Genomic DNA, 144,179 nt, shown 5'->3' with positions numbered 1-144,179 from the left:
TCTTAGATATTACAGGCTTGAGTTAGAATGACAAAAGATACACTCCCCCCCCCCCCCCCCCCCTCCTAACACACCACATAATTGTCTCTTTTCTGTCTCACACACAAAACACACACACACTCACACAAAGCGCTGCCCCCTACTGCCCCTGTGGAGAAGGTGTTAATCACATTACTAATGATAACACTTCACACTCCGCCATAAAGTCCTGCAACAGCAGGGCACGGACTCTTAAATCTCCCTGCAGCTCACAGCAATTATTCTACACATAAACAGCAATGTGTGTGTGTGTGTGTGTGTGTGTGTGTGTGTGTGTGTGTGTGTGTGTGTGTGTCTCCACTATACATACACACATTTTACACACAATCAGCAGTCGAACACTTCTCTATTTAACAAGTCCACTTATACCAGTACACCGTGGTTTCTTCAACAAATCAGGGTGTCACTGGTTTCCTTATATATAGTATATACGTATATATATATATATATTATATATAAATCAACCTCCATGAATTTTAAATTTAACCATCAGAGTATGTAATAAATATAGTGGTTAAAATTTTAATCTGTAACATGTTTATTTTTTATGATTTTCATCACTTGTTCTTATTAAATGTCCTTCCCGCAACATTACAATAATGTTCATTTATACATTTCGCTTTTTAATTTCTATAATATTTTTATCAAGCTTTGTGCATCATTGTAAATACTGATATAAAAACATTTTCTCAAAAATAGGGGATTTCATGATTTTCTCTACACCCTGAAAAATTTAGACAGTAACCATAGATGTCAGTCTTCATACACAAAAAATATGAAATATGTTGTCTTTTATGACAGATATTGCAATTCTAATATTGCAGATAAATGTCTGCTAGCCTAGGTCTGCTATTAGCTCTGACCTATACATGAATTCAACAGTAATATACTGTTGAATATATATATACCGTATATATATATCATAGTACCATAGTATAACCAACGATACAGAGTACAACATTTCAAATTTTTTACAATATTCCTTAATATCTTAACCCATCAATGGGCAAAAAGTTGAATATATATTTTTCAATACAGGTAAATACATTCTATATTCTTTCAGCCTAATTATTCAGAACACTTTTTTAAAAAGCAGTCATACATGTGTCTGTATACTACGCCTCAGATAAAAATACAGTGGATGTCTATTGTGTCCCTAAATGAGTCAAAAGCAGTTATAAGATAAAGCATTGCCCTCATCTACAAAGCATTATGCACAAGAAATTAGGAAGAAAAATATGGACATTTTTGGAAAATATATAAAAATGTAGAGAAATCCATATTAATACGCACATATTGATATATGAATGGTATTTGTAGCATTAATGTTTAGTGAGTTACAGGTTTCAATGGTCAGGAAAGGAATAGGACAACACATGAGAGAGAGGACTAATGAGACAAACAAAAAAAGGGAAAAAATGTAACTAAGCTCCGACAGCCATCAGTTCATCTTGTCCTTTTTCCCGTTTGATGGACGGCAGTGAGCAGTGTGGGAGATCTTCAAGGGTTTAGCGGTGTAAAGTATTCTCAAGCACTGTCACGTTTAAACGCGCTCGCTGCTGTTAACTGTTTAAAGGCCCGGCGCTGCTTTGAAGAGCTGTCTCTTTGTCTAGTGGATGAGGACGGAGAACAGGGGGGCTTAGCTGAGCTGCTTGGCATTCCCCCCGAGGCTTTGTGCCTTTGGCCGCCATATGGGAGAGAGAAAACAGCCATATAAGTACTTAAGCAAAGTTTATATTTACCCAGGACTTTTCTCAGCTTTGCTTTACTTTAGTGGAAAAACAATAACCAGGCTGAAACGACGCTACCATTATAAGCACTTATGCAAAGTTCATATTAGCAATGGAAATTTCAACCTTGGCTGGAATGAAGCAGTACATAATGCTGCTGCACAAATCTGCTTTTTCTCTCAACTCGGAGCAAGCAGAGTTGTGAAGTCTGGTGAAAGACGATGTGAGAAACCCTCCACCATAATTACTGTGTTGCTTCATCTTCCTTCTTTCGTTTACCTCACAGTTAACATCTCTTTGCTCAGGTCACTCAAAGAAATAGTAGAAATGAAAAACTTTCTATCGACAATATCTGGTAAAACTGAAGACTGAAAGTAGTGACACAAATATCATTTTAGTGTTAATGATACTTTGTTTTCAAATTCACAATAATGCACATTTAAATGCTCAATGTGAGACATTTCAAACCGTTTTCACAAATTTCTTTTATTATAAACTAAACATATAGGAATAAACAAGAAGCTTCCATAAATTACAAGAACTTAAATTACAGAGAAGCTGTTTTACAAAAAGTGTGTGGTTGACGTCGGTTATATATGTTTTATTCTCTCCTACCAACTCCATATCCTTTGTGACCCAGCCTTTTAGTGACATCCATCCTGATGGAGCAGTCTTACTGAAGTCTCACTCTTCAGATATTCATACTTTCTCACTCACCCCATGCAGATAGCTTTGTTTTGTTCATTTAAATAAATTCAACAGTAATGTCTCTGTCACAGTGTCCTTGGTAATCTGGGTGATCCTCATTTCCATAGAAAGTATTTCATATAAAACCTGTGAAATCATAAGTTTATTATTCAGAGAATAGACTGTCTAGAAGAAGTGGACGTAGTCACCGTGACGTCACCGTGACGTCGCCCATTGGTTTGTGGGCTTGTGTTTTGGTCGTCACCATCTTGGTTTTTGGTCGTCACCATCTTGGTTTTTGGTCGTCGCCATCTTGGTTTTTGCCCGTCGCCATCTTGGTTTTTGGCCGTCGCCATCTTGGTTTATGGCCGTCATCATCTTGGTTTTTGGTCGTACCATCTTGGTTTTTGGTTGTACCATCTTGGTTTTTGGTCGTCGCCATCTTGGTTTTTGCCCGTCGCCATCTTGGTTTTTGGCCATCACCATCTTGGTTTTTGGTCGTACCATCTTGGTTTTTGCCCGTCTCCACTTGGTTTTTGGTTGCACAATTTTGGGTTTTGGCCGTTACCATCTAGGTTTTTGGCCGTCACCGTCTTGGTATTTGGCCGTCACCATCCTGGGTTTTGGTCGTCACCATCTTGTTTTTTTGCAACCAGAAGTGACAGGAGAGGGTGGAGCTAGGTACAACTGAATGCTGAATAATATATTTTAGGTGACCAAGAAGGTTAGAATTGACTTTGATGACCTGAAAACACACTGTGAAATGGTTAAAGTTGTAAGACAGAAACACGGACAATTCACAGACTGGACAACAACATTTTTTCATCGACTTCAACCAGAGGAGTCGCCCCCTGCTGACTATTAGAAAACATGCAGGTTTAAGGCTCTTTCTCATTGGCTTCACTTCTCAGACCCGGAGTTGCCCTCTGGTCCAGAGTAACAAGGACATTGATCTTGGAAAGACATGTTGCAGTAAATATTTTTTTAAATGTCATATTTTAAATGCTATGAGCTCCACATCTGGAATTCCATTCACCACCATTGTACTGGAGTGGAGGCAGAAATATGACTCATAACCATAACGTACATTTTTCACCAGATACATGTTACATCGTCACCAACATATTAGCAATGGAAAAACAACAAGAGCATCAGATTCAAATTAAAACAGTTATTGAAGTAGTTTATAAGGGAATATTTCATCAACTTATCATAACTTATCATAAAGGACATCATTGTGCTACCAGAAGCACTCCTCAGCCTAATAAATGGAATATTAAAGAGGATGATGAGAAACTCTCTGTTTCAGTGCTTGTGTACATCCGTCTGGGTATCTGGAGTCTCTACCAACCCACAGACTGTGAAATAAGACAACTAGTCAGTTTATTACGGGCTGTCTAGATCAGGAAACATGTGATTCAACTAGCCAATCAGATGTGGCTCCCCTTCCTATGTCACACTATGTCACATGCAGCCTCATTTGAATATACCGCCCACAGCGGAGAGAACTACTTTTACAAAGGTGAACCATATTGTTCTCTAAGCCAATCAGAGCCGACTGGACTTTTTCAGGAAGGGGTCTTAAAGAGACAGGAGCTAAACCGGAGCGTTTCAGAGGGTGAATACAAGAATATTCCAACAGACAGGATGAGAGAAATAATGTGTTTTTTGTACATTAAAGCATGTAAACATGTTCTAGTAGAAACCCAAAATACAAGTGAATCTGAAAATGAGCATGAAATGGCCCCTTTAATTTTAATAAAATTATATGTATTAAACAAAACACTATGCTGCGATTTTAAATGCAGTCCCTATGTGATACGTCAGCTACCTCTGCCTCCAAGTGGTCATTCTATACTGTACTATACTGTATGTTGGTGTAGTGATACGTCAGCTACCTCTGCCTCCAAGTGGTCATTCTATACTGTACTGATGTTGGTGTAGTGATACGTCAGCTACCTCTGCCTCCAAGTGGTCATTCTATACTGTACTATACTGTATGTTGGTGTAGTGATACTGACGCATCATCTGCCAGCCAGATAGTCCTCATCTTAGTCCACTGTGTTCCTTTCAAGTATAAAAACTCCTGTATTTAACTACTCTGTAGTATCACAAATGAACTGAATCAAGATGGTTTTCATTGGACTTGAGAAAGAGGGACTTGTTGGCTCCACTTGTTGGCTGAGTTCTTCATGTATTTGTCTGGATTGCAACATAGCAGAACATATGAGAGCTGTTTACCAAATAACTCCCAGCAAAGCTGTCCATCTGGATAACTGAGCATCAGCCCAGTGCATGCTGGGAGATTAGACTGAGCCTGCTTGGCTAAATATTTACCGAGGAGGCTGCTGTCAACACTTCTCTGTTACTGTTAGCCTCCCTGTGTGCACTGCATGGGACAGAATAGAAGATGTATGTGAAGAGGGTTTCTGTATATAATGTGGGATGTTTCTGGGTACATTAAAAAGGCTCATTTCCTTTGTTTTCAAATATATATTAATATTTTCCATCTGAAATTCAGCTTTCTTCTTCATCTTTACAAATACTTTAATCTGCCGCTATTAAGATACTACATGGTGTGTGTGTGTGTGTGTGTGTGTGTGTGTGTGTGTGTGTGAGTGGGGTTGGGGTGTAATTGATTACATGTGATGAGTGGTTACTGGCCTTCAATACTTGACTGAATTTCTGTATCCCATAAGAGCGCAAACTTATTTGTGAGTAAACCTCCAAAAACCTCCTTAGTTTCAGAGGGTTTAGGAATAAATGAGCCACACATCTGAAAGTCATCATTCTTCAGCATACTGTACATTACACACGGGGGGGTGGGTTCAGCGGTGACTTGGTTAGTGGAGTGGCATGTTAACAAAACAACACTGGGAAATCACAATAAAGGAGCCATTGTGGTTCTCCAAATGTTTTAATACTCCTAATTTGGCTCTTAAACACCAGAAGGGTAGAGATGGAGTAAATATAATTTAAAAAATCGGTCACTATATCCTGACAGTAGTTCATGATGGTTATCTGAACAAAATCATGTTCCTCCATTGTCCGACGGTGTCCTCCAGTGCTCCTAACGGCATCTGCAAGATTTCACAGACCGGAGGAAAACAGGCAGTAAGAGCCGAGCTGGAGCCTTGCCGTCTCTGGAGGAGCAGAAGTCTAGTTTTCTCTCAGAACACTTGAATTACAATATGCTGAAAGGTTATTATGGGATTTTTGCCCAATGATGCCAAAAATATACTGCCTACTGCTTTTAGCCATCGTTCCTAACAGTAATGTAAGTTATTTCAGGCATTCATGTTTCTGAAAGTAAAAGTCACATTCATTTTGTGCATGGAGCACTTCAAGGATTGGATGGACAGCAACCAGCAACGGTTGGCTCTCAGCAACTATGCCTGCCAAAAAACATCCAGTTAGTTCATAAAAAGTCAAAAGTACAAGCCCGTGGACATAAAAACATAAGAGAAGTTAACTAGGACTCCCAATGTGCTTTTTGATTAGAGACATAAAATCACTGAGCTTACAATTCTGTTATGTCCACACATGTGGATATATAACTTTCTCACCACCAATTCATAATCTCTACTTTTTCAAATTAGCTGTTTCCACGCACACCCTGGCTACATACTAACTACATACTGTAAATACCCCCTTGGGTGCATATATCCCTGGATGAGGATACCTGGTTTAGATATTCTGCATAAACTGCTGGCTTGCTTACAACCTGTCTGATCATCTGTCTGCTCATGTTTTTTGCCCTGTCAGACTAGATTGGAAGTTGCCGTTTTCTTCAAATCTGAGCGATTACTTAGCTGAGTGCATGTTATTATAACCAAAGGGAATATTGAAAAATGAGACCAAAGTTGTAACACACCAGATTTTTCCTTTAAGAGCACCAAAATGGTTTCTGCTGTTGCTCCAACATTCTCAACATGTTCAATAAATGCTATGTACTGTATATGACCTTTTTGTTAAGAGAGTGAGAGTGTGCCAGACTAAAAACGGGCAAGGAGCCGGTGTCATTATGTATACATGGATAAGTGCTTCTGTACTCACAAAGAACATGTCGTATTTACTAAATCTCTGGCTTCCTCCAGTTTATTTATTAGGGTGGTAAGGGATGCTCTCCGAACTTCAGACAAATGTTTGTGTTCTGAACCATCTGTCTGGCACCAGAGCAGAGAAAAGAAGGAGAGAAAGAGAACAGACAGAGCAGTATGAGAGAGGTGGAGAAGAGACAGTGAGGGATGAGGGAGGGGGGGTCGAGACGTTCACGGCCAGCTCACTCTCTATTCATGGATCTTAACCAGCCGTGAGATTGGCCCAGAATACCAAACACAGATACCTCCCCCTACCTCCTCCTCCCCTTCCTTCTCCTCATGGGTTATCCCCACCTCTCCATCCCAGGTTTCCAAGGCAACACTACAGGAGGTCAGAGGTCAGGTGTGGTGTAGGGTGGGGCGGGTGTGTGTCTGAACGTGGGTCCATCTGGATGAGTGACACAACATAATCAGATATCAATCCCACACTACAAGTGGGGTGAGAGACAGCGAGAGAATGCTAAGCTGATTAGTAAAGCATGGGTTTTCTATTGATGTGTATAGTGTGTGTTGGGGTGGTCAGGGTGGTGTGTGTGTGTGTGGGGGGGGCATAACTGAAATCATCTGTCACCCTCCTTGATATTGACATTTACAGCATTGAACGTAATGGAGAAAAGGGAAGACGATGATGAAGATTAACTCTTTCTCTGAAGGATGCCAGATGGTTTGTTTTGCATGTTGGCACTCTGCCACACCAGAGCACTGTTTCCAGACCAGCCTTAAATACTCAGATACAGGTTCTGATCTACTAGGCATCCAGTTTTGAAGCTCTTAAACATAACGTTGTCGTAAAGTTTTTACCGGAAGTCCGCTGTGTATTGACGCGGCTCAATAGAGTTGATTGACAGATTGTGGTTGACAGAGGAGATAGCTGGCTTGACAAGATGAAATCACGTGAGGAAAACATCGCTCGACTTTTAAATTAAATTCATGTTAGAGGTGCTACATCTGACGACAACTGGACCGACTTAAATTCAGATTATTTCACCGCATCGGGTGATCAGGACAGCGGGTGCGCCGAGTCGGGTCGGACGCCCGGCTAACGCTAGAGGCTAGGCTAGCTCTCAATCCGCTTATCCTGACAGAGAAAGTGAGTTGGAGGAAGACGAGGAGGAAGATATTCCACTCATGGCTGAGCCGATGATGGCACGAAATGTCTCTGATTATAGTTATTAAATCAGGACAGTGTTAAAGAGACTGAGATCGCCCGGCCGGGAGTACCAGTGTAACTGCAAACTGTAAAACAGCGCCGCCCTCTAAACCGGAGGAGATGGAGAGAAGACGCGACCAAATGGAAGAAATGACTGATGGTAAGTTATTATAGTTTAACTACACTATCCTTGTTTTATCTGTTTGTTTTAAAGACTTTTAAAATCACTATAGAGCAGGCTAAGAAGCATTAATAGCAGCTAATAATGTGTGTGTCACTGTGTGTAGTCTATAGGTGTCTGTCTGTCTCAGGTGTGTCTCTGAGGTGTCTGTCTGTCTCATGTGTGTCTCTCACTCCCAATACCTGCCGGCCTTCCAACAAATACACTCCCGATACCAGCCAGCCTTCCAACAAATACACTCCCGATACCAGCCAGCCTTCCAACAAATACACTCCCGATACCTGCAGACCTTCCAACAAATACACTCCCGATACCTGCAGACCTTCCAACAAATACACTCCCGATACCAGCCAGCCTTCCAACAAATACACTCCCGATACCTGCAGACCTTCCAACAAATACACTCCCGATACCAGCCAGCCTTCCAACAAATACACTCCCGATACCTGCAGACCTTCCAACAAATACACTCCCGATACCAGCCAGCCTTCCAACAAATACACTCCCGATACCTGCAGACCTTCCAACAAATACACTCCCGATACCTGCAGACCTTCCAACAAATACACTCCCGATACCAGCCAGCCTTCCAACAAATACACTCCCGATACCTGCAGACCTTCCAACAAATACACTCCCGATACCTGCAGACCTTCCAACAAATACACTCCCGATACCAGCCAGCCTTCCAACAAATACACTCCCGATACCTGCAGACCTTCCAACAAATACACTCCCGATACCAGCCAGCCTTCCAACAAATACACTCCCGATACCTGCAGACCTTCCAACAAATACACTCCCGATACCAGCCGGCCTTCCAACAAATGCTCAAAATACGTTGTTTGAAGTTGTGGTCCAGAGAGACATAGTAATACATTTTATCTACAGTATATAGCGCTTTGCAAGAAACTCAAAGACACTTTACACAGCTAAAATGATTATAAATAAGAGCATCATGATATATAAAACACACAACAATAATCATACATTGAAAGCAGTTCTAAAAAGGTGAGTTTGATTAGTGATTTGAATGTGGACAGGTTGGTGCAGTCTCTGATGTGTTCCAAAGGGAGGGGGCAGCTAAGGTGAATGCTCCATCACCCCAGGTCTCCGATTTGTTTCCCTTCCATGTCCTTAAAAAGATATAATAGAGGGGCTTTATGGCTCCAAGCTATAGACCAGACCAGCATGGCTTTATAGCTCTAAGCTATAGACCAGACCAGCATGGCTTTATAGCTCCAAGCTATAGACCAGACCAGCATGGCGTCCTCTCTGAGGCTGCGTTCCCTTTTGGGGAAAGAAATTGCTCTCACAGGAGAGAAAATTATGAAAAGCTGTTGTGTAGCGGGTTAACGAGGCTTTCACACTGAGATCTGAGGCTCATACGATACGTGAATATTCACTGTCAGTGTGCTAAATGGATAAATGATGCTGGTGACAGTGACTGGCATGGCTAGCTAACGTTAGCTTGAGTAATACAGTCACACATTAACGTTAAAACAGAATCAGACTGTCGTCTCCAACTAAATCTCAGCCTATAGATCAAACAGTTGGTTATTAACACGTTGGTTATTTACAGACAACACTTAGCCTAACGGGATTCTATCAGATATGTAGAGATGTCTGGATCAGTAATATCCTCCACTGTGTTGGACGGGGGACGACTGAAGGGACGTGGCGGTATCGTGAACGCTCAGGTTCAGGCAAGATCGCTAAATAATTATTAGACATGTGTATAAAACAAACATTTGTATAACAAGAGATGAATGCATACAAACTTGTCAAAATTACAATCCAAACATATGTCAGATCACATTGAAGTCTCTGAGATCTTCAGTTTCCTTTCCCCCAAAAGGGGGAGTGGCCTTGACTTTTGCAAAGTACCCGTATGTGCCGGTCTGATGCTTAATCTGTGTTTCTATCCAAATAACCAGTAAAGTCAGATCTGACTCTGTGTGTAAAGACATTATCCTCTAAACCAACACCAGCAGTGGCGAGTCAGCAGCATAGGGATGTCTCACGAAGTCCAGGAAGTGAAACACAGGAGAGGTAAAGGTATACAAAAATGATAAAAACAATAAAAGAGATATAATCCCCCCTTCGATGATATACGAACATTGTAAGCCCCCTCACCGCACCCGACCCCACCCACCCCAAATGGGTCGTACCTTCTTTGTTTTGAATTAATTGCATTATAATATATAAACTCTATAAAATATTTTTTTTTCTTTCTAAAATAAGTACATATCACTTCACATTTCTACTTCACAGTTTATTGTTCAGTTTGTTTTACTGAAAAAAAATAGCAATAATAAAATCAATTTCCAAAAAGATTGGACTTTAGATTGCTTTCAAGTAGTGCTTTCAGACATATTAATTGCATTACATTCTTGAATATATTTTCAAGTAAAATTAACTTCAAAATCTTAAAATTGAAGTTAGGAACATTGAAGTTAGGAACAGTGCAACAACTTACATTTCCCCATTTAACAGTAGGTTTTGAATTGAACTGAATTAGTGTGCAAGAAAATTAAAATTCCTACATATAGAATAATGACTAATCAAAGACAAGATGTGCAAGTTACTCAGTGCTTTCTCTGCATAGATCACATTCCTATGCATAGGCACATTCCTATTCCTACATGTAAATTGCTTTCTGACATATTCATTTGTAAATAAAATGAACTTAATTTCTTTTAATTGCAAACAACGTATATTTCCCCACATTTAACAGCAGGTTCTCTCAAACAAGAAAATAACATATCCAGCAATGATTGATGTGGATTTACTTTGTTCTGATTGCTTTCAATAAAAGCTTTTTGTGACATACAAGAGTGCCACAATTTAGTTTACCCAACTCTTAGGTTCTTTAAAATGGAATTATAAACAAGATGTGCAAGCTACTCAAGCTTTTTCTCAATTGGTCATATTCTTTTTTTTTTTTTTTTTTATCATATTCCTATTCATAGGTGCATTCCTATTCCTACATATCAATCAGTGACTGGTGTGCGCTTGCTTTGTTTCAGAATTTCGGAATAAAAGCCTTGTGTTAACAAATGAAGGAATTCTGTCCACAGAAAAAACGCTTGAGGGCTTTTATTCTGAGATGAAAGCAGGAAGTGTTGATTTAAACCCCACACTTTAATAAATTCATGGAGCTCTCAAAGTGACTGCAGGTACCTCACCACTGACTGCTCATATTTTAGAATAAAAGCTTTGTGTTAACAAATGAAGGAATTCTGTCCATAGAAAAAATGTTTGAGGGCTTTTATTTTTAAATGAAAGCAGGAAGTGTTGATTTAAAAATAAATCTTTACTTTTTTTCATCTGTAACATTTTCTACAGATAGACATCAAAACTTTAGTAAAGTCTTGCTGGTATGATGTTAATATACAGTCAATAGATCACTTTCACTGTCTGTGGCATATTCTACAGATGTCTAGACATGTAAACTGTATTATGTAGCTGATATGATGTCCATATACTGTGACTAGATCACCTTCACTGTCTGTTGCTGCTGAGAGACACAGCTGAGACGCGCGCGGCTTGCGTCAAAAATAGGCGAGACCTCTATTCTATAAAAGAGACGCGAGTCTGCGTCTCACGCGGGTAGTGTGGCTGCTCTAACCTGTTAACAGGGACGCCAAAATACAAAACAGCACGCCACGCATCTGCCACGCGCTGCTGACATTGGATGTTTGTCCACACTGTTAGGTGCAACCATATGATATAGTGCCCTATCTTTACAACTTGTTTGCAATTGTATTTGTTATAATTTTATTTTATATTGTTTTACCGGTGTGTGTGTGTGTGTGTGTGTGTGTGTGTGTGTGTGTGTGTGTGTGTGCCTGTGTGTGTGGCTTGGTGATGAAGCCACGCCCCCCCTGTAGTTCCACTGCGCCCCCCCCTAGGGGGCGCGCCCCCCAGTTTGGGAACCACTGTATGCAGTCCATCAATAAAAAAAATGTTGTATGTGCAATAAATAAATGTAATATGTACATGTGTGCAGTCTATAAAGTGGTCAATAGGATGTATAGTGTAAAGTAAGTGTAAAGTGCGCCAGTGGTTAGAGTCCAAGATGGTTGCAGATAGTGCATGTTTAAAGGTAGATAGTGCATGTTTAAAGGCAGATAGTGCATGTTTAAAGGCAGTTAGTGCATGTTTAAAGTTCTTAAAGTCCTCCTAGTTCTAATATGGGCGTCAGCCTTGGTTGTGGAGCCTGATGGCTACCAGCATGAAGGACTGACCCAGGTGCTTTGTGTTGTGCCGAGGGGGGATGAGTCTGTGGCTGAAGGTGCTCCTCATCTTGACTAGCTCATCATGGAGGTGGTGGGAGGGGTTATCCAGGATAGCGTCCAGCTTCCTCCTCATCCTCCCCTCTGCCACCACCTCCAGATTGTCCAGTTCAGATCCAACCACAGAGCCAGCCTTCCTCACCAGCCTGTTCAGTTTTGTTGGCATCTCTTGAGTTGGTGTTACCCCCCCAACATGCCACGGCAAAGAAGAGTACGCTGGCTACTACAGACTAGTAAAACATCTGCAGCAGCCTATTGCACACGTTGAAAGACCTGAGCCTCCTCAGGAAGAACAGTTTGCTCTGTCCCTTCCTGTAGAGGGCCTCGGTGTTGTCAGTCCAGTCCAGTTTACTGTTGATATGTACTCCCAGGAACTTGTAGGTGTCCACCACCTCCACCTCCTCCCCTCAGATGGTGATGGGAGTTTGGGGCCTCTTGCTCCGCCGGAAGTCCACCACCAGCTCTTTGGTCTTTCCAATGTTGAGCTGGAGGTGATTGTTATCGCACCACCCTACGAAGTTCTCCACCAGGGCTCTGTACTCCTCCTCGTTGTCATCCGTGATGCAGCTGACGATGGAAGAGTCATCAGAGAACCTCTGTAGGTGGCACGTACCCGAGTTGAAGCAGAAGTCGGAGGTGTAGGTGATGAAGAGGAAGGGTGACAGCACAGTTCCTTGGGGGGCGCCGGTGTTGCTCACCAGCACATCTGACAGGCTGCCCTGCAGTCTGACATACTGTGGTCTGCTGGTGAGGTAGTCTGTAATCCAGGCCACCAGGCCATGGTCTACCTGCATCGCTGAGAGCTTCTCAGCTAGCTGGAGTGGCTGGATAGTGTTGAAGGCGCTGGAGAAGTCGAAGAACAATATTCTGACGGTGCTGTGCGGCCTCTCCAGGTGTGTGTAGGCTCTGTGGAGCATGTAGATGATGGCATCATCCACACCGATGTTTGCCTGGTATGCAAACTGCAGGGGGTCCAGGGAGTCGCTCACAAGGGGCTTGAGGTGCTGCAGAACCAGTCTCTCAAAGATCTTCATGACGTGTGACGTCAGAGCAACTGGCCTGTAGTCATTGGGGGTGCTGGGGTGTCCCTTCTTGGCCACCGGGACGATGCAGGAGGTCTTCCAGAGCTGGGGCACCTTCTTCAGCCTCAGGGAGAGGCTGAAGAGATCTTTGAGAGCTGCTTCCTTACCTGGCTGGTTGTGATGAACAGGGTGGGTGTTGTGATGTCTCCAGGTGTAAAAGACATGCTGGGGCTGTGATCCTGAGGGTAGGTATGGGGGGGGCAAGCTGCTGCTGCCTCCTGGGGAAGGGTGCTGGGGGGGAGGGGGAGGGGAGGTGTGGAAAGGGGTGCACTGGTGTTGGTGAGTGGGGACCCAGGCTGTCCTACTGAGCTCATGGGGGTTGGTTGGTCAAACCTGTTGAAAAACAGGTTTAGGTCGTTTGCAACACATAACAAATATGTTGGTCATGCCAGCTTTGCTCTTTCTTGTTTTTCAGAAGTTCTTAAAAATCTAGTTTCAGTTGATCTTTCTGTGTGATCTTTGTGTGTGAAGGCTGTGGAACCCTGAGGTGATGATGTGTTAACGTTTTGTGTACACACTTTTATCAAGGGATGTCTCAACTCGTCCAGCATATCCACTTCAGGCTTGCTTTAAGCCACGTCATCCAATTTGCTGACCTCTGAGGCCATGTTGTGTTGTCATCGTTAGACTCCATACAGCTTGTTGGAGGAAAGCTCACACAGGACACTGAGGCTGAATTCGAAACTGCATACTATACTAGTAGCACGTACTGATTTGGCCAAAATGTAGTATGTTGTATGTAGTATGTAGTTTATGCGAACAAAAGCAAAATCTACAGTAGGCCTATGCCAAAAATGCCCGTATGTCGTACTGATTTGGAAAAAATCTCCAGTCTGCATCGGACCAGTCTACCTCGCCTACTGTATCCCACAACGGAAAACTCTGGACCGCTACAGGCTACGGTTACAACAGCAGCCAAAAACTGCTTGTTTTTTAAATTTTTCGTAGCTATTTCATCACGAAATTCACTTCTCAAAGTTTTTGAGGCGAGAAATCAACTGTGTAGATTTTTAATATCGGCAGTTTTATGAAGTTAGATGGTGAATCAAACATCTGTTCCACCGTTGTCGGAGTTTAGAAGCCCCACAAAATGCTGTGACAGCTAGCTATAGCGCCTGCTGGAGTCGCTGCCAGCCAGCCAGGTAGTCACGCTCAGAGACCGCTATGAGCTGGCCGGAGCTCTCTAGAGACCGGTCTGTAGACGAAAGGCTTTTATTTCCTTGTTGACGGATAGTTTGTTTAAATATCACAACACAGATGTCCGTTATAAATTAACAGGGACCTGTGATTATCTGCCTTTATGGAGTTGACGGCTACAGAGCAGCAGAGTGGAGAGGGAAGAGGAGAGGAGAGGGAAGAGGAGAGGGAAGAGGAGAGAGGAGAGGAGAGGAGAGGAGAGGAGAGGAGAGAGAAGAGGACAGAGAAGAGGAGAGGAGAGGGAAGAGGAGAGGGAAGAGGAGAAGGGAAGAGGAGAGGGAAGAGGAGAGAGAAGAGGAGAGGAGAGGAGAGAGAAGAGGAGAGGGAAGAGGAGAGAGAAGGGGGAAGAGGAGAGAGGAGAGGAGAGGGGAGAGGAGAGGGAAGAGGATAGAGAAGAGGAGAGGGAAGAGGAGAGAGAAGAGGAGAGAGAAGAGGAGAGGAAGAGAAGAGAGAAGAGGAGAGGGAAGAGGAAAGAGAAGAGGAGAGGGAAGAAGAGAGAAGAGGAGAGAGAAGAGGAGAGGGAAGAGGAGAGAGGAGAGGAGAGGGAAGAAGAGAGGGGAGAGGAGAGAGAAGAGGAGAGGAAGAGGAGAGGAAGAGGAGAAGTAAAGAGCAGCCTCTGACGGGGCAGAGAGATTCCTGCTGAGACAACATGACCCTTTTTAACATTCCTCTAATATCTGGAGGGAGATCAGTCCTCTGTTTAGTTGCTGGAACTGAAAAAGCAGTTTGAGTAACGTAAATGTTGTGGATGAATATTTTATATTTCCCGTCTCCCCTCGTTGATGATCCTGTGACTTCATTATGAGCTGTTAGAATAAATAGTTTAAACCTGCAGTATCTTATAAAGTAAACTAACTGAACAGAAACAACTAAATCAAAGTTATATTTTTTGATAATATTGTAATAGTGGTACGAGTTACTTTTTTTGTCCAGTGCTTTAAGAGCTGGTTTAAAGGCTAAAGCCTGGTCTAACATACTGCAAATACATCACTTAAACCGCCGCCTACTACATACTACTGACGAACACAGTATGCAGTATACAGTACATACTGCATACTGCGTTCGTCACTAGTATGTAGTAGACGGTTTCGAATAAAGCCATACATTCTCTTGGCAGCCAATGTCCAGCCAGCCATCCACATTTACATCTTCCTGACAAGTCCTTTTGTAGTTTTACAAATAATGACTGTCTTTTCTAAGTAAAGGTGGATGTTCTAGTGTTCTAATGAGAAAGTTCACAAAAGTTTTTTTTGTTGTTGTTTTCATTTGGCGTTTGTTTGCCTAAAAACAACATATTTGTACAGTTCTATCATATGGAAGCAGTCAGGGTGGATGGATGACATCAGTCTGATCAGGTGTGGGACTTGGACACTATTAATTTTTCCGTTTAACAACAGTCAACATGGTTTCTTTTAACCATGACTGTGATCTTTCCCTAACCGTAACCAATAAGTTTGGGGACTGCCCATTGTCTGACGGCCCATTATTCTGAAACCTTAATAGTGCGAAAAATGTCCCATTGAACCAAAAGCCCATTTGTCTGACAGCCTGCTATCCCGAAGACGAAGGTTACGATGTTGTAACCCTATTTCTATAAGCACAGGCGGAGCCCTCTACTGGACTCTATGGGGTAATGACCTCCTCCACTCGCGAGCACGCATATACCCACTAAATTTTGCATAAACGTAGCCAGCCAATCAGGACGTGCCTACCCGAATACATGCGGACCCCTCAGACAGAGTCCATCACTGTCAGGCATCCCATGCCCTCTTCAGCGAGCGGCGCAGGAACGACAGGGCCCCTTTGGTAGAGGACTCCGCCTGTGCTTATAAAACTAGGGTTACAATATCGTAACCTTCATTCTAACTCACACAGGCTGCGCCCTCTACTGGACTCTATGGGTACAGTGGGTAGAGCCTGATGGATGTACACCCTGCAGCGACACCTATATTATCATATTAGATAACACAATGTAGTCTGATATATGATAAATGGGTACTGTAGATAGACCCGGGTTTTGACCCGGGTCATAACTGTCCTGTCCCGGGTTGACTGGCTTGGTTTGAATTGACAAAAGGAGGGTTGGACCAGGGTGGGTAAAACCCTCGTCCAACCCTGGTCATTAGTGTGAAAGTGGTAATAAAGGTCACAGTGAAGGACGCTGCCTGTCATGTAATCGGGTAGGCACGTCCTGATTGGCTGGCTACGCCTATGCAAATTTAGTGGGGGAATGCGTGTGCATGATTGGAGGAGAGTATTACCCACAGAGTCCAGTAGAGGGCAGAGCCTGTGTGACTTAGGACAAAACTTTGCCATGCTAGGAAAAAAATAACGCAACCGGGAGGGTCCGATGTCGGCATGCTGCATAAGAATTAGCCATGTGCTTCTGTTTGTTGCACAGAGAGTTTGTATTTTCAATGCAATGGGCCTTCAGAACAGTGGCGTTAACGGGTTGTCGGACAAATGGGCTTTCGGTCCAATGGGACATTTTTCGGACTACTGGGAATTCAGGAGTAATGGGTCGTTGGAACAATGGCATGGCACCAGAAGTTTTTGGTGCCCTACCCATCCGAACCTTGGGCATTGTGTTGGCATATCAGGAAATGGTCATATGAATCACATAAGTCTTTTGGGAAGGCAATGATAACTTATGACTTGTTGTATACCACTAAAGGTCAAGGTGGACAATTGGGCTTACAATGTGTGTAATTTCGACACCAGAGACAGCGGTTCATGTCAACATGTTTGTTTCATTTAACCATGACCACTCTCTTTTTCTAACCTTAACCTAAAAGTAGTTATAGTTGGCTCAGTTTGAACTAAACCTTCTCCATTGAGGTGGCAGATCAGAAAACACTCAAATGAGGGATTTTTGGAACAGTCATATGGGTAGTTATGGATGCTCTAAGAACTTGTTGGACCCTTTTTACAACAAGCACACACACACCACAGACACACACACACACACACACACACACACACACTATAAACACAAAGTACAGCTGAGGCTGATGGTATTTGGTTAGAAACCGAAGTAATGAACAAGGTGAAAGTTTGACCTAATGACGGCACTGGTGAGATATAGTTTATATATTTATATTTATGCATGCATTGCTATATATTTTAAAAAAAATGTTTGGTTCCAACTGAGGCAATCAATGGAGACCAAACGTTGACCTATAGCAGCCTTTGCTGTGATGTTTGTGCCCTACACTTCCCATAGATCACTTGTCATGCTAACCACCCACTTCTATTTATTCCAGACAAACCAGATGTTTAAATTGAACGTGCGGGTTGGAGGAGTTTTTCCCTGAAACGGCATCTGGATGTTTAGAACTGCACATACGCTAGTGTTCTTGAAACAGCTATAAATTGAATCACCACTGTGCTTGTGTGAGTAGTCATATCGACTAACATACTACAGAATATGAACATGTACTGCTGAGATATGCCATCATGGAAATAAAATTACATGAAAACCAACCACATGTCTTCTAGCTCTTGGATAAGGGAGGCAAGCAGATGGGAATGTATAGCACGTGGGTGTTTTCGAGTGAAATAAGCTGTAATTATGCTGTAAAACACAGCCAGAGGCAGCAGAGAACAACACAGGATCTACGAAGGAAGACTGTGACTTAAACACTATCAGCTGTGCTTACACTGTCAGCTTATTCAACCACTGTTTACACCCCTAATCTGGCCCCTCTCTCTCTCGCTCTCTCTCTCAGTCATTATCAGTCTCTTTATCTCACGGTGTGATAGTGAAGTGTGGGAGAGTACATATTTACCTTTGGAGAAGTGAGAAATTTCACCATCGCTTGTTGGTAAACAGGAGTCTCGCTGTAATCAGAGCCTAAACTCTGGTACGAGGCGACTCTAACAAGAAACAAAGAAGTCTGCTACATCTGGACAAATAGTTTGGGATTATTCAGAATTTCAGCACAAGTATAAGTAAACTACAACTCCTAGGCTAAGGATATTGCTACTGTATGATAATTACAGCATACTATAATAAACATGCAAACATTAACACAGAACGTGTTGGATATATCAGCATGTGATGAAGTTAAACAAGTAAGTTGATCAGTTCTGGGAAAATTGTAAAGAAAAAGCTCACAACATCATGAAATCTTTTCTTTTCCGTAAAACTTTGGCCGTACTTCAACCAAGCAGAGTGAAAGTCGACCTGTACCTGTCCTTCTGACCTGACCTCCCAGAGCTGCATGTGATATCATTAGCACCCAGTAAGCAGTAATTAATAAAACCTGTTCTACTTTATTAGGACTGTCAGTGACAAGTCACGGAGCAATTAGTACGAGCATGCTACTTCCATTAATTACCACAAGTGCAGAACATTTAAGAAGCTGTCAAAGGTCAGACTCATTATGGAGGACAGTATTGTCTCCTGCTTATCGTTGTTGCTGTCAGGTAAACCCTGTCTCCTACAATGTTACCTTCTCATAAAACTGAACCGCATTCTTGATTACATTTCAAGGGAGACATACAGTATTTTCTCCAGGATCACAGTCCATAATAATATAATCCAGCAGCCCCAACGACGCCACTACGACCATGATGGGAGAGCTGCTGTTGGACATCACAGCGGCCTTAACAAAAGCTTTACTGAAATCTCTCAGGAGCACGACCGTGGCATCTGAGGACGACGTCAAGATCAATCTGGGTAACACCACCTCTCAGGGGTTTTGCCGAAGCTCTGGGCGTCAACGTCTCGGTTCAGTGTCCGAGCTCCAAAAGCTTGACGAGATTGATCTCTGAAGAAGTTTCGGAGATCGTCCGAAGTGCCCTCTCCAGCCCCGAGGGCATAGTTCAGCGCCTCACTCCTCCCAGCAGACTCAACAACATGATGCTGCACGCCTGCAAAGTGTGCCAGGCGTTCATCGGCAAGATGAAATCGGTGTTCTTGCCTCGACCGCGCAGACGCAGTTGAACGACATCACCGAACCTGTCTTGAATGACGTGCCGGACTCCGAGTACACGCTGCTGCGGTCTCAAAGCTCTTGGGAGATTGAAGACGTCGCGGAAGACATCACTCGGAGCATCGCCGAAGATGCTGTAAGCCCGACTACGTCGGAGCAGAAGAGCAAACGCTCCAAGAAAAGCATCGGAAGCAAAATTAAGAAGCTTTTGGCAAAGTGCTTCACCAAAACGTGCATCCATCGCATCGTGGTACAGATGACGAAAAGATTCCACCGGGGATCCAAAGTTCACAGCCGCGAGTCGGCGAAGTCTCTCACGAAGAAGATTAACGATCTGATGAAAAAAACAGACAACCGTGATCTTCTGGGACTTGGCGCTCCACTCATAAACATTCCCCCCGGTCGAATCTTGGAGTTCACAAATAAAGGTCTTAAGTGATCTCCTCTACACGCACATCCTACACGGGCCAGAGATCATCCCCGAGCCGGTGGTACGTGCCAACATGCTCGCCGACTTGCAGCGGAAGGTGCTTGATTTCCTGTCTCTGGCCAGATGGTGGCAGATCTTTCAGGCCGGCGACCTTGCCGACAATATGAGACACGCCATACTGGGCACTAAGCCCAGGGCCAAGAAACCTTTGGCAATTGCTGCACCGCCTGCCCCCGTATCCGTGACGAAAAGTCGTGATGACTCTGCACGGTGAGCGCGGAACAAAAAAACAAAGTCTGCGTCAAGGTGTACTTGGAGAAGCTGGTTACGCGGATCTTCAAGAAGGCGAAGGTTACCTGGACCATTTCAAACGTCCAGGACATCATCCAGCGCCTTCTTAAACGAACGTGTGCCGAAGTCGAAAGTCTTGATTTCGATTCCAGCCCGAAAACATTGGAAAACCTCGAAAAAGCCATTTGCCGGGACCTGATTAAGAAGTGGGGCCATGCGACGTTGGTGCTGGTGTCCTTGAAAGTGGATCAACCGGCATTCGGAGATCATATCGCCTCCGCCATCAAAGGTCACCTGATGGCACCCATGAGACAGAGGTCCTGCATGTGCAGGTTCTTCTCTTCTATGGTCGCCGCCATGTTGAGGCGTTAAGGTGGTTTATGGGTTTTCTCCGGGGTCTCCGGTTTACATTCTTTTGATTTACATTTTTCCCACATATAGTGAATAATCTGACTTATTATATATATAAAAAATGTCTTGAATGTGTCATTCATCTTGAAGGAAAAATTTACTTTTTCCTTCAGAATGAATGCGAGGGCTTGAGCTCTCAGTGCCACCTCGGTAGTCAGTGTTGTCTGCTGTTGTGGAACGCACGGGTTCGATCTGGGTGATCCAGTTCTCCCACAATCAGTGCATAATAATGAACATCTAATTAAATAAGATAAATAATAATATAAATAAATAATATGAATTCATTTCTGATCATTTCTCTCATCATTTGCTGTAAATATTCAACTCAGACTGAAGTTCTGCTGATTCAGTGAATTTGTATAAAGTACAAAAATAAATACAAAGAAAAGTGTGTTTTGCAACAGTATTTTTTCTTATTAAAACGACTTGCATCAGCCTTAAAGTTATAGTCATAACCGATCAGTCATACTGCATATTTTAATGAGTTTACCTGCCTGATTGTAAACATGTAGAGAATGATTGGAAAGGAGAATCAGGCTTCTCGTGTGTATTAGCCCACACAGTCTGTAAATAGTTATTAATATTTAAAACCACGCCTATTCCTGACCGATCAGAACTGTTGTAATTAAAGATCATTAGACCTTATTTATTATGTTTATTTATTTATTTATTGACACCTTCACTGTAAGGTGTATGAAGACATATCACAATGATGGTGTATTGTTTTACTAGAAACATAAATGCACTCTTATTCAATGAAAATAAACAAGGTTATTCTAACGGCGGGGACGTGTGTTTTTAAGTGTAAAGATAACTCATACATTAGTTCATTCAATAAGCCTATAAATGTGGGGGACACCACTGCTGCCCACACACATTCTGCAGGCAGGTTCAGGTGAGTTTACTAGGTCAACAAGTGACTGTGAAAGAGATGGAAAGCATCTCCCTCACTCAAGGTGGAAAGAACACACAGTGACGGTGTAAAGTTGGACAAAACAATCTAATACAGGAAGTGATTATGCTGATGTTGTGCTTTTATTATGTTGTGCTTTTATTTTATAATGCAGTGAGGGCCCAAATGAGACCTTAGTGTGTATGTGTGCACGTGTGTGTATGTAGTGTGTGTGTGTGTGTGTGTGTGTGTGTGTGTGTGTGTGTGTGTGTGCGTGTGTGTAGTGTGCACATGTGTGTGTGGGTGTGTGTAGTGTGCATGTGTGTGCACGTTTTTCTGTAGTGTGCACATGTGTGTGTGTTTGTGCATGTGTGTGTGTGTGTGTGTGTGTTACTAAATACTGGATCATTTCAGTCAACACTGACAGCTGTGCATGTAAACCAGAGAGTTTTGCATATTCTATAACAAAAAAAATTTTTTTCCTAATATGCAACGCATATTAAATACCAGCCCCTAGTTCTGCTGCTATAGGCCTAGACTGCCGGGGGACTTCCTATGACACACTGAGCTCCTCTCTCCTTCTGGATATATTCATGACCCATTCATTTTTACTAACTTCATTTCTTCCCCGGAGTCCTTGTGCTTTCTTGTCTCACAGGTAACCATGGAGCGGGGTTACACCTGGAGCGAGGTTACACCTGGAGTGGGGTTACACCTGGATTGGCATTACACCTGGAGCAGGGTTACACCTGGATCGGGGTTACACCTGGAGCGGGGTTACACCTGGATTGGCATTACACTTGGAGCGGGGTATACCTGGATCCGGGTTACACCTGGATTGGCATTACACTTGGAGCGGGGTTATACCTGGAGCGGGGTAACACCTGGAGCGGGGTTACACCTGGTTTGGCATTACACTTGGAGCGGGGTATACCTGGATCCGGGTTACACCTGGATTGGCATTACACTTGGAGCGGGGTATACCTGGATCGGGGTTATACCTGGAGCGGGGTTACACCTGGTTTGGCATTACACTTGGAGCGGGGTATACCTGGAGCGGGGTTACACCTGGATTGGCATTACACTTGGAGCGGGGTTATACCTGGAGTGGGGTAACACCTGGAGCGGGGTTACACCTGGTTTGGCATTACACTTGGAGCGGGGTTATACCTGGAGCGGGGTTACACCTGGATTGGCATTACACCTGGAGCGGGGTTACACCTGGATTGGCATTACACCTGGAGCGGGGTTACACCTGGAGCGGGGTTACACCTGGAGTGGGGTTACACCTGGATTGGCATTGCACCTGGAGCGGGGTTACACCTGCTGCTGCGTCTGCTGCCTGCTTGACACCAACTGCTACCATCATCAATTAATTCCGTCTGTACGAGGGACTACCAAGGCTAAGTGACAAAGTGGCAGCCTGGAGAATGAGACTTCTTGGTCACTGCCAAAGACATCAAGAACTCCCAGTAAGCATGCTGGTGCTGCGGGAACCAACGCATGGGCATCAATCACAGGGACGTCCCACACCAACATACATGGACGTACTGAGGAGAGATCCTGGACAGTCCTGGCGAGCTAGCCAGATGTATGGAGGACTGAGAAAGCTGGAAGCTCCGCTGGAAAGCCCATCTGAGGACGACCCAATGATATCAATTCCGATAGTTGTATTTTCACTCTTTTAAATCCACTGCTATTGATTTTTGTTATCAGTCCTACTTGTATTAGTTATTACAACTGCTGTGTTATTATTGTGGTTGCTGTGCTCTCTCTCTCTCTCTCCCTCTCTCTCTCTCTCTCTCTCTCTCTCTCTCTCAACCCAACCGGTCGCGGCAGATGGCCGCCCACCCAGAGCCCGGTTCTGCTCTAGGTTTCTACCAGCTAAACGGGGAGTATCCCTGGCCACAGCGCACTCCGGTGCAATGCTCTTGTTGGGATCTCTTGCTGGGTCTCTAAACTATAGAGTACGGTCTAGACCTGCTCTATATAAAAAGGGTCTCAGGATAACTTTTGTTATGATTTGACGCTATTTAAAAATAAATTGAATTGAATTGAATTGAATTGAATTGAATTGAATGAATCTGGATATTTGGATCTCAATATTTGAAGTCATCTTTGCATAAATGTATGGTTCAGTGGTAGTGTTGAAACTGTTATCTCTCCCGATAATGTGCAAGGCAGAAGGGTGACCAGATCCCAACAAACCAAATGTGGGACAAAGAGTATGTTTATGTGGGACAATGTGGGACAATGTGGGACAATGTGGGACACGTTACCGAGGCTGAGAGGTAGTCTACAGTTTAGATATAATATCTATCTAACTTAAATAATAAACATGTCTATTCTGCCCCTTATCTCGTAACATCTCTATGTTTTAGTGCCTGAATGCATCCAGAGATCGGCACATCTCTTCTCTCTTTTCGAGCCACACGTTTCTTGTGAGACTCACATGAACTGTGTCTCTTCCTGTCGTATTCCCCCTCAGTGTGAAACTGAACAATAACTGGCAAATTTCACAAAACACTCTGAGAATCTCCTTCCAGCGGCTTCTAAATACTTCCAACAGTTGTTGTAGCTGCTCTTCCTTTCCTTTGTGCTAGTTTCCATCATGTTTCTCCTAAATCTGCAGAGCTCGGGACTTTGCTGTGACTCACCATCTTCTCCGTTGGGCTTTAGCGTAGCAAAGACGGTGGAACAATAACCTGAACTTGACCCATGTGTGCTCAGTTTGACAGCAAACACAGCGCCGTGATGATGACAGCCTTCCTGCTTTCTTCACAGCCAACAGGACAAAAGACCGATTTTTAAAAAGCGTCTGTCCTGCAATGGTTTGACTTTTGAAAACTAGAGCCGATGAAAATGTGGGACATCGTCTCAATATGTGGGATGTGGGACAAGGGATGAAAATGCTGTGCAGTCCCTTGTAAAGTGGGACACCTGGTCACCCTATTCTAACGTCATGTAGTCAGTACTGACTGCAATGTAAACACATGGTGAATAGGCTACGTTCATAGCTAGTGATGTAGAATAGAAAGGAAGAGAGACCGCTGATGGTGGGCAGAAGGGGAGGTAGATGGGTCCAACAAACACAGGACTTTCTACCAGGAGACCAGTGTTTGAGAGTTTTGTTTTGCAAGTGATATTTGTGTGTGATATATTTTTTAGTGACGTGTTTTCCGTACTTATATTACGTAATTTACTTATATTACAGAGTGAACGTACTTATTTTAAGCCCAATCATGAGTTTTTTCCTAAACCTAACTAAGTGGTTTTGTTGCCTATTATAATTATTAGGCTCTGTTGGAAGTGGAAGAGATCACCTCTGGGTATTTTTACAGTGTCAGCCTGCACTAAGCTTCTCACCCTGAAACAGAAGCCTGCTCTGACAGGCGGGCTCTGCAGTCCCACAGGTCTAATGGGTTGGTTTTGTCCTGCTGAGAGTTTCTCTACAGGGTCGCTCATATCACCCTCACACTGACGGGGATCTTCCTACGGACCCACCATGGTGAACGGGGGGTTGTATTGACATCTCTGAGTCTCAGGGGACACCAGCAGACACATTCTTGGCCTTTAGATGCAGTTTGAGCCAGAGATACACAACATCCCATCATGTCATTTATAAACTACAAGCTAAACGGCTGCCACGACGGAAATGATCTGTATTTTACCGATTCACAAATGGACAAAGCAGCACTTAGCAACATCGACCTGGAATCATTAACGGTCACTATTGAGGTGATTCCAGGCTATAAAACATTCAGATAATGATGAATTTGGTGAGTTCATACTGAATGAAAAAGAAAAGGTCTCTGAGTTGTCTGAGTGATTCATTGGTTGCTGACCTGCTATGAACATGGATCTGAGTTAGACACAGCCAATAGAGCAGCATCACTTCAAACATTCGGGGTAGAATCGATTGGTTGAATGATGAGTGAGTCCCTGAGCCGGGGTCAGAGGTGAAGGGTCAGCAAGCAGCCAGGAGGAAGCTGGGAACCAGTGCTTGTTCAGAGATCTCACCTCTCACAAACATGTATAGTTCTAGTTTTACTACCATTTCTTTAGCTGCTGCTCCTGAAGGCAGGACGAAGGAGGATTTATTAGACGTTTTATATACTGTTGAGTAAAGTCCTCTGATCAGATATTTAAAGCCCCCCCCCCAGTGTGAAACCAAAAGTCAACATTGACTTATTTTAATTTACGTATTTATTTTAAGCCTAATCATTTCACTAAACCTAACCAAGTAGTTTTGTTTTGTTTCAATCCACAAGGTTAACCACATGTTTAAAACTGCGACTGTAATCCTGGAGAAAATCCTTTCCCTCGAAATGGAACTGAGAATGCAGTTCAGTTGTATGGGAACGTAATTCAGGAGGAGACAGGGTGGGATATTGAACTTGCATATATCAGGTGGACACAAACATAACTCCAAATAAATACTAATGATGCTCTGAGTCTGCTGAATGTGTAGGGAAATATTTGCTAACATGTTAGCCATATTAACTATATAAGTGGATAATGTCAGGTTCCGCTGCCCTCAAGTGGACAAAAAAAATCACTTAATGCAGCTTAAAAAAAATCTATAGTGCACACGTTAAAAGATTATATAAAAAGTGAAGCCCACAAACGCCAAATGTTCCCAGTAGACACACCAAGCTGCATCAGACCTCATCATCATCAAATAGTTCTATCTATTTTCATTTAAAGTCCCAAAAGACAGCTCAAGTTAAGTTCTAATTCTTTCAAATTTGCTTAATAATAATAATAATAATAATAATAATAATAATAATAATAATAATAATAATACTGCTGCCTTTATAAAGTTGTCTTTTAGAGCTGAAATGACTTTATATCAAATATTTCAAATGCAAACCTTCATGTTTACATATTATTATACAATATATTATATAATATATATATTTGGGGCATGTTTTAACCCATCACTTAGGTTGTAGACCATTTATCTCCATTCCAGTTCATTCAGGCTCGTACATCAGTCCAGACCGTAGCTTCCGTAGTTGTAATTGTAGTTTGAGTCCAGTGTGCCAGATATAGATGAACATATCTTGGCTTGTGCAGTAATTAGTACTTTGATGTGACAGATGAATTGAAACACTCGTGCACACAAACCCTAACAGCTGATGTGTTTGGCAAATATTATTGACAGTGTCGGAGTGACGACGGCAAGTGTGCAGCACGTTGAGTAAAATGGTTGCCAGAGCCATTTGTTGATCCATCCGCCTCATCCTTATGCGTTGCCATGGAAACTCCGTGCGCTGTGGTATCACGAGCTGTCCTGTCAACTGACCCAATGAAGGAAGCGCAGGCTGGTATACGCCACACATACAACCATATGGCAGTGTGTGTGCATTGAGGAGCAGTGTGCCACTGTCAACAACAACAGCAAACAGTCCGTTGGGTGTGAATGTTCCTGAGAAGACACCGGCAATACGGCTTGAACACATAGAGGAGGAAACAGATGGACATTAAGGTCTAATGGGTTGCTTTTGGTAAGACCCAAGTGTTTCTCATGCTGCCTGTCTCACAATGTAACATCCTAGTCCAGATGGAGAGGCCAGCAGGACCTCAGAGGAAACCATTGTTCAGAGGATACTTCTATTGGAAAAAATAAGTTCAACACCATTTTGATTGGAAATGAAAATCAGGAGAAACACTCAACTTATTGCATATAGTGATGCAACTTTAATCCATGTGTATACTGTATACCTGTATATACCTGATATAGATGAGTTTAGATGAGTTTACCTGCTTCACTTTGCCTATAGGGAATCATGTGGTCACAGACTTAGGAGTTAGTCTTCTCCCTTTATTTGGGGGCTAGCAGATGAGAAGATAGAGACATGAACGTTTTCATATCTGAATGAAACCACATTGATTCTTAGGCATCACTAACATTGCCATAATCAATATTTCTGAAGAAACAATGGTTCACATCACATGTGGTCATGTGAACTTTACAATTTGGTTCCCTCTCACCGCTCACATCAACTTTGGTTCCAGGCAGCAGGCAGCCGCTTAATAAAAAAACTCTAAATTCCCACAGTTTAGCAGCAACCAGCAGACAGACCCAGTTAGAGAGCAGCTGGTGAACATTTAGCAGCTAAAGAGCTATCAGGAGCTGGTGGAGACCAAAAACAGAGCTAACAGAGAGAGAGCTTGTTTCTGCTGCCTCAAACTTAATGTAGGTTTTAGTTCTCAAAACAAACTGTACAATTTGAGGTCACAAGCTTCATACAAATAGAATCAGCTGCTCTATGTTCACCAGGTAGAAGCTAACTGTATCTGTCTGCTGAGCAGCTGAGCTCTGTGACAAGGGGAGCTGTAAAATTGTATGATCATTTTCTGTGGGTTTGTTCTACAAGTGACACCTTTTTGCACAATAAATAGCCATTTAATCCATTCTTGATATAGAAATATTTATTAGTGCTGTAATGGCTCCGTTTTACCAGGTTTGGACCCAAAAGCAGGCTGAGAGTGAATGTGAATGGGCCTGTATATATACTGCAAGGCTAATGGGAGTTCAGGTGATGAGGAATGGGCCTGTGTATATACTGCGAGGCTAATGGGAGTTCAGGTGATGAGGAATGGGCCTGTGTATATACTGCGAGGCTAATGGGAGTTCAGGTGATGAGGAATGGGCCTGTGTATATACTACGAGGCTAATGGGAGTTCAGGTGATGAGGAATGGGCCTGTGTATATACTGTGAGGCTAATGGGAGTTCAGGTGACGGGGAATGGGCCTGTGTATATACTGCGAGGCTAATGGGAGTTCAGGTGACGGGGAATGGGCCTGTGTATATACTGCGAGGCTAATGGGAGTTCAGGTGACGGGGAATGGGCCTGTGTATATACTGCGAGGCTAATGGGAGTTCAGGTGACGGGGAATGGGCCTGTGTATATACTGCGAGGCTAATGGTAGTTCAGGTGACGGGGAATGGGCCTGTGTATATACTGCGAGGCTAATGGGAGTTCAGGTGACGAGGAATGGGCCTGTGTATATACTGCAAAGGCTAATGGGAGTTCAGGTGATGGGGAATGGCGCTAACAAAGGGTTTACTACAGGATAGGACAGGATGGAGTGGCAGGATCCGTAATGACAGGAGAATTAGTATATTGCAATGGAAGAGAGCAGATAGGAAACGTGGAACTAGAATCAGGTTGACGTGACAGAATACCAAAAAGAAATCAAGATGGCAACAGCCAAAACGCCAAACTCGAGGCTTCAAAACTGTAGTCCACAAACCGATGGGAATGGCTACGTCCACTTCTTACTGTATATACAGTCTAAGGTCCCAGGAAGTAGCGAGGAACAGGAGTGCAACGCCATTTGGTGCTCCTCCTCATCCAGGTACGACAGCAGCAACAAGCACAAACCTGATGGGACGTTGGATTCTCTTTCTTGCTGTGGGAATAGAGGCGATTGGGAGCCATGGAGGGGAAGTAGGCTAGTAGAAGAGCTGGGAGATTGTTGTATGCATATTCAACCCACAGCAGTTGTTTGGACCACAAGTGCAGCTTTAAAGATCTCTTTTTAGACCATTTCCTTCTAAAAGTGTAATTAGCTACAGCAATTTGTTTACCTTTGATGGATTATAAAAAATACCATGATTGACACATGTTTGTTCTGCTTTGGCACACTTGACAAACATCATTCTTTATGTGTTCATGTACCATAACCCTACATTACAATTTCTTCAAACGAAACAGAACAAGGCAAATAACTGCAGTCGTATCAAGAAATGATTTGGGAATATTCTCCAGATAAGATTTGATTTAGAAGATTATAAAAATGATCAAAGGCAGAACATGAGTCTGGGATTCAATATGTAGCACAAACTGCAGTATATACTTATTCTACATTCTTATTCTACATCTGTCCCCTTTTTATTACTCCAATTTTCTATATGTTCATCTGGTAAATAGTGTAAACTGATGTAGTTCATATGAGGAGAGGACTTACAAGGGGAAAAAAGAATGAAAGGGCTTTTATCACTATCACAGGACTGCTTAAGTACAACGCTTAGACAAGATAATGATGACAATTAGTGGATATAGTCTTTTCAGGCAACACAAGTCTAAATGATTACAAATCTTCAATAGATTCACACTTAACACTTTAATTTCCACTCTGCTAGGTCTTGTGATCCCTGCTTGTCCCAGAGGAACACCCCACCACCCCCCAGCCCCAGCGGTCTGGTGACCCCACAGGGCAGGCCGGTGGTCCTTGGCCAGTGTTTGTGAAAGGGCCCCAAGCTGCCCTGTACCGTGGCAAATGAGGCGCGTGACTCATCAGACCAAACACGGGATTAGCTGGTAATGATCTGGCAAATGGTTTTGAAATAATAATTATCTGCCCCTGTGCTGGATCCACCCAAAGAGAGAAAAAGAGGGGAGAAAAAGAGGAAGACTATAAGAAATGGCAAGAGGAAGATAGTGGTATAGAATACAGCACTAGAGGAACCAACAAACATGACACTTTTAGATGCACTACTCACATTGCTGGCAGAGCATTTATTTTAAACTGACTTTAAAATACAGCCCTCTTTGTGCAATGTAACAGTAACAGAACACAAGTCTGAGTGGCTCATCTCATGTTGCCATGTTATGGAAGACAGCAAAACATCATCAAAAGCAACTAAACCAAGAAAAATGTTGTCAGCTGTTGATTCAGTGTTGTTGATCTTTGCTGCCATCTGCAGGAAGCTGCATAGAAGAACATGTCGCACTGCATGCTGTAGTTATGCTTCATGGGGACCTCACTGATCCTGTGGGGCTCTGGGTGATCGTAGGAAACAAGCAGAATATTACAACACAAATTATATTAAATTATAACACTAAAACAGATACAATGACCTATAAATAATAATAATTAAGAATGAAACAAAAACAGAGAAAGTTAGGAGCTGCCACAGGAGCCACATCAAATCAAATCACATCTATTTGTTGCATACAGTCATACACAGTACAACATGTAGTGAAATTATTTTGTGCCAGAGCTCCAGAAAGCAACTAACAAATAAAAAAATAGAATAGAATATTATTTGTATTTTTCAAAGATAAAACAATATAGCAGTAATTTTCAGAGACATGAAACATGGTGAAATGAACTATGAAACAGTTCCGGTAGAATTGATAAACTCCTATAAAAAACGGTCTCTATGTATAACTAGAATGGCGCTCGGAGAGCGCAGACCTCCCCCCTCCCCCTCTCTGTGTAGCTTGCGCCATCATCCACGTGTATTTTTTGTTTATGTTGAGATCAGCTGTACGTAGCGAGGCATCGTAAAACACTTCATTCAGACTGGACAAAAACAAAGTAAAACTCACCTAAACCGTCGTTGTTACTCTTTCAAACATTCACCAAGTGAGCTTTGGTCGAATTTAATGAGAAAAAAACGCAGAATCCACAGGTGTCCCCCCCTCCCTCCACCCCCTGCTCTTTCTCTGTCCCTCTCTCTGCAGGCAGAAGGAAAGAGGCAGGGTGACGCGTCATGAACGCGTCATCAGTTACACTGCGCATGTCCTAAAGCCTGTGGTGTTACAGGCTGTGCGGAGTTAATAAAATTAAATTCCCGAAGCCGGATCATGATCAGGATCGCCACCAAAATCGAATGGATTGTTCATTGTGCCACACCACACCCCTCCAAAAAATTTAATTCAAATCCATCACGGAGTTTTGGAGTAATCCTCCAAACGGACAAACCAACAAACAAACCAACGCCAGTGAAACCATAACCTCCTTCCTAGGCCTTCGGCCTTGGCAAAGGTAATAATAATGTCAAACCATTTAAATAAACTCATAAAGTCATGCTGGCCAATGTGAGCACAACGCTGTTTTTCGGAGTTTCCGACAAAATAATTAAAATGATTTTTAGGTGCAATATTATTTACCAACAATTACTGCTATAAATAAGAACAAATTAACATAATACAGTGTGTTGAGATGATAACATGTGAAGTTGCTCTGCTGTCCATAAAAGGGGATTCTGCCAAGGATGGATGAACTCTCATAGCTTACCAGAACCTCTTTGAGGCCAACTGCAGGTCTTTGTCTATGACACACAGCCTGCAGACCCTCTGACCTAATAATACCTGTCTGCTAATTTAGGAGTTCCCTGCTTGCATACACCAAAAGACCCTAACTCTCTTCAGCTTGACGGTTTCTCCACCTGTAGCATCCACCAGTGGGATCTCTGGTTGCTACGGGTGTTCGTTGCCAAGCCATGACAGGTATGCCAACCTTCTGGTCTTAAAGGTCACATATTATGCTCATTTCCAGGTTCATAGATGTATTTTAATGTTGCACTAGAACATGTTTACATGCTGCAATGTTCAAAAAACCCTTTATTCTTCTCATACTGCAGCCTGAGTCTGCCTGCCTCAGAGACTAATTCAGCCTCTGTCTGAAAACCACTGATTCACAGCCTGTCTCCTCCCACTCTGCTCTGATTGGTCAGCGTTTTCTGTCAATCAAACTTCCTCAACACCCTCCCCCTCCCTCCCGGAGAAGCTCTCTCTCTCTCTCTCTCTCTCTCTCTCTCTCTCTCTCTCTCTCTCTCTCGAGAGAGAGAGAGAGAGAGAGAGAGAGAGAGAGAGAGAGAGAGAGAGAGAGAGAGAGAGAGCGAGAGAGAGACGAGTGGAGAGATAGCAGCTAGAATAGAGCTTATAAACCACTTTAAAGTTTATAAACCAGAAACTTCACCCAGCGCACGTTACCGGAGGAATCTGATCAGAAATCGGCGACACATGATGAACATCTGCGGTCCAGATTCCAGGTTTTCCTGACGGTTTCTCTCAGGTAAATAATACTATTTATAGCTCTGTTAGTTAACTCAGTGTTTACCTCATGCATCAACTCTGTAAACCGTAAACATACACTCTGTTTTACGTCTGTCTTTACAGATCCATCTGTGAGAAATGACCGACAGAATCATCCCAGAGGAGAGCAGACAGCTGTGGGCAGATGGCTCTGTTTACATGGAGATACAAAGCTAACCCGTTAGCATGTAGCTAAATGCTAACGGGTTAGCTACATGCTACCGCTATGAGACGGTGTGTAAACACAGCGACCATCAGGGTGGAAAATAGAAGATGTGAAACAGTAGTCAGTTCATTATTTCTGCTAAAAGATAAATGTATGGAAGATCAGAGTAATGGTATATTATTTACAGTAGTAGCTGTCTCTGTGTTACCATGACTGCAGACCACCGGAGCTTAGCTTACCATAGTTTACCAGAGCTGAAAGACTTTCTCCTGTACCATGTCACATAACTAACTAACAGGTGAGATGATTACAAATGCTGTGAATAATTAATATTGTCATCTGTCAACTCAAATAAAGTTTGACTGTGAAACAGAAATGTGTTGTGTTGCTTACAAGTCACTATTTACTCCCTGTACTCTGCTACATGCATGACATCAAATATATATAATATATAAATATCATCTGTTTAAACAGTGTAATTACATAAAGCCTTTGTGAAAGAACATGTTATATTTAGATGATGGGAGTACATGAAGCCTGTTCTGCTGGTTCTTGCAGATTTTGCTCAAGTTAGGTTGAGGAGGAGAGACAGTGACGCGCTGTGGGGCGGGGTCAGCTACTGAAGGTTCTCTCTGGTTCGACCAGGAAACCCTTACATGGCTTGCATTTCTCTAATGACGTCAGAAGAGAAGGAAAAAAAGCGATTTTTTTTTCTGCACCCATTTCCGGACAAACGGAGGAGGAGAAAAAGAGAGAGGATGGTCTTTTATGATACTATGGTGGCCTGTAGACACACTGGGGACAGATATTGATGTTTAAAAGACATGGAAAAGTGCATTTTGCATAATAGGTGACCTTTAACTCCAAGCTGCTGCATCATGGTTTTTAACATGGTGGCCTACAATCGAATTCAATTTCTCCAGCCTTCACAAGAATTTATCAAAACTTCCTCAACAGGAGTTGGGAGGTTGAAGACGTTGCAGATAGAAACCTCACATTCACCCCCCTTCCAGGGTCCAAGGTTGTTGCCTATGAGGGCATTATAATCCCCCCAGCAGAGCTATGGAGGCCTCAAGTGGCACCATTTCCAAGACACCACCCAGAAACTCATAGAAGGCTGGAACTACTATAATAATAATAATAATAATAATAATAATACAAATAATAATAATAGTCATGTATTTAATACTCTTATCAACATGGGAGTGGACAAATATGCTGCTTTATGCAAATGTATGTATATATTTATTATTGTAAATCAATTAACAACACAAAACAATGACAGATATTGTCCAGAAACCCTCACAGGTACTACATTTAGCATAAACAATATGCTCATATCATAACATGGCAAACTGCAGCCCAACATGCAACAACAGCTGTCAGTGTGTCAGTGTGCTGACTTGACTATGACTTGCCCCAAACTGCATGTGATTATCATAAAGTGGGCATGTCTGTAAAGGGGAGACTCGTGGGTACCCATAGAACCCATTTACATTCACACATCTGGAGGTCAGAGGTCAAGGAACCCCTTTGAAAATGGACAAGACAGTTTTTCCTCGCCAAAATTTAGTGTAAGTTTGGAGCGTTATTTAACCTCCTTCATGACAAGCTAGTATGACATGGTTGGTACCGATGGATTCATCAGGTTTTCACCAGGCTTCACTCTAGCTTTAAAACTGAGCTGGTTACCAAAAAAAACGAGTTGTGTTAATGCGTTAAAGAAATTAGTGTCATTAAAACAAATTAGTGTTAACTTGTTATTATCGCGTTAACGTTGACAGCCCTAAATAATAACAATGATAATAATAATATATAATAATTATCCCAACTTGTGCTTTTCCTGTAATGACATATCAACATATCTGCCATGAAAAAAGTTCTAATTGATCCTTTCAGTTCATCAACATTAAGTCTTTCCTAGGTACCTTTATTTTGAAGTGAGAGAACTTGTTCTTGAATCCTCTTAGCAGATTAGCCTTTCCAGAGCAACCCCTTCAGTTGCCCGGATGAAAGTCTGAGCTACACTGTTGGTCTATTACATTAGATATTCAGGTAAATACCACAACAAGAAAGCTGTGTGAGATGTCTTCACAATGTCAGATGAAAACCAGAGAGATTCAGAAGAGGACGGCCATGATGATGATGATGATGATGACAGTGAGAGTGGATCGAGCAGAGGACGAAATGGTTCATCTTTCACCACTATGTTCAATAGTTTGATTTCAGGTGGGTTATTGGCATTCCAGTCAGTCAATTTAAATGAATTGCATGTTTTTAATTAATACTGATCATTTTGACTGTGCACCATGTTGTCTCAACCATGTTAGTGGGCCAGCATGCACACTAGTGGACTAGAGCCTGAGAGTAATGCAGCCGTTATTAATGTTATTACACCTGAGAGTAATTATTAATGTTATTACACCTGAGAGTAATTATTAATGCTATTTATTACACCTGAGAGTAATTATTAATGTTATTACACCTGAGAGTAATGCAGCTGTTATTAATGTTATTACACCTGAGAGTAATTATTAATGTTATTACACCTGAGAGTAATGCAGCTGTTATTAATGTTATTACACCTGAGAGTAATTATTAATGTTATTACACCTGAGAGTAATTATTAATGTTATTTATTACACCTGAGAGTAATTATTAATGTTATTACACCTGAGAGTAATTATTAATGTTATTACACCTGAGAGTAATGCAGCTGTTATTAATGTTATTACACCTGAGAGTAATGCAGCTGTTATTAATGTTATTACACCTGAGAGTAATGCAGCTGCTATTAATGTTATTACACCTGAGCTACTCGTGCTCTGGCATGTCAACATATCTGCCTAGTAAAAAAAGACCATATTCAGAAAGGAATATTATATTATTATATATTATTACTTTATTGTTCTGTAATGTATGACAGAAACAGTAGAGGGCAACGGAGGACCGTCGCAACTTGATGACAACTTTTGTTGACGTCGTCGTCCATTGTGCGACAACTAATGTAGTCCAGTGTAGTCAGTTCCATGTTCCATGGTGTAGTCGGGTCCATGGTGTAGTGAGGTCCATGTTGTAGTCGGGTTCATGGTGTAGTCGGTTCCATGGTGTAGTCGGTTACATGGTGTAGTCGGTTACATGGTGTAGTGAGGTCCAAGTTGTAGTCGGGTTCATGGTGTAGTCAGGTCCATGGTGTAGTCGGTTACATGGTGTAGTCAGGTCCATGGTGTAGTCGGTTACATGGTGTAGTCAGGTCCATGGTGTAGTCGGTTACATGGTGTAGTCGGTTCCATTGTATAATCGGTTCCATGGTTTAATCAGGTCCATGGTGTAGTGAGGTCCATGGTGTAGTCGGGTTCATGGTGTAATCAGGTCCATGGTGTAGTCGGTTCCATGGTTTAATCAGGTCCATGGTGTAGTCAGGTCCATGGTGTAGTCTTTCCATGGTGGCTCCGCCACTAGGGACAGCAGTCCGCTCGTCGTTCATCACTACGTAGAAAGCAACTCATGGATTTGCTTGTTAATTATTTGGTTTAAAACACGGAAAATATTAACATGAATCGACATGTAGTGTTACGATGTAAAATGAGCTGTCATAAGTTTGTAAGGTAGTCAGTCTTCTTAGCCTAGCCTAGCTTAGCCTAGCCTGTTAGCTCAGCAGCATTGCTTCACACAGTTTCATAAGAGATGTGTGACAACGAGAGAGAGCGAGAGGAAGTGTGACCAGTAAAGTGAACATCTAGCAGCCAGTTGGACTGAGCTGTGGTTCATGTGCTGTTGTGGTAAACTAGCGTTGGTTCAACAGGGTTTCTTGGGAACTGGGGCTGTCTCCGAAATATGTTGAACATCCCGAGCCAGTCGTTCCCTGCGCCATGCTCCCAGCAGCAGGTCGCTACGTCCGGCCAGTCCGGGAGGAACAAGGTAACTCTCTCACCAGAGCAGATGAAAAGCACTTCTCCTTTCTATAAACACTAACATGTTAGTAATACTCTGACGTTAATTTGTCTTCAATGAGTTCTCAACATGCCTTCACACATCTCCAGAACCGAATCAATCACCAGGTTCTCCTCTGCCCTTCATTCACTAGGTGGCTCTGAAGCCTGGACACAGTCTGATGGACTGGATCCGGTTTTCCAAGAGTGGCAAAGATCTGACAGGCCTCAGAGGGCGCCTGATTGAAGTTACCAAGGAAGAGCTGCAGAAACACAACAGAAGAGATGACTGCTGGACCTGCATACGAGGTCAGTGAGACATGGGACAGGGTCCGGTTCATACACATGAACGACTTAACCTGCATGGTAGCTGTAGTATTTAGCAAGTTGGAGAATACTTGATGTCAGCTTGATGATACTTAATCCCACTCTGTCTTGAGTATAGTGGAAGTTCGAGTCAGAAGGACACCCGATCTAGTGGTACTAATGTCCACTAGATCATAGAAGTGAACACTCACAGACTTAGATTAACATCCCTGTGTGTGACTGTAGGAGGGTAGAAGGGATCAAAATGCCTGATGAGCAAAGGTACAGCACTTTAAAAATAAAATCCTACCTGGAAGCAAACGCTTTCATTTGTTCAGTAAAAACTTAAGTTGTGAGACTTGTCTAAGTGTGGACACATTTTTGTATGATGGCTCTGAACTCCAGCAATTTATTATTGCACTTTCATAATGTTGGGAGACTTGCAAGAGACAGATGAAAATAAAGAAAAAGTATTTGTCCCTAATATGGGTCAAGCTTCAAAAGCACTGGATCTCACACTTCCCATAATGCAACTCACTAGCGTCTTTTGTTAGGATCATAATGCCTGTTCAAAGCCCATGTATTTTAAACTTCACACCTCCAATTTGCATGGCAAGCATTCTGTGATCCATTTCTCCAAGGGTTATTTTCTCAGACTGTGTAAAGCTCCTCCAGATCTACTGGAACCATGCAGTACATGCCCAAGCTGTTAACACCGCTGCTTCCTCTTCGGTTTGACAGATGAGACGACGAGCTGTTCCTTTCTTTTCGTCACACTTTCACTGTTTCACCTGTCCATATATGGAGTGAGGGTAGTGATTTTAGATTTTGAGGGGAGGGGGTAAGGACAGTGTGATTTACATATAATCTGGCATCTGCATACTAAGGAGAGAGCGTCACTGTTCCTGAACCCGCCGTCTGCTGTGAAGCTTCTGGCATGACCGCACACTTATGGCGATAGCTTCCAGGAGTTCACCTGGAACTCCCAAACCACATGGAAGTCTGTTTCTCTCTGCCGTTGCTATTTTACATTTGTGAAGGTTAGCCCCCCTTGGCCTCAGTCCCCTCCACTCCACACTAAAACGGTGACAGAGAATTGAAACTGAAAACCGCTGTTGCTGAATTGAAATTACTATGATTTTATTCTGATATTCTTTTGCATCCTGATGTGTTTTTCAGGGACAATCTTCTTGTTTTTTTCTTCATGTCTGTCTTTTACAATGAAAAGCACATTGTAAAAAAAATATATCTGAATAAAATTACATAATACGATTATAAAAAGAAAAATGAACAAGTGTTTTACATTCATTCTTCACTGTGTATTATTTTCAGTGGAGTTTTTTTTCAGTGGCCAATGCAACTTTTTCTAATACAAGTGTTTTAAAACTTTCAGATCAGGTTTTGCTTTAATGCAAAATCTTATTTTCAATGCAAAAAGCCCTAATGTAACTGTCCAGTCTGCATAGTCAGCAGGATCCTGAAAGGTGTTCTTGATCTGTTGGACAGTTGTAGTGAGATGGTTCCTTGTCATCCACTACACTGGTCTTCTGTTGTCCACCAGTTTGATGGCAGTTGCTGAGCTAACTAGCCTTATAACAACGTACCAAACTGCCGATTCCGATCCACCCGCGGTAGTATTATGACGATGTGATGGCCTGCTTTACTCGCATTGACACTGTTTTGTCCACAAGACAAGTCTTTAAAAGCAAATGTTTAAATGCTGTGGTAAATATTTATTTGATTGGCAAAAATGATTTCATTAATATTAGATATTTTTAATGTCGTCATTTGACATTAGTGGCTGTGCTGTTATCAGTTTGTGTCAGCATAGGGCACTGGAAGGTGATATACATAAAGCTCTTTTTTCTCTGTATGTCTTAAGGTATGGTTTACAATGTGACCCCCTACATGGACTACCACCCTGGTGGGGAAGAGGAGCTGATGAAGGCAGCTGGGATAGATGGCACTGACCTGTTTGACCAGGTATGGAGGGTCATCCTAAAGGTACAAATGGTACACTGTAAAGGTGCAGTCCTGTATTTCTAGGTATTAAAGTCACAATAAAATGACTTTTTCAACTTGATGGTAAAAACAGTCCAAGAGTTGATATTTTTTTTAAAACACTGTATATTATTTAGTACGTGTGGAGTGTATCTGTAGGTATAGTTTTAACAATGGGCAATGAATGGCCATATTCACAGTGGTCCACCAGTGTACAAGTGAAGAGACTGTAGTATCATGTCATACTGGCAGCTTCTCTGCTAATGCAGCTCTGCTCAACCATCCATTGTTAAAAATACACATTCAAAAGTTTCTGGAGTTCAGCGGGAGTAAAAACAAGCCCCAGGACCTTGGGAGGACTGGAACATATTTTGTCATGGCTGTTTTGGCTGCTTTGTGAGTGCAGCAGGTTTAATGTAGTTCTGTAAACTCTTAAAGTTGGTATAGGTAACTTGATGGGTTTCCATGTGTTGCTATGGTAACATGCGTGTGTTTGTGCATAGGTCCATCGCTGGGTGAACTATGAGTCTATGTTAAAAGAGTGCCTGGTGGGTAGGATGGCTACTACAGTTGTTAAAGGTAAAACACACACACACACACACACACACACACACACACACACACAGTATCTCTGCATCAGTGTGATCACATTCTGTGTCTAACTTGTGTGGTTGATCTGCAGCCTTACCTCAGTGTTAACCAGACTGTGACGCAGCACACAGTAGACAGCACTGGGGGCTGTACTGGACCTGAGTTGCAGAAGCAGCAGCTCAGTGTCCCATTCCCACTAATGCAATCACTGTAGGTTCTCTTTAACAAAACAAATGCATGGCCCATATTTGTCAAGTGTCTCAGAATACCTCCCAGGAATCACGCTGATAGTTAAACTAGGTCTAAAAACACTCTTGTCAAGGACTGAGAGTCATCTATGAAGCTCTCAGCAGGAGGAGGATGGCTCCTAGGAGAGACTGTAACATCACTGTTATACAACACTTTCAGCCACAAAGTAGAAATGATGATGACGTATTGTAGTTTTTTTCACTGTTGCAGTTCAAGGGATTAGACAATGGAAAAATTGTAAATGCCGAAAATATCCCCACTTATATACAGTACCATTATAAAGTCAAATAATACAAGTAACCGGGGATGCAAACAACCTACTTTTTGGTGAATGTCGCTTCTTTACATCAGTTTGGGTGACTTCACTGTCCAGATCTGAAGAGGTGTGAAGGTGTTGACGGATGAATCTCGTTAAGGATTCCTACAGTCCCTCCAGCAGGCTTACACGGTTGTTTACTCCAGTCTTACTGGACCGTGGCTGACGCTAGCAAACGCTAAGAGGTCTGTCTGTGAACACACCACTTGCCCCCTGTACTGTACATGCTGTTCAACAGACGGCTACTATTATATACATTTTTCATTCTAATTAAAATACTTTTGATTAGCAAGTTTTACGACCACTAGCCTCCGCTTCAAAACAATGCGTGCATGACAGCGAAATGCAGCATGCCCCCAGACCCCCCTAGCTGGCAGCTTTTTCCCACTGGCTGGCTACTCCAGGTGCTTGTGGAATTTCCTATTAATTTAATCTTACAGCACAGGCCTTCATCAATTTGGTTACATGATATTACGCTGTCGCCTTTTTTAAAATTTCACGTAGCTCTCTCTTTTCACCAAACATGTGTTTGCATCCCCGAGTAACTAATTTATGGTTCAGAACCTGAAGCTCTGCTGAGTAATTTCCAATATGAATCACTCTGAGAATTGTTAACAAGTGGATTTCCTACTTGCAGGTGCTTGATAAATATGGGCCCTGATGCTGCTTTGAAAATGTGCTATGAAGATATGCAAGATAAAAAGGGATTTAAAAAACAAACAAACTCAACTAACTGTTGTGTAGGATTGCTTATCTCAAGCAAGTGTCTGCAACTTGATTTTCATATAGTATTAAAAGGAGTGAAAAACCAGTGGCTGCCTGTCTATCTAAAGAATTCTGGTATGCCTCAGTAGTGCTTAGCATTCAATCTGTTTTTATTCTCAGCTATCATCTCTCCTCCACCATCAACTGGCTTCGCCCCACCTATGTCATTGGCTGCTCCCCCAGACAAAGACTCTCGTCCTCGGTATGAAAGAACATAGTACATCTAAAAGCGAATATAAAACAGACACGTTGAATTTTAAATAGTTTATACATACTCAATGACCTCGTTATTATCTGCTGTCTGTTGTTTGTGTAGGTACGACTGGTTCCAAACTGATGTGACTGTTCATCTGGTGATTTATGCTAAAAGGAAGGTAATCAACACTCATCGACAAACACACATTCATGAGGCATCAAATAAGTTCCTAAGCTCTGTTGGCATACAGTGGAAACTGCAGTTGAAGATGACATTAGGTGATGAGGTAGAGGGCCCTATCTTACACCGACGCAGAGTGGCGCGCAGCGTAACTGTCATTGCTAGTTTCAGACCAACGTGGCGACACTCAAAATGCTGCATGATGGATGCACTGGCACTACTAGGACTATATGGAAGAAAGGGAATAAGTGTTCAGGGACCACCTCGCTCACAAGCACCTTGATTTCTGTGTCAGAAAAATTTCTTCTTGGTAGTTGCCGTGATTCACCGTGAAGATCCACTGATCAACAGGCTCATTTCTATGCAGAAACATTCATGAGGTGTTTTGCATCGATTATATATGGTTGAATGTGGGCGTGTAGAGGGCGGGACATGAGGCTGGTCCACGTGCGCAATTTTGATTTGGGATTTATTAAAGGAAATTGCGCACTGACAGGCGTACGCACAATTTTATAAATCAGGACATTTTTGGCATACATTTCCTCGTTTGTATGTACACAAATATTTAGTGTGGATCCTCTGTAGTTATATAAATGAGGCCCCAGGCCTGCTCAGAGAGGGTTGTCACAAGTCAGTGTTTGGAGTTTCTGCTCCAAGACAGAGGCCAAGCACAACAAAAGAACCCAGAAATCGCTGTTCTCATGTTTCTCTATGAGGGCTAAATCACAAATCAGGTTCTATAAGCTTAATGAAAAGTATACAGTATAGGCCTTTTAATGACAGTTTGAAGAATAAAGCTATACTTTAATAAAAAGGAGGAAGTTACCACCTGGCCAGTGAAGAGGTGCCTGGATCAGTGGTTGAAGGTGACATATTTTTGCATATTGTTTTTTCTGTCAGATCCAGAGCTCAGGCTGTACCATTGTTGACCTCGAGGCGGGTGTTCTACGACTGGAAGTGCTGCTGGGGAAAATGTCCTACATGATACATTTACGTGAGTAATGATAGGGCTGTCTGCATTTTAATGTGCAATGTGCAACATAAGTGAGACGCACTGATGTCTAGCACACATCCAGTAGTTAACTCCTTCTTTCTCTTTTCTTTCTCCTGTAAAGCCCTTTGTAACTTCTGATTTTGAAAAGTGCTACACAGTACTGTATACTATATGTATACTATACTATACTATGTATATATACAGTACTACCTACTGGTTTAGAGGGTGGTCATCCAATAAAGTGAGATTAATAAGGTACAATGAAATTCCTAGAGCTGTCTGCAGACAGCCGAACCAGGACTGTACGTGTATAGAATGAAAATCAGTAGATGCAGACGGAGAATAATATAATATATTATATAATAAGAATAATATCACACTACCCCATATAAAGATCATTTCGGGGCACCTTTCGGGGTAGCTCCTTTGGTAGAGTGGGTGCCCCATGTACCTAGTCTGAGTCCTTACCACAGCAGCCCGGGTTTGAATCCGACCCGCGGCCCTTAGCTGCATATCTTGGCCTCTCTCTCGCTCCCCCTTTCATAACTATCTCTGTCATTATCTAATAAAGAAAAGGCAAAAAGCCCCAAAAATAATCTTCTATATACTGTATGTATATAAAAAGATAATTCCAGAGTTATGTGTCTGTTCTTCATCAGTGAACTCATGTTACCACCAGTCCTGGTTCCACATCTAAAAATGTGTTGTAACAGTGGCTTGTGGTCTTGATGTCTATACAACAGGTTTTTTTAAAGAGATGATAAACACATTTTTAGTTTTAACAGAGAACTAACTACGGTTGGGACAAACACAATTACACACGTAGGCAAATTTGTTGGTACCCTTCCGTTAAAGAAAGAAAAACCCACAATGGTCACTGAAATAACTTGAAACTGACAAAAGTAATAATAAATACAAATTTACTGAAAATTAACTAATGAAAATCAGTCATTGCTTTTGAATTATGGTTCAACAGAATCATTTTAAAAAACAAACTAATGAAACTGGCCTGGCCATATTTTGTTGCACAACCTTTTGAGGCAATCACTGCAATCAAGTGATTTCTGTAACTCTCAATGAGACTTCTGCACCTGTTGACAGGTATGTTGGCCCACTCCTCGTGAGCAAACTGCTCCAGCTGTCTCAGGTTTGAAGGGTGCCTTCTCCAGACTGCATGTTTCAGCTCCTTCCACAGATGTTCAATAGGATTTAGATCAGGGCTCATAGAAGGCCACTTCAGAATAGTCCAATATTTTGTTCTTAGCCATTCTTGGGTGTTTTTAGCTGTGTGTTTTGGGTCATTATCCTGTTTGAGGACCCATGACCTGCAACTGAGACCAAGCTTTCTGACACTGGGCAGCACATTTCGCTCCAGAATGCCTTGATAGTCTTGAGATTTCATTGTACCCTGCAAAGATTCAAGACACCCTGTGCCAGATGCAGCAAAGCAGCCCCAGAACATAACCGAGCCTCCTCCATGTTTCACATTAGGTACAGTGTTCTTTTCTTTGGATGCTTCATTTTTGCGTCTGTGAACATAGAGCTGATGTGACTTGCCAAAAAGCTCCAGTTTTGTCTCATCTGTCCAAAGGACATTCTCCCAGAAGCTTTGTGGCTTGTCAATATGCATTTTGGCAAATTCCAGTCTCACTTTTTTATGATTTGGTGTCCTCCTGGGTCGTCTTCCATTAAGTCCACTTTGGCTCAAACAGTGACGGATGGTGCGATCTGACACTGATGTACCTTGACCTTGGAGTTCACCTCTAATCTCTTTGGAAGTTGTTCTGGGCTCTTTGGTTACCATTCGTATTATCCGTCTCTTCAATTTGTCATCAATTTTCCTCTTGCGGCCACGTCCAGGGAGGTTGGCTACAGTCCCGTGGACCTTAAACTTCTGAATAATATGTGCAACTGTAGTCACAGGAACATCAAGCTGCTTGGAGATGGTCTTATAGCCTTTACCTTTAACATGAAGGTCTATAATGTTCTTTCTAATCTCCTGAGACAACTCTCTCCTTAGCTTTCTGTGGTCCATGTTCAGTGTGGTACACACCATGATACCAAACAGCACAGTGACTACTTTTCACCCTTTAAATAGGCAGACTGACTGATTACAAGTTTGAAGATACCTGTGATGCTATTTACAGGACACACCTTAGTTTAACATGTCGCTATGGTCACATTATTTTACATCTTTTCTAGGGGTACCATCATTTTTGTCCAGGTCAGTTTCATTAGTTTGTTTTTTAAAATGATTCTGTTGAACCATAATTCAAAAGCAATGACTGATTTTCATTAGTTAATTTTCAGTACATTTTTATTTATTATTACTTTTGTCAGTTTCAAGTTATTTCAGTGACCATTGTGGGTTTTTCTTTCTTTAACGGAAGGGTACCAACAATTTTGCCTACGTGTGTATGTGATATAACAGAGTCAAGGCACAAGTATTTGTGTTCCTGTTAGCAACTAGCATATTTCCTCAATTGATCAAAGTACTTGCATTGTTAGGGGAAGTTGTCAGTGCCTGTAATCATGTAGGAAATAGTTTTGGACGAAATCAACAAAGGTGAAAATGTGCACTAAGATCCTACACTGTGCTGAGTGACCAGAACATTAGAAGGAGTCCTGTAAGAAACACTACCATTGCAAAACGTATGGCTTTAAATAGTTATTAAACTGTGTCACAGTTTGTGGTGTGTATAACTTATAAACACCAATGTAGGGCAGTATAAGGATGCTTTCACACGCCATTGTCCGTTTGGCTTGTCCCAATCAGAGTGAAATTTATACTTTTAGTTCGGTTTCCATTTAGTCTGGTTCAGTTTCACAGTGCTCAAATTAAAGCAGACCAAATAAAACCATTCACTTGCTGAGGGGCGTGTACGAAGGAGCAGGTCCAAAGTTTTGTCGCTTTGACTCAGCACTGATCTACTGTACGCACAAATCCCTTCTTCTCCAGTTTATCACAAATTACTTCATCAACGTCACTATTTTTGTGGACTTTATGTCTCTTCGGCCTAGATGTCAAGAAAACATCGGACTTACAGGAACAGCGTGTAGCATTTAGGGGGATCTATTGGCCTGATAATAAGAACGGTTGTGTTTTCGTTACCTTAGAATGAGCCGTTTATATCTACAGAGGGAGCGAGTCGTCTCTCCACGGAGCCGGCCGCCATGTTTCTACAGTAGCCCTGAACGGACAAACCAAACTCTGGCTCTAGACAGGGACATTCACGTTCTCACGTTTTCACGTTGGCCACCGTAATTCTCCTACAGTACATGTTTGGCACACAAGAGAAGTTTCAGTTGGTTGCATCTCCAACTTCACCACTAGATACCGCCAGATCTCATGTTAAAGACAGGGTGGGCGATCTTGAGAAACTAGCAAGAGTACACTAGATTTTTAAAAATGATCCAACCTAAAAACCAGCCCAGTGTTGACAACTCATCTCCAATGAAAGCAGCTTCACTTGAATGTTGTTCAAAGTGTGCTATTAGACGGGGTGCTGACACTATAGCACAAACCATAACTTGTGTGCCAGCGTATGATCAGACATGGACACACTGTAAACAGTATTATGCTGATTTACACATGATTTTGGTTGTGAAATCAGTGCCATTTTCATGCTTTTTCAGGTCTTGCTGCAGAAGTTGAGGGAACCGTTGCTGGTAAGACAACATCTTGATTCAATTAAAGAAAAAATAGATATAGATAATATCTGCAAAATCTGTCTTATTGTCATGTTCTTATTCTTAAACTGTCATTTCTTCAACAGTCCATCCTGCCTTCTCAGTGGGAAAAATCCAGGTCAGCATACGCAAACAGGTTAAAGGAAAATGGACAAGTCTTGGTCAACCGCTGGAGTTTCACAATACATTTCTACGCAAAAAAGACAGAGGTGAGATCCAAGATCAGAGAAATCATTCCACTCTGTTCCACTTATTTATAGCCTATTATGTGAATGTTAATGACATGCTTTGTGTCACACCAATCAGTCACTGAGAGGTGCAGGAAATGAAACAGCAAAATTGCATTAAAAATAAAGTGTGGTATTAATGATGTCTGCATTTACAGCAAATACAGGCACATCTTTATGTTTGAAAGTTTACCAAACCACCATAAGCACAAGATCTTGTAGGCTCATCTCAATCAGATCCTCCACGTTTTGCATCTTTTCTTAAATCTTTCGTCAGATAACGTTGGACATTTGCTTGCTTATTAGGAACCCAAGGAAACGTTAACAATGTTACCTCCTGCTTACAGCTCTCTACTATCGGGATTGTGTGTTGGTGTCTAAGACTGAGGTGAACCATGACACCCATGTGTTCAGATTGCAACTTCCACGTGGGACTGTCATGCATGTGCCTGTTGGAAAACATGTCTACCTCAAAGCCCTCATTCAAGGTAAGGAACCAAGCAGACGGACTACACTGAACACAGTGAATGTTGTCCTCTATGATGTCGTTCACTTAACCTGCTGAAATAAACGTCTACATACAAGTAAGGAAAACGTGTATGCTGCTACCTTCAGTGGTGAGGGTGCAGCACACAGAACTCCAGTAAGGTATACTGAGTCGGTAGAGGAAGGCTATCTACCAAGGCTACCTGGTACGTTTGTGAACAAGCTTCCTCACTAGGGATGTCAGGGATACTCGCAGTACCGCAGGTGTCGGGGATCAGGGCTCGAGACTAACGGTGTCCCGTCGTCATGCGAACGGTAGAAGATGTCCCTGATAATGCATTATAATACATAATACAGTATGAACAGCAAATCTGTGTTGAAATCAGCAGGAGTAACGTTAGCTGTTAGCAGCCGGTGGGCAACAGCACAGTCCTGCTTGGCTAAATAAGGAGCTAATGTACGGAGGTTGCATTGAGTTTCTTTATGATGTGTTCATCTCTGTTCAATAAAAATGAGTATTGGACGAAGGTAATATTGTTTTATGAGATTAGAAACTTGAAGCGGATCATCAGGGATCAAAAAACAGTAAGCAAACGGTAACAAAGGAGTGTATGTTGAAATACAAGAGATTTATTGTTTGGTTTTTGTTGGTATATGGTATCGAATTGGGTATCGAGAGTCGTGGAATTTCACTGGTGACTTCTGTTCCGTCCCATAGCTGCTTCTTTCAACAGCCTGCTTTAAGCTCCATCTAGTTCCCGTATCTCTGGCATACTGTATATCTGCCTTCAAATCCGAGGCACTGAGTTTATCAGGCTTGATTCTTCACCACAGATGCCGGTTCAGAATATGGAACTATTTTCCTTTATTAATCATAGAGTACGTGCTTCACGTTCCCTGGGCTTGATGATATGAGCTTCACTGGAAGCACAGTCCAACCTCTGACCACCACATCAACCTACCTCTGAACTACTCACTGTTTACAGAAACATTTACATTATGTTAACATAAGATTATTCTACTGTTTGTTTCCAGTCAATATACTGACAGAATTCTCATGTAGAGATACTGTAGTTCACATTTATTTCAATTTCATTTGACCGCTCTCTTTTTTAGACGGGTAGGGATGGGGGACAGGGGATGTCCAGGGGAGATAAAAAGTCATCGGTATATGCCACATACTAAGTTTGAATCATTTCATTCTGTCTGAATTATAGTTTGTATCTCTGTTAAAGTTGTTATTATTGAAGGACAGAAGAAAAACATCAATATAACAGGTGATTCCAAACTTTTGAATGGTGTTGTATGTATTATGATGTCCATTAGGTGGCACCAAACAGCATAAAGCAAGTCTTTAATGTCACAGAGAGTACAGTAGGCAGAGGAGTATTACTCTATACAGATGTTAAATGCCACATCAGTACAGATGCACAGAGGAGGTCTGAAGCTGCTCTGAAGGAACAGAGTGGACTTAACTAGATACTTCAGGTGATTCTAAGAAGTTTAATTTCATTCTTATTTGTGTCCATATCCAGACACAGAGGTAGTGAGGCCATACACTCCAGTAGATGAGAACCTGGCAGCAGCCTCCCACCACTCCTCACAGGAATCCGACCTCTACCTCATGATCAAAGTCTACCCTGACGGAGTGTTCACCCCACATCTCAACAGCCTGCACATCGGTGAGTCCCAGCCAGTGGGAGGGGAGAGAGGGGTGTGTTATTGGTAGCTTTCATTAGGTACAGTAAGGCAGCATTACGCAGTCAGTGTCTGAGACTCCCCTCCAGCTGCATTCTGGGAGTGAAGCTGACACTATGCTTCTTGTCTTGTGCTTGTCGGATAGCTTTGAATAGCCCCCCCACATTTCCACTGAGGGCTTAAGGGAGGTTGTGTCCAACTATTTCTGTAACTTTCCGAATCAGACAATATAACCAAAGCTGTAGGCCTGTTTGTATTATTAATATGGCTGTCTTTAATTTTAATTTTGTTTCCGTAGTAGAACTCGTTCCATTAGTTTCAAAAGGGCGAAACCTTTGGCCCTACTTTAGTGGAGGTCAAGCAGTGAGCGTGGGGATGTGAGGCATGCTCACTTTTGCCTTGTTTTCCATTAGCACTATCCTGGAGATGTTACCTAATACTGTACTTATGTACCTTCATATGCTCTCCATCAGGAGCTTTTGTGGGCCAGTTTTAGGAGTTAAGTGGAAATGGACTTTTCTCTCTGATGTCATGTCTAAACTGTATGCACTGTAACTCATATAAAGTGTTTTATTTGTTTCTTTATTCATATTAACATCACTGTTCCTCTGGATGTTTTTAGTCTGTGAGCACGGTGTGATCCATTGTATTAATTGTATAATTACTCTCTAGGTGACTGTATATCTGTTAGCGGTCCAGAGGGTACCTTCAGTCTCCGCCCCCTTCGTGATGTCACATATCTCTACCTATTAGCAGCAGGCACAGGGTTCACACCCATGGCTCGCCTCATCCAACTGGCCCTACAGGACGTTGACATCATCAGGTGGGAGCTATCAGGAGACACAACACTTATTAGTAGCCTGGGGCCCGGCCAGAGAGGCCCCGGAGAGTTTAAAAAAAAAAAAAAATCTAATTTCATCTTTATATTTTATTATATCTTTATTGTTATCTGTTTATGTATTGATTTTTTTTTATTCTCGTACACTGTATTTCCCCTATACACACCTAAGACCCTTTCAGACATGTACCCATTAATGTTGACTTAAAAACTTCAACTTTATTTTAATCATCACATACATACATACATGAAATCTGACCTCAACATAGACCTGTCTTTTTAAGGGGGGTCCAGGGGGTCTTTAGGGGGAGATAGCAGGTCAACAGTAGATGTCACAGAAGTGGTGTAATTAATTTATTCATTAATTTATTAATTAAAATAAATTGTAAAAGTGAGTAAGAGCATAGAACATTATGATAGAAGTATATGATGGTCATGCTCCATGCTCTATTATGTCTCATAAGTTGTTGCAGCAATTTCTAATCCCTCCAAATACCACATTAAGACACCAAGACTTTGAGGAACACCATAGAAAAAGCCATGCTGTGATTTGGGATCAAAAACTTTTGACATTTGGAAATTTCTATAAGAATTGCATTTTTCTGTGATTGGATGGCGAGCTCAGAAACCCCCTTATTGTCAATCTAGCTAGGAAAGCCATCCGTCCTCTGAATGCTCTAGGTCTCTAGTCTGATCCATCCATTCTCTGAATGCTTTAGGTCTCTAGTTTGATCCATCCATTCTCTGAATGCTCTAGGTCTCTAGTTTGATCCATCCATCCTCTGAATGCTCTAGGTCTCTAGTTTGATCCATCCATCCTCTGAATGCTCTAGATCTGTAGTTTGATCCATCCATTCTCTGAATGCTCTAGGTCTCTAGTCTGATCCATCCATCCTCTGAATGCTCTAGGTCTCTAGTTTGATCCATCCATCCTCTGAATGCTCTAGGTCTCTAGTTTGATCCATCCATTCTCTGAATGCTCTAGGTCTCTAGTTTGATCCATCCATCCTCTGAATGCTCTAGGTCTCTAGTTTGTGGCTGTAACGTTTCATGAGGCTGTGATTATCCTAGAGGTCACCACAGGTCATTTTATACAGGGAGGTCAATGAAATGTCTCCTATGGGGACTAACATCATCACACATGAATACAGTTGGTCTCATTGGATCCATCAGAGTCTCAGCTTTACAGTGAGACCTAATTTATGGAATTCAACACTGTTTAGGGACCCCAGGATGCAGAAATAGGAGACAATAACACATTTATACTGCATGTGATTATCATAAAGTGGGCATGTCTGTAAAGGGGAGACTCGTGGGTACCCATAGAACCCATTTACATTCACATATCTGGAGGTCAAAAGTCAAGGGACCCCTTTGAAAATGGACATGACAGTTTTTCCTCACCAAAATATAGCCTAACTTTGGAGCGTTATTTAGCCTCCTTCACGACAAGCTAGTATGACATGGTTGGTCCCGATGGATTCTTTAGTTTTTTCTAGTTTCATATGATACCAGTATCTTCACTCTAGCTGTAAGACTGAGCCTGCTACGTCCTCTTAAATAGAGCAGATTGGGTCTGGATCACCGGCTATCCTGCAGCTCTCAGAGGGTTAACCATCCTAAGCATTTAGGAGCAGTGGGCTGCTTCATCTGATGCTGTTGGTCTCATGTCTGAATAAGCACCCTGGGCACTTCTACATAAAGGTCACAATGGGTCGTACCTGGTAACATAGGCCTATCTGTATCAGACCACAGCATTACAAGGGTGAACATGCAGAGAGAGAGAGAGAAAGGTGCTTCTAAGATCACTGTAATAACTTTAATATCTCAGTCTTCAACTACTGAAGCAAAGATGTATCAGTGGATTCACTGTGACAAGCGAGGGGAGTGGCACTCAGGCTAGTCATTCATTAAGGCTTCAGCAGCAAAATAAGTTTTAAATTCCACAGTGATGCAGCCTGAGAGAGAATGATATCATCATCAGAGCATTTTAATTCTCTCTCTCTCCCATGTGTGCACACCATGTACCAAATATCACACAGCATGGTCTCTTACCCTAAATGTCCTGTGTGAATAAGGAGCATTAAAATGCCCTTTAAACCAACTTTAAACCGGTATCTCTTGTTAACTTCCGAACATTGATCCATTTTTGGTCCGGAGAAAACAGGCACAGGGTTTTACTGTTTGTTGTGTCGCTGGTTATAAATCTAAGACATGTTTGTGTTTCCTCAGAAAAACCAAGCTGCTCTTCTTTAACCGACGAGAGGAGGACATTCTGTGGCGCTGTGACCTGGATGAACTGGCTGCTAATAGTGAGAGGTACTGCAGCTGTGTGTTTAATAGAGGGGGGGGGTTGAAGTCACGGTTTGGTACATTTTCTTTTACAATAGAGAAAACAAAAAAATGCAGAAAATAAACTTTCTTTTTCATTTATTTTGAAAATTCTAAACATTCAACAGTTGCTCATTGGCCATAATTCTTACTTTAACAGCTCAGGCTCTCAAATACTGATATATTGTCAATAAACAAATAATAAATAACAAATAGATGACTTAAATATTAGTCATGTAAATGTAACCCAGGATCAATAAGTATTTGTGATTGTGTAATGCTCCATCATAACTGACCTAGTTTTTGCTGGTTCATACAGGGCAGACACAACGCACTGACTGAAACACACTTTGACCACATGCTTTGATTCTGTGAATTCTATGCGCTCGCATATGCACGCTCGCATAGAACCCTGGCTCTGGGGAGGAGGTGGGAGGCACAATAGTAGGTCTTCAAAGTAGAATGACAGAATTTCAGACATTTAGGGCGTTTTCACATTAGGTACTATTGCCCAGGTTTCCTGGATAGAAACAAAATAAAACTCACCAAACTGCTGTTAGTCTTTCCAACAATCACCAACTCTGGTTTGGTTGAAATAAACTCTGATTTCACCGAGTTTGATGTGAAAATAGGACGACTCCACACGTTGTCTCCCCCCCCACCCCGTCTCTCTCTCTCTCTGCCCGCTGAGCAGCTGAGCAGCTGAGCAGCTGAGCGTCTCTCGTTCTTCGCAGACAGACCATTAAATCAGCTAAATAAAATAAGAAACCTCACTCAACCCCATCGCCTACTGTTTATATTTGAAGGAACCTCTCGCCGGCCTTCCTGCTGTATCATCCACGGCTGTACAGTTCAGAGGATGAGATCAGTGCATGCTGCTGCAGATACAGACGTACTGTAGATATGAAACAGTTTTATATGTGTACAGATTTTGGAGGAGACTGGCGGCTTTGAATAAAGCCTGCCCTTTCACAACTACTCGCTGACTGCTCACGTTACTCTCGTTACTCTCGTTACTCACGTTACTCGCGTAACTCGCGTTACTCGCGTTACTCACGTTACTCGCGTTAAATACCGGTCTACTTCCGTGTTTTGGTACGGTTGGCTTTCACACCTGATGCGAGCCGTCCCCGAGTTCACATGATCCGTACTCCAGACCGCCTTTACAAGTGGACCCGGGTACGGATCGACGAACCGTGCCCGAGTACGGTACGGAGCATTCACACTAATCAATCGAACTGGACTTTGGGGACAAGTGTACTCGGATCTGGGCCCGGGTCCCTGATATTAAAGCAGCCTTAAAGAACAACATCAAGGGACTGATTAGTGGGGAGGAAAGCGAGCAGTAGGATCATTAGTCAGATATGGTGACGTCAGAATTGTGAATGTGGAGACTTTGATGGCGTTACGTACAACATAACAATGAGAAGAAATAGCAGAAATTCACCCCACCGGGGAGAAAAACAGATCTTGACTATCGAACTACCACAAAGCTTCATTGTACAGTTTATGTTTAGTATGCTGAATACATCAGACGAGGTTATGTCGAAGGATCTGAAGATAAAAAAAGAACATGAAAATGTGACTTTCTGCAGCCTTTTTACAGAAGACATAATGAGATGTGTGTGAAGGGGTTAATGTGACAAACTGAGGCACACGTTGAGTTGCAGTGTGAATGCACGCTGTGCTTTTAGGCTCCACACATCCACATGTGTATTAAGGCAGAAGTGTGAAATGCAGATGATTTCCAGCTTTCAAGATTCTTCTCCTACATCTGGACCTCAGTGTGTTTGTACAGGTGTTTGTACATGTTCAGAATGTGTGTGTGTGTGTGTGTGTGTGTGTTGTCAGCTTTCAGGTGGAGTATGTTCTCTCCGATCCCGGTGAAAGCTGGACCGGTAGGAAGGGTCGGGTGGACGAGTCCATGCTCCAGGATGTCCTCAACAGGCCAGATGGGTCCAAATGCTATGTGTGTGTGTGCGGCCCCACCGCCTTTACAGAGCTAACAACAGGGTGTGTAATATGACCTTTATTATTTAACCTTGACCTCACTGTCTTAAAGGTCATTTCCATTATCAGTTCTGATAGCATTGTACTGGCCAAAGTAATTGCTGAGATTTGGGAGCATGTTGACATCACTACAACAAAGTCAGGTAACTGGTAACTGGTGTGGGGGGGCTGCTGACAGTTCACCATACATTCAGAAAGGGCCTGCCTGCTTCAACCTTAGTGCTGGTGAGGTATTCATAGATGAGAACTGTCATCCATAATATTTCCAAATCAGAAATTTGCCGTTAAATGGTTGTGATGATTATATTGAGAGACTCAGACATTCGTGAGGCAGTCATAGATACAGGCCTTTCACAACACATGAAACATTCATTCAGTCATTTTAAACACTAGAGCTCAGAGTGCAGTGACAGTCTGGTTTTTGTCTTGTACTCAGCCGTTTCTGTCCTTGTCCTCCTGTCCTGTCTGTTCGTCTCTCAGGTTGTTGAAGCAGCAGGGCTTCAGTGAGGAGGAGCTCCACGCCTTCCAGGGCTGATGAGCTCTGCCTCCACCCACAAAGACTGAGTGCCTGAGTGAGAGAGAGACCTTTGATTTTAATTTATAAACTTGTGTTTGTGAGAGATGAATGGAACATTGTATTTCTATGCACCGAGGACCTGATGATGCTGCCCCCCCCCCCCCTCCCCGGCTTTGATGGTCTGTAAAGACAATCACACAATCCCAGTGCAGTAAGATTTTTCTGATTGTGGACGGTTTGGTCAGTGTCTGAAATAAAGTTCATTGAAACATTGTAAAGGTTTGTAAAATAAAAGCAGTAAAATATGCTGAGGCATAGAGAAATTAATGACATGTAAACTGATGGAGTATATGCAATATTAAAAATAGAATGAACATGAGCTGTGAAGTGTGTAGCAGGGGATCTTCTGAAGATATTTGTTGTTCCAGTTCCATGGATGCAGTTGCAGGAGAGTTCAGACCACTGCAGTGAAATAAAATGTATTATGGTGACATTTTTAAAGGTTAGTCTTCCATTCATTAAGACTGGGGCAACTCTCAATATTACTTCTGATTGGAGTCTTAAAGGTCCAGTGAGGTGAGGAGGTTGCACTCAGCTGAAGCCTCTCCGGTGTGCCCAGCGTGTTGGAGAGCTATGGTGGCCCACGTGAGAACATGAATGTCTCTATCTAGAGTCATCTGGAGCAGAACCAGTGTGTGTGTGTGTGTACGTGGGAAGTGAGTGGCGAAAAGTTAACAGAGTTTGGTTTGTCCGTTCTGGGCTACTGTAGAAACATGGAGGAGCAACATAAACGACTCCATGGAGAGGACCTGCTCCCTGTGGAGATATAAAGGGCTCATTCTAAGGAAACAAAAACACAATCTTATCAGACTATTATATACACTAAAGAAAACATACTTATTAATATTATATTCCATGTCTGCCAATAGATCCTCCTGATGGTTACACACTGGTCCTTTAACTCACCCAGGTTTATTATGTATAAATATAATTATATTATTTTGAGTCATGAAGTTGACCTTCATACAAAGAGTTGATTTGTTTGACCTCTTTAAAGAGGGAAACCTGCTTCTGCTGCCTTCTATATATTGAACCGTGTCACTCAGATGGTGATTTTATTCAAATCTCATTAGGACTCAACCTGACAGCATTTATAGTCTACATTTAAAGTAACTGATCTTAAAGCTTTCAGAAAATGAACAGTAGTAATACTGACATAGTCCTAATAAATCCAGACGTTTAAACTGACCAGTCTAAAGCTGACTGTCAGTAAGTGCTTCATCTTAAAGAATAATGAACTTATTGCTGTGTGTCACAATCAGATCAGTTTCTATTGGCCCAAAGCTAACATGGGTGGGAGTAATGGACACAATGTGTTTGTTTTATTGGTGCAAATGATCCCCATCTGTAGATTTGCACTTTTTAATGACGACACAATTTTATAATTTATAGGAAATTATTTTGCAGACCCCCTGACAGAGAGCCACGGACCCCACTTTGAGAATCACTGCTGTAGACAATGAGACATTTTTCATAGTTTGCAATCACACACACTGATGTAACAGTCTAGTTGTCAGGGGGCAGGTTGCTGCGTTGACATGGCGATGCGGAGGGGTGCACCCTGACATGTATATAGTAGGGCTGTCAATCGATTAAAATATTTAATCACAATTAATTGCATGATTGTCCGTAGTTAATCACGATTAATTTATTTTTCATCGGTTCAAAATGTACCTTAAAGGGAGATTTGTCAAGTATTTAATACTATTACATATTTAATACTTGTTGGAAATCAATGAACAACACAAAACAATGACAGATATTGATCCAGAAACCCTCACAGGTACTGCATTTAGTATAAAACAATATGCTCCAATCATAACATGGCAAACTGCAGCCCAACAGGCAACAACAGCTGTCAGTGTGTCAGTGTGCTGACTTGACTATGACTTGCCCCAAACTTTACGTTCTTTAAAGGGACTGTTTGTAACTTCTTACATGTATAAATCACCCGGGTCGGTGTCCCATGCGCGCTAGCGTGTGGCTACGCTGTTCAGACTCAGACTCCAACACAAACTACAGTGAAGCACCAAAACCTCTTGGTTGTATCTAGGGAAGCCCGTCTGTTAAACAGTTTTGGCCGCGGTCGGAGGACGTGAGGAGACCGTAGCTTTGGTCTCCAGGATTGGAGTCTCTGCTGTACTCTGCTCCTCTGCCTGCCTGCCTTGACTCACACAACGCGCGCGTTCTCGCTATTTCGCTCCACTCTCACGTGCATGTGCGCACACTCCACACTGCAGAATAGTTAGTTTAGTTCTGAGAATATCTAGTGAATGTTCAGTGGACGTTTGTGCAGAAATAACTGCTGCAGCTCCTCCAGACCATCAAAGGTTTCCCGTGTCTTGTGAAGTGACGGGGCTCCACAGAGAGAAACGTTATCGTCTCCGACCGGGTGCCGGAGGGAGACACCGGCACCCATAACGTTTCTCTGGGGCTGAAGCAGGATTCATGGAGAGACCTTCGTCTGGTCAGCTAACATTACTGCCAAGCAGTTGAAATATAGAGTGATATTGTGGTTTTAGCTGACGTGTGTCGCCTCACTGTTTTGAGCGATGCTCGTTCATGTCTATGTAGAGCGAGCAAGCGCGAGCCCGACTCTGACTTTCGTTGACTTAACAGCCACAGGTGTCGCTGTTAACAAGCATTTCTGATTCTTACAAACAGTCCCTTTAAGTTTTTATATTTCTGTCAACTTTCACTTTTATTCCACTACATTTCGAATATAAAATGAGTACTTTTACTCCAACACATTTCCCTTAAGCATATTCGTTACTATTGCAAGCAAGCAGGTTAGCTGAATCAGTGGTCCTATCCTGCAAGTTACATCATTCACGTGATGGGCAACAACTGAAAACAAAGTGCTCTCAAAGTCGTAGTTAAAGCTTCAGTAGTCAGTATATTTTTGGCATCATTGGGCAAAAATTCCATAATAACCTTTCAGCATATTGTAATTCAAGTGTTCTGAGAGAAAACTAGACTTCTGCTCCTCCTCATGACTCTGTTTTCAGGCTTTAGAACATCTAGCCCGAGACAGGTCATTTCATTGAGAGAGCGTTCCTATTGGCTGTGCTCCGGTCATGTAACAGGACCTTGGCGTTCCTTCAACCCATCTCAACAGATCTCAACATGGCTGCCGGGTCACAAACGTTCTCATTTTACAGCTAAACTGTGCACTACAAGATGATTCTGAAAACATCTGAGGAGAGAAATAGGCATTAACGTAACAGAATATTGATTCATATTTGATCAGCGCTGCCTAGTTTGACCGTTTGATCAGAGTTGGTGAGTGATTGACAGCCGGCTCTCATAGACGGCAGCTGGACAGCAGACCTCAGATCAGCTCTTACTGCTTGTTTTCCTCTGGTCTGAAATCTTACAGATGCCGTTAGGAGCACTAGAGGACACCAGAGGTCACAGAGGAACATGATTTTTTTCAGGTTACCTGTTTCATGTACTACTGTCAGGATATAGTGTAGTGATGTTACGTGCTGTGCCGAGGCTTCGGAACGTGTGTCGAGTAATCCAGGAAGTTTCCTGCGATGCGAGTATCGAGGCTTTTATTGTTTTAGACCAATGACGTCATTGATGACGTCCGAAGCCTCGCTGCCCGGCCGTACCGCTGACTGGTTCATGAAGTGGTTCAGATCTTCACTGGTTCAACCAATGCCACTTTCCAGAAGTGACACAGAACATTAATATTACCCCTCCTGCAATTATTATATTATATTACACTACACTACAATACAATTATTGACCAAAGGATTGGTTTACACACATAAGATGCATTACTCACAAAACAATTAGTTTATTATAAATGTATCTTATATACTCATAATATACTTACTAAATAGACATTTTATTATATATGATATATCTATAAATTGATTACATGGTAATAGATTTTTTTTCATTGTTTATAGTCATTCCCAACAGCCTTTACTGGCGCAAAATACAGTATATCACAGATCTGTGGTCGCAGTAGACCACAACCAGCACTGCTCCCAGTAGAGCACTTACACTTACACACCAAAAACTGACAAACTGACAATAACCTGATATTTTCAGGTGGATTTTCATTTAATTCTCACTGTGAAATATCATTTTCCACTTGTGCAATTTTGTTAATATTCAGTTTATTGTCAATACTGTATATACTGCTCCTATTTTTATACTTCCTATCTTTATGCTTGGTTCATATTTTGTTACACTTTGTTTAGCTCTTTTTTACTGTGTTAGCTGATGCATCTTGTTTTTTTGCACTATCCCCTTTGCTGCTGTACACTGCAAATGTCCCCACTGCAGGACTAATAAAGGAATATCTTATCTTATCTTATCTTATCACATGGTTAAGATCATATCTGCCTGTTTTACACTCTTTGACCACCAGGTGGTTTCGTGAGCACATGAAACCTCGAGCAATGAAGCCTTTTCCTAACCAATTTGCTGGAAAGCTTCAAAGCTTCATGAGGCTTCATCTCGCCATCACAAATATAGTGACCGTTTTATAAAAATAACTTTTTTTAATCATATCTGCTCCAATCTGGCCTACTTCAGCTTTAAGTGTCTTCCTTTGTCTCTGGAAGCTTTAGAACCATCTGTATGTTATTAATCTGGGCTCTGGTGGTGGTCAGTTGATCTTAAAGAACATGTTGTCCACCATCACAATAGCATGCTGATGGGAACTCAAGGGAGCCACACACTCTTTTATTCATCCACAAACCCCTCTCCCATTGGTTAGCACTTCTTATGACGCATTTCTTTCTAGCCAATCAGGTTGGTTTTGTGACCCGGGTTGGTGTTGCCGGGAACTGCCAGACACTCAAACCAGCAGACCAGCAGACCACCAAACCACCAAACCAGAGAAGGAGGAGGACGGTTCAACCATCAACCAGCAGACCACCAGACCAGAGGAGGAGGAGGACGGTTGAACCATCAATCAGCAGACCAGCAGACCACCAGACCAGAGGAGGAGGAGGACGGTTCAACCATCAACCAGTGGACCGCCATGGATGTGAGTTGTGTCAGTGTAAGGCTGATACATGGACGCTAGTGACGGTGTGTTGGTGTATTGGGTATTCCGCATGCAGTGGGAAAAGGTTCGCTTACTTTTTTATCCAGCTAACGTTACTAGCTAAGGAGATCAACTACTTAGCTAAGGTTACTGTTAGCTAAGTAGTAGTAGTAGTAGTAACACCGGCCTATAGGCAATACTTTCTTCAAAATAAAAGTGGGCGCTCACTTTACTAATGGTTACTGTCATCTATGCTTCACCAAGTGACCTACTGACATGAACTGGGTGGGGAGTACTTTGATGCACCGAATATAAATGTCTGGGTACATAAAACAAGTTATATCTATGCTATGGTAGGACTTTATTTTGACAGTTTGTACCGGAAGTTGTATTGGTTCATTCTATCTCCATGGCGCCGTGCTGTCAACGTCCCAACGTCTCTTCTTCATGTGTTTGAAAACACCAACCTGTTTTATAGTAGAGGTAGGCTGTTTTCGAAACCGCATACTATACTAGTAGTACGTACTGATTTGGCCAAAATGTAGTATGTAGTATGCAGTATGCGAACAAAAGCAAAATCTCCAGTATGCCAGAAATACCCGGATGACGTACTGATTTGGAAAAATTCTCCAGTATGCATCGGACCAGTCTATCTCGCCTACTGTATCCCACAATGCAAAGCGCCGGAACAGCACAGGCTACGGGTATAAAAACAAGCAGCCAAAAGCTGCTCTTTTTTTACGTTTTCTGTAGCCATTTCAACACTAAATTCACTTCTGAAAGTTTTTGAGGCGAGAAATCAACTGTAGATTATTAATATCGGCAGTTTTACGAAGTTAGATGGCGAATCGAACATTTGTTCCACCGTTGTCGGAGTTTAGAAGCTCCACAGAATACCGTGACAGCCAGCGAGCGCCTGCCCGGGTCGCTGCCAGCAAGCCGGGTAGTCACGCTCAGAGACCGCTATGAGCTGCTGGAGCTCTCTAGAGACCGGTCTGTAGACGAGAGGCTTTGATTTCCTTGTTGACGGATAGTTTGTTTAAATATCACAACACAGATGTCATTATAAATTAACAGGAACCTGTGTTTATTTGCCTTTTTTCGAGTTAAAAAGCTCCACAATCACCCGCGGGCGTAGCTCGCTGGAGAGCCGGCCAGTGACGCTCACAGAGCGGCTGCAGAGCAGCAGAGTGGCGAGGGAAGATGAGAGGAGAGGAAGAGGAGAGAGAAGAGGAGAGGGAAAGAGCAGCTTCTGACGGGGCAGAGAGGTTCCTGATGAGACAACATGACACTTTTTTAACATTTCTCTAATATCTGGAGGGAGATCAGTCCATTTGCTGTAACTGAAAAAGCAGTTTGAGTAAAGTAAACGTTGTGGATGAATGTTTTATATTTCCCGTCTCTCCTCGTTGATGATCCTGTTTGTCGGACTTCTTTATGAGCTGTCAGAATAAATAGTTTAAACCTGCAGTATCTTATAAAGTAAACACGCACAACATAAACAACAAAATCAAAGTTGTATTTTTTGATAATATTGTAATAGTGGTACAAGTTAGTTTTTTTGTCCTGTGCTTTAAGAGCTGGTTTGAAGGCTTAAGCCTCGTCTAGCATACTGCTAAATACATCACTTTAACTGTCACATACTGCATACTACTGAGGAACGCAGTATACAGTATATACTGTATACTGCGCTCCTCAGTAGTATGCAGTATGCGGTTTCGAAAACAGCCGTGGAGATGTTGTGGTGCTCTGTCTTCCGCTTTATTCATGGTGAGGTTAATAGGAAAGATTCGGCATGAGATGTTTCAGCGAGCAGCATTTTATTTCCGTCTAATGTCACCTTTTGATGAGTGCTTTACAGGAACTGACTCCTGGAAGAACTTGTGATCAAAACGAGGTCTCCTTTGTGTTCATGTTTTTTAACTAAAGAAATGAGAACTTGAAGGATTCCATAATAGTTCCTGTCATTTACAATCAAACATCCCGTCCACTAGACATGTCTTATCCAACTAAAGACAATTCTGTCAGTCGTAAAGTCTATTTTGTAGAACGTATTTAGAAATATTTGAGTGATATTTTTTCTGTGAAGAAACATAGTAGATATAGATATAATCACCAAGGAGGGAAGGTGTTCAATATTTAATTAAACTCAAATATATCAGTCATTTACCCCAAATGAATCGCTGCAGCAAATATGCCTACTGGTTATCTGTCACAACGATACACCTTATCACATTTAGGCATTTAACGCTTAAAGTATTTAATTACATTTGTTTGAACATACTGTATGCTACTTCCATGAGGTGTAATTCTCTTTGTCTTTATGCCAGTTGTCTGGGTTCCTATTGGCTGATGGAGTGGACAGTATCACTATGTCTCACAGACTGACCAAGGAGGAGCTGGATGAACAGTTTGAGCTGTTCCTGAAGGAGGTAATGTAAGATTATGTACAGGGCTACTGTGGTACTCTTCATAGATTATCATGCTGTCCATTTAGGATTGCATGAATCACACAGTAGGGAAACACTGATTCATCTGTACACATGCTTCACAAGGCCTTTTCAGACATGGAATATGCCAACATTGCTGGCTTCATCTGTCTGTTAAAGTGATGCCTTTCTGTCATTCAGACATAGATATATTTTACTACTCCTTTCACACCAATGACCAGGGTTATCTGACCCTTGTTCAACCCTCCTTTAGTCAATTCAAACCAAGCCAGTCAACCCGGGTTGAACCCTGGTCAGGACAGTTACGACCTGGGTCACAACCCGGGAGCAATGCATACCGATAAGTAATTACTTGATAATGTAATGAACAGGGACTGGGTTTTTTACTTTACAACAGAGAGAACAGGCGACAGATGGATCTTTTTGAAGGTTTATTTTGAAAGATAAAAAGTTTACAAGGTTACAAATTAGGGATGTCCATAATTAACCGTTTAACCGTTAACCGACATTAAGCATTTTAACCGATTAGTGCTATCGGTTAAAATAAATGTTAATAATTAACTCAAACGCTGAGCGGCTCAGAGGAGCGGCTCGTCTCTTTAAGGAGAAAAGCTGGTCCACCTTAAAAGCCCACCTTAAGAGGCGGAGCCGGAGTTGCAGGATACAGGAAGTCGGCTCCGGTCTCTGGCTCAATTGAGCGGAGCGGAGGAGTTGTAGTTTCATAGCATTTATTCACCGACAAATAAACTACACACACTGCTACACCTACGATCACAACTAGAACGCCACCAACAACCTCACACTCACCACCAACACACACACACGGTCTGTTGGAAACTGCTAACGTAGCACAAATACACACACTGTTTGTTGGCCACTCGCTAAAGTTATGCCGGGCAAACAAAATACGTTATGCCGGGCAGACACACAGCTGACAACCTGCTAAACTAAACTAAATGTGTGGTGGAGACTTTTACTGGGAAAGTGACTGCATGTCCGCGACACTACACGCAGCATCGTAGCTGCTAAGTTAACGCTCCCGGACGGTGAACTGGAGACTCCCGTCAACCAATATCTGTTGTGCTCCTGCAGCTGGTACACCGCTGCATGTGAGGCACAAAGGTTGTCGGTTAACGGTTAATAATCGGTTAACAAGGGTCGGTTATCGGTTAAGAAATTTGTTCAAAATGAGCATCCCTAATACAAATAGAAAATGTGTAAACATGCTTTAAAAACAGATGCGCGTACAGCTGGCAGTATTGTGAGGTGGTCGGCTTATTATTAACTTTCTGTGTATATTTCTGTGTGACGTAACAGCGGATGCCTCACTCGTTCAGCAGCCTTGTTATGGTTGTTAGGGTGGCTGTGGCTCAGAGGGTAGAGCAGGTCGTCCACCAATCGGAAGGTCAGTGGTTCGATCCCCGGCTGCTCTGGGTCACATGTCGATGTGTCCTCGAGCATCGGTGTGTGAATTAGGTCCTGAAGTTGTCACCTTAGCAGCCTCTGCCATCAGTGTATGACTGTGTGTGTGAATGGGTGAATGCTGACATGTAGTGTAAAGCGCTTTGAGTGGTCGGACCCTATAGAAAAGTGCTGTATAAATGTACGCTCCCAAGAAATAAGACAAACAAAGAAAAAGCAAGAAGCTGAGCTGGGCACCACTAAACAAAGCATGTAGTCAAAAAGATCTCCAATACAACGTGTAAAGGGTTAACTAATGTAGACGAGATCCACATGGGGATAGGTGAAATAGCAGCATCCTTGATGAGAGGCTGTTGAGATCTGATTGGACTAAAGTCCCTGCAGGCTTTTCAGAGCCAGGCGGCAACCTCCGGTTCTGAGAAGTGAAGCCAATGTGGAAGTGCTTTAAACCTGCATTCTTTCTAATAGCCAGCAGGAGGGGTCTTCCTCAATACAGCATAATGTTCATTTAGTAAATGATGGTCCCATATAGAGTCAGATAGACCATAAAGCAGGGGATGCTTTAGGGCAGGGCTACCTTGTGATTGACAGGTCTCTACCACGGTGTTGTCCGATCTGGGAGTTGTCCGTGTTTTCGTCTTACAGCTTTAACCCTTTCACAGTGTGTTTTCACTTCATCAAAGTTAATTATAACATTTTGGTCGCCTAAAAATGTCTTATTCAGCGTTCAGTTGTATTTAGCTCCACCCTCTTGTGTCACTTCTGGTTGCAAATAACCAAGACTCAAGGCTTCAAAACCGTAGTCCAGAAACCAATGGGTGACGTCACAGTGACTACATCTTATATACAGTCTATGGTCTGAGCTGGAGATACTTTCTGACTGCAGTTACAAGGCAAACCTGCTTTGTTGCAGGGATAGCGGGAGGCATTGCCACTGCTTTATTACTGCAGCACGCTAAACCATGCACAATGTCGACTAGTGGTTTTGATGGTGGACTATTCTGTGAAACTCCTACTAGGTCCGAACTAAACAACTTCAGAGGCACAAAGAAGCTAGACTGGAATGAGTGACCCTGAATTCTCACCAGTAGCAACATGGCAGCTGACTGCAAGCAGGGGTTAATCTGTCCAATCCACACCAGCTCCAACGCTCTTAAAAATGATAACACTGACTGATGTGAACTTCTCTTATTTAAAAGTGCCGTTAGCCTAGGTCTGTCAATGAATATTTTCAAGTATATATTTGAATAGAAAAAATCATATATTCAAAAAATAATATTAGATTGTGAAAAAAAAGCAGCACTACGGCGTCTCTCTGCCTCGCACGCACTGAATGCAGTGAAGGGAGTGAATAGATATTAAAATAGTTTGAACCTATGTGTTTTTTAAAACGATTATTCAAATGTCATACTTGTCCCATTTGACAGGCATAAAGTGCGATAGCAGAATGAGTATCTGACTCATGGTTTAATCTACACAGTCTTACAGTGGACAAAATACAAAACAAAAATGTAATTAAAGTAGTCCAGTGTTCCCAAACTAGGGGGCGGGGCAAGGCTAAATATCAATGATGCATTTTTGTACTGGCCTGTGGGCCTTTTTATCTACAAAAGGGGGTCCCTGCAGAAAAGGTTTGGGAACCACTGCGTTAGTCTAGCGTAGTTTTAAAATGTTTTTCCAGATGTTGTCATGTATGAAAAGACCCCGAATGAACACTGTAAGTGGACTAATTGATTACTATAAATAAGCAAATTATTTAAACGGCATCTGTTTAGGAATGATTCTGTCCCAAGCTTTTTGATCCATAGAAGCGGTTGATCACTGTAACCGTGATCACTATAAGCAGTTTCCACAATATCCTGAAAGCATCTCTGACTGAAACCTGATTTCCTGTCAGTCTGTTTCAGATGACTCTGACAAGCAGCCCGGTGCCAGAAGCAATCAGAAACCAGCCCAGAAACCAACAGTGTCTTGGTGGCAAGATGAGGAACACGGCGATGGAGGAACAGGGAGAGGTAATAGTGAGGAGAGGGTTCTCCATGATATATCACCCACCACACTGACTGAACATGTTAGCCTTTGTTAGCCTGGCACTTTTTCCACAATGAAAATGTGTCAGTTGCTGCAGTTGTGCCAGTGTTTAAGCTCAGCAGGAAGTGAGAGAAGATATGGGCATATGTTATAGCTTATCAGCTGGCAGTAATCAAATGCCCATGAAAGTAGTGTGCAGTGGAAAGACCAAATAGAGGTCACTGGCTCACTGGGGAATATATATCTATATATACATATATATACATATATATATATATAGATAGATAGATAGATAGATAGATAGATAGATAGATAGATAGATAGATAGATAGATAGATAGATAGATAGATAGATAGATAGATAGATAGATAGATAGATAGAGAGATAGATAGAGAGAGAGAGAGAGATTCTTTTTTTTGCTATAGATACATTATGTAAAATCGGTATGCAGGCATAGTCAACCACAGTTTATTCATAACTTTATTCAATATAAACTGGGAAAAAAAGTTCTGAAACTTGTGTTTGGTGGATTATTTCTTTGTTGTTACAATGCTAATTGGCATTGTATTTTACATCGTTGGAAAGCCTGTTTATTTACCTTCACAATGATGTCCAACTTGTAAGGATCATGCATTTGTGGGATGAGCAGCACAGCTGATTATGTGGGTAGCGCCCAAGAAAAATGTTCCAAAATGCTCTGCCAATGGTAAACAGTGTATTCTCATAAGGCTACCAGGAAGCCTGCAATGACTGCCCTTCACCGTCAGGCCCGTTTGCGCTGGTGTCGATAACACAGACAATGGAACCTGAACATGTGGGGGAATGTCATGTTCAGTGATGAGTCCAGGTTCTGTCTGTTAAAGTTGGATGGCAGGGTCAAAGTATGGAGACGACGCGGAGAACGCTATGCTGATTGTTGCAGCGATGGAGTAACAGCTTTTGGTGGGGGCAGTGTCATGGTGTGGGGGGGGCATCTCCCTCACTGGCAAAACAAGGCTTGTCATCATTGAAGGCCATCTCAATGCAGTGAGATATCGGGATGAGATTCTGCAGCCAGTGGCGATCCCATATCTCCACAATCTGGCACCTAACCATCCTCCAAGATGACAACGCCCCCCCCCACAGAGCCAGGGTTATCACAGACTACCTCCACAATGTGGGAGTAGAGAGAATGGAACGGCCTGCCAAGAGTCCACACCTCAACCCAATTCAACACTTGTAGGATCAGCTTGGGTGTGCTGTACGTGTTAGAGTGACCAACACAACCACGCTGGCTGACCTGCAACGAATCCTGGTTGAGGAATGGAACGCCATCCCACAGCAACGTGTGACCAGGTTGGTGACCAGCATCAGGAGGAGGTGCCAGGCTGTTGTAGCTGCGTATGGATCTTCCACCGCTACTGAGGCTCCTGACGGTGTATTAAATGAATAAAGTGTAAAATAGCCAATATGTCTTGTTTGTTCCTTGTTACTGATAGAGAGTTCAATCATCCAATCCACCAAACAACTCAAAACAAGAGTCAACACCAACAGGAGAATACACTGTTTACCATTGGGAGAGCATTTTGGCAAATTTTTCTTGGGTGCTACCCACATAATCAGCTGTGCTGCTCATCCCACAAATGCATGATCCTTACAAGTTGGACATCATTGTGAAGGTAAATAAACAGGCTTTCCAACCATGTAAAATACAATGACCATTAACATTGTAACAACAGAGAAATAATCCAACAAACACAAGTTTCCGAACTTTTTTTCCCCAGTTTGGATGTAATTACCAGTTGAATCTGCGTGGCTGAATTGACACAAACATGTAGTGCCACTGTTTATGTTGATATTAAGTATACTTGTACAGTAGATAAATGTAAACTGTCTACATCCGAATCTGAATTCAGTACTTTTGCTTTTGGTCTTTATCTGTTTAATAGCGTAATGATAATTTAGGTGTAAAGGTCCTGAAAACGTATTTTCTCAAAGAGCTTCTTACTATGAGGGATGTGTCCTACATGAGAATACTATTTTCTGCCAAAGTTAACACATTTCTATTTCGTCCTTACTGAACGCCAGAGGCAGTGCTTTAACACTGAGTATCTTCGTCTCACGCATGCGCAGGTCGAGTATTAATATCAACAAAGTCACGTGTGACCCCGATGACCCTGGTTAGGTATAAGTTTGTGTATCATCCACGAGATCAGTCCTATTTCATCTTCTCGCTTGTGCAACTACTGTGGTAGCATTAGCTTAAAAGCTAAATTATCTATGACTAAATCTCTTGGAGCTCGTCACCTGTAGCCTTGTGACCACCGGTCCAAGTTGCGGCGTTCGCCCTCCAAAGGCTTCGACAAGCTGCCCCTTAACATGGTGTTTGTTCACCGTTCGGTTCTCCGACAGCAACGGCAATCCTCGTCATCACCAGCGTGATAAGGACCATCTTCACATGTAAACATCAATCGGTGAGATCGATTTACATTGTTCTCTATAACGTTAACGTTACTGGCGGCTGTGGCTCAGAGGGTAGAGCAGGTTGTCCACCAATCGGAAGGTCGGTGGTTCGATCCCCGGCTGCTCCGGGTCACATGTCGATGTGTCCTTGAGCAAGACACTTAACCCCAAATTGCTCCCGGAGGCATAGCCATCGGTGTGTGAATGAGTATTTAGATTAAATCCTGATGGGCAAAGTTGGCACCTTAGTAGCCTCTGCCATCAGTGTATGAATGTGTGTGTGAATGGGTGAATACTGACATGTAGTGTAAAGCGCTTTGAGTGGTCGGAAGACTAGAAAAGCGCTATATAAGTCCAAGTCCATTTACCATCCATTTACCATTTTACTGTGTTCACAAGTAGCAGAGTGCTTAGCTCAAGCTAACTTAATTGTATACAAACGAGGGCGTGTCCGCTCGGCTTTTACCGATTTTCAACAACATTTTGTCAGTGAGGAGAGCGTCCCTGCTTCCCTCTCACTGTAACACTATACATTGCTTACTATAGCTTTTCTGTTTTTTCATAACGTTGCTGCCTTCACAGTAAGCAGAGTGCTCTCGCTCTGGCTAATCTGGTGGACTCCGATATTGACAGCTACTGTGCTAGTGAAGAGAGTGTTCTCGCTCCCCCCTCACTGCACTGACTGTTTACTGCCCGTTTTCAGTCAGCAGAGTGCTTTCGCTCAGACCGACTTAAGCGGCCCGCAGCAACTGGTGTGGCAGAGTTTTCTCTGTTGTCATCACTATGCTCAACTCTCCTGGCTGCAACACCTGTATGGCTCCTCTTCAACCTGAGGATGGCCAGGACCTTTGCCCCTCTTGTTCCGGCGTCGAACATCTGAGGGACGGCCTGTCAGAGGACCCGTGCGTGACTTGCAGCATCATAGTTTCCCCTGACGGGGCTCTGAGGCCAGAGGCCGATGCCCCCGACCCCAATGTTGGGTCACAGATGACCTCCTTTCTAAGGCCTGTGACACCGCGGCTTGCATGGGCTGCATCGGCAACTCCGTCTCTCACCTCATGCTTGCCCTCTCAGCCTCTCTGCAGCAGGCTGCTTTTGACGTTTCCTCCACCAGCCTCAGTGATGCATCACTGCAGGCGTTTCCCTGATGTCGAGGGAACTTGGACGTCTGATGTCCACTCTGGTTCAGACTGGTCACCAGGTTTTGGCTGGCGCAGTTGCCCTTGTCAGAGACATGTCGGAGGACCAGCCGTACTGTCCCAGTGGAACCAGGGCAGCTGTTTGGGACGGCTGCCTTACAGGTGCTTGAGCGGACTGTCCAAGCTGACCAGACCAGGCAGCAGTGCTGTCACCAAGGGAGAATGGTTCACATCCATGGTGTACAATTTATTATTTTAATAATAAATATCAATTCACTAAATTTATGTTATGTTATCTATGTATTAATTTGTTACATTTTGTTTTGCAAAGTTAGGAAAGTGTTTGATTCCAGCCTGATGTTGTCTTACACATAACAGAATGAACCAGTCACTTCCTCACAGTGAGGCCTACAGCTGATTAATTCAACACTGGTATCAGATCAGTACTCGGTATCGGCCGATACCCAAAGCCCAGGTATCACTATCGGTATAAAGACTGAAAAAGTGGGATTGGTGCATCCCTACCTGTAAGAGTTTCATTTCTTATCCATCGTGACATAAATGAGGACACATAAGGAAACTGTGACATTTTCACCATTTAGCGTGTGGTTTATTAAGGAAAAAAAAAAATGCCTCTGGCTGGAAAAGTAGAGAAAAAGTCAAGTAGGTTCTGACTGCACTGACAGATGGGGAGAGGAAGGATAATGTCCTAATTATTCACACTGTTTTCAGTCATATAGACCATTGTCAGGCGTCAAGGCTCGAGTCAAACACAGATTAATCCAGGTTTACAATTAGTACCCACCTGCAGCTGATATTTTTTGATAGACCAGTTACTAATTCCATACAATAGAAACAGAAATGTATAAAATCCCTGTGAGGATAAGGACTTTCGGGAAATGTTTCCTTAGATTTGGTAGCGACACAGCTACATGAGCGAACTGGAATATTTAATGCATTCCAATAAAATGTCTTTGCGATAAATACTGCCTTTGTGAAGTCCTGATGTTGTGATTGTGTCGGGTGTTGAACCCACTGCATGCTAATCTTTGGGGTCACAGTTAGTTGTTATGTATTTGTCCTCACGTACAACTTGTAGTACTAGTAGTGAGTACATGAAAAACAGGCAGTCCTCAGTGTTCAATGACAGCTGGCACAAGAGGAACAATTACACTAAAATAAATATCTGTAAGTATAATAAATATATGATCTATTTACAGTTCTTAGTCATAGTAGTCTAAGATTGTTCAGGTCAACTGATGTGGCGTGACCTTCATTCATTGAAACAAGGTTCACTTTTCTGTGACATTGTTCTCCAGGACTGCTGGGATCTGGGAAGACTTTCAGGAAGTCTTTGAGGAAGTCTATTCGAGTGGAGGAAGAGGATCCAGGAGACGCTGGTTTGAAGGAAGATGGGTTGGAAGAAGCAGCTGTTCTCAGCAGAGACAGTCTTGAGTCAGAGGGTGAGTCTGGGACAGCAGAGATGAATATTGGCTAGTAGTTTGTTGGATTACATTCCATAATGCATTTAAAACAACACTGGTTGTCTATGGCAAGGGTTTTCTAGACAGACACAACTAAGACACCCCTAGTAATATTTCAGTTCAGACGTATCACAGTTGTGCTCTCTTTATATGTGTGTGCAGACTCAGTGATGGTACCAGCTGCGAACACCACCAGTATTGGCTTGGACACTATAGAGGAAGAAGAGGAGAAAGCCAGGTTCTTTACCAAACTGGAGGCAGGAGCTTCATCAACTATAGATTACTCCAAGCTGAACAGAGAGCTGGACTCAACAAGTTCTACTGTTGGTCCTAACCTCAGGTATGCTGTAATATTACACCCACTAAGCACTAAAGGACAGAAGTAATCTGAACAGATCAATCATGAAGGTGTCTCACCACACTCGATGCTCTTTTTTAGAGACAATATATCCAAAAGACAAGAATCGAGATCAGGAGTGTGTAATGTTCTCTTGCAGATGCTATTAGCACCCAGGTGTCAGTATACTATTAGCACCCAGGTGTCAGTATACTAATTAGCACCCAGGTGTCAGTATACTATTAGCACCCATTAGCACCCAGGTGTCAGAATACTATTAGCACCCAGGTGTCAGTATACTATTAGCATCCAGGTGTCAGTATACTATTAGCACCCAGGTGTCAGTATACTATTAGCACCCAGGTGTCAGTATACTATTAGCACCCAGGTGTCAGTATACTATTAGCATCCAGGTGTCAGTATACTATTAGCACCCATTAGCATCCAGGTGTCAGAATACTATTAGCACCCAGGTGTCAGAATACTATTAGCACCCAGGTGTCAGTATACTATTAGCATCCAGGTGTCAGTATACTATTAGCACCCAGGTGTCAGTATACTATTAGCACCCATTAGCATCCAGGTGTCAGTATACTATTAGCATCCATTAGCACCCAGGTGTCAGAATACTATTAGCACCCAGGTGTCAGTATACTATTAGCATCCAGGTGTCAGTATACTATTAGCACCCATTAGCACCCAGGTGTCAGAATACTATTAGCATCCAGGTGTCAGTATACTATTAGCACCCATTAGCACCCAGGTGTCAGAATACTATTAGCACCCAGGTGTCAGTATACTATTAGCATCCAGGTGTCAGTATACTATTAGCACCCAGGTGTCAGAATACTATTAGCACCCAGGTGTCAGTATACTATTAGCATCCATTAGCACCCAGGTGTCAGAATACTATTAGCATCCAGGTGTCAGTATACTATTAGCACCCATTAGCACCCAGGTGTCAGAATACTATTAGCACCCATTAGCACCCAGGTGTCAGAATACTATTAGCACCCAGGTGTCAGTATACTATTAGCATCCAGGTGTCAGTATACTATTAGCATCCAGGTGTCAGAATACTATTAGCACCCAGGTGTCAGTATACTATTAGCATCCAGGTGTCAGTATACTATTAGCACCCATTAGCATCCAGGTGTCAGTATACTATTAGCATCCAGGTGTCAGTATACTATTAGCATCCAGGTGTCAGTATACTATTAGCACCCAGGTGTCAGTATACTATTAGCACCCATTAGCATCCAGGTGTCAGTATACTATTAGCATCCAGGTGTCAGTATACTATTAGCACCCATTAGCATCCAGGTGTCAGTATACTATTAGCATCCAGGTGTCAGTATACTATTAGCATCCAGGTGTCAGAATACTATTAGCAACCAAGTGTCAGAATACTATTAGCATCCAGGTGTCAGAATACTATTAGCATCCAGGTGTCAGTATACTATTAGCATCCAGGTGTCAGAATACTATTAGCACCCAGGTGTCAGTATACTATTAGCACCCAGGTGTCAGTATACTATTAGCACCCAAGGGAGGCCCCCCCCCCAGGGCAGTACTTAGCACCAGGTGTCAGTATACTATTAGCACCCAGGTGTCAGTATACTATTAGCATCCAGGTGTCAGTATACTATTAGCACCCATTAGCATCCAGGTGTCAGAATACTATTAGCACCCAGGTGTCAGAATACTATTAGCACCCAGGTGTCAGTATACTATTAGCATCCAGGTGTCAGTATACTATTAGCACCCAGGTGTCAGTATACTATTAGCACCCATTAGCATCCAGGTGTCAGTATACTATTAGCATCCATTAGCACCCAGGTGTCAGAATACTATTAGCACCCAGGTGTCAGTATACTATTAGCATCCAGGTGTCAGTATACTATTAGCACCCATTAGCACCCAGGTGTCAGAATACTATTAGCATCCAGGTGTCAGTATACTATTAGCACCCATTAGCACCCAGGTGTCAGAATACTATTAGCACCCAGGTGTCAGTATACTATTAGCATCCAGGTGTCAGTATACTATTAGCACCCAGGTGTCAGAATACTATTAGCACCCAGGTGTCAGTATACTATTAGCATCCATTAGCACCCAGGTGTCAGAATACTATTAGCATCCAGGTGTCAGTATACTATTAGCACCCATTAGCACCCAGGTGTCAGAATACTATTAGCACCCATTAGCACCCAGGTGTCAGAATACTATTAGCACCCAGGTGTCAGTATACTATTAGCATCCAGGTGTCAGTATACTATTAGCATCCAGGTGTCAGAACCCATTAGCATCCAGGTGTCAGTATACTATTAGCATCCAGGTGTCAGTATACTATTAGCATCCAGGTGTCAGTATACTATTAGCACCCAGGTGTCAGTATACTATTAGCACCCATTAGCATCCAGGTGTCAGTATACTATTAGCATCCAGGTGTCAGTATACTATTAGCACCCATTAGCATCCAGGTGTCAGTATACTATTAGCATCCAGGTGTCAGTATACTATTAGCATCCAGGTGTCAGAATACTATTAGCAACCAAGTGTCAGAATACTATTAGCATCCAGGTGTCAGAATACTATTAGCATCCAGGTGTCAGTATACTATTAGCATCCAGGTGTCAGAATACTATTAGCATCCAGGTGTCAGTATACTATTAGCACCCGGGGCAGAATAGCACCCCTGGGTGTGTATAGCATGGCAGAGACAAGCACCCAGGTGTCCGTTGCTAACAATATTTGCAAGTATTAGTAACTATTTGCACCCGAGCCCGGCACACATTAGATACTGTATGTGTATACTGTATTTTTCCTAAACCTAACCAAGTAGTTTTGGTGCCTAAACCTAACCAAACTGTGTAAATAATAATTAAAATACAGAAAATAAAAAGTCAACTAAATGAAAAATAAGCTTCTCACAGGACTTCAGCCCCGTTCTCCGGGATGTGAGTCCTGAGTTCGACCCATTCATCCATAACCTACTACTCGCATGTACTGCGTCGCTCTTTATTTTACTACTACTATTACCGGTGTAAATAGCCGAATAGCTGCTGTGTGACTATTCTCACCCGGGTGCGAATATATAAAAATAAAATGTAGAGTGAATTGTAAAGTTATATATAGACTATATAGACTTGTAAAGTTATTCTCTTGGAAATTCACTGGTGACAAGGGTCACATGATTTTCCTGCAAAATACCCTTGTCTGGTACAAAACAAGTCCTGTAATGTGATTATACAGACGTAGGCAAAGTTGTTGGTAACATTCCGTTAAAGAGAGAAAAACCCACAATGGTCACTGAAATAACTTGAAACTGACAAAAGTAATAATAAATAAAAATGTACTGAAAATGAACTAATGGAAATCAGATATTGTTTTTGAATTGTGGTTCAACAGAATCATTTTAAAAAACAAACTAATGAAACTGGCCAGGACAAAAATGATGGTACCCCTAGAAAAGATGTAAAATAATGTGACCATAGGGACATATTAAACTAAGGTGTGTCCTGTAATTAGCATCACAGGTATCTTCAAACTTGTAATCAGTCAGTCTGCCTATTTAAAGGGTGAAAAGTAGTCACTGTGCTGTTTGGCATCATGGTGTGTACCACACTGAACATGGACCACAGAAAGCTAAGGAGAGAGTTGTCTCAGGAGATCAGAAAGAACATTATAGACCTTCATGTTAAAGGTAAAGCTGCACATATTATTCAGAAGTTTAAAGTCCATGGGACTGTAGCCTACCTCCCTGGACGTGGCCGCAAGGGGAAAATTGATGACATATTGAAGAGACGGATAATACGAATGGTAACCAAAGAGCCCAGAACAACTTCCAAAGAGATTAGAGGTGAACTCCAAGGTCAAGGTACATCAGTGTCAGATCGCACCATCCGTCACTGTTTGAGCCAAAGTGGACTTAATGGAAGACAACCGAGGAGGACACCAAATCATAAAAAAGCGAGACTGGAATTTGCCAAAATGCATATTGACAAGCCACAAAGCTTCTGGGAGAATGTCCTTTGGACAGATGAGACAAAACTGGAGCTTTTTGGCAAGTCACATCAGCTCTATGTTCACAGACGCAAAAATGAAGCATCCAAAGAAAAGAACACTGTACCTAATGTGAAACATGGAGGAGGCTCGGTTATGTTATGGGGCTGCTTTGTTGCATCTGGCACAGGGTGTCTTGAATCTGTGCAGGGTGCAATGAAATCTCAAGACTATCAAGGCATTCTGGAGCGAAATGTGCTGCCCAGTGTCAGAAAGTTTGGTCTCAGTTGCAGGTCATGGGTCCTCAAACAGGATAATGACCCAAAACACACAGCTAAAAACACCCAAGAATGGCTAAGAACAAAACATTGGACTATTCTGAAGTGGCCTTCTATGAGCCCTGATCTAAATCCTATTGAACATCTGTGGAAGGAGCTGAAACATGCAGTCTGGAGAAGGCACCCTTCAAACCTGAGACAGCTGGAGCAGTTTGCTCACGAGGAGTGGGCCAACATACCTGTCAACAGGTGCAGAAGTCTCATTGAGAGTTACAGAAATCACTTGATTGCAGTGATTGCCTCAAAAGGTTGTGCAACAAAATATTAAGTTAATGTTACCATCATTTTTGTCTAGGCCAGTTTCATTAGTTTGTTTTTTTAAATGATTCTGCTGAACCATAATTCAAAAACAATATCTGATTTTCATTAGTTAATTTTCAGTGAATTTTTATTTATTATTACTTTTGTCAGTTTCAAGTTATTTCAGTGACCATTGTGGGTTTTTCTCTCTTTAACGGAACGTTACCAACAACTTTGCCTACGTCTGTAGCTAAAATGCTGTTACGAAGTATGAGTTTCATTGCTGAGGATCATGGTAAATATTTGACTACCCTCTTCCCTCTGGGATGTTGGCTCTGAATGGGGCTTAGATGTTACTTTTTTAACAGTTCTTCAGCCCTTGACAGATGTACCAAAAGTTAAGCTTGGGCAGTGGGATTGCATACTAACAGACCTCATGCTTGCTTATGGGGTGAATGATTAGTGTCTTTGCTGCTGCTCTGCTCTTGAAGATCAACTTTGTGACTGTAAAGTAATGAGGATGCATATCCTCCCACCAGGAGAGCTGAGGAAGCAGTGGAGCAGAGGGATGATGATCAGAGGAAGACAGTCAGAGAGTCTCCAGGTAAGAGTAATAAACCCTTAGCAAACCTCTCTTTCTCTGTTTTCTTTATCTCTCTTTCACACCAATGACCAGGGTTAGACCAGGGTTATCTGACCCATGTTCAACCCTTCTTTTGTCAATTCAAACCAATTTGTCAATTCAATTTAATCCATGGTCAGGTCAATTCAGAAAAGACCTGGGTCAGGACCTGGGTCGGGGACCTGGGTCAGGACCTGGGTCAAGACCTGGGTCAGGACAATTCAGATAGGACCTGGGTCAGGACAATTCAAATAGGACCTGGGTCAGGACCTGGGTCAGGACAATTCAGATAGGACCTGGGTCAGGACAATTCAAATAGGACCTGGGTCAGGACCTGGGTCAGGACAATTCAGATAGGACCTGGGTCAGGACAATTCAAATAGGACCTGGGTCAGGACCTGGGTCAGGACAATTCAAATAGGACCTGGGTCAGGACCTGGGTCAGGACAATTCAGATAGGACCTGGGTCAGGACAATTCAAATAGGACCTGGGTCAGGACCTGGGTCAGGACAATTCAAATAGGACCTGGGTCAGGACAATTCAGATAGGACCTGGGTCAGGACAATTCAAATTCAATTCAATTAAATTGGAGAGAGAGAGAGAGAGAGAGAGAGAGAGAGAGAGATAGGACTGATAACACAAAACCAATAGTGGTGGATGGAAAGAGTGATAATACAACTATCGGAATTGATATCATTGGGTCGTCCCCAGACGGGCTTTCAAGTGGAGTTTCCAGCTGTCTCAGTCCACCATACATCTGGCTAGCTCGCCAGCACTGTCCAGCATCTCTCCTCAGTACGTCCATGTATGTTGGTGTGGGACGTCCCTGTGATCGATACCCGTGCGTTGGTTTACGCAGCATCAGCATGCTTGCTGGGAGTTCTTGATGTCTTTGGCAGTGACTGAGAAGTGTTATTCTCCAGGCTGCCACATTGTCATTAAGTGTTGGTAATCCCTCGTTAGCATTGGTAGTCCCTCGTACAGACGTAGTTAATTAATGATGGTAGCAGTTGGTGTCAAGCAGGCACCGGACGCGGTAGCAGATGCAGCCACAATACCGGAGACCACCAAGATCCAGGTGAAACCCCGCTCCAAGTGTACCCCTGCTCCAGGTATAACCTCGCTCCCGGTGTGATCCCGCTCCAGGTATGACCTCGCTCCAGGTGTGATCCCGCTCCACGGTTAGCTGCGAGACAAGGAGGCACAAGGACTCCCGGGGAGGAATGAAGTTAGTAACAACATGGACATGGGACATGAGTATATACAGAAGGAGAGGGGAGCTCAGTGTGTCATAGGAAGTCCCCCGGCAGTCTAGGTCTATAGCAGCTTAAGTATAAGCGTTATCAAAGAGGAAAGTCTTTAGCCTACTCTTAAATGTAGAGACGGTGTCTGCCTCCCGGACTGAAACTGGGAGCTGGTTCCAGAGAAGAGGAGCTTGATAGCTGAAGGCTCTCGCTCCCATTCTACTTTTGGAGACTCTAGGAACCTCAAGTAACCCTGCATTCTTTGAGCGCAGTGCTCTAGTGGGGTAGTAGGGTACTATGAGCTCTTTAAGATATGATGGGGCCTGACCGTTTAGCGCTTTGTAGTTGAGGAGGACGATTTTAAAATCTATTCTGGATTTTACAGGCAGCCAGTGTAGAGAAGCTAATACAGGCGTAATATGATCTCTTTTTCTAGTTCTTGTCAGTACACGTGCTGCAGCATTCTGGATCAACTGGAGAGTCTTAAGAGACTTATTGGAGCAGCCTGATAATAAGGAATTGCAGTAATCGAGTCTAGAGGTAACAAATGCATGGACTAATTTTTCTGCATCATTTTGACACAGGATGTGCCTGATCTTCACAATGTTACGTAGATGAAAGAAGGCAGTCCGTGAGGTTTGTTTTATGTGAGAGTTAAAGGACATATCCTGATCGAAGACAACTCCCAGATTCCTTACGGTGGTGTTGGAGGCCAGGGCAATGCCATCTAGAGTAACTATATCATTAGATAATTTGTTTCGGAGGCGCTCAGGGCCTAGTACAATAACTTCAGTTTTGTCTGAGTTTAACATCAGGAAATTGCAGGTCATCCAGGTTTTTATGTCCTTAAGGCATGCTTGAAGTTTAGTTAACTGGTTTGTTTCGTCTGGCTTGATCGATAGATATAATTGGGTATCATCTGCATAACAATGAAAGTTTATGGAGTGTTTTCTAATAACATTGCCTAAGGGAAGCATATATAAGGTAAATAGAATTGGTCCAAGTACAGAACCCTGTGGAACTCCGTGACTAACTTTGGCGTGCATGGAGGACTCATCGTTGACATGTACAAACTGAGATCGATCTGATAAATAGGACTTAAACCAACTTAGTGCAGTTCCTTTAATGACAATTACATTTTCCAGTCTTTGTAATAGGATGTGATGGTCAATGGTGTCGAAAGCAGCACTGAGATCTAGCAAGACAAGTACAGAGACAAGTCCTTTGTCCGATGCCATTAGAAGGTCATTTGTAATTTTCACTAGTGCTGTCTCTGTGCTATGGTGCATTCTAAATCCTTTTTAAGAAGAGGTTTAATTACAGCTACTTTAAAGGACTGTGGTACATAGCCTGTTAGTAAAGACACATTGATCATATCCAGTAAAGAGGTGCTAACTAAAGGTAAAACTTCTTTAAGCAGTCTAGTTGGAATAGGGTCTAGGAGACAGGTAGATGATTTAGATGAAGAGATCAGTGAAGTCAGTTTGTGGAGATCGATAGGAGAAAAGCAGTCTAAATATATATCAGGTTGTACAGCTGTGTCTAAGGTTCCTAAGTTTGAGGATAAATTGGTACCAGTTGACGGTAGGAGGTGATTAATTTTGTCTCTAATAGTTAGTATTTTATCATTAAAGAAACTCATGAAGTCACTACTACTGAGGGTTGTAGGAATACATGGCTCAATAGAGGTGTGGCTCTCTGTCAGCCTGGCTACAGTGCTGAACAGAAACCTGGGGTTGTTCTTATTTGTCTCTATTAATGATGAGTAATAGGCTGCTCTGGCATCACAGAGAGCCTTCCTATATGTTTTAAGACTATCTTGCCAGACTAAATGAGATTCTTCCTGTTTGGTGGAACGCCATATCCTTTCCAGTTTCCTCGATGCTTGCTTTAATTTGCGTGTTTGAGGGTTATACCATGGAGCTGACTTCCTTTGTTTTATTAACTTCTTTTTTAGAGGGGCAACAGAATCAAGTGTGACTCGCAGTGAGTCTGTAGCACTATCTACAAGATGATCAATTTGGGTAGGGCTAAAATTAACATACAAGTCCTCTGTTATATTGAGACATGGTATTGAATTTAATGCTGATGGAATCACTTCCTTAAATTTAGCTACAACTCTATCGGATAGACATCTAGTGTACACACTTTTGTCTGATGGTGTATAGTCTAGTAATAAGAATTCAAAAGAGATTAAATAATGGTCTGATAAAAGAGAGTTCTATGGAAAAACAATTAAATGTTCAATTTCAACGCCATATGACATAACAAGGTCGAGGGTGTGGTTAAAGCGGTGAGTGGGTTTAGGCACGTTCTGCGAGAAACCAACCAAATAGGACCTGGGTCAGGACAATTCAGATAGGACCTGGGTCAGGACAATTCAAATAGGACTGGGGTCAGGTCAATTCAAATAGGACCTGGGTCAGGACCTGGGTCAGGACAATTCGGATAGGACCTGGGTCAGGACCTGGGTCAGGACAATTCAGATAGGACCTGGGTCAGGACCTGGGTCAGGACAATTCAAATAGGACCTGGGTCAGGACCTGGGTTACAGCAGAGAGGAGATGATAGTGGCATCATCAATGTGTGCAAAAATGTAAAATGTCACAGAATGATGCATGTCTTTGGAATAATATGGTATAAATATACACACAGCATTATACCTTTCTAAAATGTTAAACTATGTTATATGTTACGTGGAGCTGTAATGTATACAAAAACATATAGACATACAGATTTACAGTATCTATCAATCATGAGTTCATTGACTGACTGAACTGTTGAATAATGTAGGAGTTTGTCCAAATGTAATCAAATGGGTTGATATATTATTCCGTTTGCTAATAGCTTGATAATGGGATGGACTGGGACTGGGTTTGTTACTTTATAACAGATGGAACAGGCGACAGATGGATCTCTTTGCAGGTTTATTTGGAAAGATAAAAAGGTACAAATAGAAAATGTGCAAACATGCTTTAAAAGAGACGCGCTCACAGCTGGCAGTACCGTGAGGGGGTCGGTTACACGGTGTGTTTCTGTCTCTGTGCCTAACGGCGGATACCTCTCTCATTCAGCAGCCTTGTTAATGTTCTCATACGCTACATTGTCTCTCACCGTCCCGTCATCTACCTTTTAATTTCTTCCTCACTACGGACGGCCAGGAGCTCCCGCCCCTCAAAGTCTCGCCACACATCCGCGTTGTTCAAATCGTCCTTTGTTCACCTCCAGTGAATCTGAAAACATTCCTGCTGCCGTCGTTCTGTCTGTTTGAGCTACCTGTGACAATTACGTCACAACTGAACGCCCCCATCTGCAACCAAATAGATTTGTCCCGCCCACGCACCGGCGACCCTGGTGCGTGCTGTTCACATTGAAATGGACCCTGGTCCGACCTTGGTCTGACCCACCTTTCAACTTTGGTCGCGATGCCGAGTCGCTCAACGTGGGTTAACCCTTTCAGACACACAATCAACGCTGGTTCAACCCTGGTTGAGTCCTCGGTGTGAAAGGGATATCTGTTTCTGTGTGTCTCAATCAGGTCGTTTCTCTCTCAGCCTTTACAGGATCTCCACATTACAGCGAGGATTTTGAGGAAGAGGAAAATGGAAACGAGCCACCGGAGGAGGTTCGTAGTTGGAATCTATAATGAGTAAACACTGAACATGTTCTTTGATAAATTAGGACCTTAGTGACAAACAAAATAATTTCAACTCGAGGTCCACTTACCAACTGTTTTAGTAAAAAGTACCAACTGTTGCATGCAGTGTGCATACAGTTGGATCGTACTACTTCATCATGATATTGTGCCTTGAACTTTGACCCTCTTGCTCATATATTCAGTGGCTTTTGTCAATGAGCTGTAATCCGCGGTCATCTGTCTGCTGTCTCAGCGGCTCAGTTGATGTGACGTATCCTCCGCAGCGCAGAGGATTGTGGGTCAGAAAAGCCAGAAAAGTATGCTGACTTGCATACTGCAAAATGCAACTGTATTTTTGGAATACTGAACCTGACACACTTTGTATTGGGACATACTAAATCTTTTTCTGGCATACAGAATAGTATGGTACTACGCACCAATAATCTCAACTGTATCTTCTCAGTTCTAGTATGCCGACCCCCAAAGGAGGGTTGAGGTGTCAACTGAAAAATATGTTATCCATCTTGTTAACTATATTCCAGAGGAAGCTAACATTGTTTAAAGAGAGTGGCTGATAATGATATATCCTGGCACATGCACAACATTAATGACAACCTCAAAGCCATTCAAATTAAATTAAATAAAAAAGAATCCATGATTCAAGTTGTTAAGGAATTCTACAAACATGAGCTGCTGTACTGTCTAATATAAATAACGAAATAGTTCACCAGCTCAGTTTGCCTTGTATCCAGTTCTACGCTGCCCACAGATATCTTTTTTCTTCTTCTACTTTTTACGGTAAGAAAATCCGCCAAATTGACATGCAGTACTGTTCAGTAATTCAGAGAAGTCGGGAAGCCCCCGTTGTCAACACTAATTAGACTACTGTCTGTCAATCAGGCATCAGAGTTGAGTGAGTTGAGAAAAAACATCATATTACTGTTAATCTGTCAGGCGAGCTCAGGTTGGTAAAAACAGTTTAACATGGGAGATGTCATTATTTGGACTGCAACATGTTTGATATTGGCCGGATGGTTTCAAAGCTGCAAAGGTCAATATAATCTGGGATGACATTACTGAGGCTTAATGTTGTAAGCTTTATCTTTGTTTACTAGTGCAGTGCCCGTTCGTAGCGCGTGCCCGTCCGGAATGGGCCGATACGTTGCAGCGTTGTTGAGACCCGCGGTATGTAAGCCTGAAGTAGAATGGATTAACAGTTATCGAGATATGCGAAGGACAGTCACATACACTGACAGAGATTACTTCCTTTAGAATCACATGATCCTGCTACAAAGCCACCTATTGACCTATTGTCACTTCATATCATATCTACATATGTCCACCAAATGTGGTCGCAATAGCCCAAAGCGTTAAGGAGATATGACATTTTTTGTGACATAAGCCATAAAAACAGCATTGTCACGGCATTTGCGCTAACTTTGAGGGCCAGCTGTAGCTAAACTGTATGAAACATCAAGAATCTCAAAAAGTAACGTTTCCCGGCTTGGTCCAGAGATGTTCTGTTCCAAACTTGGTGACAATTGCTCAAAATGTGTAGGAGGAGTATTGAAAAAACAGATTTGGACAAAATTCAAAATGGTGGAAAATCAATCTAGACGCAAATGGGCGTGGCTTATATGGATAGATTTGTCTGGACCCATAGAATCCAGGTTTTGAGACTAACAGTTCAAAAGTTACAGGCCAAAATGTAAATTTCATTGTTATAGCGTCACCATCTGGCCACTACCTTCAACACTTCACGTTCTCGGGTCCCCAGCAATACACCCGCCAAGTGTGAAGTAGATTGGAGGAACGGTTCTGGAGATATGCGAGGGACAAACCCACATATATAATAACCTTATAATACAGAGATTCCTTGTTTCATAGTTAGATACTGAAATATTACAAACTGACATCTTGCTACACGATTCAGTAATTCATGCTATTATCTGTTTTACAGAAGTCTAAAATGTCTCCAATACTTGCCAAAGGTAAGAGGAAAAACTGATATTTCACTGAGGTCATGGGTGGGTGTTTGGAGGAATACAATCTTTCAGTCAAAAAGAATGTGGACTCTGGAGATGGACAGTCTAAGGCCCTGTTCACACCTGGTATGAACATGCGTCCTCAGTGATCGGATCACAAGTTGACAGCTTTGAGTACGTCTGTTCACACCTGCCATTAAAATGCGTCTCCACATGCGTCTTCAGTGACCACTTGTGATCCGATCTCACTTCCCCACCCCATATGCAAATGAGCACGTTGTTAAGCATCTTTGGGTTTCTGAAGGGCGCTATATAAGTCAAATTTATTATTATTATTATTATTATTATTAGTAGTATTATTAGTAAACACACGGCTAATACAGCAGCCGTTGTGACATAATATTACATGAATGTCAGTAGTAATATCCTACATATTCCTGAATTCTGGTACATTGTATTAACATCAAAATAAAATGTTATTGTATTATTGTGGCAAAAGCAGCGGTGCCGGCACCGCTGTTTATGCCAGACAACAGCCTGTAGGGGTACAGCGCTCCAGAGAGCGGGAGGACAGAGAACAGGCGGGCGGTCAAGTGTCAGCTCCACTCAAAGAAGCGGAACAAAAACACAGACACATCTCCGACAGTATGATAATAATGCACTTTGTGTGCCTAGTCTACATACAGTGGAGCACAGAGACCGTTTCCATGCTGACAAGCGCCCGTGTCTGCCTGTTTGTTCACCTGAGGGGCGCGGTGATCCCGCAGATCCCAGCGGTACGTCAGTAGAGTAGGCGGTCCTTAATGTGGCCCAGGACGCATTCACTACACACTGCTAAAAGAATGTGGTCATATGTGACCCAGACCTCTGAATGTGGTCTGAAAGATCCGATCTCAATGCGTCCTCAATGTGTCTTGAGTGTGTTCACACCTGTACTTAGAGTTGTCCACTTGTGATCCGATCACTGAGGACGCATGTAAATACCAGGTCTGAACAGGGCCTAAGAGAGACAGAGACAAACAAGCCATACACAGCACTCCTACCATTAAATAATGAAGCACTACAGTGGAAACCATGTTAATACTGATAATGAACAGGATCTCATTCAAATGTCATATATATATATATGTATGTACGTATATATATGTATATATATACTGTATATATAATGGGTGAATGGGCAAAGGTTGTTGCCATGAGACACTGAATGCTTTGAGAGCTGATCTGAGCTACAAAATGAAAGAAAAACAAAGCCCTCCAACTTAACTTTTGTCTCAGTTTGTCTCCATGATTCCCTGGATGACACCGGAGGAGAAGACCAAAGAAAGGACACAGCAGGGTCCCTGGACAGAGGTAACTCACACACATAGGGTCAAGGAAGTAAGAGGAGGTTGTCATCCAGTAGCGTAAAACAAAACAAGTACCAGACAATATAATGCAATCTTGAAGTCATTAAGATTATTTGTTACCTGAAATTTGCATTCCATTTAAAAAAATAAATATTCCAAATGTACAGAGAGCAAGCTTTATTTGAAGTGAGTGTTGTGTCCATGTTTGTTTAAATATGGTGATATAACAGGCAGTACATGTGTCTTGGAGAAAGAGGTTGTCATAGCATTAAGGAAAAATATGTTGCTAAGATAGGCTGCACGGTGGTGCAGTGGTTAGCACTGGCGCCTCACAGCTAGAGGGTTGCAGGTTCGAATCTGGCTTGGGACCCTTCTGTGTGGAGTTTGCATGTTCTCCCCGTGTTAGCGTGGGTTTTCTCCGGGTACTCCGGTTTCCTCCCACAGTCCAAAGACATGCAGGTTAGGTTAATTGTGGACTCTAAATTGCCCGTAGGTGTGAGCGTGAATGGTTGTCTGTCTCTATGTGTCAGCCCTGCGATGGACTGGCGACCTGTCCAGGGTGTACCCTGCCTTCGCCCAATGTCGGCTGGGATCGGCTCCAGCCCCCCCGCGACCCCTAACGGGATAAGCGGTTGCAGATGGATGGATGGATGGTAAGATTGGTTTAACAATCCCAAAGCTCGGCTCGCAGCCTCTCCGGGAACAGCATCGGAGACACACTGGTTTTTAACACGAAGCTGCTTTATTCAGTGATTTTCCCGGTTTTAATCAGCGGGGCTGTTTGTTCTGGAGAGGAGGAGACCTCTGTGGTAAAACCCTCCTGAAAGATGAACACTGAAGGACAACAACTCCCATGATCCCACGCTGCTTCACTACGTCACCAAGCTCTGTCTTTTCTTATTGTCTTGATTGAGTGACCCAGTTTGATCCAGTACACTAAGTTTATCTTCTGTACAGGCCAGTCGTATGTGCAGAGTGGAGGCTCAGAGATGGAGGCTCTTCATGAGGCCTACAGACAGATCCATGTTGTAGAAGATTCAGATGACCATAGTCACCATCATTCATCTGTGGAAGGGAGGGGGACGATCAACAGACCTGTGTCTCCATCCTCCCCTCCTCAACATGCCACCACACAGTCTCTGCAGCCTGCTTCTACCAATGACTCAGGTCAGACACTACCACACTGGACAACAGACTCCCTCTGTCTGTCTGTCTGTCTGTCCCTCTTTCTGTCTGTCTCTCTGTGTCTGTCTGTCTGTCTGTCCCTCTTTCTTTCTGTCTGTCTGTCTGTTTGTCCCTCTTTCTTTCTGTCTGTCTGTATGTCTGTCTGTCTGTCTCTCTATCTGTCCGTCTCTGTCTCTCTGTCTGTCTGTCTGTCTGTCTGTCTGTCTGTCTGTCTGTCTGTGTGTCTGTGTGTGTCACAGGTAAATCCTGTACTTCTGACAGGACTTCTGTATGATGAATAATGATTTTGTTTGTGTATGTAGAGCTCCCCACTGCAGAAGAGTTGATGAGACCCATCCGGCCAGAGGAGGACCACATCAGAGGCTTCACCCTCCAGCCTGTCAGGTTAGCACTGAATCTTACTTGGAATGATCTAAGATGAAGACATCTCAACACATCAACAGACAGTCTGTTGTTTGTTAGGATGATCTAAGATGAAGACATCTCAACACATCAACAGACAGTTAGTTGTTTGTTAATTATTTTGATCGTTCACTGGTTGGTCTTATTGTCACATGTAATGTCTCAGACTTCTGGATTTTGACATATTTGGGGACATTCTGCATATAACAATGAGATCTAGTGCTGAATAGCAAGTAGTTCATTCATGAATTCAACTCTTATTTATACAGTGCCATCCAGTTACAGTAGTTATTTCTTCTACTGTATGCAGTACAATGCATTCAGTAGTTTAAGTCAGCCAAATAAAAAGTATATGCTAAACTGCAGTTGAAATGAAATATAAAAAGGATAAATGGTAAAAATGTATAAGGCAGGAAATCAGCATTAAAGCATTTACTTAAATATAACAACAAAGGGGACAGCCAAGGCATGAAAAGTTATTATGAAACTCTGACTATTATGTAAAACACGCGGTGACAGACGTTTTAATGGTAGAGAATGCATATAAATATCTCTGTAATCCAGTCCAGACAGGACTGTTAACTGAGCTAATAGAGTATGCATACCTCTCTGTCTCTGTACCGCAAGGCTAAAGGCCTTCACACACAAGGGGCGTCACGAACAAACAACACAAAAATGAAAACTACTCAGCTGTGATTATTGTATATCTGGGGCTTTTATTGTGAAAGATAAGAATGGAAAGAGTGGATCTGGTCAACGCTGCCTTTCACAAGGTTGAAAGGAGTAATAAAGTTTGCCGACTTGGTTCGGACTACAAGCCTCTGTGTTGTTGGCCCCATCCAAACGTCCAATCTCACAGACCTAAGAGTCTGTGAGGGTTCAGGGCTGTCTTGTCAAGTCTTTTGGCACTCTCTCGCAGACATTTTGAGTCCTTTATGAATTACCCACAATTCATACCTTAAACACCGGGTTACCAGGGTTACCAGGGGAAGCCCGGAGGCTTAAAAAAAGAAAATACTTTATTGACCCCGGAGGAAGTTTAAGAAGCCAGGCATATTTAAATTTACACCAAAACATTAACGTTAAGAATTTAAGATGGTCCATAAATAACACATGAAATCAGAGGAGTGCATTCATTAGACTATATTACACATCTGTTTCTTCATTAGACTATATTACACATCTGTTTCTTCATTAGACTGTATTACACATCTGTTTCTTCATTAGACTATATTACACATCTGTTTCTTCATTAGACTATATTACACATCTGTTTCTTCATTAGACTGTATTACACATCTGTTTCTTCATTAGACTATTACACATCTGTTTCTTCATTAGACTATATTACACATCTGTTTCTTCATTAGACTATATTACATCTGTTTCTTCATTAGACTATATTATATATCTGTTTCTTCATTAGACTATATTACACATCTGTTTCTTCATTAGACTATATTACACATCTGTTTCTTCATTAGACTATATTACACATCTGTTTCTTCATTAGACTATATTACATATCTGTTTCTTCATTAGACTATATTACACATCTGTTTCTTCATTAGACTATATTACACACGGTAAGGTAACGTGATATGTCGCCGCTGAGTGCTGTCCCATTCGTATTAATACCATTTCAAGCCCTAGCAGCCTCTCACACTCAACCATTTACCAGGTGACGTCAGTCATGTCCCTGAGGGTTCAGAACGTAAGTCCTTGGGGGGACATGGGGATTGGCCCTTTGTTTCATAAATATAGGCACAACTCATCTCGTTCTGCACAACGTGATTGGTTGATGCCTTTATTCGCGGTGCGAAAGCACTCATGACAAAAACAACAGTTTTTATATCAAATATATATACAGTATTGACGTGCAAATTAATCACACAAAAAATGCCATGGCTGTGCAAAGGCCTTTAGTCTGTGTATGTATGCCTGTGTTCCTGAGCATGCTATTAACAAGAATGTGTTTCATCGACACACAGTCCAAAGTATTTGTAGGATGACACCTGTTCAATCTGAGATCAACCAAGGAAAATCCAACAGTGTACCATAAACATTAGACACTAATCTGATCCGTGCTTGTTTTAGAACTAGTTTTAGGTGGCTTTCTCTTTATATCTTGATCACAGTGCTGTAGGACTCGACCAAGAAAAGACATCCCACTTCTTGGAAAGGACTTTCTCAGATGTGACTTCTCCAGAGTCACAACTGAAGCGACCAGAAAAGGCTGACCCCATAGCAGAGATAAAGGCAGCCAGGGGACTGACGAGCCACACGTCCTGCTCCCCAGACCCCCCCAACCTGACATGGAGCATCAGACAGGAAGTAGAGAGGCTGATGCAGGATCACAACAAATCTTCTTCTTACACGTCCTCTCAGGTTGGCAGAGCTGAGAAACAACAGGTGAGCAAGCTTCAAACTTTTCTCCATTTCAGCAGTGCTCGGATTGGTGTTCATTTTGGCATTTAGTTTTACTCTTTAGACGAAAATGCTTATCATTCTTCAATCATCTTATCTTTCATTATATCAATCTTATCAATATCTGATGAAAAACACGGCTTAAATGATTAAGAATTCAGCTTCGCACCCACCAGTCCACTATGAGAGCCACTCCTCACCGCCCAACATGCAAAAACCTGCCTTAATCAACCACCTGAACCCGACCCCGACCCCAACCCGCAAACCGCCAACTCTACGCCTTATAGTAGCACAGTTGTCTGAGGCAAGAAGGACAGAGATGGACTGAGCTTAGTGTGAGAAACAGAGAGAGAGTGACAGTACAGTACAGGGCCCTGCAGTGCCAAGAGTTGAACAACACACACACACACACACACACACACACACACACACACACACCAGGGCTTCAGGACAGACACCAACCAATCTGACCCAACCACATCATCTCAAGGCTGAGTTCACTTTGTCATAAAATAATCTCTCTTATTAGTGTAATGTGAGAAATATCAGGATGTGAGAGATGATTTCTGTGAAAAAATACATAATGTATATCCTGAGTTTATCCATCTCCCCGATCCTCACAAACTGCCATATTTATGTTAACTGTTGCCGTAGAATAAGAGGTGATACAAGCTCTGAACATGTTTCTGATTGACTACATCTCTAAAAGAATATCTGGTAAAAATGTATTTGGTATATTGTGGTTATTTCTTGTGTGAAATGTAATTATTCAATAATGTGTAATTTAGCTTTGGCAATAATGTAATCTGAACATTCATGCCAATAAAGCTTATTTGAATTTGAGTGACAGGTGGAAGGGGACTAAAATAAAGAGATTTTGGTAAAGTTTATGAATTTTGAACTACATTTTAGTGTTGTCTTTTTTCATCAAAGATATTGCATGTTAGTGGTTAATGACGTCAGTGCCGTCTCGTCATCATGTAGTCAGAGATGGACATATTTAGTCATAGTTTTTGTGAATGAAATGAACACTGTGTGGTGGGATCAGGTCCAGAAGAGCAGAAGCTAAACTGTAGTGGTCTGTTGTTACTGAGACAATGCGTGCTGTTTTTCTCCTTTCATCAGTTCATTGTGTCAGGACAGTCGAATGAAACATTTGAAACCGAATTGTGACAGTTGTGTTTTGTGCTGTGCTAAATTGCAAAATGTAAACATGCCCCATTCCTGTTGTGCATGGGTCAATATATAACAGGAAAGCTTATTGAGAAGCAGCCTATTCACAGTACAGAGGTTACACATTGTTTATTGGAATAGGCTAATTGTGCAGTGTATAAACGGTGAAAGGTTATCCCAATGACATGATGATGAAAATCCAAAGCTTTGAGCACTTTGCAGCATCAGAAGATACCGACCTAATATTTAGTGTGGGGAGAGCTTTTATAAACCAGGAAACACTGTCAACACTGTCAACAGTAACATTGTGTTCCATGTTTTGAATACATTCTGGTGTCATTTTCCCCAGGCCTCCCATGGCTCCACTAGTTCTCATTGGTCTACATCTTCAGTGAGGAAACCAGCTGTGGCTCCTGGTCGAGGCAGGAGGGCGGAGGGCAGAACAGCAGTGACTTCCAGGTCGTCAGGGCTGAGTAGAGCTGCTACTGCAGCCAAATCCCAATCTTCTGTTTCCCATCCTCTGCAGCATCCACAAGAAAAGAACAAATTCACAAAGAGCCAAGACAAAGACGCAGACACAGGTTATTAGTTGCACTCACCGGTGCTCAAAGTGGGCCGGTAGGTCCCGGTACGCCGTACCGGCACTTCTACATTTTACTCCTCGACATACCGTGACTTTTTCTTGCGTACCAGCACTCCCCTCAAGCTGCCGGTACTCTTCTCTGCTCTCTCCATATCAGGTTCTCTGGGAGATTCATAATGCCGATTCATAACGGTGCAGCGCCAGCATATTTGAGCCGGCATCAACCGTATGAACATAAAAAACTATGTGGGGAGCATCTGGAAGAGCCAACGAATTGCCACGAGGGTGCTGTAATTAATCAATACAATGCTCACCTCCTTTTTGTCAAATAATTAGTGAACTGTTCGTCATAACTTTTTTATTTGTGAACAAATATAATTCATGAAACATTATTTAAAATTACATCATTTTAAGTCAAAAACCTTCACATTTTCTTGGGGGAGGATCCCCAAACCCAATATCTCCTAGTACCGTTTTTCAAACACTAGATATTCAGAAAGTGTCTCTGTATAATATGTTGGAGCATCCTGACTGGGACTCTGCTCCTAAAACCTGAATGATACCCGACTACAAATAACACCGTTTTTTTCAGTATTATTGAAGTATTATAGGCCTACTATAGAAAATGCATAGCTCAAGTATAATAATATAGCAATAAAATCACAGCTGATTATGACAGAATCTGAAATAATGAATTAATAGGAAGAAGTGGACAGAGATTGTTGTTACCGGTCGATACACATACCAACACGTGAATAAGAGAGTACCGCCACTTCATTGTTCCACTTCAAGCACTGGCACCCTCACACAACATATCAAGTAATTCAACTGTTCAGATCATTTAAGATCAGGTTGTGTTTCTCTCTGTTAATAGAATTGTACCATGATACAGATGCTACAAAGGGTATATACATTTCATTTCTATGCAGAGTTTCCTATCCTCTTCTTTTAATTAGTTCTCTTTTAATAACTGAATTTCAAACTTGAGTTTGCTCCATTTCTGAATCCCTCCGTGTCTCCATAATGCAGGAGCATGGTGTGGCATCTGTGTGTCATGTTTGGAGCTGTGTGTGATATAAAGGTACTGAATACCTTTTCTGTTTGTTTGATAAGCAGAGCCAGGTGTGAAGGTGAGCAGTGAGCTGGTGGCATCTGTTCAGTCCTTAGTGGCTGTCCTCCAACAGCAGATGGACACCAGCAGTCACCAGGATGCTACAGACACACAGGAAGGCAGAGGTCCTCCACAAACCAGGCTGACACATCATCTTCCAAATAACAATGTAGGACAACACTTCATCCCAAGCCGACTGTTTGGTGTTGTTTCCCAGCAACAACGGTGTCAGTGAGGTCGTTGGTTTAGGGCCGCTATGGCAGAATCAGAGCTCTTCTCCATTTTAAATCCTGTATGTCCAACCAGATGTTCATAATGTGAAGTGGTGATTGATGGGGTGATCAGTGTCATTTGCTGTTGTGAGTGCTCGGTGTGTGTGATGGCTCTGTGGTTCATTTCTGAAAGACAGGGTGTGGGAAGGGAGGTGGTTCTGGATGCAGTGTTGATGCTGGTAAATGAGTTTTTTTGTTGGATGTAGTTAAGATGGTAAAGAAGACTAAGGACACAGGCCTGAGGAGCTCTGGTGTTTGTGATGATGGTTGATGATAGGGGTGCTCCCATCGCTGGAAGCAGTATCAGCCGATCTGTGGGTCTATGTGTAGCCACTTCTCCGCGCTGGTCAACAAGCGATTCTGCTCCTCCCCCTCGCCTTTATAGAGACCACCGATCAAACAATTTAGAATAAATATGATCGATGTGATCGATAGGAGCACTCTTAGTCAATGATATTACTGTGGCTAGTCTGACAGCCTGTAGTCTGTGCTGAGGGAATTGTGAACCCAGTGGATGAGGAGCAGAGGGGAGTCCTGATGCCTCCGCTTTGCCTCCTTGATGCTAGTTTTCAGTCTTAGTATAGTAGTAGTATATCTGGCAGTATGTCTGGCTGCTGTGTGCTTCCTTGTCACCTGAACGAAAGGCAGAAACGCTGAAATGGCATCCTCCGACCATTGGCTGGCCCCATGGATTTGAGGCTTAGTGTGTTTCAGTTTAGGGTTGTTGTGTGGGCGCCAAGCCCCCAGGAAGAGCGGCGGGCTTTGAAGCAAATTTTCGTAGTGGCCAAACGGCGGTACTACAACGTCTGTGTCCGTCACGTGATGCCATTGGGCCCCAAAAGACTTTTTCCCATAGACTTCCATTGGGAAAGAGACGTCTGTAACTCAGAGGATAATTTTTTTTTTTTTTAGGTAAATCAACTTCCCAGTATGAACACTCTAATAGTCCTTATTTAAATCATTAGGTCCTAAAACTTGTAAGACGTACTAATAGCTGAATCCAGAGTTATTTCCCTTCCTCCGTTCATGTGAATGAGACCCAGACCGAGGCTGGAGCGAGGGCTGGGAGGAGGAGTTAAAGGGAACGCTACTGCACCTGCTCTATGGGCCCAATGGATGAGGAAGATCACCAGAAGATCCGGGTACTTTATCACTCGGCAGTCGGGCCATTTTGGCTTCATGCTCCACTGAGCAACTCTCATAGGAATGAACGAGAGCCTCCAACGCTGTATCCAGTTCTCTTTATATACATCCATGGTGGGAGCCGGAAAAAAAACATTGTGGTCTGCAAAATCAATGAGAGTATTTAGCCAGCATGGAGCTAGAACCCCCCCGCTACTAGCTCCACTGCTGCTTTGGTGTTAGCGCTGGATGTGGTCAGGGTCAGCATCTCCACATCTGGTGTGAAGACTTTGCTGTGGGTTCTGATGTTAATACACCACCTATTGTTGACATGGATGCAGACCCCAGCGCCGCCCTCCTTGCCCGACTGACTACTTTACTCCTGTAAACACAAATGAAGGAAAAATGATGGAGACTGACCTCGGAATGTGGAACGGCTTAGTCGAGCCAGTTTCAGTCAGGGTGATGATACAGAAGGCCATCTCTCCACCAGGCGTGGAGTAAACCCATCTTATTCCTAAGGGAACGTACATTTATCAGTATGATGGAGGGTAAAGGGGGTCTGAGGAGACGTTTCCTCAGTCAGATGCCTAATTCTACACCTCCATTCTGGTGGAAGGATAACTGCTGGCTTCATGATGCAGGATAGAAAATGGTAGTTGTAGAAAGTCTTCCCAGCTATAGGTGAGTGGTGTAGCCGCTAACCCGTGGTTGTAGCGCTGCGATCCAGAGGACTCACATCTACCATCTTAGACATTTAGCTACACAGGGGAGACTCTTACAAACTCACAAAAACTACAAAACAAGTCAAGCCGAGACGTCACATGGACGCTAACAGAGAAACACTAGACATGACAGATTGTGAAGTAGCAGCTCACCAGTTGGGGATCTACTGTATGTAGAAGAAATGAAGTGGGATCATTGTTCCTCTTTTACAAGATAGAGCTACAGTAGTTAGCCCTAATGTTATAGTACTGTTTTATTCAGACAGATGTGAGTAAGAATACATATACACTGTGGTTTGCTGAGAAGATCGGGACGCTTAACAGACCTGCCATGTCTAGGTATTGTTTCTAAGGTATTGGACGATCACTGTTTGGAGAAGCATTTGAGGAAGGACCAGTTGTCAATGTTGTCAGATGGGATGCCAATGAGGGATCATGTCAGTGTTACTGTGCTGGTGAACGTGAACAGATGAAATGTGAGGGGGAAAGTGTGAACTTCTGTGCATGTTAACAGCATATAATGCTTTTCTTCTATGACCATTTGTCCTTTACAAAGTCTATTGTGTTAGGTTTAATTCTTCACAGTTGATGATGCATCTGATGTCAGTGTTGATGTGTGACTTGCAGAGGGAGGAGGACGGCTCTCTGGTGGAGGAGCTGAGAGTCCAGCTGGCTCAGAAAGAGAGGGAGCTGCAGATGATGAAGGAAGGCACAGAGGAGCTCAACTCCCTCAGACAGCAGAACTACCTACTGCAAAGCAAGGTGCACAAACACACTCTTAGCACTGGACTGGACTGGACTGGTCTGGTCTGGTCTGGTCTGGTCTGGTCTGGTCTGGTCTGGTCTGGTCTGGACATGTACATACAATGTATGTAGTAGCATCAATAAGTAGTTAATTAAAGCTGCAAGCAGCAATGAACAGGCCCTGACCACTTGTGCACGTCGGGGGTACTGGCAAGATGCTGGTTGTGCATTTCCGTGACCGTCTGACACTGCATCACGAGTTAGATCGTATTTCTTGCGTGGAGTGCGTGGCGTTGGAAATGACGTTTTGCAAAGTTTGTACCACTTCCTTTGTCCACTATGTGGCGCTAGAGGACACATACACAAATTCTACGCTATGTTGCTGTATATCATGTGTAGATCACACCACGTAAATCTCATGTAAATTGGATGGTCATTGTCACATAAGGCTGACTTCCTGTTGTCACTAGGTGGCGCTATGACTACAACCCAATATGGTCATGTAGACTCTAATCCAGCATGTGAAATTTGGGGCAGATTGGACAACGTAAAGTCCAGTTACAACAGCTTCCTGTGTCATGGCGATACATGCAAATTGCCCACCTCGCCACGGCAACGCCGTTCCATGAAAACACTAAAGCTTCACAATTTACCACCATGAAGGTCTTGAGATTCTGCTGACAACATTTGAGATCGATCTGTTGAATCCTATAGGAGATCTATGACATCATCGTTCAAGGTATCGACTAATCCTCTGTGATTTAGAGCCACATTAGTCCGATGGTTATACCAACCAAATTTGAAACAAATCTGATAAACCCTCTTGGAGGAGTTTGTAAAAGTTTGCATAAAATACATGAAAAACGGACAATACTGAAAATGGCCGCCTCCCGGTTGGGCGGAGCTAATGAAAGCCAACGAGAAATATGTCTGAAATGATGAAAGCAATGTTGGTACCAAATTTTATCAATATTGGAGCAACTTTGTTCCAACTAAGGCCTTCCGAGCATTAGGGGGCGCTATGGAGCCCACTACACATGCATGAACCCAATCGCTGTATGTTCTCACAATGTTTACAGGTTTTGATGTATGCGCCAAGTTTCGTGAGTGTTCGAGTATACCAAGGGAGTCAAAAATGCGTTCAAAGGCTAAAAGTAATTAGGGGGCGCTGTAGAGCTGACGTGCCACGACCAAGCCCAGTTACACCACCAAATCCGAATAATCACCAGTCTGAACAAGGGTGCAAAGTTTCATGAGTTTTGGTGCATCCTAAAGTTCTCAAAAATGTGTTCGTAAAATGAACGCACAGAATCCAACATAGTTGACTTCCTTATAGGTGAAAAAAGTTCTTATAGATGAGAAGATGATCCCACCACATTCTATGAACATTGAAGGAACTTTTTCTAACCTCACATGTGTTTGGGGGCGCTGTGGAGCCTGCCGGCCTCGTCCGAGCCCAATCGCTGCAAAACTTTGCAATTTTCACCAGTTCTGAAGCGTGTGACAATTTGCGTGCGTGACAATTTGCGTGCATCCCAAGCACCTCAAAAATGTGACTCCACAGTAGAACAATAATAATCTTTACAAAAACAATAGTTTTCCTCTCACTTTGTGCCAGGGACACCGTTGGGCCCCCGGCACATTGGTGCTACGGCCCTAATAAGATGTGTGTTTTTATCTCTCCTCAGCTGCGAAGTGCAGAAGAGGCCAGTCAGAAGAAGAGATGGGCCGAGGCCACTGACTCTGCTGCAGAGGGAAAGCTCCAACAGATTGATAAAGAAATAAAGGAGCAGGAGACGCTCATAAAAGGTTACCAGCAGGTTTGTTTCTCTTAATGTCTTCACTGTTCATTTCTGTCCTTAATCTGTGTGGTTTTCCCACTGATCTTCATTTCATCAAATCTCCTCTTTTGATATACTGTCATTTTTTTCATTAACCTTTATTTAACCAGGTTTAGACCCATTGAGATTAAAATCTCTTTTTCAAGAGCGACCTGGCCAAGAATGGCAGCAGTGCAAACAATTTCATACACACACATTAAAAAACAATAGATCAGCTCAAAGGTGCCATACCGTAAAAGTGCAGGGAAGCCATATAATCCTATTTTAATCAAAACAAGTACAATCATGGATAGAGTCGGTTTCTATAGATTTAACCATGCCTTTAAATTCATTTAGAGTGACTAGGTGCTGGAGTTGAAGTTCAGTTTGCAGGCTATTCCATGCAAATGGTGCAGAAAACATAAAAGCCTTCTTTCCCAACTCAGTCCGAACTCTGGGAACAGCCATGAGAATAGTGTCCTGAGATCGTAACCCAAAATTGCCATGATTTCTGGTTAGAAAGACAGATAAATAACAGGGGAGTCTACCCAGAATGGCCTTTTAGATAAAAAGATACCAATGGCTAAGCCGACGTATTGACAGAGCAGGCCAATTGACTTTGGAGTACAATACACAGTGATGAGTGAGGGCTCTACAGTTTGTAACAAACCTTAAAGCACCGTGATATACAGTATCCAACATATGGAGACAATAGACTGATGCATTCATGTAAAGCAGATCACCGTAGTCAAGAACAGGCAAGAACATTGCTTTAACCAGTTTCTGTCTGACATCAAGAGAAAAACAAGACTTGTTTCTAAAATAAAAACCTAACTTCAATTTCTACTTTTTCACCAGACTCTGTATATGAGGTTTAAAAGAGAGGTGGTCATCAATTAAAAATCACAAGTATTTGTATGTGGAGACTGCCTCAATTTGTTGACCTTGAGTAGTAACAATACTCTGATTCAACTCCCTCTGATTCAACTCCATTTGATTCTATTCCAAGCTTGTCGACTCTGTTCTGCTTTTGTGTCAATAATTTGGGGTTTAGAGAAATGTACTTCCTTTGTTAGGGCGCCGGGATGTAGACAAAAACTCATTTTCACCTCAGCCATGTTTCAGAATGTGTTCCCAGTTGTGGCAACTTCTGGATTTTGATGGGCACACCCTCAAACTCAGTTGGCAATGGGAAATTGGCCCGAGATCACGTTCTTATTCATCAGCAACTCCAGCACATTTGTGAGTTATTTAGGAATCTTCCTACCGTGACTCTCAGCAAGGAGAGCGTGATGTGAAAATGCGGTGTGGGAATACGGAAAATGTGTATTTTTTGTCAATGAGGCCAAATGAGTTTCCTTCTTAGTAACAGTGTTCCTGGCATTAACATTCCCAGACACTGTCTAATGGGCTAGCTTTAACACAATACAAAAACTAATCGGACTCCAAATGTAATGCTAACGCTAACTGTTGTGGCTAGCCCCGTTCTGTGACCAACATATTACAGAGGCAAGTGCATATCAGCTACATTACCATCTTCATCGTATCCCAGCTGCTGGGCGATCTCATGCCGTATATGTGTGGTATCATGTGGTTGTTGAGGTAGTCGTCATTGGTTTGTCGTACATTATTGGGAGTTAAAGCTTCAGTAGGCAACAAGTTTTTGGCATCATTGGGCAAAAAAATCCATAATAACCTTTCAGCATATTGTAATTCAAGTGTTCTGAGAGATAACTAGACTTCTGCTCCTCCTCATGGCTCATGGTCATTTCAGAGAGAGAGAGCGTTCCTATTGGCTGGGCTCCAGCTGGTGGGCGGTGCTTGGTATTTCCTCAACAGATCTCAACATGGCTGTTGGCTCAATAAACTTTCTGATTTTACAGCTAAACAGTACACTACAAGATGATTCTGAGAACATGTGAGGAGAGAAATAGACATTACAGTAACAGAATATTGATTCATATTTGATCAGCCTAGTTTGACCGTTTGATCAGAGTTGGTGAGTGATTGACTCGTGGCTCTCATATAGACGGAAGCTGGACAGCAGACCTCAGATCAGCTCTTACTGCTTGTTTTCCTCCGGTCTGTGAAATCTTGCAGATGCTGTTAGGAGCACCGGAGGACACAGAGGAACATGATTTTTTTCAGATTACCTGTCTCATGCACTACTGTCAGGATATAGTGGCCGTTCTATAAAAACAACTTTTCTTAATCATATTTGCTCAATTTCTACCCACTGCTGCTTTAAGGGGACAACCCATTGTTATTCCCAAACCAATAGTCCTTTTTTTGCTTTGTCTTCTTCTTTTTCCTCTTGTGTTTTGAATAGTCGTACTATAGCGCAGTAAAACTGAGTGTATTTTACAGGAGAATGAGAAGCTGTATGAGCAGATGAAGGCTCAGCAGGTTAAGAGTAAAGCCAACGAGGAGGCCATGTTTAATGAAAACCAGAGGCTGCTGAATGAGCTGGCCTTCACAAGGTGGGTTCAGTAAATGTGTGTCTATCAGAGCTGTGAATGCATTTTTGCTTGTGCATGTCTTCCAAATATGAATGTCCATTGAAAGGAACAATGTGTAGGATTTGGCGTCATCTAGCGGTGTGGTTGCAGATTGCAATGAACTGAGTACCCCTCCGCTCACTCCTCCCTTTCCAAGACTGCAGTAACTTAAGTCGCCAAGTGCAAAACCGTGGTGACGCTGTTCGCCTTGCCCAGAGGTCATCCTTACCATAATAACACTACTTTAGGAGCAACAGAAGTCAGACGGCGGCTGGTGGTACCACGCTTTCACACTCTGCGGCTCACGTTACCACAGTTTCACAAGCCTGTTGGAGAACTACGGTGGCCTTCAGGTAATGTAGAAACATGAAAGGCTCTCTCTAGAGCCAGAGTTTGGTTTGTCCGTTCTGGGCTACTGTAAAACATGGAGGAGCAACATGGAGGACTCCATGAAGAGGACCTGCTCCCTATGTAGATATGAAGGATTCATTCTAAGCTAACGAAAACACAACCATTCTTGGTTTCAGGTTATTATACACTAATGAAAACTAGTTATGAATATTATATTCCATTTTTGCTAATAGATCCACCTAAATGTTACACACTGTTCCTTTAAAATGTATGTTGGCCTTATGAAAGTCCATATCATGACCTTTTGACCTTTTTTCAGAACAAGTGTTGTTTCTATTCTCTGTCATTGTTCCATCTTCACCAGGGAGCAGCTGACTAAAACCTCAAGGACTGTGGGAAATGTCTGCTTAATGGATCACACTCAACGCATTACAGACTTGTTAGCGCAAATAAATACATTTCAGGTGAGTACAGCAATCACTGAAACCGAGTTTCTTAAGTTCAGCCCCCTCAGTTACCAAAGAGATGTGTTTCTGTGTTCAGAGGAATGAGGCCAAGCTGTCTGAGGACATTCACAGACTGAAGCAAGAGAAGCAGGCTCTGGAAGTAGAGCTGCAGCTGATGAGGAAAGAGAGGGACCTAGCTACAGCTCAGGCCCGGTCTGTCTCAGGTAGAACTGGATTCAGGACTGTGCTAGTGGTGGAAGTTAAATCAAAGACTGTTGTAATCTTGGATATTAAACAATTAGAGGGAGATTTTCATACTATATATGCATAAGTGATCTTTGGTGTTACTGACAACTAATATCTATTTTGAATGTGTCAGAGGACAAGACTTTTGAGATGCGTGTGTTGGAGGACAAGCACAGAGAAGAAGTGGCGGCCATGAAGAAGAAGCTGCAGTGGTTTGCTGAGAACCAGGATCTGCTGGACAGAGATGCTGGCAGACTGAAGGCTGCTACAGCTGAGATACAGCAGCTCAAAGAGCAGGTGAGACTCCTTTACCTGCACTGACTATACTGTATGTAATGATCTATACAAAGCCCTCCTCGTCTCCTGTTCTTTTCCTTGCAGTAACACATTAATTCATAGCCTTCATTTACTTCGCAAAACAACTTCATCTTTGAGGTCTCCCGGCCCTTTAACAAAACCTGCCCCCCCATGCTAGTCTGGATCACATCTGAAGCTCAGTAAGTGGGCCACCTTGTATATACAGTGTGAATCGTAAAGCCACTAAAAGTCTGACCCAAAGGGCACTCCTGAAATATAAGTATAGATGTTCCTTCAGATCTTTGACATTTGTAAGAATATAAACAATATAATATCTTCAACTGGATCAAACTCATTTTTAAATCAAGAGATATTTTCTGCAGAAGACTTGCAGTACATTCCTTTTTGATTGGTTTAGTCATCATTGTTCTGTTATACTAAGGACAAGTTGGGATTTCTGCTGGTTGTAGCATAATTTCACTGGACACGCATAGTTTCTAGTGTTTGACCTAGGGCTGTCAATTGATTAAGTATTTAATCGCATGATTGTCCATAGTTAATCGCGATTAATCGCACATTTTTTATCTGTTTTAAATGTACCTTAAAGGGAGATTAGTCAAGTATTTAATCCTCTTATCATATCCTCTTATTATAATAACATACTGGAATTCTTTATTCAGGTGGTGTTCCTCTTTAAGTTTTTAAACTGTAACAGTGCTGGATAGTTAAAGGGTTTCTAGTAGTATGTGAGATTTCAAATAGCGAAATAAAACTGAACATGAATTTCCCACGAAACATTCAAATTGAGAAGAGGTGTAACACATATCAGTGTTGTCCAGCAGAGAGCAGTATCCACCTTCAGAGACTAAATGAAAAGCACTGTCATTGGTTTTCATGAGGTACTAGGAAGACACACCATCCGTGCCAAAATGAAAAATGACCAACTGTCCAGACACAGCTATGGAGGCGGAACAATGGGTTCCATCCATGGATGTATATAAAGAGAACTGGATAGAGCTAAGGAGGCGGAACCATGGGTTCCACCCATGGATGTATATAAAGAGAACTGGATAGAGCTATGGAGGCGGAACCATGGGTTCCACCCATGGATGTATATAAAGAGAACTGGATACAGCTATGGAGGCGGAACAATGGGTTCCATCCATGGATGTATATAAAGAGAACTGGATAGAGCTAAGGAGGCAGAACCATGGGTTCCATCCATGGATGTATATAAAGAGAACTGGATAGAGCTAAGGAAGCGGAACCATGGGTTCCATCCATGGATGTATATAAAGAGAACTGGATAGAGCTAAGGAGGCGGAACAATGGGTTCCATCCATGGATGTATATAAAGACAACTGGATACAGCTATGGAGGCGGAACCATGGGTTCCATCCATGGATGTATATAAAGAGAACTGGATAGAGCTAAGGAGGCAGAACCATGGGTTCCACCCATGGATGTATTAAGAGAACTGGATACAGCTAAGGAGGCCGAACCATGGGTTCCATCCATGGATGTATATAAAGAGAACTGGATAGAGCTAAAGAGGCGGAACCATGGGTTCCATCCATGGATGTATTAAGAGAACTGGATAGAGCTAAGGAGGCGGAACCATGGGTTCCATCCATGGATGTTTATAAAGAGAACTGGATAGAGCTAAGGAGGCGGAACCATGGGTTCCATCCATGAATGTATATAAAGACAACTGGATACAGCTATGGAGGCGGAACCATGGGTTCGATCCATGGATGTATATAAAGAGAACTGGATAGAGCTAAGGAGGCAGAACCATGGGTTCCACCCATTGATGTATTAAGAGAACTGGATACAGCTAAGGAAGTGGAACCATGGGTTCCATCCATGGATGTATTAAGAGAACTGGATACAGCTAAGGAGGCGGAACCATGGATGTATATAAAGAGGACTGGATAAAGCTATGGAGGCGGAACCATGGGTTCCACCCATGGATGTATATAAAGAGAACTGGATAGAGCTAAGGAGGCGGAACCATGGGTTCCATCCATGGATGTATATAAAGAGAACTGGATACAGCTATGGAGACGGAACCATGGGTTCCATCTGCTGACAGCTTAATGGCAGCCATGACGGACAGCCTTTTGCCTTTAAACAGTGTCCTGGAAATATATAGAACAATATGTATTTCTCATTCTCAGCTCCAGTTTTTGTGAGAACTGAACATTAATGTGTAGTGTGCCTGCGGTGTGGGCATCAACCTGTGAGGCTGCAGCTGCTAAAGGAAGTTCTTGGAGTATCAGCTACGGCCAAACAATTCATATACAGACGTGGACAAAATTGTTGGTACTCTTCCGTTAAAGAAAGAAAAACCCACAATGGTCACTGAAATAACTTGAAACTGACAAAAGTAATAATAAATAAAAATGTACTGAAAATTCACTAATGAAAATCAGATAATGCTTTTGAATTATGGTTCAACAGAATCATTTTAAAAAACAAACTAATGAAACTGACCTAGACAAAAATGATGGTACCCTTAACTTAATGTTTTGTTGCACAACCTTTCGAGGCAATCACTGCAGTCAAGCGATTTCTGTAACTCTCAATGAGACTTCTGCACCTGTCGACAGGTATTTTGGCCCACTCCTCGTGAGCAAACTGCTCCAGCTGTCTCAGGCTTGAAGGGTGCCTTCTCCAGACTGCATGTTTCAGCTCCTTCCACAGATGTTCAATAGGATTTAGATCAGGGCTCATAGAAGGCCACTTCAGAACAGTCCAATATTTTGTTCTTAGCCATTCTTGGGTGTTTTTAGCTGTGTGTTTCTGGTCATTATCCTGTTTGAGGACCCATGACCTGCAACTGAGACCAAGCTTTCTGACACTGGGCAGCACATTTCGCTCCAGAATGCCTTGATAGTCTTGAGATTTCATTGTACCCTGCAAAGATTCAAGACACCCTGTGTCAGATGCAGCAAAGCAGCCCCAGAACTTAACCTAGCCTCCTCCATGTTTCACATAAGGTACAGTGTTCTTTTCTTTGTATGCTTCATTTTTGCGTCTGTGAACATAGAGCTGATGTGACTTGCCATAAAGCTCCAGTTTTGTCTCATCTGTCCAAAGGACATTCTCCCAGAAGCTTTGTAACTTGTCAATATGCATTTTGGCAAATTCCAGTCTCGCTTTTTTATGATTTGCGTCCTCCTCGGTCGTCTTCCATTAAGTCTACTTTGGCTCAAACAGCGACGGATGGTGCGATCTGACACTGATGTACCTTGACCTTGGAGTTCACCTCTAATCTCTTTGGAAGTTGTTCTGGGCTCTTTGGTTACCATTCGTACTATCCGTCTCTTCAATTTGTCATCAATTTTCCTCTTGCGGCCACGTCCAGGGAGGTAGGCTACAGTCCCGTGGACCTTAAACTTCTGAATAATATGTGCAGCTGTAGTCACAGGAACATCAAGCTGCTTGGAGATGGTCTTATAGCCTTTACCTTTAACATGCTTGCCTATAATTGTCTTTCTAATCTCCTGAGACAACTCTCTCCTTAGCTTTCTGTGGTCCATGTTCAGTGTGGTACACACCATGATACCAAACAGCACAGTGACTACTTTTCACCCTTTAAATAGGCAGACTGACTGATTACAAGTTTGAAGATACCTGTGATGCTAATTACAGGACACACCTTAGTTTAACATGTCCCTATGGTCACATTATTTTACATCTTTTCTAGGGGTACCATAATTTTTTTGTCCAGGCCAGTTTCATTAGTTTGTTTTTTAAAATGATTCTGTTGAACCAAAATTCAAAAACAATGTCTGATTTACATTAGTTAATTTTCAGTAAATTTTTATTTATTATTACTTTTGTCAGTTTCAAGTTATTTCAGTGACCATTGTGGGGTACCAACAATTTTGTCCACGTCTGTAAATGTTATTGAAATCGCAAAATATGGCCGCAATATTTATTAAAGGTGAAATGTGTGTCGAAATACCATTTTAAAGTAAATATTGTGGTGCTGCAGAGATGTCCTGGCTTACACATCATATTCTACAGACTGAAGAAAACATCTTTGTTTGGTACAGATCCCTGCTAAATCACACCATAATCATTGGAATAAGTTTTTCAATGAAAATGCAATTAATGATGTCAAAATTACCTCTAATATCGCAAATCATATCGCAATCGCAGTATCAGTCAAAATAGTTGCAATTATGTATTTCTTTTGGAAATTGTTGAACTGTGATGTGTGACTGAAAGTGTGCTGAACAGTTTAACAGGTTAATGCTGCTTCCTGTGTTGTAATTGACAGCTTGTCTCCATTTCAGGTAGAAAAAGTGAAACTGGATGTGGGTAAAAGTAGCAGTGAGCAGCAGAGGAAGGCCAAAGAGAAAACAGTGGACACTAAGAGGGTGCAGGAGCTTCAGCGACAGGTTTCTCACACACACAAACAAGCTAACTAATCTCTCTCTCCCTTCCCTCTCCAGTCATTATTTATAAAGTCTTTCTCTCTTTACCAGGTGAATGAGCTGGAGCAGATACTAAGACGTAGAAACCCAAACTCCCTGCCTGCTCTGATCTACGCTGCAGCCACGGCTGGAGCTCCAGAGGATGTGGCCGCCCAGACGTCCCCCCCTAGCAGGATCATTGCCCTGCTGGAGCGCAGGATTCAGCGTCTGGAGGCTGAGCTGGAGGGTCATGATGAGGAGGCCAAGCGCAGCCTGCGGGTCATGGAACAACAGTTCCACAGGATCAAGGTATAGCTAAAGTCAATACTGTAAATATTATTCAAGTAGCACTTTTTAAACTGCAAACATGTAACCTATGCTCAATGAAGATGTGGTAACACTGAGTTACAGTTTAATAACCAGGTCAAGTTATATTTAAGAATGCCCTATTAGCAATGAGACACATTTACCGAGAGATTTACTACTACTGACAGCACAGTGTGGAAATAAGAGTAAAGAGTAGCTCTGATCACATGATTAACCACGTGTGCTCAGAGAAGTTATAGAGCGCTGCAGGAACGACTCCGAAATCACAGAAATGAGTCAACATTTTTAGCACTTCCTGTTCTCTCGTCTGGAATTCAATGGGTTTTTAGTTAGATGTCTGAAATAAGGTCTGTGGTTAACACAAGCTGAAGGGATTTTATCGTTTTGTTCTACAATTTATTACACGGCTGTGTTAAGATAAGATAAGATAAGATATTCCTTTATTAGTCCCACAGAGGGAACTTTTGCAGTGTACAGCAGCAAAGGGGATAGTGCAAAAAACAAGAAGCATCAGTAAAGACAAAAAGCAAGATACAACACAGTGCAAAACAAAAGTGAAACAAAATGTGAACAATTTAAATAGAAAGAAATATAAAAATAGGAACAATATAAACAAGGGGAAATATTAAAAATAGCAACAATATATACAGTATTGACTATTCAATTCTGATTGGTCTATCACGGCATCTGCGGTCTGTAATTTCTGTATAACAGACCGTTGCTATGTATAACAGACCGTTGCTATGTATAACAGACTGTTGCTATGTATAACAGACCGTTGTTATGTATAACAGACCGTTGCTATGTATAACAGACTGTTGCTATGTATAACAGACCGTTGCTATGTATAACAGACTGTTGTTATGTATAGCAGACCGTTGCTATGTATAGCAGACCGTTGCTATGTATAACAGACTGGTTTTATGTATAGCAGACCGTTGCTATGTATAGCAGACCGTTGCTATTTACAACAGACCGTTGCTATGTATAGCAGACAGTTGCTATGTATAGCAGACCGTTGCTATGTATAACTATGTATAACAGACTGTTGCTATGTATAACTATTTATAACAGACCGTTACTATGTATAACAGACCGTTGCTATGTATAACAGACCGTTGCTATGTATAACAGACCGTCGTTGCTATGTATAACAGACCGTTGCTATGTATAGCAGACTGTTGCTTTGTGTCAAAAAAATTGATTTATACAGTAAGTAGCTGTGTAATAAGCGGGATAATGTACAGCTAGAGGATCATTGTTGTGAAAGAATCCCTTTCAGAGCGATGCTGATCTTTCGTCGTTTCTTTCACAACAATGACCCGCTACATTATCCCTTACATAAAATATGTCAATAAATATTTCTAAAAGTAGACTATTAAACAACATCACACCAGACACTAGTCCGCCTTTAGCTTAGTGGTGGTGACGTGAAGTCATGTGACAGTGGTGTAGTTCGTTTATAGCCTAACGTTAGCTTTTTACTTCTGGGGATCGCATTTACGCTTCAAAATCCTAAAGTTGTGTTCGTATGTGGAGATTGTCTTGCTTAAAAAAACGTGTCAGTATTATAAACGTATGTTTGCCACAGAGATTATTTCCTGCAATAATCCAAAACCCAATGGAAAAAATTAAAAAAACATTTTTTTTATTTTATTTTAAATTGTGCGTGCGTTTGTGTGTGTACAATCCTTAAAGCAGCTATAATCAATATTTGTATAGTAACAGTGTATGAAATGACGATGTGGAAACAATGTGACGGGTCGCTCATAGTGATGAACCTCCAGAGAATAACCAGCTGAATCTACAGCTCCTCTCTGCTTTACAGAGCTTTATAGAGAGAGTCAGCTCAGTGTTCATCTCTACTGTTGTGGTTCACTCTCACCGCTCTCATAGTGTTCTTTTCAGCCGCAGCAGGCAGCTGTTTTCAGAGAAACAGCTTTAAAACCACTGTTCACTACCTGCTCAGCAGCAGAAAGACAATTAGAGACTAGCTGGTGAACATAGTGGAGCATTCATGAGTTGGTAGAGACCAAAACCAGAGCTAAAAGAGAATTCCACGATGACAAAGCTGCTCACAGGCTGCAATGTAATCCTATTGGGGAAAGCTGGCAGCATCATCTACGTCCACTAAAAGTGCTGGTTTTTACCATGACGGGCTCTGATTGTTATTTTACGTCTCTGACATCATGGAAGGAGTTTCGCTCGAGGAGAAGTCTCGTTGTGAAATCTGGAGAGGTGGCGTGTTGCTGGAAGACAACGGTGGAATAGTGGAACACATCCACGGTGGAAACGTGAGTGTTTGTTGTGTTGGAGGACGGAAAGAGTAGCTTAGTGTTATCTTAAAGATTTTCAATGTCATGGCTGAATATTTAGATGATTTCCACAATGTGGATGAGCTCTTTGAATTGGTATTTATCTGAGCCAGAGTATACAGATATTCAGATTTCACCAGACTTCTCCTTGAGAGGGACCTGGACACAATAACCAACAGACCGGATCAAGAGGAAGGTCAGTGAAGAGGTTTTTATTTATCTGTAGGGTCCTTTCCATGCTGTTGTCAGACACTTCTAATAACAATCTGAGCCTGCCAGTGGCTAAAATAAGCACTTTTAGTGGACGTAATGTTACGTTGATGCTGCTCACTGCCCTCACAGCTGTCTACAGTGTTCGCCTTCAATACTGGACCAGTTTCAGAAATTGTTGTGGTGTATTTGAATATTTCTGCATACTGGGGTCCCTAAACAGTCTTGGAGTTACATAAACTGGTTATGACTATAAAACAGGATGGATGGATCAGACTAGAGACCTAGAGCATTCAGAGGATGTATGGATCAGACTAGAGACCTAGAGCATTCAGAGGATGGATGGATCAAACTAGAGAGCTAGAGCATTCGGAGAATGGATGGATGTAAACTAGAGACCGAGAGCATTCAGAGGATGGATGGATCAGACTAGAGACCTAGAGCATTCAGAGGATGGATGGATCAAACTAAAGACCGAGAGCATTCAGAGGATGGATGGATCAGACTAAAGACCTAGAGCATTCAGAGGATGGATGGATCAAACTAGAGACCTAGAGCATTCAGAGGATGGATGGATCAGACTAGAGACCTAGAGCATTCAGAGGATGGATGGCTTTCCTAGCTAGATTGACAATAAGGGGGTTTCTGAGCAGTTTACACAACAGTGCTCACCATCCAATCATTGAAAAATGCAATTCTTGCAGAAATCTCCAAATGTCAAAAGTTTTTGATCCCAAATCACAGCATGGCTTTTTCTATGGTGTTCCTCAAGGTCTTGGTGTCTTAATGTGGTATTTTGGAGGGATTATTGATCATTTTTATCAGTTCTCCAGTGGTAAAAAAAATATAAATTTAGCACCAAATCTGTATCAAATGGTATCAACCCAAAAATTGCAGCAATATATGAGACATAATAGAGCATGGGGGTGGCCTTTATATACTTATATCCTAATGTTCTTAGCCCTTGTACACTTTCACTATTTATTTTAATTATTAATTAATTGATCAATTATTATTTATTTTTGATTTATGACTAGAACAACTTGACACAGTGCTGAGCTGCATCTCAAATTAATCTACTACTCACTACTTCTATGTGACATCTACTGCTGACCTGCTGTCTCCCCCTAAAGACCCCCTGTACCCCCCTAAAAAAGATTAAAACGGGTCTATGAAAGAGGGGGGGAGTGGAAAAGGTTAACTGTATCATAATGTGATGTAAAACAATATGCTTTTACAAATTGTTTATGAAAACATGAAATTTCAACATGTGTGTCTGTGTGCATCGTTTAGCTCCGCTATGAGCAGCAGATCTCAGAGCTGGAGCAGCAGCTGGAACAGAAACAGCAGCTGGAAGCAGCAAACTCAGCAGCTGGGACCGAGCCATGGATGTCACAGGTTGGAACACTGGAGGAAGAGCTGCAGCGTGTGAAGGAAAGCCATCAGGAGAAAGCAAAAACCCTCCAGGACCAGATTGAGTCTCTCCAGCAGCAGCTCAAACACAAAGTTAGCACAAGTGCTAATGTTACCCAGGTTATTAACATTAGCTTTAGCCTCAGTGTTAGCTCCAGGTGGCCTGTGGAGATGTATCAATGAAAGGTCTTTCTTGTCTTTACAGGCCCAACCGAGTCCAGGCCGACACCAGCGTCAAGCCGAGGCAGCGTTTGGCGCCCGAATAGAGCGGCTGAAAGAAGACCTTGCCTCCAAGTCACGGACCAATCAGGAGCTGTGTCGCACCGTGGAGAGACTGCAGAAGGAGCGGAAGAACATGCTGTCTGTCCCCAACCCCCGACCAGAAACACGTTCTACAGAGACAAAACGACAACCAGGCCCAGCCAAAACACTCTGTTCTGCTGCTGGAGGAGGGGAAGAACTGTTTCCAGCTGCTCATTATGAGAAGACCTACCAGCCCACTGTCTTTACAGGTATGGATGTGGACGTTGTCTTCTCTGCATGCTGAGATGAATATTAAAATATGTTGTGTATGCCCTGATTTCCAAAAAGAAAACCAGATTAACAAAATAGCTTCGACTGTGCTAAACTGTCCTTTACTCAATCTTAAAATCAAACCGGGCGCCCCAATAGCTCAGTTGGTAGAGCGGGCGCCCATATAACACGGCTGAGTCTTAACCGCGGCGGCCCGGGCTTGAATTTGACCTGCGGCCATTTCCGAATGACGCCCCCCCCTCTCTCTCTCTCCCCCTTTCTAGACTATCCACTTTCCTTTCAATAAAGGCATGAAAATGCCCAAAATAGATATAAATGCAAACCAAATGCCAAGCAATGCAGATGCATCTAAATTGTGATCATGTTGCATGTCTTTCCTTACATAATAATACTAATAACTACTAATATCTCTAATATTTGCTAGAGCTGTACCGATTAGTTCGAAGCTTCATTCATAAACATTGACATTCAAATTCAAAAATCAACATTTGAATGCTGCATAGCCTTTTTTTTGCAGATGTATTAATTCTGTTTAAACCTGGTATTTCTGCCCAGTTGCAGATAAAGATTAGGCTACACTAATGTTATTATGTAGTATTATACTCTCTGTAGAATCACATCCCAGTGGTGGCTGTGTAGGATTGTTTCCGATTGGTGTGGTCCAGATGTTTCCAGTAACTCCAGGGCGTTTTAAAGTCCAAATTTATTGAAAAAAGAGATGTAATCATTTCCAAAATTCACTACATGTTTTTATATAACAAAATATTTTGCTTCAGTCCGTACTTGTCGGCATTTAGCCTTCCAAAAACAACATTTTCACTGCGGTCAAAAAACTGTTTTCTCTCCCGCTAGCCGCACACAAAGGGAGGCACTGACGAGTTCTATTCATTAAAGAAAGTTGATTGAATTCATTTTAACTCATTTAATCTGAATCACTTTATTCAATTTGAGGATTTTGTTCCATGATTTTTTTTTTTTTTTGAGGTGATGACGTCATTAAATATGACGACAGACATTAGAAGCTTCATTTCAGAATAGCTCAATAGAATAGAAGCTGTACATTCGGTACAGCCATAATCTCTGGCTGAGCTCGAGGTATTTCCAGATATTTGTATTTGCCAAATTACAGGTTTATATCAAATAATCAAAGGAAAGGACATTACCCTCTTTCTATACAATATGTCTCCTAAGCATCAGATCCCTGTATTACCATACTGCTTTCAGCAGAATGGTTCGTTAGCTTCTAAAACTTAAAACTTAAACTTAAATATGCAACGTGGACTGCGGTTTTCAGTCAGGGTCCACTTTTTCTTTGATTCGCCATTTTCCAAAAATTCTACAATTAAGTTTTTGTGGGATAGTTGACTAAATAGTGTTAGAAAAAGAGAGTGGGAAGAGCTCTGCATGTCACTTTTTGATAGTTGAGAGCAGGATTTTTGCCATTTTTTTGTGTCCAAACTTTTTAAAAGGCGAGAGTGACTGATAAGAGTCCAAACACGCATGAGGCCAGGACAAGTCCAAGATAATACAAGAAAATGCATCAAGACCAGACGGGAGTACTACAACCCTGGTTGTGAGAGGTTGTCAGAAAATTTCCAGTAAACTTCTGGAAAATTTCCAAGGGAAGTTAAGCTCGGGAGTTTTGGAATTTTCAATACAAACTTCAATAAAAACAAATCTTACCTTTTTAATAGTCAACTTATTTGGGTGAAAAATACACATACAAATCGATACTAGGTCTTATGGAAAGTTGTGGTTATATTAAGTATGCCTATTTAAAGGGACTGTTTCTAACTTCTTACACGTATAAATCACCCGTGTCAGTGTTCTATGCGCGCTCGCATATGGGAGCTCACTTGTGGCTACACCGTTCAGACAAGACTCCAACACAAACTACACGGAAGCACCAAAGCACCTAAGTTGTATCTAGTGAAGCCCGTCTTGCAAAACAATGTCGGAGGACGCGGGGGAGACCGTAGCTTTGGTCTCCAGGGCCGGAGTCTCTGCTGTACTCTGCTCCTCTGCTCCTCTGCCTGCCTGCTTGCCTTCACTCAGCTCGCTCCACCTAACGTGCATGTGCGCACACTCCACACTGCAGAAGAGTTAGTTTAGCTCTGAGAATATCTAGTGAATGTTCAGTGGACGTTTGTGCAGAAATAACTGCTGCAGCTCCTCCAGACCAACAGAGGTTTCCCGTGTCTTGTGAAGTGACGGGGCTCCGCAGAGAGAAACGTTATCGTCTCCGACCAAAACTCCGGTGTCTCCCCTGTTCCCTCCGGCCGCGGTCGGGAGGCTGAAGCAGGAAGAGCCAACACTAGGATCAGCATTGATTCATGGAGAGACCTTCGTCTGGTCAGCTAACATTACTGCCAAGCAGCTGGAATATAGAGTGATATTGTGCTTTTAGCTGACGTGTGTCGCCTCACTGTTTTGAGCGATGCTCCTTCATGTCTATGTAGAGCGAGCAAGCGCGAGCAACAGGACGCTGACTTCCGTTGACTTAACGGCCACAGGTGTTGCTGTTAACAAGCATTTCTGATTCTTACAAACTGTCCCGTTAATTGAATAGTAACCTGCACTGCATTAAGCAGCACTCTTCCATCACATACAGATCATTTGGTAGCATCCCATTAAATAGGAATTCCGTAAATAACAACCCTCTGCATGCACAGTGCCTTCTGTCTCGTGCACTGTGTGAGCTAAAGGACTAAAAGTCTGGATTATATTACTGGAGTGAATATGTTCTATTTTAGTTAACCAGCAGATATAAGCCTTAAGCAAAGTACACAGTTTATAACTTGTTAACACCTTCTGCTAGTTTTTGCTAGCTACTGTGACCATGTAGGATGTAGCTTGATTGAGTTTGCTAATGCTAATTGAGGAATTTTGATTAATCCTGATTAATTAATCAAATTACCTTTGGTAAATGGTAAATGGTAAATGGACTTGTATTTATATAGCACTTTTCTAGTCTTCCGACCACTCAAAGCTCTTTACACTACATGTCAGTATTCACCCATTCACACACACACACACTCATACACTGATGACAGAGGCTGCTATGGTGCCAACTTTGCCCATCAGGATCTAATCTAAATACTCACTCACACAATGACACACACAATTTGGGTTTAAGTGTCTTGCTCAAGGACACATCGACTTACCACATTTCACATTGTATTTGGCAGATTAATGGTTTATGTCTGCTTATGATATGGTCAAATATTTCTTTCTATCTGCATATGACATGGTGAATACAGCCTGAGCCAATAACCCCTACATTTCCATTTTATTCCCATAAATTTCCATAAAATCCTGTTAATGCCCATTAGAAGTTTCCACCTCGAATATTCCCGTAATTTTGCAACCCTAGTTGTGAAACCAACCAGTGATGTCTGTCTTGTGCGTTGACTACAGTTTCATGTGATTAAAAAACAGATCAGAAATGCTTCTTGTTCTATTTGAAGAGCTGCAGCAGGAGGGTGAGCGGCAACATACTGTATACCCTCAAACCAACCTAGCAGTATTCAGGTGACTGGAGTTCTGTAGAAGCACTGCTTTACTTGAAGGATAGGTTCACATTATTTGAGTCCATCTTAAAACAATACTCTCATGCCCAAATATTCATTGAAAATTGACAAATATACTGTAGCTGTCCACACTGGCCATGAAGAAATCCTTCCTACAGTGACTTCACTGGGGGACAATATCTGTCGTCCCTGTTCTGTGTGATAATGAGGGCTGTCAATGTTAACGCCATAATAACACGTTAACGCTAATCTGTTCATTTCTTTAACGCAACTTGTGATTTTTAAATTGTAGCGTCTCAGTTATAAAGCTAGAGTGAATATACTGGTATCATATGAAACTAGAAAACCTGATGAATCCATCGGTACCAACCATGTCATAGCGTCGGGAAGTACAAATAACGCTCCAAACTTACACTAAATGTTGGCGAGGAAAAACTCATGTTTATTTTCAAAGGGGTCCCTTGACCTCTGACCTCCAGATCAGTGAATGTAAATGGGTTCTATGGGTACCCACGAGTCTCCCCTTTACAGACATGCCTACTTTATGATAATCACATGCAGTTTGGGGCAAGTCATAGTCAAGTCAGCACACTGACACACTGACAGCTGTTGTTGCCTGTTGGGCTGCAGTTTGCCATGTTACGATTGGAGCATATTGTTTTATGCTAAATGTAGTACCTGTGAGGGTTTCTGGACAATATCTGTCATTGTGTTGTGTTGTTAATTGATTTACATTAATAAATATATACCTACATTTGCATAAAGTAGGATGTGACGGTGAGGACATTTTCCCACCGGATAATAAACTCGTGACAACATTACACCGCTGTAATCGGTAACACTTTTGACACATTTGACAAGAAAAGATGACGGTCAGTATCTGTAGCGCGCTGACTTTGACCTTTATTGTAGATGACAGTGTGTCTGGCCTCTCCGGTCCAGCCGGTGATCGCTGCTCCTTCTGTAAAAAAAAGCCAAACGACAGTTGGGGCGGTGGGTACGTAATGTAATCGGTGTGAGCCCGACCACCGTGTAACAACGGTAACACCGACTACCATGACAAGCCTACATAGAGCGGCATATCTGTCCACTCCCATGTTGATATTTGAATCGATTGACAGCCCTTTTAAAAATACATTCTAAGGTTATATGACATGAGGCTTCAGCAGTCTGATTTAGTCAAATAGTCTTTCTATCACAACAGTGCCTCTTTGTGTTTCCACAAACTCTTGCTGAGTTGCAGTGGATCACTATATCACATGACAGTAGTACATGAGACAGGTAATCTGAAAAAATGATGTTCCTCTGTGTCCTCCGGTGCTCCTAACGGCATATGCCCGGAGGAAAACAAGCAGTAAGAGCTGAGCTGGAGTCTGCCGTCCAGCTGCCATCTCTGAGCAGCTGTCAATCACTCACCAACTCTGATGGTCAAACTAGGCAGCGCTGATCAAATATGAATCAATATTCTGTCACGTTAATGTCTATTTCTCTCCTCACATGTTCTCAGAATCATCTTGTAGTGCACGGTTTAGCTGTAAAATGAGAAAGTCTGTGACCCGGCAGCCATGTTGAGATCAGTTGAGGAAATACTAAGCACCGCCCACCAGCTGGAGCACAGCCAATAGGAACGTTCTCTCTCTCTGAAAGGACCTGTGATTGGTCAATTGTGTGTGCTTGTGGAGAGCACACACAACAATGGAACACATCATTGAAGCTTGCCCGCTCCACAGTCTAAAAGGAGGGTTAGTCACCCTCCATACAGCAGATCAGAGGCAACCGCCTGGCTCGCGGACTTTCAGAGCCATGAAGAGGAGCAGAAGTCTAGTTTTCTCTCAGAACACTTGAATTACAATATGCTGAAAGGTTATCATGGGATTTTTGCCCAATGATGCCAAATATATACTGTCTACTGCAGGTTTGACAAGATACTTACTTGATTTGTCTAACTCAGACTGTTGAAGCCTAATAATTCTATTTGAAGCTGAATTCCAGGACGCCTTAGGACTGTAGATTGTATTCCTCATCTCTTCCATTGGAACCATGAGGAGAGGATCTGTTGGCGGCCAGTATGGACAGGAGGAACAATTACAATGACCCACAACTTTTTCAGTGTACATATGTTCATGAGAGTCATGTTTCAAGACCTGTCCTTGGAATAACACAGCAACATACAGCAGCGCCGGGGTCGGCTGTGGCTCAGGGGTAGAGCGGGTCATCCACCAATAAGGGGGTCGGCGGTTTGATCCCCGGCTCCTCCAGTCCACATGTCTAAGTGTCCTTAAGCAAGACTGAACCCCAAACTGCTCCTGAAGGCTGAGCCATCGGGGTGTGAATGAGTATTTAGATCACATCCTGATGGGCAGGTTGGCTCATCAGTGTATGAATGTGTGTGAATGGGTGAATGATGACATCAGTGTATGAATGTGTGTGTAAATGGGTGAATGATGACATCAGTGTGTGAATGGGTGAATGATGACATCAGTGTATGAATGTGTGTGTGAATGATGACATCAGTGTGTGAATGTGTGTGAATGGTTGAATGATGACATCAGTGTGAATGTGTGTGTGAATGGGTGAATGATGACATCAGTGTGTGAATGGGTGAATGTTGACATCAGTGTATGAATGTGTGTGTGTGAATGTGTGTGAATGGGTGAATGTTGACATTAGTGTATGAATGTGTGTGTGTGTGTGTGTGTGTGTGAATAGGTTAATGCTGACATCAGTGTGTGAATGGGTGAATGCTGACATGCAGTGTGTGAATGGGTGAATGTTGACATCAGTGTGTGAATGGGTGAATGCTGACATCAGTGTATGAATGTGTGTGTGTGTGTGTGTGTGTGTGTGTGTGTGTGTGTGTGAATGTGTGTGTGTGTGTGTGTGTGTGTGTGTGTGTGAGAATAGGTGAATTCTGACATCAGTGTGTGAATGTGTGTGTGTGTGAATAGAGGAATGCTGACATCAGTGTGTGAATGGGTGTGTGAATGCTGACATCAGTGTGTGTGTGTGAATAGGTGAATGCTGACATCAGTGTATGAATGGGTGAATGCTGACATGCAGTGTAAAGAGCTTTGAGTGGTCAGAAGACTAGAAAGGAGCTACAGTATATAACTGTAGGTCCATGTCCCATTACTTGGTGAATAGGATGTGAAATGGATATGACTTTTATGACCAATCATATCCATGACTTGTGAGTAAATTCCAGTAGAGGTTGAGCATGGTAATATAAAGGGAAAGGTTAGTTTGCATCACTGTCCCAATGTCTGCTATGTGTTTAATACTATGTGTGAGGGAGCCTCAGATAGGCCATGCCATACCTGAAGGCATTAGCAAGCATTTGAATACTGCATTTTCTTATTGTGGCTTCTTTTTGACAGGCAGTCATATCTCAGAGGTCGTGCAGGAGAACGAGGCTCTGAAGCAGCGTCTGGAGCTGCTGGAGCGGCAGCCTGAGCAAGAGAGGGACGCATTCAAAGCTGATGCTTTACAAGCCAAGGAGGAGCTGTGCAGGTCTGTGTGTCAGTGTGAACACATTAGCATGGATGTGATCAGATAGCTGAATTGAATGTGTTCTGTTAGGCTAAAGGAGAACTCTGCAGAGCGGCTGTCCTCCATGAAAGCAGAGCACCTCAGGGTGTTGGACCAGCTGTGTGCCACCCATGCCCTGGAACACTCGTCCTCAAAGGTTGCTGAACTGGCCAATAAGCTCAACACTCAGGAGGTACTGGCACACTAACTAAACAGTCTCACTGTAGCTTTAAGCTTCACATTTTCTTGCAGATAACGGTGAAACATTTACAAGAGCAGCTGAAAGACGTGCACGGAGCTAAAGATGCACTGGCAATATCCAGGACCCGAGAGGACGCTCTGCAGAAGCAGGTGATGGTTGTCTTAGTCCTTTTAATACAAGAAACATTTCATTGGTCATAAAGACTATTTGACTTATTGTTTGTCTTCTGGATTTTTCTTCTAGTTTGTGACTAGGGCTGTGAAAGTTAACGCCATAATAATGCGTTAATGTAAATTAGTTTTAACGCCACTAATTTCTTTAACTCATTAACACAACTTGTGATTTTTAGGTTGTAGCGTCTCAGTTATAAAGCTAGAGTGAAGATACTGGTATCATATGAAACTAGAAAACCTGATGAATCCATCGGTACCAACCATGTCATAGCGTCGGGAAGTTCAAATAACGCTCCAAAGTTACACTAAATTTTGGTGAGGAAAAACTAGCATGGCCATGTTCAAAGGGGTCCCTTGACCTCTGACCTCCAGATCAGTGAATGTAAATGGGTTCTATGGGTACCCACGAGTCTCCCCTTTACAGACATGCCCACTTTATGATAATCACATGCAGTTTGGGGCAAGTCATAGTCAAGTCAGCACACTGACACACTGACAGCTGTTGTTGCCTGTTGGGCTGCAGTTTGACATGTTATGATTTGAGCATATTGTTTTATGCTAAATGCAGTACCTGTGAGGGTTTCTGGACAATATCTGTCATTGATTTGTGTTGTTCATTGATTGACAATAATATATATACATTTGCATAAAGCAGCATATTTGTCCACTCCCATGTTGATAAGAGTATTAAATACTTTACAAATCTCCCTTTAAGGTACATTTAGAACAGATAAAAAATGTGCAATTAATTTGCAATTAATCGCAATTAAATATTTTAATTGATTAACAGCCATATTTGTGATACATTTTTGTGTTAGTGATTTTATAAGAAGCAAATATAAATGCATCCTACCTTCACCCCAGTGGTGACCAAACCCTCGATACCTGCCACAAGACCTCCAAATAGTTCAGTTAGCATTGTCACAGTGACACAATAATCAGCCTCAGCTTCACATACAGCATGTCTTAAACACTGCACACAATGTGTGTGTGAATGGGTGAATGATGACATCGGTGTGTGAATGGGTGAATGATGACATCGGTGTGTGAATGGGTGAATGATGACATCGGTGTGTGAATGGGTGAATGATGACATCGGTGTGTGAATGGGTGAATGATGACATCGGTGTGTGAATGGGTGAATGATGACATCGGTGTGTGAATGGGTGAATGATGACATCAGTGTAAAGAGCTTTGAGTGTTCAGAAGACTAGAAAGGAGCTACAGTATATAACTGTTAGTCCATGTACCATTTTACCATTTAGGTTTTCTAGTTTCATTCTAGTTTCTACAACCTAAAAATCGTTAACTTTGACTGCCCTAATATACAGTATATATGACTTGACTTGACTATATATATATATATATATTCCAAGATAAATGGGTATCTGTTTCTGTACTGGATTATGGCATTTCATTTAACCAAAATAAAGGTTGTATTTTTGTGTTTAGTATTTGTTCCTCATCATGTTAACATGAAGTCGCTGCTTTGTGTTCAGCTGACCAGACTGCTGAAGGAGCTGAAGGAAGCTAAAGAAGCTCAGAGCCCAGGGGGGAAACTCCTGTGTAGCCTGGAGAGGAAGATCCTCAACATGGAGCTCAGACACCAACACAGAGAGAAAGAGCTGCAGCAGGTTAACCACCGTCCTTTACTGTTTAACCCTGCGATCGCTTGCTGCTTCATGAAAAATCATGTTTGAGATGGTTTTTAGGTCATTTTGGAGCTGCTGTACTCTTTCTGCTAAAGGAACTTAGGGACCAGTAACCTGCAGCTGTGGTGACTCTTATACGTAACTCATTAAATGAATAGAAGCACACTAGGATTTCAGCAGAATGGAGCAAAAAGAGAGTACACAAGACCGGCTCTAGACCAGCTGAGAGCACAGTGGAAACAAAAGCTCAGCTAAAGTTCCTCTATTGGAAACGACCCAACAGATATGTTGATGCATCATTGGTGACACAGATATCGGTATCAGAGATGGACAGTGTATCGTGAGGTGGCTCATGATTTTCTCCCCTACCAGCTAGGGATGTCACAATACTAGAAATCCAGTAGTCGATACAATACCAGTGAATTTCCATGATTCTCGATACCAAATTCGATACCACGGTAAAAAACTAATAAATCCCATGTAATGTGTACATGTGTCTATATCTATCCTCAGATTACAAGCAGTAGTTTAAATTCACTGACATGGTGACATTTCACTGGCTATAGGCTACCAGAGGTGGAACCAAGTCATTGTTTTACAAATCACAAGTAAGTCTCAAGTCTGTGACTCAAGTCCCAACTCAGATGTCGAGTCCTAAACAAGCTAGATGTAACGTGATTTTAACAGCAGAGTAACTGGATCCAACTGGCGCTCAGTAACAGAACGTTAGTTCTTCATGGTTTTCTCCTGAAACCTGATTGGATGCTGTTGGATTGGTTCAAACTAAGTGGATCTGGGGAGTTAAGTGTAAGATAATCAAATGCAAGTCCCAATAACATTCACCGGAAATACAGAGTCCAGAGTTCAATAAAAAAAACACCACTTTTCAGAGATTTAGCAATAAGCAACAAAAGATTCAGTTTGTTCAGTTCAGTTTTTTTCCCCACGAGTGAATCATCTTCTCGAACATAAAGGATCTCTGCATCTCTGGATCTCGCTGCTGCATGGCGCTGTTGTGTGAGCAGAGGACAGAAGCAGGCGTATTTGGCGCTTGGCGGGGGTTAATTTCGGACCCTGCAGGCATCGTACGGTACCTTCGGTACTGTAGAAAACGAGTACCGTCACGTTTTTAGAATGTTGGCATCGACTTGGATACCGAAGTATCGGTTGTCGTGACATCCCTACTACCAGCCAACACATTTGAAGACAGTGGAGAACATAGTGACAGAGTAACTCCCCATCCCTCTCCCTGCAGGTGATCGGTGGCTCGTGGCAGACGTTAGAGGCTGATCAACAGTCAGAGCAGGAGAGCTGGAAGCGTCTGGCTCAGGACAAGGCCAGAGAGTTGGGGGCTTTCCGTCTGGAGCTGGACTCCATCCTGGACATCCTGAGACACCTCCAAAGACAGGGAGTGGTGCTCCCCACTCCTGACCCCTCATAACAGCCCCCCTCACCCAGAGGACCGACGTCGGTGTGAAAGCTAATGTTGATAATTGTGTATTGAAGCCAAAGACAAGATGAGCAACAATCAATGTTTCAGCATTAGAATGAGTTCAGGTGGCGGGCTTCCTATTGACAGCCAGTATAATAATATAGTATATATAATATATAATAATATTAGTCAAGAGGTAGACGGTGCCTCCTGGTCCACATCAGCAGCTGCCTTAACATCAGCACTGCTTATTATTGGCACATACAAACAGTAATAAAGCTTCTATATTTTTTGGGATTCAGAGACCGAAACATTTAAAATCATTTTATGATTCTTGATAAAGATACTGTACCTGTTTCTTATTTATGTGTACATTTTCTAGTTAGTTTGTATTTTTTATTTAAATTATAATAACTTATTTAAAATGTAGTGAAAATAAATGGGTTTTTTTCAAGTCTAAACTGTGATAAATTGTATTTAGTTATTCTTTTCATGCACTGTACACTGGACCCCCAGTCGTGACAGTGTCAACTTTTAAAGTAATATAATCCACTTCATTCTTATCTTAATGAACAGGATTTATTATGTCAATACTGCACCGAAGACTGTTAGAAACACGGAGGGTCCAACCATGTGTTAGACACACGGAGGGTCCAAACATCTGTGTGACAAAGGGAGGGTCCAAACATCTGTTAGACACACGGAGGGTCCAAACATCTGGGTTCCAGTGACCCACTTACCTAACAAGATGCATTGTGGGACACAGAGGTTAAGAAAGACCACAAGTGAGCACTTGACATGTTCAAGAAGAAGCCAAGATGGGACTTGCTCTCTAACTGGGGCCTTGATTCAAGGGAAATTCAAGTGGGTACAAGATAAAAGGAAATGTGCGGACATTTCTTACTGCAAGCGCTGAACCTTCCATCAACCTGTTTTCATTGATCCAAATTTTGAAAAGGTCAAAATGGGAGGTGGTGTTGATTGGAGATTCCAATGACAAACGATATTACTTATATTTATTGTGATTAAAAATAGATTGAATTTAACAGGAAGCCCTTTTCGGTCAGTCCACCACTGATATATCTCTATTATTAACTATTGAATGTATCGCCATGAAACTTTATACAAACATTCATGGTCCCCAGACATGAATCCGATGACTTTGGTGATCCCCTGACCTTTCTTCTGTAGATCCACCATCAAGTTGACATTTGTGGTTCTGAGTGAAATATTTCGACATCTATTGGAGGAAGTGCTATAAAATATGTCGTAGTCATCCATGGTGCCCGGAGGATGAATTGTAATACATTTTGTGATCCCTTAACATTTGTTAGGGGAGTCAGGTCAAAATGTTGATTTGTCCAATATCTCTGTGATTATCACCACATGCCTGCACGATGAAAGACATTCCCATCAGTCTCAGCTTGGCTTTTTGTTTAATGCTAATTATCAAATGTTACTATGCTAACTAAACTTAAATAGTGAACATGATAGGCATTACCTGCTAAATGTCAGCATGTTAGAATCAGGCGGCTACCTCCAGGTCTGAGAAGTGAAGCCAACTGCATTGCTAAACACAAAGAGAGACAGAGAGAGAGAGAGTAGTATTTGGGTGAAATAAACCTTTAAAACTATAAGTGCTTGGACAGAAATAGTATTTTCACTGAGTAAACCTTTAAATTCTATAAGTTGTTACACAGAAAGTGGTATTTGGGTGGAAAGTAGCAGTAGGAGTTGTAGTAATAGTAGTAGTAGTAGTAGTAGTAGTAGTAGAAGAGGCAGTAGGAACAGCAGCAGGAGCAGTAGTAATAGTAGCAGTAGTGGTAGCAGTAACATCACTGGTAGTAGTAGTAGCAGTAATAGTAGTAGTGGTAGTGGCAGTATTAGTAGTATTAGTAGCAAAAGCAGTAGTAGTAATAGTAGTAGTAGTAGTAGCAGAAGGAGCAGCAGCTGTAGTAGTAGTAGTAGTAGTAGTAATCGTAGTATTAGTAGTAGCAGAAGGAGCAGCAGCTGTAGTAGTAGTAGTAGCAATAGTAGTAGTAATTGTAGTAGTAGTAGTAGCAGAAGGAGCAGCAGCTGTAGTAGTAGTAGTAGTAGTAGCAATAGTAGTAGTAATCGTAGTATTAGTAGTAGTAGTAGTAGCAATAGTAGTAGTAATTGTAGTATTAGTAGTAGTAGTAGTGGTAGCAGAAGGAGCAGCAGCTGTAGTAGTAGTAGTAGTAGTAGCAATAGTAGTAGTAATCGTAGTATTAGTAGTAGCAGAAGGAGCAGCAGCTGTAGTAGTAGTAGTAGTAGAATCAGTAGAAAATTATTATTTAAATCATTAAAGATTTGAAGAACAATACTGGGAATGCTGAATCAGCATTCCCACAACTACCTTACACAATACTCCATTCTGATAGGTAAATTTCTGCATCCATAGCAACGGTCTGTTTTAAGGGAATAACAGACCGTTGCTATGGACGCAGTTCACCCCTTGACAGCGGTGCAAGTGCTTTGTGATGTCATCACATGGCGATGTCACGGTTCAGGAACTGGCTTTATGACATCACATTGGCTTTAATGTCAGAAGCCTGGTTAGAAACTGCATTTAACAGAATCTTCAGTACGATTACAGTCCCGGTCCAAGAGAGACCTAAACGTCAGTGTGAGCTACAACAGACCATAGTCTTTAAACCACTACAGTCTGATCTACAACAGACCATAGTCTTTAATAGACTACAGTCTGATCTACAACCTCTGTTGACCTAACTTGTCTAAAGGACTAGTGTAAGTATATAATTACAGTAATCATTGTGTTTCTATATTTGAGTATAAGCAGTATATAGCAGTGTGTTCCATGTGAACACGAGAGATTTTATTCATGAAGATCGGTACGAGGCCGTTATTGGAGCAAAACTATTTGCAAATGTGTGTGTAGAGTTTTGTAACTGTCTCTCAATCTGAGTGTGTGTGCTAGTGTGCGTGTAATCATCACAATCATTTTCAGCCAATAATATCTATGTACGCATTTACACACATTACATTGAGAACTTATTGTTTATTTAAAGGTCACCTATTATGCAAAATGCACTTTTCCATGTCTTTTAAACATCAATATCTGTCCCCAGTGTGTCTACAGGCCACCATAGTATCATAAAAGACCATCCTCTCTCTTTTTCTCCTCCTCCGTTTGTCCGGAAATGGGTGCAGAAAAAAAATTCGCTTTTTTCCTTGTATTCTGACGTCATTAGAGAATGCAAGCCATGTAAGGGTTTCCTGGTCGAACCAGAGCAGAACCTTCAGTAGCTGACCCCGCCCCACAGCGCGTCACTGTCTCTCCTCCTCAACCGAACTTGAGCAAAGTAGCTCCTACAGTTAGTCTGCAAGAACCAGCAGAACAGGCTTCATGTACTCCCATCATCTAAATATAACATGTTCTTTCACAAAGGCTTTATGTAATTACACTGTTTAAACAGATGATATTTATATATTATATATATTTGATGTCATGCATGTAGAAGACTACAGGTAGTAAATAGTGACTTGTAAGCAACACAACACATTTCTGTTTCACAGTCAAACTTTATTTGAGTAGACAGATGACAATATTAATTATTCACAGCATTTGTAATCATCTCACCTGCAGTTATGTTAACATGGTAAAGGAGAAAGTCTTCAGCTCTGGTAAACTATGGTAAGCTAAGCTCCGGTGGTCTGTAGTCATGGTAACACAGAGACAGCTACTACTGTAAATAATATACCATTACTCTGATCTTCCATACATTTATTTTTTAGCAGAAATAATGAACTGACTACTGTTTCACATCTTCTATTTTCCACCCTGATGGTCGCTGTGTTTACACACCGTGTCTTAGCGGTAGCATGTAGCTAACCCGTTAGCATGTAGCTACATGCTAACGGGTTAGCTACATGCTAACGGGTTAGCTCTGTATCTCCATGTAAACAGAGCCATCTGCTCTCAGCTGTCTGCTCTCCTCTGGGATGATTCTGTCGGTCATTTCTCACAGATGGATCTGTAAAGACAGACGTAAAACAGAGTGTATGTTTACGGTTTACAGAGTTGATGCATGAGGTAAACACTGAGCTAACCAACAGAGATATAAACAGCATTATTTACCTGAGAGAAACCGTCAGGAAAACCTGGAATCTGGACCGCAGATGTTCATCATGTGTCGCCGATTTCTGATCAGATTCCTCCGGTAACGTGCGCTGGGTGAAGTTTCTGGTTTATAAACTTTAAAGTGGTTTATAAGCTCTATTCTAGCTCCTCTCTCTCCCTGCTCTCAGGCCGCGAGGGGGGCGGGGAGGGTGACGCTGTGTTGTTGAGGACGTTTGATTGACAGAAAACGCTGACCAATCAGAGCAGAGTGGGAGGAGACAGAGGCTACAGACACAGAAATCAGCACTTTTGGAAATGGGCTGAAACAGAGGTTATAGAGACATGCTGGAATGCATGATCTGATTGTTTTTTTGAAAAAAAAACTTCAGAGACATGGTTTGGAGGTGTCTGAGACCTATAATAACTAGTTTAAATGGAGTATAATATGTGACCTTTAAGAAATGTCAAAAATATGTTAAATATAATTTGCCTGAAAGTCAGAGGTCACTATGTACACAGTACCATAATCTGATTACCACAACCACCATATTATTTAATTTACCAATTTCATTATCTATTTTATTCTGTTATATATATTGTTATTCATTGTTTTTTCTCTCTCATTATCTACAGTCTGCCTTGTACATCTCTAGTCTGCTACAGGATGGATCATCCAGATGCAAAGCAGTGGCTTGAATGGCTGGATGCAAAGGAGAAAAAACAAAAGCTAGAAAATGAGGGACTTGTTGGTGGTCCTCAGGGCGAACAAGGACCTCATTGGCAGAACCCTGAGGGCCAACGAGGACCTCGCCAACAGGCCCGTCAGGACCAACAAGGACCTCGTCAACAGCACCCTCAGGGCCAACGAGGACCTCGCCAACAGGCCCCTCAGGACCAACGAGGACCTCGCCAACATTACCCTCAGGGCCAACGAGGACCTTGCCAACAGTACCCTCAGGGCCAACGAGGACATCGTCAGCATGGCCCTCAGGGCCAACCTGGACCTTGTCGCCATAACCCTCAAGGCCAACAAGGACCTCACCAACATTACCCTCAAGGCCAACAAGGACCTCACCAACATTACCCTCAGGGCCAACAAGGGCCTCACCAACATTACCCTCAGGGACAACGAGGGCAACAACAGGACCCTCAGGGCCAACGAGGACCTTGTCAGCATTACCCTCAGGGCCAGCAAGGACCTCGTCAACATGACCCTCAGGGCCAACCTGGACCTAATCAACATGACCCTCAGGGCCAACCTGGACTTCATCAACATGACCCTCAGGGCCAACCTGGACCTCGTCAACATGACCCTCAGGGCCAACCTGGACCTCATCAACAGGACCTTGGGATCATCTCACAGCAGGCGGCAGAAATCTCCCGACTCAAGGAAGCTCTTCAACTCAAGAATGAATCCTTCCAGCTCCTGAACCAGGACTACGAGAAGCTGCTTGAATGGTGTGAGACACAGAAACAAGTCTTAGACCTAAACAACCAGGAGACATTTGAGAGCCAAGAGCAGATCCACCAGGAGGATACCACAGCTTGGAAAGAGAAATATGAAGCTCTGGCAGCCAAAGAACAGGCTTGGGAGACCCATATAAAAGTGATGGCCAGTAAACTCAATCAGGTGGAGATTGAGAAGATAAAACTGGTGGACAAATTCACTTTGGACATGGAGGTTTTGGAATCAAGGTTCCAAAAGGAGCTGGCCAAGAACCAAGAGTTGGAGACGGAAGTCAACAAGCTGCGGGATGAGAACAAGGACCTGGCAGGAAAACATCTACGCCGGGAGACGGATTTCGACAAACTGCAGGATGAGAACAACGACCTGGCCGGAAAACATCAACGCCGGGAGATGGAATTAAAAGTCGTGGAGGACAAGAACAACGACCTGGCCCAACAACAACAACGTCGGGAGACGGAGTTCAGCCAGTTGCAGGATGAGAACAGGGTCCTGGAGGATCTCTGTCTCAAACTGAACAAGAAGAAGTGGGGTTTCTTCTTTAGCAGGAGGGAAACAGAGGATAGACGGACACAACTGGAGGAGTTGAAAAGCAAAATGCACAACAAGGAGATGAAAGGAAAAGAAAGAGAAGAGGGAGAAAGCGGAGATGAAAGAGAGACGTGACGGGGACAGTCGGGTGTAGAAGGCTGCTTGGTGTTGACACCAGTAGCTCCCTCTTCCTCCCCGCCCTCACCTCTCCACCCTCTCTCCTCCATCCACCTCACCTCCTCTCTTTTCATCCCTCCTCCTTCTGTCCACCTTCCCTCCATCCCACCTCCACCCTTCAATTTCAGGGCGGCACAGTGGCTCAGTGATTAGTGATTAGCACTGCAGCCTCACAGAGACACCTCCACCTGTCCAGTTGTGTGGAGTTTGCATATTCTCCCTGTGTCTGCGTGGGTTTTCCCTGTTTCCTCCCACGATATCAAAAGATATGCAAATTATTTGGACACTGATTGTATTTGATTGAAGCCCTGGTGCTCAGGTCTCCTCCCTGATATATTAACTAATTGTTCATATGTTTAGAGTGTTTAAGGTGAATTGACACTCGAAGCATATGAACTAATTGGTAATATATTTACAGTGTCAAGTGAGTTGACACTCTACTTAAATCAATCAAATACAATCAATCATGGAGTTTTCCCCCTGGTGCTCAGGTTTCTCTCACAGTCCAAATATATGATCAAATATCAAAATCAAAATAAATATTCAATCATATAAGGTTTTCTGCTGGTGCTCAGTTTTTGCCAAAAGTTCAATGTGTCTGCCACTTTGAGTAAACACATACAGTATAAATACATTATTGTATTTCGGTGACTTTAAAGTAGAAGTACTGGTATCTGTTTAAGTTATGATATAAAAGCTGATATTGATAATGAATAAGATGATAAAAAGGATTGAATATGCTTACTGAGTTTGTGTAAAGTTTACTTTGATGAATGGTTTGAAACTGACAGCGATTTAAAGTCAACACTTGAACGTAGTCTCATATTTCTTTCTTTGCCTCTTAGTGTAATGATTTTTTCTGCTGCTTCCTCTCTGTTTTAGCTACAACTTAAAGGGACTGTTTGTAAGAATCAGAAATGCTTGTTAACAGCGACACCTGTGGCCTTTAAGTCAACGAAAGTCAGCTTGAGGCGACGCGTCAGCTAAAAGCACAATATCACTCTATATTTCAGCTGCTTGGCAGTAATGTTAGCTGACCAGACCAAGGTCTCTCCATGAATCAATGCTGATCATAGTGTTGGCTTTTCCTGCCTCAGCCTCCCGACCGCGGCCGGAGGGAACAGGGGAGACGCCGGAGTTTTGGTCGGAGACGATAACATTTCTCTCTGCGGAGCCCCGTCACTTCACAAGACACGGGAAACCTCTGTTGGTCTGGAGGAGCTGCAGCAGTTATTTCTGCACAAACGTCCACTGAACATTCACTAGATATTCTCAGAGCTACGAAGTCTTCTGCAGTGTGGAGTGTGCACGCATACACGTGAGGTGGAGCGACCTGAGTGAAGGCAAGTAGGCAGAGGAGCAGAGGAGCAGAGTACAGCAGAGACTCCGGCCCTGGAGACCAAAGCTATGGTCTCTCCCGCGTCCTCCGACCGCGGCCAACACTGTTTAACAGACGGGCTTCACTAGATATAACCAAGAGGTTTTGGTGCTTCCGTGTAGTTTGTGTTGGAGTCTGAGTCTGAACAGCGTAGCCAAACGCAAGCGCGCATATGCGAGTGCGCATGGGACACCGACGCGGGTGATTTATACGTGTAAGAAGTTACAAACAGTCCCTTTAAAGAACAAAATAAAATAATTTCCGAAGTTATGGAAATAAATTAAACTTTAAAGAATGGAGTCTCAGAGGTCATTCATGTTTTATTGGAAATTTCAACAAGCAGTAGCCATAAAAAAGGTGAACAAGTGGGTCACTTTCTTTGGCACTTGTGATAAGATCCAGACCCCAAAGCAGACCATAGAGGCAATTTGAGGTTTAAGTAAAAAGACAGTTTACTTCTAGATTAAAGCTGATATCATGCAAACAACTCCGCTGCAGCAAGACATCAGCAACATCAGTATGTTTGCAAAAGTAAACATACTGAGTTAACTTGGACGATGTGACCATGTACAGGGTAAAACGGCTCTCTACTGTAGTATTTATACTGCATACTATATACTGCATGGCTCATTAATGGATGAGCAGCTGTGGATGCAGGTCAGCTTATCTTCAGAAGCTCAATGAGGGCATCTACTGGAGAGAAGAGGGATAACAGGACACAGTGAGGGACGTAGACATCGATCACCTTTTATTCTTTCACATTAAACACCTGAAAAATTCAGTTTCAACAAAAGTGGAAAAAGTGGCAGTAAAAGAGAAACCCTGATCAGTGAGATAAAAGTGGAGAAGTAATCAAACGTAGCACAATGTTTTTTCCTTTGAGATAATATTTTGGTTTCAAATGATTTTTATTAACTTTCAATTATTATATTTAGTTTAATTCTTCTGCAATTTTGTTCTAATCTCATAGAAAACTGCATTAAATGCTAAAATGACTCCCAGGTCCTTTGATACACAAGTAAACATTAGAGTTGACTACTGAAGTATAACTAGTATTACTTAGTTGTTACTAATCTGCTTTACTACACCTCTGCTGGAAGGGGGACTGTTGAAGGGCAAAGCTTCATATTTCTATATAGAAATAATTACTTTAACAGAATCTGGTCTTCTATTGCACAAAGTTTATCCTCAATATCTCATTCTTGTTTGTGTGTCCTGTGTCTTGTTGTTTATTCCACACCAGGGCACATGAAATAAAAAATAAATAAGTAACTGGGTGCAGGATTGTAGACGGCGTACTGCTCATTCCTGTGTGTGACGCTTCAATGCATTCAACCTCAAACATACAACAGCAAACATGCTGAAAATATCTTTTGTCTTTGTACAGTTTAGCTCAGATTGGACTGTTTTTTGGACTTTACTACTGTTTAGTTTCAAAGTCGACAAAAGCTTGTTGAAAGCAAAAGTGTTGTCCTGCTAAACACACGACCTGCAACATCATGATCATATTATACATATACAGTTTCTATACAAGTTTTAATTAAACTGAAGTCTTGTCCTGCTCTGAAGTTCGAACTCCATCAGACACGTTCCTCAGAGAAAGTCTGAACAGCAAGTAACGAGACTATTGTTCTTCTTCTGTGGTTTTCCAGGCGCAGTAGCTCAGGTAGCTGCTTCCTGTGTAGCACAGTGTGGTCAGAAAGGCAAAGAACTGAAAAGATGAGGAAAATGGAGAGGGACACAATGAGGAGTAAAGTTGACTTTTAATATTTGAAAAGCATAGTTCACTCTAAACTAAAACAATCTAAACTACAGTAGTATTTTGCCATTAACTAAGAGGCACACAGCTACCTTTAGTTGCAATGACAGAATGAGAATAAGGGCATACCCCTCACTTTTGTAAATGACTTTGTTAAATGTGATGATGTTTTACTTTAAATCTAAGTGGCTGATGTTGTTGGAGCAGAACACCAAGTTATTCACAGTGTCACATCTGGCATGTTGGGTACTATGTGTGAAACTTTCCCATTTGTAGTTTCTTTCTTGGTCTTTCTTGGTCTCTGCTGCTTCAATTATGACCTTTTTTTAAAAAAATAAAAATGTATCTTGTGAGTGCCCCAACAAGTTTGAGTTTAATGAGTCTAAAAATATAAGAATCAGCTTTGTAAGCCTACGTATTTGTGGAATGTGGACTCCTCGGGTCATTATTCACAAAAACACAACCTTGGTGTCCAGACATCTGCTGTTGCACAGTGCAATCACTTATTGCACAAATCCTAGATTATACTGCACATGTGGTTGTTATATATTCCTCTTTTTTTTAATGGAAGCACTTCAGTTGCTTTAGTGACACTGGGCTGCTCTCGTCTTGTTGAGTGTAATGTGGACGTACAAACCTCAGAGATATTTTTGATATACTTGCATATATACAACAACAACAACAACAACAACAACAACAACAACTGTCTTTTTGGATGAACTTTTCTCTCAACAGATCATATGTACAGTATATATAGACAGGAGTGCTCTTACTGCAGACGCTGCCCAGCAGTTGTAGTTGTGTCGCCCCCTAGTGGCCTGGTTGACTGAGAGAGCGTCTACTACTGCTGTCACCAGATACAGAGCTGCAGCGCTACAGTTCAGACACAGAGACTAGAAGAGAGACAGACACACTAACAGTGAAGCAGATAGACAGACAAAGCAGTCAGACCATTCTCTCTGTGTGTGTGTGTGTGTGTGTGTGTGTGTGTGTGTGTGTGTGTGTGTGTGTGTGTGTGTGTGTGTGTGTGTGTGTGTGTGTGTGTGTGTGTGTGTGTGTGTGTGTGTGTGTGTGTGTGTTACCAGTGTAGTCCAGGGGACCTGTGGGATCCTGTTGTGGACTCCAATCAGGTAAATTATAAACAGGCCAACGGTCAGAACCCAACACAGGATGGCAACAAACATCACCCAGCAGAGAGCAGGGAGACGGAAATACTCTGTACCTCCGACCAGGATCCACACCAACATACCACACACCTAGAGTAGAGGAGACAAGATGAGAGGGGAGGAGAGGAGAGGAGACAAGATGAGACAGGAGAAGAGGAGAGGAGAGGAGACAAGATGAGACAGGAGGAGAGGAAAGGAGAGGAGACAATAGGAGAGGGGAGGAGAGGAGAGGAGAGGAGAGGAGAGGAGAGGAGAGGAGAGGAGAGGAGAGGAGAGGAGAGGAGACAACATGAGACAGGAGGAGAGGAGAGGAGACAATATGAGACAGAAGGAGAGGAGAGGAGAGCAGAGGAGAGGAGAGGAGAGGAGAGGAGACATGAGGAGAGGACAGGAGAGGACAGGAGAGGAGAGGAGAGGAGAGGAGACAGGAGGAGAGGAAAGGAGAGGAGACAGGAAGAGAGGAGAGGAGGGGAGAGGAGACAGGAGGAGAGGAGAGGAGGGGAGGGGAGAGGAGAGGAGGGGAGGGGAGGGGAGAGGAGAGGAGACGTTAACATATTTCTTGATTTACTGAGTTAAAGAAGGAAATAAAAGGTAAAGAGAGGTGAAAGATAAAACTAGAAAAAAGAGGACAGCAAAGACAAAATAGGTATAAATCTTTGGAGAAGATAGTTATGAGACACGAAATGTAACATTTTGAGGCAGTTGATGTGCAACTTTGCCAATAAACAATTTAAATAAATCAAACTAAAAACATAACAAAAAGTAGAAGCATTAGTGCCCTTCATTTGTTGTTCCATGAGTCATTTCCAAACAGCCAACATGCTCCGTCTCCACTCAATCAGATGTGGTTAATAACTCAATCTCATTCTTCAACACTATTCCAGATCCACCCTTCCTGTTTCACAACAGAAGACTGCTGCTGGAGGTTTCTCATATCACAGGAAGAGAACGTTTTCTGGTGTGAAACACGACTTTAAGAAGGGTTGGTTTATTTTAAATTAAAATCTCTTGTAGATTATCAATTTAACATCACAGTCACTGACATGTTTCAGTGCACCAACTGTCACATTCATTTAACCCAAAAACCTGAATTTACAGTTAAATGTAGTATTTACAATTAAATATAGTATTTATAGTTAAATATAGTATTTACAGTTACATGTAGTATTTACAGTTAAATGTAGTATTTACAGTTAAATGTAGTATTTACAGTTAAATGTAGTATTTTCAGTTAAATGCAGTATTTTCAGTTAAATGTAGTATTTTCAGTTAAATATAGTATGTACAGTTAAATGCAGTATTTACAGATAACTGTAGTATTTTCAGTTAAATATAGTATATACAGTTAAATGTAGTATTTTCAGGATGTAGTTTTTGTTGTTTTACCAGCATCTAATGTATTTATGATTTGAAGTTATTCTAATGTGTAGTATGAACCCACAATCTGTTATATAATGCCCAACATAAACAACTTTAGTGTGTGTCTGCAATTAGATTTAAAGTTGTTGCGATTGTAATCAGATTACTTGAACTGCCCCTCCGCTGCCTGGCAGCCGGCCAGCCTGTATTTACAGAACGGAAGAGACACAATGAGGGAGAGGAAGGAGGAAGAGTTGATTTGCTTCTTATGTTTTTGGTTAACTTCCTATTTTCTTAGAAAAATACATTTTCTGTTTTTCCTTTAACTCTATTAAATAGTCTAGAGAATACCACAAATAATCTATTTTACTCATGAATTTAGGATCCGTTTGACAGAAGAGGACGATAATTAACGAGTCTCTTGTTTTCTAACACAAACCTGCCTTCATATGTTCCCTACTGTAGACTAGAAACAACCCCAACCATCAGGTTGTCATATTCATCACCACCTCCTGACAATGATTATTAAATGCAGCTATAATCAGCGGTTCCAGTAGTAACGTATTGATCTGATCAGATCTGTTGTCATGGAGACGTTTCAGAACTGCTGAGAATTTACTAATGATGATGCAGGCTCATAAAATCCATATTCACACTTACTATCTCAGCCAGGAGGAGGATTCCTTTGGCGGTTGTGGTGAAGTGCCGGTCGAAGGCCAAGGTGGAGGTTGAGATGTTGCATTCTGGGACTGAGGGGCTGCGGCGGGCCGACGCCACGGCGGCTCTCTCCATGGTGCTCTGACCCAGACGGTCTGTGTGCTCTCAGTCGGGTTGTCGCTGTTGCAGAGGAAGTTGTGTTCCTGTCCCGGAATTCAACAAGGACAACCCTCCATGAAGGGTTTAACTCTAAATACTGTAAATACTGTTTATCAGCTCACAGATTAATAATAATTGCATAATTAAACATTTGAGTTGTCTTATTCACCTTAATTTAAAAATCACTGACTCTTCTTCTCTGTTGGGTATTTAAATGTTAATCAACATTTACACTGTAGAGCCAGTTTGGTACTAAAAAAGATAGAAAGATTTACTTACCTTCTGTCACTGCTTTTTTTTTAATTCTTTTATTGTGTGGTGATAAATAAATGTCCTAAATTAGGAGCCATGATGCCACATTACACATCTGGACTGTTGCAGAGGTGACAATAAATAGGAGGGACATTAAGATGACAGTCCCTTCAGAGGGCGACAAGAGGAGCGCTGTGTGTGACATCTACACACTAATAATGACAGTTGTGCTACTGATGATAAATGATGCTGATAGGTAAGAGGAAGAGGAAGAGGAGGAGTCTGTGTGGGGGAACAGAGTAGCGTTATCCCGCTAACAACAATAATTGTTATTTAGGTTGATATGCTGCATTCCAGGCTGTCATTGTTTTCTGCAATACCGTGAAAATCAATGTGCAGTGATTCAGTCTTAAGTTATGTAATGCTCCACAATGGACCTTTTACTTTTGTGATGCATTCAAGGAAGCTTGGATATCTAATACTTAGAGGCCTAAAACAGAGTGGCATTATTGGAAAGAAGAAACCCAGACCATTGACCTCCAGATATGTGAATGAAAATGGGTTCTATTGGTACCCACGAGTCTCCCCTTTACAGACATGCCCACTTTATGATAATCACATGCAGTTTGGGGCAAAAGCCATGCATTTTTTTTTTTTTTTTGCCATGTAGTACAAAATAAAATGACTTGTGGTGACCTCTAGGATAATCACAGCTTCATGAAACTTTACAGCCACAAACTAGAGACCTAGAGCATTCAGAGGATGGATGGATCAAACTAGAGACCTAGAGCATTCAGAGGATGGATGGATCAAACTAGAGACCTAGAGCATTCAGAGGATGGATGGATCAAACTAGAGACCTAGAGCATTCAGAGGATGGATGGATCAAACTAGAGACCTAGAGCATTCAGAGGATGGATGGATCAAACTAGAGACCTAGAGCATTCAGAGGATGGATGGATCAAACTAGAGACCTAGAGCATTCAGAGGATGGATGGATCAAACTAGAGACGTAGAGCATTCAGAGGATGGATGGATCAAACTAGAGACATAGAGCATTCAGAGGATGGATGGATCAAACTAGAGACCTAGAGCATTCAGAGAATGGATGGATCAAACTAAAGACCTAGAGCATTCAGAGGATGGATGGATCAAACTAGAGACCTAGAGCATTCAGAGGATGGATGGATCAAACTAGAGACCTAGAGCATTCAGAGGATGGATGGATCAAACTAGAGACCTAGAGTATTCAGAGGATGGATGGATCAGACTAGAGACCTAGAGCATTCAGAGGATGGATGGATCAAACTAGAGACCTAGAGCATTCAGAGGATGGATGGATCAAACTAGAGACCTGGAGCATTCAGAGGATGGATGGCTTTCCTAGCTAGACTGACAATGCAATTCTTGCAGAAATCTCAAAAGTATTTGATTCCAAATCACAATGTGGCTTTTTCTGTGGTGTTCCTCAAGGTCTTGGTGTCTTAATGTGGTATTTTAGAGGGATTAATGGTCATTTTTATCATTTCTCAAGTGTTAAAAAATAGTTCAATTTAGCATCAAATCTAATAAATGGTATCACAAAAATGTATGAGACATAATAGAGCATGGAAATGACCATCATATACTTCCATCATAATGTTCTTAGGCCTTATACACTTTCAAAATAAATTTGAATTCATTAATTGATGATTATGTCTGATTAATGACTAGAACAACTTGACACACACTGCTGAGCTGCATCTCAAATTAATCTTCAGGTTCCAGCTTTCAGATGATGTACACCACTTCTATGTGATATCTACTGTTGACCTGATGTCTACCCCTAAAGACATTTTAAAAATGACATTTAGTTCTTCTCCCTCAATAAAATATCCCTCTTCATATAAGATGATACTCCACTGAAAAGTCCATTCTCAGTATGGCACTGTTAATGAACTCTGGGTTTAAGTTTCCACCTCATGTGTTAGTTGCATATTGGACTCCGATTGGCTCCAAACTAGTTGTGATGTCATAATATCCTGCTAATGTGTAGCCTACATGTGTTCAACTGAGATTCAGTGTGAGAAAAGACAAACTTTTCCCCTTCAGCAGATGAATGTGAATGCAGCCTTCTACTCTTCACATCCTTCATTCTGCTCAGTGAAGGTCGAACATCCAAGTGAAGTCACGGAACACATTTTTGAGTTGAGGAGACTTTAAGGAGTTTATCACGCTCAGACCTTGTTGCTGCATTAACTCAATTCTGACCACCGAGTGAGAAGAAAGATTTCTGGCCTCGTTACGTAAAACCCCGTGTTCTTCTATCAGGTGTGCTGCAGTGCAGCTGTGGAGGCAGTGAGGAGCTCTGACCCCTGGGGGGCAGTAGTTACACATGGACAAAAAGTAAACCTCAATACAGAGGAAACAGCAGAGTAGAGGGACAAAAGACGCAAGGTTGAGGCCAACAAGGCGTGCTGGGCGGGTTAACTGTCGCTACTGTGGGCGTGTAAACTGTTGTTTTCATTTATTCTGTATTTTTGCAGCTAATAAGGAGAATAGGGTGATGAGAACATGGCTGATCCAACTGATGCTCACTCTCTACAGAAACAGGTGTGCATTCGGCCTGTCAGGAACTTGGTTGACTGAATGTTTAATTCTGCTGTGAGCGTTGCACGGACATTTATAACCGTGCATGTGCTGATTATGTTCTTTTTCCTCACAACTGAACAGAGTAGAGAAGATTAGAACAGAGGGAATAAAATTATGCATTGATCAACTAGAAGCAACCTTTAGTTTTTATATAATAAAAAATATGATTCACATATGTAATCTTTATTTGTAATTGAATCAGTGAGATTACTTGTTTCTCTGCTCTATAGCTGTAACTCTGATTGGACAGAAGTGACAAACAACTTCAGTCTTATTACAAAAAAATCAAATGGCAACGAAGCCAGCAAGATTTTTGATTAAAAAACAAATAGAGCAATAACCTTCACATTAAGATGCTTTGTGGTGTTGTGCTGCAGTCACTAGCCTGGGCAATGTATTATCTGACTGGGTATTTTACATGCTGTTTCTTATGCTACTTGATGGACTAATTCTGCCCTGCTGAGCACATTCTGCTCTGTACAGCAATAGATCCACTGCAGCAATCTATACTCTGCATTACTCTCTCTCTCTCTCCCTCCATTTACTCAACCAACAGACCAGCTCTCCTTGTCTTCCTTGTGCTAGCCAGTGGCTACATGTAGCCAATACAATAAATAATAATACAAATAAATGGTCATTTCTGTACATGGGATTGTCAGCTTGCACCCAGATACTTTAGTCTTTCTTCGAGAGCAATAGATTTTTCTATATGGGCTGTCTAACAGCTAATTATCACAGTAGGACTGAGGTCATTTCACTTTCATTCTTATTAATTAAAAATGGAAACACAATCTCAATGTCATTTACTAATGTCAGAGCACAGTCTTAATTATTTTATGACAGATTGAACGTGACCACCTTCAGAAAGTTTCCCTTTGTCAGACTCTGTATGTCGTAGTCTATGGTATATGTGTGCTTTTTGTTTGGAAGATTGATTGTAGATGTTATTCCTTAATAGACTCAATGAAAATGGATTTTATAGAAAATCCTAATTTTTGTCTGGAGTGTGGTGTAGATGGTCAATGGCTTTTGTGATTGATTTTATTTTATCTTCATTATAATATTTATAAGTTTTATTTCCCATATATAGTAGGGCTGTTAATCAATTAGAATATTTAATCGCGATTAATCGCATAATTGTCCATAGTTAATCGCGTTCAAAATGGACCTTAAAGGGAGATTTGTCATATATTTAATCCTCTTATCAACATGGGAGTGGACAAATATGCTGCTTTATGCAAATGTATGTACATACAGTATTTATTACTGTAAATCAATGAACAACACAAAACAATGACAGATATTGTCCAGAAACCCTCACAGGTACTGCATTTAGCATAAAACAATATGCTCCAATCATAACATGGCAAACTGCAGCCCAACAGGCAACAACAGCTGTCAGTGTGTCAGTGTGCTGACTTGACTATGACTTGCCCCATCTGCATGTGATTATCATAAAGTGGGCATGTCTGTAAAGGGGAGACTCGTAGGTACCCATAGAACCCATTTACATTCACTGATCTGGAGGTCAGAGGTCAAGGGAACCCTTTGAAAATGGACATGACAGTTTTTCCTCGACAAAATTTAGTGTAAATTTGGAGCGTTATTTAACCTCCTTCACTACAAGCTAGTATGACATGGTTGGTACCGATGGATTCATCAGGTTTTATAGTTTTATATGATTACAGTGTCTTCACTTTGGCTTTACAACTTGAGCCGCTACAACCCTAAAAAACGCAAGATGCGTTAATGCCTTAACACAAGTTCATTTAATCACTTGTGGTGTGACCTCAACACCACTTGTTTAAGTGAACTGGCTGCATGAATGACCAGGTTTAAAGTGCTATTGATAACATTGATAACATTCAGCTACAAGATGTCCCATTCTTTCTCTCTATCTCTCTCGTTCCATCGCATTTACTTCACTACAAGTTGTTGCCAGGCATTTACCGTCATTCTCAGCCATTGATCTGTTTTTTCCACACTAACTAACTGACGACGCAGAGATACCACCTGATACCAACGTCGTTTTACTATTGGTTTACAAGCCTTGTTAGAAATGGGAACCAAACGTAAGATATCTTCCAAAGAGATAAACAAAACATTCATTTTGGACCCGCCAAAATTTTTACAATGATTAATTCCCAGTCATAAAATTTCTTTTCAGGAAAAGCCATACTTTTATTTGGCACCACGGATCATACTCCCGATTTTCATCGCCCTCTCACTGTTTCCTCCCGGAGTTACAATTCTCCCGCATTTCTCCAGATTTTCATACAAATGTTCGCACCCTTTTTTTCCTTTTCATTATCTCAACCTGTTTCTAGCACTCTTCAGCGTGTACAAGCCCTACTGTTTCTTCCCGGACAACAATACAGCTACGCCTGATGTCGTTTCGTGGGGGAAGAGAGCTTCCCGTGGTTTGAGCTGTGCTCAGTGCGTGCTGCACCCAAAGTCATGGTGTGGCGCTAGCCGTTGGAAATAACGTGTTTCAGAGCGGAGTGGTGCCGTTGTCACGTTGTGTCTGAAAGGACCTCCCTATTTGGTTTCCAAATTTTGCCTATTTTTGAGGTCTCAAGGTTGGCAAGAATCCTGTGGATGTATATTATTTATTTTTAAATATTCATTTACATTGAAAAGCTCTCAATAAGACCTTTAAAGTTTCATGTTTAAAGATACAGTATGTAGAGATGGATGGAGTTTTTGGAGGACCATGTACAGTAGATTAAAACATGTACCAGTGAATTGGAGGAAAACATTTTACAGTAATACCATAAAATCCTCTCATCACATGAACATGCAGGTATTAGTGGGATGTCAGTGAATATCTGGTGGATGCAGCCAGCGTGATCTCACATAGTCCTCATCACAATTATTAGTAATACATCAGGCTTTTCCACTCATCAATAACCCGCTGCCTCCTGTAGTAACCGCTCTCTTAGACTCTCCAAAGTAATTATTATGCTCTATATTGTCTCAGCGGCTCAATTAAAAACGGGGTTTCTCCTTTAATTTCCTGAAATACCACAAAGGCTTAGAGAAACGCAGGTGATTAACGGTTACTTCCCTGATTTTTTAGTGATTTTATGCCCACACTCATCCCTCATCCCTTTGGCCTTGTTGGAGATTTTTGATCATTTAAGTAATGATAATAATGAAGATTGACAAATAGTTCACCTGGCCTGTTCATGTTATTGTTAACCATAGAATTGTAATGTAATCAACTCTATCAGGACTGAAGAGTGAGTTCAGTTTAGTGCACCAATCATTTAACCAAACTACAGAATCTGAATCATGCATACAGTAAATGTAGGATGAGAACTATGTGAAATAACAGAAAATAACAATATTTCTTTGACTCTTTTGAAGGAAAATGTAAATTCATGACAATATCTGGACTTTATGTTGTAGTATTTCACTACCTGTGTTGATTTAATTCATTTTAATTGAATTAAGGGAAACCTTTCAGGCCTACCAGTGGCTCACAATCATCATCTCTAAGTGAGTCAATTGAAAAAGAGAAAATAAAATGAATAGAATGGGTTTTCCGCAGACTCCAGAGGGAATTATGCAATAGACTAAAAGTGTGCAGTTGTACCTTTTATTGCTTGTACTTTCCTTCTATACTGTACCTTCTTTTCTGAGAGTGTGGAGAGGAAAGAGAGCGAAGTATCACATCTCTGCTGGAAATGACAGAGCTTTTATCTAGTTTATCCCCCCCCCCCTCCTTAAAGTGTTGTTTCCATTCTCACCATTGTCTTCATTACTACTCTGTATTTACTCTTCTTTCCTTCCCTCTAATTCTCTCTCCCCCCGTTGTTGTTGTTGTTGTTGTTGTTGTTCTTCTTCTTCTTCTTCTTCTTCTTCTTCTTCTTCTTCTTCTTCTTCTTCTTCTTCTTATTCGTGGTTAGTGTTTAGATTCTGCTGCTGTGACACACACACACACACACACACACACATACACATACACACAATGCACCATTTACTGAAACTCGACATGCTAAAATGTAAATAACCTGAACTCCGCCTGAACCTCCCCATCCCCTCTACACACACACACACACACACACACACTAATAAATGTGTGCGAGCCCAGATGCTGCACTGTAATTGGCCGCTGTGGCTTCCTGCTGTGGAGAAGATATTTTTAATGCACACACTTAAAGACACACACACACACACACACACACACACACACACACACACACACACACACACACACACACACACACAGTAATCCTTTGCCTCTGCAACATCTGCCACATCCCCCAACACATGTGCTGGTTAAATGCAACCACACACACACACAAACACACACATAGAAGCATCATACACGCACCCAGTGTAACCGTGCAGGCAGCCCCTCCCTGTTTAACCACCAGCTCTGACATCAGTTCTAAATAAAATTATGTGGTTGTTCACCGACAGGCACGACCTCGCCCTCTGAGGCTTCAGCTGCTGCTGCTGCTGCTGCAGTGTTTCCCTTGGATCGGTGCCTGTGCTGTGTGGACAGGCCTCTGGAACAGTGTTTGGATCATGTGACGCTAAACATTTCCACTTCAACTTGTAGTGAGAGGGAACGAATGCTGTTCAAAAAAGTGCTTGACGCCAACATCTATCAGAGCTCAGTAACTATTTTGTGAAATCAGTGGGCTGTGGGTCGCCAGATATTCCCATTTAAACTTCAGTCAGACATCTTTAAATTTATTTCTTACCTGCCTTTTCTCTTCTCATATTCCACCTTCTTCCGTCCTCAACTTTAGCTTCATTTTCACCGTCAGCCTTGTTAACATCAGCTCCTTTTTATGTCAAGTAGACACCATTTCTCTAAAAGGTCATCCCTGTGACTATAGGACCGAAGACACTATTCAATGTTTACCTTCTGTGTTCCTCTCCAGATGTGTTTGGCTAAAGTGAAATAATGTGTGATGTTAAACTTGCTGAAGGCTATTTGAGGTTGGAGCAAAGGAACAAAATAATAATGCATGGCCCCTAATTAGGAAATGGTTGAGGAGAAGCGGCGGCTGATTTCACCTTGTTGACTCTGAGTTAATGACGACTGAGCGCGTAAGAGGGTGAGAGCGAGGTGATATTGTTTAAAATGGCTGAAATTTTCAATTATTTTAACATCATCGATAGGCAGGTATATCGAAATGGCAGGGTTCATTTAATTTATTTAATTTATTTATTTTTATTTTATGTATTTTTAAATTTCATTTAATTTATTTAACTTAATTTAATTTATTGAATTCATTTATGTATTTATTTATTCATCCATTCATTTATTTATTCATTCATTCATTTAAAATCTATTGAGAAACTTTTTATGGATAAAATAACCAGATCTGTTTCTGTCTAATCCAGTGAATTAAATACCTGACAAATCAAGATATCCTTCACAATGATGCAAAAATCATATAAAATTCAGTATTGCCACACAGCAGTCTGGCTCATTGGTTGCTGACAATGTTCTGCATACACCCAGAAATATTGAATTGATACCCAGTACGGTATAAATGGTATGATCCACCCCTAGTAGCTGGTAATAGTGTTTAAATCCTTAATATACAGTCACGGTCTAAATATTGGTTATTCGGAATGTAAGAACATATCTAAAATATCGGGTCTCACGATATCAGGTTATGTGAGACTGTATTGATTCTCAAAAACACTGCATTGGTTTTTAATTCATAGTTTACTTGCAAAGATGATCTCAGTCAATACTTCATTTAATTTGAAAAGAGATGCACAGTAGTGTATGATGTTGGATGTAACAGGGACTGGGAGAAATGCAAATGCAGATCCATCTGTTCTGATTGCATAAAAAACATCAACTTGTTTTACTCAGATTTCCTGTGTATGGTGGTGTGTTCTTTATACCATGAGTTTTCCTCAAATTAGATATAAAGAAAATCTCAATATATCGTCTTGCTTACAGTATGATACATATCATATTACAATACACAGCCCTATTGGTTATTTTTTTCTCTAAAACAATGAATTAGTATGAGAGGGAGATACGTGTGAAGAAGCTTTGATTTCTAAAAGATTTATTATGTTTTCTGTTAAATTACGGAACGTGAGAAAGCCTTATTATTTAAAGTCCGAGAGGCGGTACTGCTTTGTCCGAGTTGGGGGAGAGATCGTCCCTCCATCTCTCTATGAGCATTTACTATCTACTAACCTTACTAGTTAAGAGAGACAGAGGGAGGGAGGGGGCGAGCAAAGAGAGAGAGAGAGAGAGAGAGAGAGAGAGAGAGAGAGAGAGAGAGAGAGAGAGAGAGAGAGAGAGAGCGATGGATGTATCAAACAGCAGCCCCCTGCTGAGCGGGGAATGGAAAAGCTGCTGGCACCAACATGAATATTTCAGCAGATAGCTACAGCTCTCTGTACCCCTCTCTCTCTCTCTCTCTCTCTCTCTTTCTCTCTCTCTCTCTCTCTCTCTCTCTCTATCTATCTCTCTCACCTTTTCCTTCTCTCCACTTCCCTCCCTCTTAACCCTCCACCACCCACCCCACTGCTCCTCTCTCCCTTTACTCTCTTGTGGAGTGGACAGTGATAATGAAGAGAGTGATAGAGATGGAGAGAGTGAGACAGAGAGAGAGAGAGAGAGAGAGAGAGAGAGAGAGAGAGAGAGAGACCTCCTCAGACTGAATTCTGGGTAGCCAAATCAGAAAATGGCTCCTGAATATAAATCTGTGAAAGCAGCAGCAGCAGCAGCAGCAGCAGCAGAGTGTTGCCTCAACTTGGCTGCTTCCCCAACCCCCCCCCCTCTCCCCCTGCTAGACACTTGTGATGGTTTGGCCTGAGGTAGTTAGACAATAAAAACACAACAAATGGAACAAAACAAATATCAGCAGGCGGGGAGTTTCTCTGGAGACCTAAATAGATTTTTAACTGCTATTTTTTTTTCTCAATAATTTAACAACTTCTTTCCTTATCTGCTTTTTATTTTTAGCAATCTTGGTATTTAGAGTGTGGTTGTGTATTCAAATGCAAGTCTGTAGTGCCGGTCTGTGTATTGGGGCGATGATAAAGACTAATGCTTCATCAATAGAAATCCTTTGATCAGTAATAACTAATGTTTCTGATAATTGCAAATAGCTACAGTACAAAATTTGGATGCGCAATGCAGAATATAAAGGTGAGCTGTTGCCTGGAGGAGCAGTCTGTGTGATCTGTAGTTTTTTGCAACAACAACAAAAAAAATAAAGCGCTGCTGAAAATTTGTCTAGAAAGTGTACGTTTTAAGTTTGAGTAAAACAAGTCACTTGAGATTGGGAAAATCATTTGAATAATATTCAGACTTGATCTATGTCTAGCTCGTATTTTTGGCATCATACCCAAAATAAACAAAACCCTTGGGTTGCCGGGAGTTTGTCATCAGAAACTTTTAGGGAATAGGGGATTTAATGTGTCTCATGCATCACATTTAGAGAGCTTCTGCCACTGATTCGTTACGAGTTGAACCATCACCTAAAAAATTGAATTATAAAATAGTTTCTTAACGATATCTATCTGATTAACTGGTAAGAAAGCAGATTATTGTATTTTTCCATTTGGGCCTTTGGTGTGGTTGACGTGAGAAGAGAAATTATTTAAATTTACAATCTCCATCTATTTCAAGTCTCAAGTAGGGTAAAATGTGACACCTACAATGAACCTATAAAGGAAAGTGGAACACCACTTGAGGCCATAATGGTTTATCATAATGGATCTATTCCCCCCCGCTCGGCTTGTTTTGTTGTATCAGCCTATTGTTTGGGCTAATTCACTCTGTTTCTGTTGGGATTATAACAGAGGCGTTGCTGATAGTGCCAATATAATCAGCCAGCCAAATAGCCTCCAACCTGGATATACTGTACAGATACAGCCTCGTTATTTCTGTGTTTTTCTCCATCAGTGTCTGTGCCAACGTGTCTAAAGCTGGCTGACAGTTATTTGGATAGCAATAAGTTGATCCTACACTTCCCATGATGCAAATCTTTTCCCTCCATGTCTGTAATTCAAACTTCACATCACCAAATCTGTAGTCTTTACGTCCAAGCCAAGACAACCCTGATGACATTGTCTATTCTCAGATTTTAGAAAGCGCCAACCGGGCACAGAAGACATTGATGAGACCTTTAAATATAAACAGTATGATTAGATCAGATCTGGTGAGTGGAGGATGTGCGTTGTACCGAAGAAAGCATGATGAAACTATAAGTTGATTTGAAGGAAAACTATTACTATAAAATAAACAATTTTTCATAATACGTAATAATAATAAATAAACAGCTTTTTTTCATCCCAAAAAATAAATAAGAATTAAAGGTCACCTATTATGCAAAATGCACTTTTCCATGTCTTTTAAACATCAATATCTGTCCCCAGTGTGTCTACAAGTCACCATAGTATCATAAAAGACCATCCTCTCTCTTTTTCTCCTGCTCCGTTTGTCCGGAAATGGGTGTCGAAAAACGCTGCGCAGCTTTTCCTTCTCTTCTGACGTCGTTTGAGAAATGCAAGCCATGTAAGGGTTTCCTGGTCGAACCAGAGCAGAACCTTCAGTAGCTGACCCCGCCCCACAGCGCGTCACTGTCTCTCCTCCTCAACCGAACTTGAGCAAAGTAGCTCCTACTGTTAGTCTGCAAGAACCAGCAGAACAGGCTTCATGTACTCCCATCATCTAAATATAACATGTTCTTTCACAAAGGCTTTATGTAATTACACTGTTTAAACAGATGATATTTATATATTATATATATTTGATGTCATGCATGTAGAAGAGTACAGGTAGTAAATAGTGACTTGTAAGCAACACAACACATTTCTGTTTCACAGTCAAACTTTATTTGAGTTGACAGATGACAATATTAATTATTCACAGCATTTGTAATCATCTCACCTGCAGTTATGTTAACATGGTACAGGAGAAAGTCTTCAGCTCTGGTAAACTATGGTAAGCTAAGCTCCGGTGGTCTGTAGTCATGGTAACACAGAGACAGCTCCTACTGTAAATAATATACCATTACTCTGATCTTCCATACATTTATCTTTTAGCAGAAATAATGAACTGACTACTGTTTCACATCTTCTATTTTCCACCCTGATGGTCGCTGTGTTTACACACCGTGTCATAGCGGTAGCATGTAGCTAACCCGTTAGCATGTAGTTACATGCTAACGGGTTAGCTCTGTATCTCCCATCCGCTCTCAGCTATCTGCTCTCAGCTGTCTGCTCTCCTCTGGGATGATTCTGTCGGTCATTTCTCACAGATGGATCTGTAAAGACAAACGTAAAACAGAGTGTATGTTTACGGTTTACAGAGTTGATGCATGAGGTAAACACTGAGCTAACCAACAGAGCTATAAACAGCATTATTTACCTGAGAGAAACCGTCAGGAAAAACTGGAATCTGGACCGCAGATGTTCATCATTTGTCGCCGATTTCTGATCAGATTCCTCCGGTCACGTGCGCTGGGTGAAGTTTCTGGTTTATAAACTTTAAAGTGGTTTATAAACTTTATTCTAGCTCCTCTCTCTCCAGAGCTTCTCCGGGAGGGAGGGGGAGATAGTGACGCTGTGTTGTTGAGGACGTTTGATTGACAGAAAACGCTGACCAATCAGAGCAGAGTGGGAGGAGACAGGCTGTGAATCAGGGGTTTTCAGACAGAGGCTGAATTAGGCTCTGAGGCAGGCAGACTCAGGCTGCAGTATGAGAAGAATAAAGGGTTTTTTGAACATTGCAGCATGTAAAAATGTTCTAGTGCAACATTAAAATACATCTATGAACCTGGAAATGAGCATAATATGTGACCTTTAAATAAAATACAACCCCTTGTTTGCAGCTGACTCTCAA

General features: G+C 42.1%; 4 protein-coding genes across 20 annotated transcripts; 3 read left to right on the top strand and 1 right to left on the bottom strand.

The window, feature by feature from the left end:
- The first annotated feature begins 35,437 nt into the window (after window positions 1-35,437).
- On the top strand, window positions 35,438-54,258 carry cyb5r4 (cytochrome b5 reductase 4). Of its 7 annotated transcripts, none has more exons than XM_074654843.1 (16): window positions 35,440-35,716; window positions 35,803-36,351; window positions 36,518-36,671; window positions 38,551-38,672; window positions 39,173-39,248; window positions 40,711-40,792; window positions 40,907-40,964; window positions 41,867-41,960; window positions 45,597-45,629; window positions 45,737-45,859; window positions 46,225-46,365; window positions 47,899-48,045; window positions 48,734-48,884; window positions 51,132-51,218; window positions 53,082-53,243; window positions 53,721-54,258. In XM_074654843.1, exons 2-16 carry the CDS (start codon window positions 36,268-36,270, stop codon window positions 53,773-53,775), a joined length of 1,569 nt encoding a protein of 522 aa, XP_074510944.1. In that variant the 5' UTR covers window positions 35,440-35,716; window positions 35,803-36,267; the 3' UTR covers window positions 53,776-54,258. The 7 variants fall into 7 exon arrangements, with proteins under 7 accessions (XP_074510951.1, XP_074510944.1, XP_074510945.1 ...); XM_074654844.1 differs by having other exon boundaries at window positions 35,440-35,802; window positions 35,837-36,351; XM_074654846.1 differs by having other exon boundaries at window positions 35,456-35,563.
- Window positions 54,259-58,524: 4,266 nt separating this feature from the next.
- On the top strand, window positions 58,525-119,160 carry cep162 (centrosomal protein 162). Of its 9 annotated transcripts, none has more exons than XM_074654818.1 (30): window positions 59,237-59,311; window positions 60,557-60,598; window positions 61,159-61,260; window positions 64,598-64,715; window positions 69,632-69,775; window positions 69,959-70,136; window positions 75,256-75,320; window positions 80,138-80,208; window positions 82,181-82,211; window positions 83,484-83,558; window positions 84,512-84,721; window positions 85,042-85,123; window positions 87,280-87,553; window positions 89,091-89,322; window positions 90,441-90,604; window positions 93,182-93,316; window positions 94,987-95,118; window positions 97,486-97,598; window positions 98,332-98,431; window positions 98,511-98,637; window positions 98,793-98,956; window positions 103,264-103,368; window positions 103,456-103,692; window positions 107,529-107,741; window positions 107,854-108,160; window positions 115,090-115,222; window positions 115,292-115,433; window positions 115,493-115,591; window positions 117,115-117,249; window positions 118,523-119,160. In XM_074654818.1, the coding sequence occupies exons 1-30, from the start codon at window positions 59,276-59,278 to the stop codon at window positions 118,706-118,708; spliced, it is 4,152 nt and encodes a 1,383-aa protein (XP_074510919.1). In that variant the 5' UTR covers window positions 59,237-59,275; the 3' UTR covers window positions 118,709-119,160. The 9 variants fall into 9 exon arrangements, with proteins under 9 accessions (XP_074510916.1, XP_074510917.1, XP_074510914.1 ...); XM_074654817.1 differs by having other exon boundaries at window positions 90,438-90,604; XM_074654815.1 differs by lacking the exons at window positions 59,237-59,311; window positions 60,557-60,598 and adding an exon at window positions 58,525-58,872 and having other exon boundaries at window positions 90,438-90,604.
- Window positions 119,161-121,381: 2,221 nt separating this feature from the next.
- On the top strand, window positions 121,382-125,525 carry LOC141778287 (uncharacterized). 2 transcript variants are annotated; one of them, XM_074652462.1, is made up of 2 exons: window positions 121,382-121,468; window positions 123,435-125,525. In XM_074652462.1, the coding sequence occupies exon 2, from the start codon at window positions 123,466-123,468 to the stop codon at window positions 124,930-124,932; it is 1,467 nt and encodes a 488-aa protein (XP_074508563.1). In that variant the 5' UTR covers window positions 121,382-121,468; window positions 123,435-123,465; the 3' UTR covers window positions 124,933-125,525. The 2 variants fall into 2 exon arrangements, with proteins under 2 accessions (XP_074508563.1, XP_074508564.1); XM_074652463.1 differs by having other exon boundaries at window positions 121,391-121,468; window positions 123,455-125,525.
- A 1,562-nt stretch (window positions 125,526-127,087) lies between these two features.
- Window positions 127,088-131,494, bottom strand: cmtm8b (CKLF-like MARVEL transmembrane domain containing 8b). Of its 2 annotated transcripts, none has more exons than XM_074654811.1 (4): window positions 131,297-131,491; window positions 129,194-129,367; window positions 128,885-129,004; window positions 127,088-128,063 (listed from the first exon to the last, which is right to left on the bottom strand). In XM_074654811.1, exons 1-4 carry the CDS (start codon window positions 131,426-131,428, stop codon window positions 127,977-127,979), a joined length of 513 nt encoding a protein of 170 aa, XP_074510912.1. In that variant the 5' UTR covers window positions 131,429-131,491; the 3' UTR covers window positions 127,088-127,976. The 2 variants fall into 2 exon arrangements, with proteins under 2 accessions (XP_074510912.1, XP_074510911.1); XM_074654810.1 differs by having other exon boundaries at window positions 128,008-128,431; window positions 131,297-131,494.
- Between the last annotated feature and the right edge of the window lie 12,685 nt (window positions 131,495-144,179).

Source organism: Sebastes fasciatus, chromosome 12 (genome assembly GCF_043250625.1).
Source record: "Sebastes fasciatus isolate fSebFas1 chromosome 12, fSebFas1.pri, whole genome shotgun sequence".
Classification (NCBI taxonomy): Eukaryota; Metazoa; Chordata; class Actinopteri; order Perciformes; family Sebastidae; genus Sebastes; species Sebastes fasciatus.
This window is presented reverse-complemented; position numbering and strand designations above follow the sequence as displayed.

Coding starts and splice junctions, on each gene's coding strand:
- cyb5r4 (XM_074654843.1), top strand. CDS start 36,268: ATGTTGAACATCCCGAGCCAGTCGTTCCCTGCGCCATGCTCCCAGCAG. Junction 45,860..46,224: donor TCTACGCAAAAAAGACAGAG/GTGAGATCCAAG, acceptor TCCTGCTTACAG/CTCTCTACTATCGGGATTGT. Junction 51,219..53,081: donor CTGGCTGCTAATAGTGAGAG/GTACTGCAGCTG, acceptor GTGTGTTGTCAG/CTTTCAGGTGGAGTATGTTC.
- cep162 (XM_074654813.1), top strand. CDS start 58,564: ATGACGCATTTCTTTCTAGCCAATCAGGTTGGTTTTGTGACCCGGGTT. Junction 89,323..90,437: donor AGACAAAGACGCAGACACAG/GTTATTAGTTGC, acceptor TTGTTTGATAAG/CAGAGCCAGGTGTGAAGGTG. Junction 98,638..98,792: donor TCAGGCCCGGTCTGTCTCAG/GTAGAACTGGAT, acceptor TGAATGTGTCAG/AGGACAAGACTTTTGAGATG.
- LOC141778287 (XM_074652462.1), top strand. CDS start 123,466: ATGGATCATCCAGATGCAAAGCAGTGGCTTGAATGGCTGGATGCAAAG.
- cmtm8b (XM_074654810.1), bottom strand. CDS start 131,428: ATGGAGAGAGCCGCCGTGGCGTCGGCCCGCCGCAGCCCCTCAGTCCCA. Junction 129,368..131,296: donor TCCTCCTCCTGGCTGAGATA/GTAAGTGTGAAT, acceptor CCTCTACTCTAG/GTGTGTGGTATGTTGGTGTG. Junction 129,005..129,193: donor AGGTCCCCTGGACTACACTG/GTAACACACACA, acceptor TCTCTCTTCTAG/TCTCTGTGTCTGAACTGTAG.